At 43.0% G+C, this 143513-nt stretch overlaps 3 protein-coding genes and 1 long non-coding RNA gene across 7 annotated transcripts; 3 read left to right on the forward strand and 1 right to left on the reverse strand.

The window, feature by feature from the left end:
• Window positions 1-14638: 14638 nt before the first annotated feature.
• Window positions 14639-17207, reverse strand: LOC309436879. Its single transcript, XR_014183422.1, has 2 exons — window positions 16307-17207; window positions 14639-15647 (listed from the first exon to the last, which is right to left on the reverse strand). It is a non-coding gene; the product is annotated as an uncharacterized lncRNA (long non-coding RNA).
• Window positions 17208-17269: 62 nt separating this feature from the next.
• PABPC1 (poly(A) binding protein cytoplasmic 1) lies at window positions 17270-33534 on the forward strand. 2 transcript variants are annotated; one of them, XM_082046454.1, is made up of 15 exons: window positions 17270-17958; window positions 22660-22853; window positions 22946-23061; window positions 24916-25046; window positions 26377-26471; window positions 28046-28183; window positions 28289-28384; window positions 28798-29070; window positions 29257-29350; window positions 29528-29638; window positions 30382-30536; window positions 30998-31082; window positions 31264-31394; window positions 31697-31792; window positions 33092-33534. In XM_082046454.1, exons 1-14 carry the CDS (start codon window positions 17766-17768, stop codon window positions 31787-31789), a joined length of 1905 nt encoding a protein of 634 aa, XP_081902580.1. In that variant the 5' UTR covers window positions 17270-17765; the 3' UTR covers window positions 31790-31792; window positions 33092-33534. The 2 variants fall into 2 exon arrangements, with proteins under 2 accessions (XP_081902580.1, XP_081902579.1); XM_082046453.1 differs by having other exon boundaries at window positions 17271-17958; window positions 24916-25055.
• Window positions 33535-40510: 6976 nt separating this feature from the next.
• Window positions 40511-73449, forward strand: SNX31 (sorting nexin 31; the record flags this gene model as incomplete). The annotated part of the gene is given in 22 exon segments (XM_082046272.1): window positions 40511-40556; window positions 40624-40676; window positions 47188-47302; window positions 48459-48523; window positions 55394-55504; window positions 58795-58885; window positions 60500-60531; window positions 60536-60585; window positions 62461-62530; window positions 63100-63123; window positions 63127-63192; window positions 63875-63898; window positions 63902-63929; window positions 63932-64068; window positions 64847-64891; window positions 64895-64942; window positions 66764-66841; window positions 67861-67924; window positions 70968-71050; window positions 71238-71266; window positions 72285-72901; window positions 73118-73449. Coding segments are annotated over 22 exon segments (2208 nt in total).
• On the forward strand, window positions 72594-93569 carry ANKRD46 (ankyrin repeat domain 46). 3 transcript variants are annotated; one of them, XM_082043820.1, is made up of 4 exons: window positions 72594-72901; window positions 85430-85772; window positions 87037-87195; window positions 91493-93569. In XM_082043820.1, the coding sequence occupies exons 2-4, from the start codon at window positions 85462-85464 to the stop codon at window positions 91707-91709; spliced, it is 687 nt and encodes a 228-aa protein (XP_081899946.1). In that variant the 5' UTR covers window positions 72594-72901; window positions 85430-85461; the 3' UTR covers window positions 91710-93569. The 3 variants fall into 3 exon arrangements, with proteins under 3 accessions (XP_081899946.1, XP_081899948.1, XP_081899947.1); XM_082043822.1 differs by lacking the exon at window positions 72594-72901 and adding an exon at window positions 72923-73047; XM_082043821.1 differs by lacking the exon at window positions 72594-72901 and adding an exon at window positions 73160-73450.
• Window positions 93570-143513: the final 49944 nt, after the last annotated feature.

Here is a 143513-nt window from a genome sequence, read left to right on the forward strand (position 1 = left end):
TTCCAGCTTTTCTCACCCAAACTCTAACACAAACCAGCTGTGTTCAATTTAGCTTTTTGCAGTTGGTGGCCATTGCAGATCCTCTCTTCTACACCTGAACAGTTGGTCTGGATCTGACCAGAGAAGTAAACCAGAATTTCTCCTTGAAACTGCTTCTTATCTCCCCACTCTCCCAGGCCAAGAGGAATGAGACAGCTCCACAATCTCCAGTCCAGAGGAACCATCAAGGCACTGAGAACTGCTGTGAGGGTGGTGATGCTCAGAGGACTCAGATCCAGCAGAGCTGAGATTCGTGAAAACTCAGATTAATTCAGAGACCACTGGATGTCATCTGTGCCCACTAAAAGCAGGTACAACACCAAAGTTAGACCAGGTTGCACAGGGCCTTGCTCAGCAGAGTCTTGAGTCTCTCCTAGGGTGGATATGATGCCACGTGTCAGGGCAGCCCCTTCCAGTGCTGGACCACCCTCATCGTGAGGAATTTTTTCCGTGTATCAAATCAGAATTTATCTTGCCACAATTTGTGTCCCTTGCTTCTCTCCATGTACCTCTGAGCACCACCTTCTCTGTGCTCTCCTTGGAAGCAGCTGTAGCCAGCTTGGCCTTCTCATCTCCAGACTGGACATCCCTGGCTCTTGCAGCCTCTTCTGCTACATCCTGTTCTCCAGCTCCAGAACCATGTCCATGGCCTCCAAGGGATACATTCCTGTCTGACAGTCTCCCTCTTGCCCTGAAGACCCCAACACTGGACACAGTCCTCCAGGTGCAACCTCATGAATGCTGAATCCAATTAAGATCCCACCATTAGAGGAAAGACACTTTTGCAAGCTCTGTCTCTGCCTTTGCCTTGCAAGATTAAGACTTGAGCAAGGACTTGAAGGGCTCAAGTACATGTCCTGTGTGTAAACTCTGAGCTGAGGGCCTGCTACTGGTGTGTGAAGGGTAGAAATTTAGTTCTTGGAGGCCTGTCCATTTGGGGAGACAGCAGATTTGCGCATACTCCTTGATGAGTCTCTTCAGGAGTGTGCATGGGTCCCATTCACACCTGCAGCCGGTGCTTCCCACCAGCAACACCATCAATTTCAACCAGACAAAAGACATCAAAGCTCCCTGCTGAATAAATCCACATCCCCAGCCCCTAGTTTATCACAAAGCAGATCAGATTCCTCTCAACAGATGGGGTTGGACCTGCAGAGGCAAATGTGATTGCTGGGAGGTGGGCCGAGGACTTGAGGTGCAGAACCCCCAGGGTTTTGCACTGCAGCCAGGCACCTCTGGGGTCTGCTTGCAATGCTGCATTGAAAACAACCAAGCAAACCTGAGGCTGCTGCAGCACTGCCTTTGCTGCTGTGCAGGCCAGATTGCTGAAAAACAGGAATAAAAGTGATAAAGTGCAAACGTCTGAGAACCAAGGAGCACTGAGATAAGGTACATCACAAAGGCAGCCCTACAAGCCAGCTCCCCATCAGGTGACTGTGCCCCATTGACCCTGTCCCCCTGTCCCTGCTCCCCATCCCATCTTCCCCCAGGACACCCCCTGGCCAGCTCTGATGCTTTCATGCTTAGTCCCTATGTAAAAGCAGCCAGAAGCAGCTTACCCCATGTATCTGGGCTGTGACTGAGAAGCACCAGGGCCAGGTTTACTCTTCCTCCTGGTTAATCAGTGCTAATTGATTGATTGGAACTCACCCCCTGCACTGCTGCTTGGAAGAAGAGAGGCAGCACCACTCTGCCTCAATGGAGCACATGTGACTTACTTGCCTTCAGAAAGCCACCAGCATCCTTTCAAAAGCAGCTGGGCATGTTGCCCAGCGTAACAAGAAATCATCGTTTCAGTGTGACCCGGGGCGGCCACATGCCTGCTGGTTACTCTGACACCTCTGCCTGGAGAGAGACCGACAGTGACGGTGCCTAAGTGTCGCTCAGGTGTGGTGGCCATGGGTTGTCAAGAGCCTTGAAACCCTCTTTCCTGACCTTGTGCTGCACCAAGGCCTCTCGGTGCATTTAGTATGTACCACCTGCGACAGTTTTTTCCATCATCCTTCCCCTGGGGGTGTGAGGGATCTGGAGAACAAAACCAACATGGCAAGCTAGTATTTCTGTCCAGGGCTGGAGGAGCACTGGGGAGGACGGTGGGCGCCCAGCTGCCCCAGAGAGCAGGCAGGGGGGCCGGAGGGGAGCGGGGAAGGAAGTGGTGGTTTCCATCAGCAGCAGGAGGGGAAATCCAGCAAGACGGCTGCTTCGTCAGTGCCTGAGCCTCCCAGCAGGTCACGTCATCTTGCCGAAAAAGTAGCTCGTGCTGGGAAAGTTAAAAATTGTCTTGGGATTATTTAGTCACCAGCCACAAACTGGATTACGGGCATGAACACAGTGCTGCCCCGGCACCCTCAGCACCCAGAGGCAGGCTGCCTTGGCTCTCGCACGCCTTGTCCCCTCCTGTCCCTGGCAGTGTGGGATGAGGACATGCAGCTGGCAGCCCTTGAAAGGCAGCTCCAGCCAGACAGAAATCCTGCGGCCGCGCTCCCCTCGCCTGCCATGGCAGCGGCAACGCCGGCCTCTGCTCTGCCTGTGCCCAGCCCAGAGCCGGCTTGGGCCACAGCCGCCCTGCGCATCACTGCAAGCCTGCAGAGAGAGGGGACGTGCCCAGGGGACATACCGGGGCGGGGGGGAGATGAACCACTGAGCTGGTGGGAGCAGGCGGAGGCTTTCTGATTCAGTTATTCCCCTCCAACTGGGAGCACTCTCAGACATCCTTCCAGGATACCGCATGGTTCAGAGATGAGGCTGGCCTCAAATGCCACAGTTTTGTGCATTTTAAGACAGGAGGAAGGTGCCCCAAGAGGCCACAAGAAAGGGGATGGCAGGATCCCAAGAGACTCCGTCTTCCCCCCCACCCCGGGAAGAGGCGCAGTGCTGCCAGGAAAATGGAGTTAAAAGGTGCGGTGGCATCTTCCCTTGCCCCATGAGGGTTGCAGGACATGACCATCTGGGGGTCAGCAAAAGGAGACCAGCGATTCTGGACAGCCTTCTCTGTTCTGCTGTTACCTTCTTTTTAGAACCTCTTCAGGGTGCGAAGAAGTAGGGAGGAAGCCAGAGAAGTGGTAAAGGTGATGATCTCAGATCTGCTTGCCATTGACTTGCTGCTCACCAAACAGAGTTGGCAATTAACTGTCTAAAAAGTGGAGCATGAAGGAGAGCTCAAGGAAGGACCAATTAGCAATTTCACATAAAATAAGCTGTTCTGGATTGCTGTGGTCACCTAAGAGTGAGACATCAAGGGACAAAAAGCTGGGAGAGATATCTTTCTTAAACTCCATTTTAAGTCACATGCCCCAAATGTAACTTTCCACCCCACATTGTTTTGGGGGGACGATCTGCTCAGGTCTGCAGGGAGGATTCTGCAGCTTCTGAGAGAAAGGACCTCTCTGGTCGTAGGCTTGTAACCGGCAGCTTGAATTCAGCCTGTCAGATAAATGTGGATTAGATTCAGGCTAAAGTACTGGTTGTACTGGTACTAGAGAAATGTTTTGATCCTTGCCAGAGAAATGAATTACTAGACAGGTCTACCTGTCATACAGTGCACTGAGCGCTCCGGCCTCGGTCCAGCAAAGTGACGACATGCCCCATACACAGCACATGGAGATTCCCACGGAAGTTGGCATAAGAGGCCAACACCCTCCAAATCAGGCCACCAGCAAGCCATGAAGGAGAAGCCATCAAGCGGCAAATAATGCAATTGCTGGATATGGTTCTTCAGAGCGATGAAGCAGTGAGTCACAGCCATTTCCCAGTCGATACGCCTTTGGTCTGTAACACTGGTTTTCACTGCAAACATTTTAAGTTGCTCCAGTATGTGCCTCACCCTTCTTATTTACAGGAATTAGTGAGGCATTTCATAAAAAAAAGGGGGGGAGGGGCTTCCTATTAAAGCAAGGAAACAATGACAAAGCAAGAGATATTAGTGATAAAAAAGTACAGCTTGCCTAGCAAAACAGCTATCCTATTATCTTATTGACAAGGCACATACAGGAGAAATTATAAATAGCAGCAGTGGTAATGCCTGGGAGTTGCACCTTGGCACTGCTGTCTCTGGCCGCCCCTTCCTGGCTCCCGTCGGCAGTGACGTCCGAGGGCAGGGACAGCAGGCAGACGGAAAATCTCCGTCAGCTCCCTGAGCTGCTCTGTCGGGCAGCCCTGAGCCCGGCGCTCACGGGGACACAGCAGGCAGGCGAACCCCTGACACCCGATCCCAGGCGAAACGGCAGCGGAGAACAAGGCTCTTTGTTAGGAAACACGGGTTTTCTCAGTGCAACTAGCTGAAACGCACAAGGGGAAGAGTCAGCAGATGGAGATAGTAATTGTTTTTAACTGTTTGTCCTGATGCTTGAGATGACGGTGTAAAATGCACCCTTGGCTACGATAATCCCCGTTCACAGCAGGGAGAAAGGCATTGTGCCACTACTATGATATTGGACCAAAGAAAGGCAGGAGGAGAGCCAGGAGAGCTGCTGTAGGCTGGCTCTCGGGCCACACCTGGGAATGGGGAACACCATTATTAATTTCTATCAGGAGGGCTCCATTAAGAGTGTAACTGTGTTATGGAGAACAGTGAAGGAAACAGCCTGTGCACCACCCTGTTGCCTGCATATTTTTTCAAAGATGCTGAAGACATGGATGTATACAAGCATTTAATTGCATGACCCTCGTGATATGGGACAGACACAGACCCCACCCCAGAACCAGCCTGGTATTCCGGACTGGTTGCAACAGGATCCCACTTTCTTTTGGGTTTCAAACCAGCACACATCACTGGGAGCAGGGGGAGCAGATCAGTCCCAACCAACAGCTCAGCTGACTGACAGTAACTTGGGAGCTTTGGTAATCACAAACATGTTACCTTGTTCAGAGTCAGGCCAAGCTCAGCAGGTGGGATGGAACTTACTAACTTAACTTGACTGCTTCAGATTCTGTGTTTCTAGCCTAAGATCTGTATTTAGCCAAGATACTGACTCCTGGCTCTAAAAGCCAGGCAAACTTCACCTACCCACCCTCATGTGAAGGCTGTCTGCGTGGGGCACAAGGACCTGATCTCATGGATCGAGTGAAAAGCGCTGAGTGCACCTCCTCCAGCCCACCGCAGCTGCGGGCACGTGGAGCAGTTGCACATTGCAGCAGGACTCCAGCAGTGTCCCCTCCACTTGCAGCAGGGTCTGGGCACCACAGTGCCAGCTGGTCATCTGCCACTCCAGAAAATAAAGTCTAACTGGGCCAAAAATATAGGGCACAGGTCATTTCCAACAGATGACCTCACTGATGTGTTAGTTGTGACACCTAATGATGGTCAGTATGGCAACAACCCCTGGGTGAGATGCATGGCACACTCCAGTTTATGACCAGCACAAGGAGGCAGTATGTACTCCAGCCCTTTGGTGGAAAGTGTGATGTGCTGCACCAAATGCAAGACCAAGCTTGGCCCCCTCTGTTCCCCTTTTTGTCTTCAAAGCTGATTTCTTCATTGATGCAGAATCTCCACAATGACAATAGGAAACACTTTAAAAACAGGCTGTGGCTGAAAACCACTGGCCCAGCAGCTGCTTGCAGGTGGAGGGCTGGGGCATGGGAAGCCACACCAGCCTCCAAGAGTTGGTGGCTCATGTTTTGCAACCATGTCCTGGCCACAAATCTCTGTGTCAGCAGAGAGTGGGACAGCAACCAAGGGGCTCCAAATAGCCCAAGTGAACAAGCAGGAATCTGGCAGGAAGCTGAGTGAGAGACAACCAAATAAAGACATAATGTAATTTAAAAAAAAAAAAAAAAAGTAGCTCAGAGAACAGGAAACTCTTGGGTGGGGCTTTTCTTCTGACCACCTTGCAAATACGAAAAGGAGGATAAAGAGAAGTGATCTGCAGATGCCTGTGGTGTGGGCAGCACATGGGGAGGAAGGGGAGGCTGCAGAGAGCCCCATGAGCAGCAGCTGGCAGTGAGCTGAGCGAGGCGTTCACCTACCGACGGCTGCCCTGCTCCTCCTGGGCAGCTGGGCTCACCTCTCCTGGTGGGCCTTGGGTTGGCATCAAGGAGTTCCTGCAGGTTGCTTATAGGTGCTTGGAGATGTCCCAAGGCTGTGCCCTGCCTGCACCATGTGCCTGTTGCCTCAGCTAGGACTGAGTATCCCCAGGAAATCTTCCCTCATGTTGTCTTTGCCCACGGCACAGTCGGAGGATGGCAGGGAGGAGGGATGCAGGACACCTGGCTGCTCTGACTTGCTCTGTTTAGGGTAACGGCAAACTCTTTCCTTAAGGGAAGGGAGTTGTACAACCAGTTGTGTATTCCTGCTTTCTGCGGTTTCTCATCACACAACCCTGCTTTCTGATAAACCAAGTGATATATGTCAGGGCCTCCATTTGCTCCCCAGCAGCGGGAATTGGTGGGTAAATCCTGGTTATAAAAATGCTGGCTTTCATGGGGGGCCTGTAATAAAAACAGAGGTGGAAAGGGAATAGGCAGGAAAATCGAAGTGCTGAGATGCGGGACACATACGAGTAACTGGACATTGGGTACAGTGTGGAGGTAAATCCCTTTCCACGATAACAAAATGCAGATGAGAAAGCCTTTCATCAGGGTGCTCCAGCCTCAACCACCATTTGGCTACAGTAGCAGAAGGCTTCATCTATCATGAAGAAGTGATGATGGGGTAAACAAGCAGAATTATATAGAAAATAAGAAAAGCCAAAGCTAATTAGCAGCAGAGCTTCCCGTGGTGTAGTCTGTGTTGGGACACTCATGCCTCACTGGGGTTGCTCCTTCTGGTGCAGAATACAGGATTGTTTTCACTCTCAAAATGGACAGGATTACTCAGAAAGTGAGAATGAAGAGCCCTGGGAATCCATCCCTGTTTTTCAGCTCCACATTCCCATAGCCCAAGGGCAGCTGCAGATACTCCTCCTAAGGAGCTGTTCTCCTTAGTTTCTATGACAATTTTTGTGATGAATTCTACCTGGATTTGGAGAGGTTTTAGATTAAAACCTGGCAGCATCCTGGCTGTGCTCCTCCGGAGAAATGGAGCTGTCAAGTCCGAGCTGTTCAGCCAGGTTTTATGAAAATGGGGAGGAGGGATTGCTTTCAAGCAAAACAGCTAAACAGCAATAACTTGGTTTCGAAGGTCAGTAACCTGGCTGCAGTGGCACTGTTGCAGGAGACAGAGGTGGTTGTCAAACTCCTTTTCACCCCAGGGCGGCTGCCACACACTGCCAGCTGCAGCACCAGGGAGCACAGGGACTGCTGAACAAAACCCGGTGTGAGCCCCACAGGGCAGCGCTGTCGGAAAAGACACAGAGGAGTTAGAGCTTGCCCAGTCCTCCCTGTTCAGCTATGCCAGCATCAGCACCCTCGGGCTTTGTACTTTGCTAACACAGTATGTAAGATGATTTCGGATCACTCCACTCAGTGCTTACTGCAGATCCCTGCCAGCATGCCATATTGATACCTGCTCATTCATGCCCATGCAGTGTGCATCATAGGCAAAGAATGTCAGCAGCAGAGCTGGAAGGTGCAGCTGGATGAAACAGGATTGTTCTTATGGAGAAAAATACCTGGGGAAAAAAAAAAATACCACCTAGTAGAAACCAGTCTATATCCATATGTAAGCCAGATCTTGTGACTGTCAAAGCCCTGTTGTTTGCCTCTGCATTTTTGCCTATCCAAATCAAAGACTTTCACACTCAAGTCCTCTGAAGTACCCGAGCATCCCTGCTGTCAGCACTGAGGCATCTGGCCTGGGGAAGACCTTCATACCTCGCAAGGGGCACAGCAGTGCAGGAGAAGATGGCAGCAGTGGATTCCCACCAGGTGAAGATCTGCACCGGGGCAGCTGTCCTCATGCTGGCTGGACACCCTGCATGCTGCACGCCTAGCTCTGCGGCACTTTTGGCAAAGGTGTCGGGTGTCTCTGTGCCACGGAACGCACCTACATGGCTCAGTCATTGGTACCCAGCAACAGCCAGAGCCATTCACCACTTTCCTGAGCTCTGGATTAATTTTTAGTCTGCCTTTCATAAAGGCAAGAGACTTGTATGATCCCAAGGCCTGTCTGCCTGGTTTTTTTCCCCAGAATTCCCGGTTAAACATGACTGAATTGATCAAATTTAGCCAAGATACCTCAAATATACTGAAGTTCCTACTGACAGTCAGTGGCTGGCCACAGAAGAGAGAGAAAGAGAGACCCCGTATCAGTGACCCTGTCCATGGAAAAGGAGTCTGAGCTCACCTGGCAGGGGCTTGGTTTGATGGCAGACGACACATCACTCAGCACGTGCCCCAGCCGCCCCTCAGCACATGGGCACAGCTGGGGTGGCCATGCCGCCATCTGCCTCTGGCCCAGCAACAGCATCACCAGCAGCTCCGAGGAAGCTGGGAGCCTGGTTTTATCTGTTCAACAGCATGTTTCCTGATGCTGTCAAAAGCAGCAGCTTGCAGTGCACAAAAAGTGCATTTTCCTATGTTCACACAATATTTCTTTGGGTTGTTTTTGCAATGACATTTTTAGTTGCTGTTTCTATTTCATTTTTCTCTCTCTTTGGGTGCAACTGCACTCATGCTACCCCAGTTAAGAATCACTGGCCATTTAATAGTTCACCTTTCATTTGAAGCAGTCACATTTGTACAGTGCTACATCATTAGCTAATTTGTGCGTTACCTAGCATTGTTACCTGCCCTTTGGGGCTGCAAGTGACTGGACTGGTTTGACTCCCATATGAGGGGTAGCAGAGTGCCTCTCAGCTGGGAGGAGGATCTATTGAGGAGCCAAGGATCACCCTGTGGTCACCTCAGTGGGTAGAAGAGTTCCTGATCTATTTCCAGATCAGCTCTCCCCTTCCTCCACTCACTGGCTTTGTTTCTTTGCAGACTGGTACCAAACCCAAGGGGAAAGAAGCTAAGCTGGCAAGAGGGACGGAGGCAGCCCTGCAAGTCTAAATTGATGCCCTTGCAAGACACAAAAGCAAAGTGTGCTTTGCGTAACACAGCAGTGGGAGGCAGATTTGGGCCATCAGAGAGACTGAGGTGCTTAGCCAGACACCCACCATCTATTTTCCACACCAGCTGGGCCCTGCCCTTCTGTCAGGAGAAAGGGGACAGGAGCCAAACATGCTAGATGTTAAATCCTGCCCCAGGCAACTCTTCTGGCTCTTGGTCAAATTCCCCTGGCTCTGAAGAAGGGTCTGCTCACCCGCTCTGGGCATCACAGAAGTCCTCTTCCCATCAGATCACTTCCCAGCCCCAGGGTCTGAAGTCCCTCCTGACACATCATCTCTCCTCAGGCCTTTTGCCAACACTCAGCCCTTTCACCTGTCTCCTTCCCTTACATTCTCCCCCTCTTTTTGGTAAAACAGGGTGAGCAAACAATTTGTGCTAATTATTCCTCCAGAACTGTGCTGCAAAAGAGTAATTTCACAGGAGGCCGTAAGGCCAATTAACATTTTATCAACGCTGGAACAATCTCCGTTTGTTCCTGGGCCACATAACCTGTACCCTGCACCCTGCTGCTTATCTTGTGTCAGCTCTGACTCTTCAGCAGATTTAAGTCTCTAAAACATCTGAAACTAACTCACTAGAAAAAAACAAACCATGAGGACAAGGGCAGAAAGGAGCAGGAAAGGGCAATGGTCCTTCTCACAGTGGCAGCAAGTCTCTGGGTATTGTCAGCCGCTGGTGGAACCACAAATGGTCAGTCAGTGCCCTCTAAAGGATGGTCAGGCAGGGCCATACTCTCTGTCTTCTCCAAAACCACCAGGTTTGGGCATGTCACATCCTGACTGTAACCCAAAATGCACTGGAATCCCCAGACACCACAAAACACAACTGAAGAGTTACTATGATATATACCAATGGCAGTACCTTACTTCCCACCTCTTACAGGTATGAGCATTATTATAAGGCAGTTACGAATTGCAGTACAATCCCTTTGAACTGAGAGAAAAAAACACTGTGGCATCAGTGGTGAGGGGACCAGGGTCAACTTTGGCCAGAAAGCCCATGTCCTACTATAGGTGAGCTGCCTGTCTCCTTTCACTAGTGAGAGCCACAGTTTGATGATATAATAAATTGAGCTGTAATGTCCTAAAACTGGGTTAAAAGCAGTGTGTGACATGAAGCACTCATTGATATAAGCTCTTCATGGTGGATCCAAACAATGATGATGGTTTAATTTCATACTAGCAGGCTTTATGCAGGTTCTGTCACCATGTGTCCAGGGCAGGGTTTCGTGGCACTTCATACAGCTAATTTGGAGGTTTCACCACCTGTTCCTTCCTGCTCTCCACCTGGCCCTTTTTCCTGAGTCACCAGCTTCCTTCAAACACAGAGCAACTTCTCTCTGGGCACCAGCTCTATGCAGGTCTATCCATGCCTCAGATATCAGGTTTTGTGTCCAGAAGATGTTTGCCCACACCCTCCTGCAACTGATGCAACCTTTTCAAGTCACCCTGGAAATGTGGGTGCAGCACAGAAACTGTGCTGGCAGAGGGAGAAGGGAGCCTGGCAAGCAGGTCTGCAAGGTTCTGAGGTGGGTGCAGCATGATGGAGCTGATATGCATGGACCAAGGTGAAGAGTAAGAGTTCAACCAAGCCAGCACAGACTCAGTAGGAGTACATTCAAGCATGATTCTCATTATGAGGGTCCCATAAGGGCTTATTGTCACCAGCCAACACCTCATGCTGTGCTTGAGCTGTGTCTCCATGCCCCACACACACCTTCCTCAGCAGACATCCTTGCCAGCCCACACTGCTGCCGCAGACCCACCCAGGGCAGCAGGAGGAGCTGCGCAGCCATGCATGGAGCTTAGTCCAGCCCCACCACCCTGGCAGCCACCCTGCCCCTCTCTGTCCTCTCCCTGGCTCAGTTTCACCAGGTCTGTGAATCATATTCTACTTCAGTTTCCATTTGCCTGTTGGTTTTCCTCTTTGTACTTCGTTTTCAAATGGTCCTTGCACTTTTCTTTGGCTCACCACGTGAGTTGCGATAATTAGTTCTGGGCTGCCAGAGCCTGCAGGGCTGTGCTGGAGGAGCTGCAGGTTGGCATGTCAGAGACAGCCAGGTTTTGGCACTGGGTCAGAAGATGTCCGGCTACTGATTCAAAGGTGGCAGGGCTACTATGAAATGGTCAAAGGGCCTGGAATAAGACCCGTGAGAAAAGTTTAGCGGAAAGCAACATTCATGGAGTAAGAAACACAGAAATATATCCTGCATGTGGGCAATCTCAAGTCATATTGAACAGCTAAACGACCTCATGTAGAGAAATTGGCCAAAGCATCTCTTGTGATTTGGTTCTGCCGGTTCTTGTGGCAAATGAATGAACTGTAGCTTATGCAGTGAAGTCCATGTTTTCTCTCAGGCAACACACACTTATGCTACTGCCATGAGCCTTTTGCAAAAGGAATATACAGACAAAATCTCCACAACATGAAAGGACTGGCACGCCATCGTGCACATGGCAGAACAATAGCAACCTATTCCAGAATAGGGAGCAGCAGGTTGGTACATGGTGGCACAAAAACCACTGTGACGTGTACATGCTAATTTAGCAAAGTCCATCCAAAACAGATTACTTGTTCATGCCAGAGCTCACTCCAGTCTGACCCACTCATTAAGCCAGCACCACAAGACCAGCATGAACACTTTCCAATGCATGCCCTGCAAGAGAGATATGGCTTTGTTAGGAGAAAAGTAGTTGGGGAAAAAAAAACAAAAACACAACAACAACAAACAGGAAAGGAGAAGGTCAAAACTTTCTGCACTTCCACTGGGGACAGAACAAGAAGGAGCTACAAAAATGGGAACTTGGGTCAGACATTAGGAAAATAATTTCCAAGTTAAGAAGTAAGGCCCCCGGAATAGACTGACTTGGAGATTACTGAATTGCCATCCTTGGAGGATTTCTATGAAAAAGCTTGAAAACTCTTGGTCAGGATGATACAATGTTCTCACCTGGGGAGAGAACGGACTAGGACACTTACCATGCTTCCTTCCCGTGTCTTCCTCCTCCTCCCTCCCCAAACCCCCCAATTCTGCATCTTTAACAGTCTACAATCTGTCATTATCTAGAAATGTGGCAGTAACTCTGTTTCCCCAAGCATACAACACAAGTCACTGTGTGGCATTTTGAGGGCACTCAGGAAGAGCAGCATGATACTCAAACGTTTTTGCTTTGAGTACTTTGGCTCTTAAGGAACAAACTGATGAAAGGAGAAAGCCTCAGACTAAGCAATTCTCATTCTAGCTGGTAAAGGGCAGAGGAAAAGAGAAACACTAATCTGTTTTTGACAATACCTTAATTTTGTGGTTTCTAAGCAAGGGGGGTGGACTGTATCTGGCAGAGGAGGAGAGAGAAATGGAGCAGAGTATGTGGCCGAGGGGAGGTGGCTGGATCAGGGACAGGGATGGTGCAGCATGAAGCTCATCCTCAGGGAAGGAAGAAGGAGTGACAGACGAGACGCAGCTGGAGACCTGGATCAGTGGTGACAGCCAGGCAGGGACTGTCCCCCTCCTGCACCATCCCTCTCCTCCAGACAGAACCATCCCAGAGAGCTCTGTGCCCAGGCCAGACCTGGCTCCAGGGCCTCTTCCTTCACCCATCCATCTTTCCAACAGTATCTCCCAGGGCTTGAGACTTAACTAGTTCTTAGAGTGAGGAGGGGGAGACACAGCATACTCCTGTGGAGATCTGAGGGGAAAAATGCTGCGATATTCCTGACCAAACTCAGCTCAGTACCTTCCCATTCCCCCAGCTGCACTTGGCATCAGAGAAACAATCCCATTACACAAACCTGTTGCTTTGTTTTCTTCAGGCACATTATAAAGTAATTCACTATTACCTTTCCCTTGTCATGACTGCCTGATACTTCTTTGCCCGTTTGTTGTCAAAATGACTTCTCCACAAGTTCAATAAACAGACACACAGTTCTTTGTATAAGTGAAGAATACTCGCCAAATAGCCTCAAAAATAAGAAAGCAAAACTGCTTTTGCCCACATTCGAGAAAATTCAAAATATAGAGCTCTGAGGTCTTGATGTAAGCTTTATTCCCTTTTTTCTTTTTTATTAAAGAAATTACTCAGAATTTGGCATTGGCTCTGCTCAAGAGATTACCTAGCACTGACAAGCCTATCTGGCCTAAGTAGGCTGCCAAAAGCAAACAGCGCTATCAGCTCAGCACTCAGTTTAAAGAAAACGGCACTCCCCTTCAAAAGGTTCATGTTCGCCCTTATCTCTTCACGCAGACCATCAAGGTTTTAGCTTTCACAATGCTCTTTTAGCACACAGCGCTGCTCTGTAGCTGAACAGAAAAGGAAAATGATGAGATGTGAAAGGGATCATGCAGCTTCTCAACACAGAAGCACAGTATGTGTATTCTGAGCAATAAAACTTTATTTTTTAAAAGCAGCTATCAGCTGTGTTAATTAAAAAAAATGATCTTTGATATTAGCATTTTTCAGATGCAATTTAAAAATGCTTCCCACAGCTAACTACAAAGCTGGAGTGCAATACAGTGTGTATCAAAAAGTCATAATTCCTAGGCAACAGAGAGGAAACTTATTGAAGTCTGAACACATTTTAGTAACTTTGCTATTTCCATGATAGCCTAGAATAAAAAATAATTGCATTCACAAATCATAATAGCATTAGCACAAAAGAAAAACATTGTTTCTACTTAAGAGCTTTAAGCTATAAAAGATCTTTATTTAACTTTGGTAGAACTTACGTTTAGAAAATACGTATCCATGTAGTCTAGAATATTAATCAACTGCTGTGAGTGAAAAATGCTGTGTAAACTTTGCTCTTTTTCCTATTTGGTAGTTCTACTAACATTTCACTGAAAGGAGGCAACCTGTCCATCAGGTAATTTGTCTTATCAGGATTGTGAAATACTTCAAAAATTTATAATTAAAGAATAATTAGCCCTCATTCAATTCCTGTTTGGCTTAGATTCTCTCAAGCCGACAAAGGAAACATTGAGTTATGTCTTCCAGCTAAATATCAAGCCTGAGATTTTAAAAAAAAAGGCAGTTTCTGTTAAGAGGACCAACGTCTAGGCCCAGCCACGCGTGTAACACCTGCAATGACAAAGCACACACTGGGCCTGGGCGATAAGCCCAGCCCATGAGACAAGCGTGCTACAGCAGCTTTTATCAACTGCCATGTGGCACTTGAGACCAGCAGATCTAAAATGGATCTTGGGGAGACACAAATGAGAGTATCAGGTAACACTCAACAAGGGCTCTCCTACCGGGATCCTTCCAGACCCCAAACCTCATCTGGGACTCCGGACTGCAGTTCTGGGAGGGCAATCTGCAGATCCATGCATGCAACCATCCACGTACTTTATGAGATTTAATTCTAAATGACTAGCAGAATTTGCCAGCACCAGAATCTAAAGCTTAATGCAAACGTGCCTCAACCATAAACCCATCCTTTCATGCTGCCTTAAAACACTTAGGCCACATCTTGAAAAGAAAACAAGGAAGAGGACAAGATAATTGTTTTGGACACCATCAGCTAACTATACCTGCCTCCTACTGTGAAGCTTTTTCTTCTCACAAATTATGTCCAAATTTCGTGTTTAACACTTCACAATGGTACCACGGTATGGGGGGAATAGACAGCAAAATTTTATTAACCATTACATCCTTGCTTCAATTCAAAGCAAAAGGAGCACAATCCATGAGGACACAAACAGCATATTATTTTGCCAAAAGAAGAAATACTAGAAATGCTTAGTTAGAAAGCTTCAGTGCTTCTGAATAATAATTTGAACTTTGCTGGCTACCCATCTAAGGTTAAGAGTGCATTTTTACTGCTTTAATAGCATTTGGTGTTAGAAAACTCCGAAGTCAGATTTTGTCAAGAGACTAACAGCAAGATCACAGAAAAGTCCCTCTCTGCCAAACAGAACTTGCAATTTTCTTTTTGTTTTTTTAATTTGGCCAGAGAGAATAAATGCTCTACCATGCTCTGGGCTCTTTATGGCCACCATCCAGGAGTGCTGACAGAAACGGAGTGACCTAACTCACATGAAAGAACACACCTAGGCAAGAATAAATATGTGAGAATATGCTCAGGTGCCAACAGCAGAGAAGTGCAAAAGCAATAGCAGTACAAAAAAGGACAGTCTGAGGACAGATGTGCAGCAGAACCCCAGGTAAGGAAGGGAAAGAGAAGAAACAGGAACAGTAAATAGTACATCCTAGGGAGGGCCTTATAAACCAGTATTGAAACTAGATTTTTCCTTTTTCCAACAAAAATGACAGTTTAAATTTTAACAAAGACATCAGATACTATAAGATACTGTTGAGTTTGGCTGTTTGCTTTACTCATCCGACAGCAGCAACCATTGCTAGAGAAGGGCCAGCAGAAGAGGACACCTTCGCTTGTCAGCTGCTTCCCATGCAAAGTCAGTATCTCAGTTTAAAACACCAGGGCTGAATGAAGATGTGATACTGTGCCGTGAAACAAGTGGGGAGATGCCAGTTCTGCCGTGGGTTGGGTGACCTCCAACAAGGGGCACTAAAACTGCAGCAGCTGCTGAATGCAAGTGGAATCCTTCACATGTGACAGCAAAATTCCACAAGTACTCCCTCCTATGGCTCTATTTAAACCTGGGATGGCAAGTACCAGTGAAAGAAAAAACAAGATATAAAAATGCAGACAATTATTCCTCTCTTGGTTGAAACTACATGTTAAACAAAAAAATAACTAAACAAACAAAACAACAAAAAAAAACACACACAGAAGAAAAACTACATTAAAGAGCTGTTATCTCCAAGACTTCTGCAAATCTAAGATCTGGCTTATTGCTTTACATTTGTACTAACTGGTATGGCAGGAATGAAGCACATTTGATATTTTATTTGGTTCTACGCTTTTGTAAGAATTTGAAACACATTTAATTAGTTGTTAATAGAAAACCATAGAATTCTTAAATATAAGGAAAAAAAAATCCTTTTTTCATGAAAGGCTTCACTCTTTTGGGGCGTAAGACGCTAGCTAAAAATAAACCAGCAGTATTCCTGTCACAGGTTTTCTAAACTCCACAGGATTGCTGCTTCGCTCTGAAAAAATCTTTATATGGCACAAATCCTGATACTCACTTAAACTTCTAATGGGACATAATTGCCCTGTATCGCCTCCCCAAACCACCTATAACTGCAAATGCCTCACACACATGCATAAACTACAAAAAGATTGGGAGCTAATACCTGATACTATTCGATTTACAACCAAAAGTTTAATGTTTTAAAATACAGCAAGTACATACATCACAATTAAGAAACAACCTGAGTAGAACCTAAATTCTGCTTCCACTAAAACCAGCTGTGCCAATCTATTGAGAATCCTCCTCCTGGACCCTTCTCCTGCAGCTTCAGCACAGCCCACCGCCCCGCGAAGGCGCAGCTCTGGTTCGCACAGCTCGGCGTTGGTTGAAGGCGCACGGCTCCGGAACGCTGGTGCGAACACAGCCGCTCGGGAGGGGCCGTCACCTAACGCCAGGTCAGCCTGGGCAAAACAAACAACAAACAGCTCCCGCTCACTGCTGACCGCGCAGCCGCGGCCCCGAGCAGTGACACCCCCCGGCACAGGCGCGGCGCTGGGAAGCGCGGCGAGGCACCGACCAGCCGTCACGGGGGCGACAGGCAGGAAGCCCGGCACGGAACGGGGGGCGCGGAGACACCGCCCGGGGCGGACACGGCTCTCCCGCGCATGCGCCGGGGGCCGGAAGGGCCCATCCCCTTCCGGCCGGCACGCGACCTTCCTTGCCCGCCTGCGCCCGGGCCGCTCCCCACACGGGCAGCCCGAGGCGCGCGCGAGACGGGACGGGGCGTGGCCGGACGCGGCGCACGCGCACGGCCGCTCAGCCCGCGCGCCGTCGATCTGCTCAGTGCGCACGCGCGCTCTGCCCGCCGGCGCCCCGCCACTCCCCCCCCGCTGCGCACATGTGCTCTGACGCAGGCGCATGCGCCCTAGCGCCGAGCCCCACCGCCCCCGGTGACGTCGCGAGGCGCAGGCGCGCTCCCGCCCGGCCATTTCCACCCCTCCACCGCCGCGCATGCGCTACAGCGGCCGTGGCGCCAGCGCCGCGCGTCTCTCCGCCCTCCCCCGCGGCGGCGCCTGCGCGGTGCGCGCGCTCGGTGCGTGGCGTGCGGAGCGGTGGGGGCGGGTGGGGGCGGGGCGGGTATATATAGTGCGCGGCCGGGGCGGCGGCCTCCCCCTTGTCCCCCGGCCGCCGTCGGAGCTGTGTGCGCAGTGCGTGTGCTCCGGACAACCGGACACGCCGGCCCGGCCCCGCCGCACCATTTATTACTAAAAATATAAAAAAGCCAAAAAAAATCCAAAAATCCTAAAAAACCTTAAAAAAAAAATCCTCCCTTCTTCCACCTCCCGTCAACCTTCTGCAACCGGCCGGTTTGATATAAAATAACCCGGTGAAGCGAAGCCCCCGGACCCGGCGCAGCCGAGAGGAGACACAGAGCGAGCCCGACCCCGCCGAGACCAGCAGCCGCCGCCAGCCCCGCCAGGCCCGGCACAGAGTGAGCCCGACCCCGCGCCGCCGCGCAGCCGCCTCCCGCAGCCGTTAAGTTTCGAATCCGCCTCCGGCGTGCCCCCCGCCCCGCGCCGCCACCGCCGGCCGCTGCCCTTACGGACCGCCGGGCCGTCGCGGCCTCCTCGCCTCGTCAGCGCCCTCCCTTTGCCCTCCCGTGCCGGGAGACGGCGGCAGGATGAACCCCAGCGCCCCCAGCTACCCCATGGCCTCCCTCTACGTGGGGGACCTGCACCCTGACGTGACGGAGGCCATGCTCTACGAGAAGTTCAGCCCCGCCGGGCCCATCCTCTCCATCCGCGTCTGCAGGGACATGATCACCCGCCGGTCCCTCGGCTACGCCTATGTCAACTTCCAGCAGCCCGCCGACGGTGAGGGGCCGGGGCCGGGCCGCGGGGGAGGGAGGGAGGGAGGGAAGAACGGGGGATCGGCGGGCGAGGCGGCGTGAGGGGAGAGCTGGGGCGGGAGCCATGTTCCTCCCCCGCCCCCACCAGGGCTCGGCGCGGCCGCTCCCCCCGGCCTCTGCCGCCGCCGCCCCGTATCCATTTTGCCCTCTCGGGGCCGGCGCCGCCGCTGCCGGGACGCGGCCAAACTTGTCTCCGCGCGGGGGGAAGTTTGCGGCGGGGCCGCCGCTGCTGACACGCGGCCTGGGGCCGCCCGCGCCTCGTGGCGGCGGAGGGGGGAGGGAGGCGCCTCCGCGCCGGGAACCGAAAGCCGAGGCGGGTCCCGGTCGGGCCCGGGCGCCCCCGCCGAAAGCCTGGGGCCTGGCGGAGCTGCCTCGGGTGGGCGGCTGCGGGGAGGGCGGGGGTGTGCAGGCGGCTTTTCCACAGGTTGGCACGTCCATGCGCGGCCGCAGCAGGACTCGGAGATGAAGGCTAGCTCAGAGAAAATATTATAGTCATTAGCACCTTCTAATAAGTACGCAGGAGCTGGGTGTGTGTGCGTGATTTAAGGGGCCAGAAGAAGGAAGTAGGACGGACCGGGATCGCTTGGTGGTTTCACAGGCGTCCAGTCAAAGCCCAGGCTGAAGCAATACGTTAAAACACCATGGCAGAGCTGTCACGTGTGGGGACGGCATGAAATTACTTGGGTCTCCTTGCTGCACTCTTCCTGTAACAAATTGTGTTCTGATCTGTTATCTTTGCAGCGAACTCTCTGGCATTGTGTTTCCCAAGTCGTGTTTTTATTAAACTTGCTTGACACAATGTGTTGCTGGTTCTCTAAAGTTATGTCAGTAAAGAAACTTTCCATGTAGCTCTGGTCGTGTTTGTGCTGAGTTTGGCAAACCAGCTTGCTCCCTTGGAGGGTATTTCGATAAAAGAATGAAATGGGGCCAGTCCTAAGTTTTGTGGAGTCCAGTAAGAAGAAAAAATAATTCAGCCAGCGAGACTGTACTTGATTTCAAGTACAGTTTACTAAACAGTTTTCTGTGAAAATTGTTCTATTTTTAAGCGTATGAAAGTGAAAGATTTGCATTACAAACTTTTCAAGCAATTAGATGAACTGACTTTGAAAAGCTATGGCCATTATCAGATCAGACTTTGGTGTACCAATGATATCTGTATGTAGGTAGTAAAAATTACTGTCTCATGTTTTTAATAAGGCAGATATTTCAGTTATCATCAGCTTTCTCACTTCAGAGAGCTTTTAATTTATTCAGCCATTGTTCAGAATGAGATTATTTAAATGCTTGTTTTAACATTCTTTGCTTTTATTTGGTAATGCCTATAGTACAGTTTACTCTGAAAAAGGAAAATAAGGAGTTAGCACAGTTTAGTACTGTGATGTGATAATGTCAAGGCAGAAGTTGAAGGTGATTCAAATGTTTCATCTCCTTAGTAATAACAGAACTCTGTAAGGGCCCACTCTGTTGTGTCCATTAGTTGAGCAACCTGTTCAGCCCTACATCTTATGACTTAGTTTGCCATCTGTCGAGTGTGGGAACAAATACAGCTTTTTAACCTGAGCAGTATACTTGCATTCAGAGGTTGAGATGGTGCCTCTTATGAAAGCGCTGTTACTTTAAATATTATAAGCATTTTTCAGACTTTGGGAAACACACACGTTTTATTCTGCACATAGTCCAGTTCAACTACAAGTATTTCCCATATGTATCAACTTGCATCTGTTATGTATCTGCACTTGTTTAAAATAAATGATATTGTGTAATTATACTTCTGCAACATTTTTAGAATTTTATGTTCTTGGCAAATACCTAGAAAGTATTTGCTGATTTTTTTTTTTCATAGATCATTCTGTTTACTGAAGCTTTGAAATATTAGCTCTGAGGATGAATGGTTATTCTTACAGTAATACTGGTTTCATTTTGATTCCAAACTGTGCCTGTATTTTCTTGGTTTAGTCTATTCTTAGCGACATCTCAGGCTGTGCTTATTAAACACCCAGTAACAACTAGCTTGGGTTTTGAAAACATCTTTGAAGGTGCGTTTGACATTACCAGCTGTCTGCAAACTGGGCATCTCAGAGCTCTTCAAAAAACTAATTAGGCCTGATTACACATTTGTGAGGTATGCACATGTTTCATAGTTGTGACTTTTCTGAATTTGAGTCATAGTCCGGAATAAAACCCAGGCACTCTTGCTTAATCACTAAACTTGGGTAATCTGAAACTGTACTTCTCCCTTCAGATTTTTTGAATTATTACGTTTCCAGAGGTTTATTTTTTAATTACTATTGCTATGTACATTTAGCACAGCTTAGAATTAAGTGTATATTCCATGTGATTTTGAAATTGTTACTAAAGTGGACTGTCCAGTTGCTCACAACTAAAATGGGAACCGGTGACTCATTCAATAAAAGCTCCAGCAGAATCAGCAGAAAGAAGTACAGCAGGGGTAGGTGTGTCCACTTGGTAACAAGTTAACTGCTATGGGGAATTGCTTCCTGCAAACCAGTGCCCAGCCTTTTATGGCTGAAATGTAATCAAAGTAAGCCAGTTATACTAGTTGTGACTTTTACTGAGAGCAGCTTATATCTGTTTGCAGATGTATTCTAGTAATGTTTTAAAATCTAGCGTGGAGTGACAGTGTGGTGTTAGCTAAGCAGAAACTTTAAATTTCTTATAGTTCTACTCCATGGAACAGATGAAGAGAGCTGTTGACAGTTTCCATGCTGTCCTTGTCTTCATGGAGAAATTACATCACTCTGCAAGAGGTGCTCACTAGTTGTTCAGAGCAGTGGAGTTTGTGAAGGCCTGTGTGTGGACCCCCTTGGATTCAGATGTTTGTGAAATGTGACCAGGCACACACATTTTTGAGGAATTTCAGGATTATTCTAGAATCAATTAGCATGAATTAGAAAAGCCTTTTTTTTCTAGTAAAGGAAGTTCTGTTACTACTTCTGGAAATAATGAACTGTTTGTTGCTGGCACTTTTGCTGGTGCTGGCAGTAATAATTCTAATGACTTCCAGGGTGATACCAAAGCATTAGATGTTTCTACTGTGGCCAGTCTGATATCCACAGTTGTTGTTTTTTATATTGGTTTTGGGTTTGTTTGTTTTTTTTTTTTCTTCTTTTGTAATGTAAAGTGTTCCAGTGCTTTTTATTTCTCATTATTAGTATCTGGGTTGTCTTTTCTCTCCTGTTTAGTTCATATTAAAGTTTGTGAAAGCTTTAAGTTATTTAAAAGACTGGCTTCAGCCAGTCTATTTTTTGTGGCTTCAGCTTAAATCAGTTGTTGACTTGCTACTGTCACATGAATATGTAGATTTTTTTTTTGGTACAAGAAAATGTTAGATGTCTGTCTTGCTAAGTTCTACAGATGTCTTCCAGAGAATATAATCTTCAAATTCACTCGTAATCTGAAAATGTGGCAAGAAAGGATGTAAAACATGGTCTATCTGCTGAACTAGAGGCTGGTTGCAAATTTTCTTTGGCCATGATCTCCAACAATATAGCTAAAGTAACAAAAACATAAGAGTTTTCACAACTTGGTTTGCCCTTGAAGGGACTTCTTGTAAGAAAAGCAATCGACTGACATGGTTACTGTTTTGAAGCTAGTACTAAACTGATTTCAGTCTTGTTAATATCGCATTGCTCTACTATATGTAAATTGCAGTGAAGTGAATTAATACCAGTGGGTGTGACTTCAGGTATTTTTGGGGACTTTTTTCAGTGTTCTTCGAGACATACAAGAACAATAACAAAAAGGAGCTAATGTAGGGTATCATGAAGTATGTCTGCCATACTTGAGAACTGTTCCTTTTTCTTGCTTAAACACCTTGTTCACTTAAAACATCACAGACATACTTTGTTGCTTTGAAGGGCGTGAAAACTGAAGAAGTCTTGATACTTCCCTATCTAAATACACTGAGATGTTAAATTCAGGCTTTGAAAAGTTAGTTATGAAGTTCTACTGGAAAAACCACTCCATTGGAGTAACAAAACCTGGTTTATGTCACTTTGTTTTGCTGTTTCAATGTTTGCTCCTTCATTTGTCTAGTATGGATTTCATCATCTAAGTGCAAATTTTAAATCTCTTTGTCCCTTGCCTGGAAGTCCTTCACAGTTCTTTTTTGTCACTAAGGAAGGAATTGTGTGGAACAGCTGCCTGAACCAGGCTTGAACTACACCTAGCAAAGAAATCTGGTCAGTTTAGGGTATTGGTGATTTAGGATTCTTACGGTAGTGTTTGCAAACAAAAAGAATAATCTACCTGATATAGGAGTGGCCAGCTGATTTTAACAAATGTTAAAACTTTTCCTTGTGTGAAATAGATCATAATTGCCATCACTTGATACATTTTCTCCTGTCACCAAACCATCTTTTCATAGTGGGGTCCAATCCTTTAGGTGACTTAAGGCTATTTGTTCAGCTGACTTGTCCTCTTTCGTGTCTCTTAAGTGCAGCTTTCACTGAGAAGTTTTTGCCAGTTTTCATTTGCATAAAACAGAGGGGTTTTTATTTACATTGGAGGTTTGGGTTTGGAACTTGTTGCTGTTGCTGGACTTAAAATAATGAAAATGTTACAAAGAATTGTACTTTGAATGCTATTTGTGTGTTTGTTAAGATAACTTTAGCGTTTCCTACTAATTTCCGTGACGTTTTTCCAGCTGAACGAGCTTTGGATACCATGAACTTTGATGTCATTAAAGGCAAACCTGTGCGCATCATGTGGTCTCAGCGCGATCCATCTCTACGCAAAAGCGGTGTAGGAAATATCTTCATCAAAAACTTGGACAAATCAATTGATAACAAAGCTTTGTATGACACATTTTCTGCTTTTGGAAACATCCTATCTTGTAAGGTTAGTAGAAAATTATTGGTTTGTTTAATGGTTTGACACAAAAAAACTTCTCAATTTATGCTGGGTATTACAACAGGGTTTTTCTTTAACAGGTGGTATGTGATGAAAATGGATCCAAGGGTTATGGATTTGTACATTTTGAGACACAAGAAGCTGCAGAAAGAGCTATTGAAAAAATGAATGGTATGCTGCTTAACGACCGCAAAGTGTAAGTACATAAATATGTATCTGGGGATCAAAAGACTGAAGTTCATTTTACAGCAGACAGCTATTTAAAGCTTACCTAGAAAAGACAGATTGTTCTAAAAATTTCTAATTTTAAAGTGGAATTAGTATTTTAGTGCTAGGAATACTACGAATTTTACCACCTGCCTATTCTAAAGCCAGAATAAAGTTCAGAAAAGACTAATAAAGGACTCAGAGGAAAAATATTGTTGTGTTAGCTGTGTTACAAGCCAGTGCTGTAATGAGGATTTGGGAACTTCTCTGATTTTCTGATTCTGCTGGTCTGAGATAAAATACAGTTCATTGGGTATTCTGAATAATACTTCCTTTATAAGAGTTGTGCGATAGGTACATTATCCATTTTTTGGATGAAACTCTAGTGTTACTCAGTGCTGAATAGCGGTCAGATTACACTAATGTTTTTAGATGAATGTCTGTTAATAGGCATATCCAGGAAATAGGAGTAGAAAATAAAACTTACAGAAACATAATGTTTTAAATAGTATCACTGTTGTATACTGTAGGAAAAAAGTTATTTGACTGCTTTGTTAGTGATACCTAGGCTTGGAGGGGGCAAGAGTGCCTCACAGCTATGCCTAAGGGATTGTTACAGTATTTGGTATAGTTGCAATAGAATAGCCCTGTAAATACTTGAGAAAGGTTGGAAAAAGGATAACAGAAATCAGCATCAGCTTACCATCATGGATTATTTTTACATGTAGAGATGGCTGGATCAAGCCATAAACAAGGAGAACATAGATACATATTTTGGAACTTCAGTTTTCCTGCTTATTCTGTGTTTGACTGGTCTACTATGGATATTTTTACTCAGCTTCCATCTTTATACAGTCTTTTAAAATTGGTAAAAAAGGGTCAGCATATAGTTATAAAAGCACATGATTTGTGTAAACTTTGGTAAAATATATTAGGAGACTTAATTTTGCTTTGAATTTCTATTCAGGCTAGGCTCTTAAAAGTGAATTAAAGTACTTCACTCACTATCAAAATCTGCTGAACACATTGTACTATCACTCTTGCCATTCTTGGTTACTATAAATCTGGTGAAGTTGTCAAAGTTTAAGAAAATGTTGAGTTACTGTGTGCTACTTTATTGGATTTGTCAGATTTGGAACGATAAAATTGGACAATACAATGAAATTTGAGAGCAAAAGTCTACTACAATCAGAAATCTGTTTTAGCCATGTAACATCTGTACTAGAGTAGTTCCCTGGCTCATAGAGTGTTGTGTCCTGCTTCTGTTCTTTCTCTGATGGTATGAACTGACCTTTGGTGTTCCCAGCCACTTTGCAATGGTATTTGACTAAAGAACAAGTTGAACTATTTATTTCTCTATGCCTACTTAAAAAGTCTTGCTTTGATATAGACTGGAAAGGTGTGTAAGGAAGTGGGGGAGGTTAGCTAAATATCCCTTGCTTAAAAACTGGATTGGCAAATAGTAACTGCTTTAAGGCTGCCAAGTTTTTAATATGGCTGAGGGATTATGCTGATATCTAGAATTTCTGTTTAGCCACTACTAGTACTCTTTCCCATTGTCCAGCTCCTGTTGGCAAAGTCTGTTTTATAAGAGTGAACAATCTCGCCAACAGCTGGAAAAGCATTTTTACGCTAGTAATTCTGATAGGCACACGGATGTGGCAGAGGATGGTGACATTGTTTTTCTGATAGAGTTTTATTGTAAATATTTTATCTAAAGAATTTCATGCCTATAGTTAATGAAACTTTTCAAGAATAAAGTATGATGCCAGAGAATTTAAGTAAATTTTTAAACCTTGACAGACTTGCTTTAATCTACATTATTCTGTTCTCCTGCAACTAGATTTGTTGGAAGGTTTAAATCCCGCAAGGAACGTGAGGCAGAGCTTGGAGCCAGAGCAAAGGAATTCACCAATGTTTACATCAAGAATTTTGGAGAAGACATGGATGATGAGAGACTTAAGGAACTCTTTGGCAAGTTTGGTAATGTCTTAAAGTTTAAGTTTATTTAGATACGACTGAGCTTCAGCTTATGTCTCTCATCTGTACAGTGCCTTGTAATAGAAGGAATCAGCTGGCTGGCTGATGTTGATTTTAAAAAGTACTGAAAAGTTGGTACTTCTGATTTCAAATTCAAAGTGCAGTAACATCCACTGCAGAATTTAAAATAGGTAGAATAACACATATAATAATGTCATCACAATTGTTTCTGGTAATCTGAAAATAATGTGTCTAAATAGTCTTTTTAATAGGTTTTTCAAAATTTTTTTAAGCTGCAAATTAGAAGCGTGTTCTGTTTCAGTACAGATAGATGCTATTCACTACGGGGTACATGACAAGTGAGTTTGTTATTGCTTTCATTGACCTGCAGACTTAGTATCTCTGTTTTCATTACTCACTTGCATTGCAGTGGTTCACCTTAAGTGAAATTATAAGGAACTTTTCCTTTGCCAAGCTATTTGGTTCTGTCTTGATCCTCAGTTATGCACGAGGAAAAATTATGGCAGGCATGTGATCATGATCTAGAAATATATATGATGTGTCACCATCAAAACAGGAAATGGTGAACTGCTCCTTAGTTAAAGATTTTTATACTGATTTATAGGACACATGTATTTTATTTTCAGCCATGTGTGGGTTTGTTTTGGTTTGGGTTTTATTTGTGTTTTATTTCCTCTATGCTTTTGCTGTTATCCAGTGGATATCATGTAAAGCAAGACAAAGCCTTGTATGTGGGATATTCTATAGCGGCCCTAGGCAGCATTTACAGGGAATTCCTTTCCACTACTAAAGTACCTGTAGTTAAAATAGTGAATTTAGCTGCCTTATCTGTCTCAATTGAGTCTGTGAACTGCTATTTTTCGAAGGTTTGCAGTTGCTAAACTGAGATAGCCTTTCACCGGGATTAACAGTGAAGCACACACCTAATGGAAAGGCCTCTGCTCTGGCTTTCAATACTTGTTCCAAAGGATGGAAGCACTAATGCTTTTTGAATGTTGTAATTTTTAATGAGGAAAACAATTTCATTCCCTTTGAGGTGACATTCCCACCCATTTTACTTGATATTACAGTAGGAAAGAAACTCAGCATGGCTGACATCAGCCATAATGGCTGAAGTTCAGCGTCAGGGCAAATGAGCAGTTTTACATGAATGGGTGATGTTTACTGGATATTATTATTGGTGTAGGAATCCTTTATGATACAAGCAAAACAAGCTAAATATTAATACTTCTAAACAGGATGTTCAAAACATGAAGAGAATACACTCTGTGTACAAAGCATAAGTATTTAATTATCTTTTTAGGCCCTGCCCTGAGTGTGAAAGTTATGACCGATGAGAGTGGAAAATCCAAAGGCTTTGGCTTCGTTAGTTTTGAAAGACATGAAGATGCCCAAAAAGTAAGCTTTCGGACTTCATTTTAGGAATTCTGTGCCTGAGATCTAAATAATATGTGTCATTGAGTGATTTGAAATCTTGTAAATTTGACAAGGGTTTTTAGTTGTTGAAGGACACTGCAAGAAACAGGTGTCTGCTCCCTAAATTGACTTAGCATAGTTTCTGTCATTTCGAGTTCTTTCTTCTGAGTAAATGTCAGTGGATTTGAGGAGTGTATTAAGTAAAGATACTCTGAGACATTTGGAATTAATATAGAAATGGGCAATCTTTAGTAATTTAATAACCTATTGTAGCTGGGCTTCAAGGTGTCAGTGAGATTTGGACTCTGTCGTGCTGTGCAACATACAAGCGTAGTAAATTATTACATCTCAGCAAAACCCAGATGAATCATTGGATGCAGTTTGGTTGCACAAAACATTTGTGCAAGGCAGAAAGGGTTGTGTTTTCAGACTTCAGCACTGCAAAGTCAGCAAGAAAGCTATTAGTTTTGTGGAGCATGTTTGGCACAGCTGTAAGAAAACAGTCAGAGCCCTGTGATATTGCTTTTAGTCTGAAGAGTAACTTTGGAAGAAGGACTCTCTTAATGTGTGTATGTTTCAATAATGTACTGGTATGCTGTAGAACTTCATTCTTTGTCAGCTGGTTGCTTTGATGTGTCAGTTGACTGTAGCAGTGGGGACATAGCATCAAGAGAGAAACTCAGCACAGAACAAATGAGGGCAACAAAGTTTTCTTTTCAAAAGGCATTTTGGTGATTTGTCAGTACTGCAAGTGTACAAGCAAGAGATTAGAACAAATCCTGTCTGCCTTACATCTACATTGTTCAGGCTTGCATACATTCATTGATGAATTGTTTCTCTTAGAGTAGCCAGAATCACATGTTCAGTGTTTTCAAGAACGTTCTAATATCTCAGTAAATACATGTTTATTTGCTTTTATCATGAAGGTATACCATGAACTGGTGACTTCTGGTTTTAAATTAATTGAATAAATCTACCAGAGTTTTCACATCTTAATAGTTGTAACTCAAAACAGCATAAAGAAGAAAAGTTTGTATTTTCATGCTCTTTAGGTATGTCTTTAATGAAAGATGAAAAATGGGGCGGGGGAACACATATATGCCAGCTGTATTTAACATACAGTATAAGAAAATCTGGTAGATACTACAGTTTGAGATGTTACTTTTAAAAAGAGAAATCAGGTTTGTGAATTAGAGCTTTTCAAGCCAATTTGTGTTCTTTTCTCTGCCTTTAGCAAGATCAGGCTGGAGAAATAGTTCTTCAGTATGTGCTTTGATTTGTTTGGTTTTGTTTCCACAATTTCATATAAGGAAGGTTTTTTGCATACCCGTGACTTTAACTGGGCAGAAGCACATTCAGAAAACAGTTTTCATTTTACTTTAAGCAGAGGGGTCTTGGGTTATTTTGTTTCAGCTTGTGATCTTTTAGATGGATTGGCTTTTTTTTTTTTTCTGGAATCCTTATGTAACTTTTTATATTTGAATTACATTTTTCTTTTGTATACCTGAAAAACGTTGGAATGCAAAGCACTGCTAACCTTTTGTTTATTCATGAAGGCTGTAGATGAGATGAATGGGAAAGAGCTCAACGGAAAACAAATCTATGTTGGCCGGGCCCAGAAAAAGGTGGAAAGACAGACGGAGCTGAAGCGCAAGTTTGAACAAATGAAGCAGGACAGGATCACCAGATACCAGGTTCAGTTTTAATTCAAGAGGACTAACTTTATTCTCTTGTATTTTTAGACTAATACAAACCATTTACTTTCAAAAATAATTTGCCTTTTTTTTTTTTTTTTTTAGGGTGTAAACCTTTACGTGAAAAATCTCGACGATGGGATTGATGATGAGCGTCTTCGAAAAGAATTCTCCCCATTTGGTACAATCACTAGTGCCAAGGTAAAGTTTACAGCTTGTGCTTATCCTTTCTGTGAGAATGAACCATGATCCTTCACCAAAGAGTGATTTATTTCATTGACTAACAAATGTGACCCAGTCGCTTATCACCGCTCTGTACACAGACATCTGCTTTCTGGATTATTGTACAACTCAGGTGAAACACATATGATCATCCTTTCTTGAAATAAACTGAGTACTGTTAGTAATGTGAGACAAATGACATCTTTTCAGTGTGATAATGTGCTCCTTATTACTTAACTGAGATTTGCATTTGTATTCAGTAAATAGCTATTAATTAAGTAATTATATTTCTTTTTGTGAATCAATTCAGTCAAACAAACCTGTGGGCTCACTTCCAGTAAGCTGAAAAAAGAAACATCCTCTTGTTTTAAAACTCAATTTTGTACTGACAGGTGATGATGGAAGGTGGCCGCAGCAAAGGATTTGGGTTTGTGTGCTTTTCATCACCCGAAGAAGCCACTAAAGCTGTCACAGAAATGAATGGTAGAATTGTGGCTACTAAACCACTATATGTAGCTCTAGCCCAGCGTAAAGAAGAGCGCCAGGCTCATCTCACCAACCAGTATATGCAGAGAATGGCAAGTGTAAGAGCAGTACCAAATCCTGTCATCAACCCATACCAGCCAGCACCTCCTTCAGGTTACTTCATGGCAGCTATCCCACAGGTATGCATAGAGATGAGCAACTGAATGTTTTGTACCATGTATAAAATCTGTTTGATTTAACAGTAAATATAACTATTACCATGGGTCCATAATTTCAGCATTCTAATTTCATAGCAGAAAGGTGATGGACTGTTCAGAATGCCATTCAAAGATAACGAAGTTTCACAATGTTTTTATATTTGGCAGACTCAGAACCGTGCTGCATACTACCCTACTAATCAACTCGCTCAACTTGCTAGACCTAGTCCTCGCTGGACTGCTCAGGGTGCCAGACCTCATCGTAAGTCACTTCTTTACATTTTTGTAGTGATTGGGGTAAACTCCATAGCATTTAGCTTTGCACTTTTGAACAGATTTTCAGGGCATTACAGTATCAGTCTTCTCTTCGTCATGTTAGTGGTATTACCACCACTCAGTGTTTCAGCATGTAACTTGATATGTTTTCTCTAAAACATAGCATTCCAGAACATGCCTGGTGCTATCCGCCCAGCAGCACCCAGACCACCATTTAGTACCATGAGACCAGCTTCTTCCCAGGTTCCACGAGTCATGTCAACACAGCGTGTTGGTAAGTTCACTTATGCAAACTTTATGCTAGTATCACCTTCTAGTAGCTACTGTAAATATTGTCCCAGCAAAGACTCCTGCTGTGATCCCATTTCTTTAGCATGAAGCATTTCTTCTTTTAGTGTGCATTTTAATAATACTGTATAACAGCTTCTGCCATTTCTAAACATCATTGTGGCAATTGTAATAATAGGTTGCAATTGTAATAATAGGTTCAGCTCTTATTTTCTCAAAGAATACTCTGAACCAGTGTCATGTGTGCAGAATCTGTGCATCACTGAGTGAACTGGAATTGATTGTAATGGAGTCTTAATTCTCTCAGAATGTATTAGGTGGTAGTACTTTTTAGCTATTCTACTTCATGAAAGTATCTTTTTTTATGATAACTATGGACATAATGTGATCAGGAAATCAAGTGTCCTTGGAGATTAGAATGGAATTAAAATAATACTCAACCAAAGTAAATGTTTTCTTACAGATCTTTTTTCAATAGCATGTAAGAAAAGCAATTAATTAGTGAAGTGACTGGAAAGTAACATCCAGGACATTTTGAGCTTTCAGCCTTCAGATAAGACCAGTGATGTGACAGTTGACGAAACTACTGAGATGAATCTATAATATAATACCTAAATTGACTATTCCGTTTGGGCTTGTTTGGGGTGGTTTTTTTGTAACTCGTACAGTGTAAGCTAGATTAAAAAATGAATTATTCATATATGGCATTACGTTGTTTTTTTTTTTCAGCTAATACATCAACACAAACAATGGGTCCACGTCCTGCAGCAGCAGCTACTGCAGCTACTCCATCTGTACGCACAGTACCACAGTACAAATATGCTGCAGGTGTTCGTAATCCTCAGCAGCATCTTAATACACAGCCGCAGGTTGCTATGCAGCAGGTATGTAATTTTAGGAATTGATCCATACTTCAGCTGGGTTTTTTTTTGTTGTTTTTTTTGCAGAGCAAGGAGGGGGACACTTATGATTAATAGTTGTCTTCGTTATCCTAGAATTCAGGCTCTGCATTGTGGCAGCAGAGTTATAGTCTTGGGATTTTAAGTATGTTTTAAGTTCACCTGGGACAGTTTGTAATCCTGTGTTAGTAACTTCATGTTTTCCAGTTTCTCAATAGTCAGAATTCTCCTTGTGTTTGCTCCACAATGGAGTAATTGATACTGATCTCCAGCATCACTCAGCTATAACCAGCAGTATTTGATTGAATTGACTTAGTTGTAATTTCTTCCATGTCTCTGACAGTGTAGGCATTATTTGTGCTGGGTTGTGGAACATTGGATGTTTGAAGCTGCACCTAATTATGAATTGGAATTTGATTTTTAAACAGTGTTTAATTAATTTGCAGCCTGCTGTCCATGTGCAAGGTCAGGAACCCTTGACTGCTTCCATGTTGGCTTCTGCCCCTCCACAAGAACAAAAGCAGATGTTAGGTATGTACATGATACCTTTCTCTATGCCACGTAGCAGAAGGGGACAGTCCAAGTACTCTTTTATCAGTCTTGAAATGTGGAATAAATGGTTTTAGCAATAGAACAAGGTGGTTTTTTTCCCTTAAATCTGGACTGTATTTGTCAGATTGGATTTGTCACTGATCATTTTTTATCTCTGCAGGTGAACGTCTATTTCCACTCATTCAAAGCATGCACCCGACTCTGGCGGGCAAGATCACTGGGATGTTGTTGGAGATTGACAACTCTGAACTCCTCCACATGCTCGAGTCTCCTGAGTCTCTTCGTTCGAAGGTAGGCAGACTTCTGCCTTACACGAGCTTTATCATCCATGAAGTCTACGCTGATTTAACAGGGATTTGTGCTGGCACAGTGTAGTAGCAGTAATGCAGCACTGACCCAGGGCAAGAAGTGAGAACATCCTCTTTCAGAGGGTGACAGTGACTTACATTAGCATGAACTGGAACTGTAATGTTGTCCTTTTCTTTTTAACAATGCAGACATTGTTTGTATGTGTAATTTAAATTGTTTCATTAACTAAAATATACCCAAATCACCAAGCTTTCTTTTATTAATTTTTCTTTTTTACGTAACAGGTTGATGAAGCTGTAGCCGTACTACAAGCCCACCAAGCTAAAGAGGCTGCTCAAAAGGCAGTTAATAACCCCACTGGGGTTCCAACCGTTTAATAAGTAAGTTTTCTGAGCACTACAGTTTTGCAGTTGACTGGGGCAATAGTCCTTGGTCCATGGCCTTACAAGCAGCCTATTTCTAGGCTCTGTGTCATTTGCAGCCACAGAAAGCAGCAGCTATGGTCACAGTTGTAAACAAATTTTTGCTCAAGCCTGTTGTCTGGTTCTGTAGCTCTTGGTTAGCAAATACGCCTGACATTTTGTCTAGCATATTTAGCTGGAATCAAAGCATTGTTTTTAACAGCACATATAGCTGAAATTATTTCTAGGCCTGCATGCAAAAATGTGCGGTTCTGTCAAATGCTGCTATTCATACTGTGGTTGAAGAGGAACTTGCGGAATTGAAGTAAGCTTAAAGTGACACTCCAACCCTGATTTTCCTTAGAAATTAAATAGCTTATTTAAACTATAATTTGTATATACTTGCTGAAATCTGAAATTGTACAGTAAGTGAAAACTAAACTACATATTATCTTTTTGGTGAATTTAATGTCAATTAAAATACTGATTTTTCTTTCTTGACTTCTGTGAGGTTAGTATCTTAATTTTGCGTGACAGGAAGAGGCAAAAGGTGGTATCTTTACAATTCTGAAAGGGGAAAATGTGGAGTTGAGGATGATGTAGGAGCCTATTCCATCCAGTTAGGTTTTGCCTGTCTATGAACTTCCCACATTTGTAGCCATCAGTTGAAGATGCTTACGTTAACATTTGAACACTTAATTTTTTTTTTTTTTTCCTTGATCTTTTCATTTTAGCAACTTACCTTTTGGATGTGGAATTTGAGTCATGTTTTTTCCACACTTCTTTCTTTTTCCTTTTTTTGCTGGTGATGCTTTCACATGGGAGATAAACAAGTGCTGAATAAATTGTGTGTCTGAAACCAAGATGCTCAAACTTTGAGACCATTACTCCATATGCTCCATGATGTTTTAGTAACTGGAAATCGAAAATACTGCTAATGCCAGTTATTTGATAAGCTGGCACCAAGAGTAGAGGTGACTTGCATTCTGTTCAGTTACAGTAACAAATTATTTGGTGTAGCCAGTGTCCAAGGCCATGCTGTGCAGGATACTGTTTAGTTGTCTTTATCAGGTATCACTTGGGATACTTTACTTGCCTGTCTTTTAAAAAGTGCGGGGGCGGGCACACTTCCGATAAACACAGCTGGTAAAGAACTTTAATATGAACGATACTTTGAAAGCCAAAAGTACTGTCAGGCCTACCGTTGCAGAAAGCATGTCGGAAAACTTAAGGTGCTGCTTTAATTTTAAAACCTAACACCACTGTTTTTGTTTGCAGAAAGATCCGGGACTACAATCTAGAACTTCGCTTCACCGAAGAAAAAAAAATCTAAACATGGAAAAATTATTAAATATTGAGAAAAACATTGCAAAATATAAAATAAATAAAAAAAGGAAAGGAAACTTTGACGCTTATGTACAGAGCAACGCCGGGGCTAGCATAACGAATGCTAGTCCTAGATTACTTATTGATTTAAAATTTAAAAAAAATAGTAAAATAAAAAAAAATACAAATTAATGTTTTATAAACCCGGGGGAAAAGAATTTTCAGCACAGTACAAAAATTTAAAGCATTCCTTTCTTTAATTTTGTAATTCTTTACTGTGGAAAAGCTCAGAATATCACCACTGTTTTAGTTGACAGTGAGAATTGATAGCTGAGCAAAGAAACATAATTTGGATTATAAAATTCTTGGTTTAATAAAAATTCCTTAAACACTGACTGACTTGTGATGGTTTCTTTCATACAGTGTGCTTCTCATAAGGTGGTCACTCAGAATGCCAGGTTAGAATCCCACTCTGTAGTATGTTTCAGCAGCTTGTAGAGAAGATTAGCCTACATTTAGCCACCTGTTACTGATAATATAAACTTAGGCATTAAAACAAATGTAAAGAGCAGCTAGGTCCATATCTGGGTTTTAAATCCTTAATAGCATGATGTCTGAGCTCTGCTCATTGTCTAGTTAGAAACAGACCTTTAAATACCTTCCTTTGAATAATCAGTTAGAAGTGTTGTTATAAGAGGCCTGTGTTGGAGTTGTGTAACGTACCAACACGTGGTCACATTTGACCACCTCCACATGGTGTTCCTCACAGGTTTTGGTAGAAGAAAGAATCTCTATGTAGGTCTCCAGCTGTTGTCTTCAGATGGTGAATGAACCCTGAGGTGGAGACAGAGTAGACTGGATATAGGAGAATGAGCAAGGTTTGGCTGGCATAGTGTTGCACTTAAAAAATATAATTGAAAGGGAGGGGGTGCCTTTTTAAAATAAATTGCTGATTGATCTAAATCTGATCTATTGTACAATACCACAGAAACAATCTTGTCTCACCGAGGGCTGATAGGGCCTTCAGGTCAGCCTGTGCATTAGTCACTGAAAAGAACATCCAAGCAAATGACTAATGGCAGCAAAAGTGAGAAGAACCAACACTAGCACATGAGCTGTTTAATCTGCTACGGGACCTTACTGAGGCGAGAGTTTTGTAGGACTAAAACTGTTAAATGCATAATGAAGAGAGAGTAACAAGACCTGCTGTTGTAAAACAAACTTTCACTGTGTAAATCGATTGAAGTTGTACATCTCCAGATAGGTTATCCCACAGTTGCTGCCCTGCCTTTTTTCTTCCCCTTTAAGGGAGTACCTTCTGCAGACTTGCAGAGTATGAGAGGCATTTTCTACCCAGTTCAGCTCATAATTGGCTCTGTAAGCTGCTTAATCAAAATTGCTAATGCTGGGGGAGAAAGGAAGCGGTGGAGATGGCATGTACTCCTTTCCCAGAGAAAGAGAACAACCTGGTGGGCTGGAACTGGGGAAAGGAAAAGAGATCTGTTAGTCATGGAGGAAAGCATCACCCTTGGCCAAGGCAATTCACTGGGCTCCAGTTGCTTTATTTAAATCATATGGTTTCTACAGAAGGGGTTAGTGAGTTCTTTCTGGAAAGCTCTCTGAAATCCGTATTGTTTGCAGGGAATGCCAGTGTTCTCTGGACCTTTTGTCTTGGTTCTAAAGCCCTTCAGCATGCTTTCTGAAGTCCCCCAAAAGGCACTGCAAGAGTGCCCTCATTTTTCTGCTTGTATTACGGACCAGATTTTTTCCATTAAGTGAATTTGAGGAATAAGCCTAGCACAGAGAGGTGAAATTAGTCTGGCATAAATGAATCCTATTTAAAATTGCTCACTTCACTATAAAAGCATTAGGCTAAGCTTGTACAATTCTTACTTTCAGTCCTGTCCTGACTGAGGCAGACTGGGTTAGCATTTAATTTGCAGTCTTGCTGAAGTGTACGATTACAATTAAGAATTCTTGAAATTGGATGGTAAATCCTACAAAGGAAGCAGTTCAGATGAGATACATTACATGATAAGAGATTGAATGTACAACCTTAATTTTATGTCTTGTCAACTATAAAACCATTAAAGCTCTGAAGACAGTTTTAAAGACCTAAAAATATTTAGCACCATAATAAAAATGTTCAAGAACTGGATTATTTGAAGGTTTAATGGAAGGTCTAAAGGATGATATGAAGACCTAAGTGTTTGTAGGAGTTTCAGGGCCCTAGCAGGAAAGTAAGAGCCCACCTCACTTCTGCTTGTTTCCCCCGATAAGAGGTCATGTGTCTTCAGTGAGTCTGATGGTGTTAAACTAAACTGATCTTTATATTTTGTGAGATTATGCAACTTATTTAACCTCTTACACATGGGGAAACTGAAAAAAGAGGAAAAGAAGGGTTCATCCAGCTTTGTACAAGGCCTTTGTGAGTGTATCAAGCACTAGTATCTGTACCAGCCTGAAATACCGGGTAGTTTTTGTGACGGAAGGAAGCAGTGAGGCAATTCTGCTGAGGCAATCATGATGGCTTAAGAAAACAAAACTCTGGGTTGGTTGGGTTTATTTCTTCCCGTTCCGATCACACGGTAATTCCCCACTGTCGGCTGCAGACATCTATTTAATCTATGTCTATTTTTTTTCTTTTTATTTCAGAGAACAGTGAACAATGCGTTTGTCAGTGCTTCTATCAATGTATCTGGAGTACTGCTGTAGATCAATGCACCACACAGGAAAATCACATTATTCAGTAGCGGTAGTGCATCGTCCCCTTGGGTTAATAGGCAGTCACTTCCCTTTGACTGGCAGTCACTTCCCTTTGCTTCACGTTCCCTCCAGCATGTGTCAAAGGCTTACGCTGATCCCCCGCTGCCCTGCAGCCACCCAGTGCTAAGCTGATTTTGCTGGATCCCTTGGTATTTCATTCCTTCAGTCCTTGCCTGTCTGCCATTCTAACCAGAGCAAACGCTTCAGAGTTTAGCAGCAGCCAAAAGCCTGCTCCTGGAATGAATGGTGACTTGAATGAATGGTACTATATTCGCCATCTGCTTTCCCAAGCAGAATGTGGCTTTATGGATGACTAAGTTGAAGGTTTGGTGCAGAGGAAATCTTGATTGCAGGCATTCTTGCTGCTCTGCAAAAGTCTGGGAAATCTGGATTTCACTGGGAGAGGAGGGGGCAAGGTGATGGAAATCAGGATGTTCCTGAGTCAAGCAATGTCATTCCAGTGGCTAGTTTACACTAATTAGATGTCTACCCTTGAAAAAATTCTATCTTCAGTCTTTTCACCTAAATGCATTTCCTTCTTGGGAGCATTGTTAGGGATTGCTATGGGCAACAGGATGTTGAAAGACAGTCACTTACCATTTTGGATTAGGATTCTCAGCAAAAAGGTTTTCTGAATTCTGCGTCTAATAGACCTATTTCTGCTTGGAATACCTGGGCTGGGGCGGGGGGAGGGTGGGCTTGGGAACACTCCCAAAAAACAACCAGCGTTTGTTTTTATTCTCAATAGGTCCAGGAGTTGCGGTCCAAACTGACATGCTAGAGAGGGACACAGTCTTGCCCTCAAGACCACAATTCACTAGGCTTTCACAATTCCGTGTTTCTGGCCATCCTACTCGGGATTAAGTAGAAAGCTCCATTTCTACAATTGACCCTTCCATTGGAGTTACTCCCCAAACATGAGCAACGTTTTCACTCCCTGCTGGAGTAGTTTAAACTACTCTTCATAGCTTCCCATGTATGTGATCTGAGGCAATTTGAGGTTAGAAATGCCTCCTGAGTAAAGCCAGCACAGGCTTGGATTTACTGGAATCAGAGGCTACTCTCAAAAAAGCCTCAGTTCTTCTCTCAGATGACTTTTTATGATGTAAGTGGGCACTTTGAACTAAACTGTCCTGTCTCCCTTGCCTCTTTCCCATTTTCCCTTTGATCAACCAGTCTTCTCCTTACAAAGAGAAACACCGCATCCTGTGTCCCGTTACATCAATTAGCTGCCTCATCAACATCATGACAAGTGATATCAAGAGCCCCACACCAGCTGTGTGACACAAAGCCACAGGAACACTAGAAGGTCTGGCTGGGAAATGCCGCAGGTCATGTCTGATGGAGTTTCAAAGGCAGCGTGCTGACCTAAAGCAGATCCACTGCTAGGCAAGGGGGAGAGTCTAGGCTCTCCCTGTTCTCATGTGAAGACCTGAAAACTTGTACACCCTCCTCCTGCCAGCTGACATTTGCATTTGGGATCTTGTCTCTTCTGAGCCGCAAGTCAGCATCTCATTCACTGCCTGCCTTCTTCACAGGTTTTTCCTCAATTGACAAGTCGGGAGGAGCACACACACAGACACACAAAAACGCCAAGATATGATTCCTCAGGAAGGGAGGCAGAGATTTCAGCACACCAGCAGCCTAAATGCTGTTCCTTATGCAACTGTGGGTCCACGTGGTATGACTGCAGCTGCAAAGGAAAGCTTTCGGTCCTGCTTACCTTCTGTAGGAGGTGGTCGATAATGATGGATAGTAGCTGCATCCAAATGAAAATGCAGCTGGTAGGGTTATAAATCCTTAGGTTGTGGCATTTGAAGCAAATACAAATTTGAAACAAATGTTTTCAGCTACACCAAGACCACAAGGTGCCCGTATAGTTGGAGCTCTCTTTGAAGGACTTGGGCAACAAGAACAAAGGAAGAATATTTTAAAAAAATAATTTGAAAATTAGTTTTCTCACTTGTATTTGGTTTGAATGTAATCATTAAGAAAAAAAAGAAAAAGAAAATGACAAGCTGGGCCAACAGAATGGGATTGTTGTACATCAAGTACTAAGAGCAGTGTATCCATGCCGAATAGTTTCCTACTTCTTATGTAGCCTGATGAAGAAACATCCCCAATCAAGTCATGTTCCAGCTGACTATAGCTGTCCCGAGGTACTTTTTTATAGCTCTGAACATGCTTTAAAATGTTTCATGTGATATCTGAGCATTCAGAAAACAAAAATGACGCCCTGGGCAGGCTAACTGGTTTTGTCACATTGCAGTAACTGGGACCTTGGGTTATATGTGGTCCAGGTTAAACTTCAGTTCAGCAGATGACATAAAACAGAGATTACAGTTCAAAAACTGGGCCCCAAACTTATCACATTGTCGCAAGTGGGAGCTTGCTTAATCCCATTTGTTGCCACTCTTAGAGATATTTGCCACCAAACATAGGTCTTTTTCCCCTCCTGCAGTTTTCCAGAAGGGAACCAGGTTCAGGCAGATGAGAAAAGACCACCAACCTAGAATGACAGCAGAAGCAGAAAATTCCCACCCATGTCCCGGGGCACAGATCTTTCCTCTGTCTGCCTATACCTCACATTTTTCCACCCAACTAATTCTGCAGGTGCTTTGTCTCCCAGGTTACAAGTGGAGATGTGGATTTACAAAGTGACTTAGTGTGCTGGTTTGACTGAAAACCAGTTAATTTTCCTTCATGCAGTTAGAAACCTTTCATAGCTAGCATGGTCAATGTTTGGATTTGGTTTGAGAACCAGAAGATAACATGCCCAGACAGAGTTAAAGTTGTCTGGGAGCCAAGGACATTCTGTGCGCTCTGCCCACAGGTGTGAGGCAGCGAGGAAGGGAGGCATGGATGGGGCAGAGCTTGACTGACACCCAGACTGAGCAATGAGAGTATTCCATCCTATTAGCATCATGCTTCATATTTAAGGAGAGTCAGGATCTTCTGGCTAGTCTTGGAGCGGCTCGGAGCCAGGATGGAGAACTGTTTGGGAGAGTTCTGTTCAGGAGTTTACTTATTTCGGCCTTTTACCATCCTGCTATTTTGCAGAGACCTCTGGGCCTTTCTGCTTTTTTCTCTCTTCTCTCTTTGGGATCGTCTGTTGGGACCACGTGCTGCTTCCTGGGTCTGGCTGCTCCGTGCAGACAGAGTTCATGAGGAATTGCATTGAGTATCTTTTATTTTATATTCTATTTCAATTTTATGTGTATTAGCTGTAGTAATACTATACTAGTGTAATTTTTTTTACTTTATTAAACTGTGTTTATCTCAATCCACAAGCTTCTCCCATTTCAATTCTCTCCCCTATTCAGAGATGGGGGAGGGAGCAAGCGAGCAGCTATTGTGGTTATATTGCCAGTTTGGGTTAAACTGGCATCCCACGATGCTTGGGATGCAAACAAGGATGAACAGAGGGGCCTTGCTCAGGAGGGGAAGGAAAGTTCTTCCAGAACTCCCCAGGGTGCAGGTGTCTCTTCTCCCAGGTACAACAGGGCAGCCGTGACACCTGGAGCTACAAAGTTGGCTCTGTAAGGGCAGCTGCGTGGGTGCTCCAGAAGTTGTCAGACTGGTTATATTTGGCTGCACAGATGAAGAAGAAAAATAAGTCATCAAACCTGTTACACAATGTTACTTCACTTACTGTTCTCCATTTCCTTCAGAATGCCCACAGTTAATCTGGTTTCTTGAAAAATACATACAAACCTTGTTCCACTGGGAAGGGGTGTTTCCCAAGTCAGTTGGTGTCTCATGGCCTTCCTGGAACAACTTTCTTCCTCTGATGAAGGGCTCTTTGGTGAGGCCAGAGTATGGTGCTTATGTCAGGCCCCGGGTTGCAGGAGAAGCGTTTCAGCCACGTTATTTCCTTGTTGATGGACTCACGTCATGTCTCCAGCATTGCCGCCTGTGCCCGGCTACCAGGACTCCTGCAGCGATCACAGCGGGCCCAGCTCCCACAGCGCCTTCCTCTGAGCGTACGAGAAATGTGCTAAAGGAGGCTACGAAATACAGCAAGCTTAACTCATCTTTACCGCTTGGTAATTAGTGATAAAGTCCCAGGCCAGAGGTGGACCTGCATTTTAACCATATTTGGCTACCAGTGAGGCACTGAGTGAAAAATGGACTTTCTTTTCCTATAAACCTGCTGTGCCCCTTTCACCTGATGGCCCCAAGTTTTTGTTCCTTGCATAATAGTGAATTATCCTCACTTCATAGTGAGTTATCATTCGTAGCCCCCTTCCCCGTGCTATTTGCACCTTTCTCCCTGCTCGGCAGCGCCTCTGCAGTGCCCCGGGTCACCCCGCTGCCCGCCCAGCCGGCCCGCTTGCCCCTGCGGGCACACTTTGCTGCTTAGTGACCATCATTTCACCCGCACGCCGCCCCCGGCCCCGAGGCCCCGAAGCGGGGCCGCCCCCCCGCAGGCCCCTTTTGGGGAGCGATTTCAAATCCAAGCCGCCGCGGCTGCGCCTGGGGGACCGTCCCGCCTCAGCGCCCCCTGGCGCCGCGCCCGCTGCCACCTGCGCGGCTTCCCGCCCTCAGCGTCCCCGCCGCCCTGAGGGGACGGCCCGGCCCGGCCCGGCGTGGCGCGGTCCCGCCATGAAGCTGCACTTCAGCATCACCGCCGCCCAGGAGCTGCGGGAAGGCGCGGGGCCGGGAGCGGGCGGGGGGCTGCCGGCGGTGTGCCGCAGCTGTGCTCCGTGTTTCTGGAGGGCTCCTGCTCGGCACGGCGCGGCGCTGCCGGCTCCGCCGCTGGGACGCGCAGGTGAGCACGCCCAAAAGCCTCGGTTGGGGCGGCCTGCCGGGGTGCGCCGGCCCCTGCGAGGGCGGTGGAGCAGGAGGGGCTGTTCCGGCCATCACAGGCCCCGTGTGGGATGGGGACAGCGAGTTGTTTCTGCCCCAATGTGCGCTATTAAAACCAACCTTGGTGCCGGCACCGCCGGGGCTGCACCGGTCCCAGCCCGTGCCCTCGCACCCTGTGCTGTCAGAGGGGCTGAGCTGCTGCTCGCGGGGTGAAATCAGCAGCAACTGAGAGGAAAGAAAACAATAATAAAGATGATGCTAAAAAAACCAAGAGGTGTGGTAGAAAGGTGTGGTGAACTGGCTTGGTGGGAAAGCGCAGCCCACAGCTGTGGGCTCCAAGTGCATTTTCCTTGGCCTCAGGGAGAGAGGTGCAGCTGCTTTACTGGGGCCTTTAGTCCTAGGAACAAATCTAGAAAGTGGATGGAGGTCAGTCTGGGCAAGTTGCACAGTCAGTTGCAGGGTTTTTTTGGACAAGCCAGGGGTTAACTGAGTGTTGGATCCTTTGGCTTGAATTGCTAAGTCATGCCTCCAGGAGAGACCCTTTCACCACAGACAATTACTGGGAATTACAAAACAGCTGGAACACAGGCCTGGAGTATTCCAAGGAGCAGTGGGCATCGCAGACTAACGCATGGCCCCAGCTAACTGAAGTGAATTATTTCAGGGTGAATTGGTCTGTTTATCTCTGCTTTTTTTTGTTTCTTGTCAAGTTGCCTCTGACCCTTTCCCCTCTATCTTTCCTCTGGTTTTCTTAGGAGGATAACAGGGAGCATGTGATTTTGAGCTCTTTGTGGAAGCAAAGTGGCCGCCAGTCTTCTGTGTGCTAGCCAGATCTCTCTGGCCTCTACCAGCCCTTGGCTCCAAGCAAATCTCTCCCAGCTCTTCTGTCAGTCTGGCTGCATGCTGTCATCCCCACTGAACAGCCCGATTTTACATTGACAACTCTGCTTTAGGGCCCTGTTTGAACACTTCTTGTGGTAGTGGGTTAGGTAGATGCTCCTTCTTCTGGCAGTCTCTTTTGCTGTGCTTTCAGTTGCAGTGATAGGGCCACTCTGGAGCAGTTTTTCAGCCATTTAACCCTGGACAGGGATACATCCATCTCTCCCAGCTCTCTGTGGCTGCACAAGCAGTTGGAGTAGCACAGCTAAAAAGCAGCTGAGTCAGCAGCAGGGCTGCCATGGGAAGCAATGTTTGCTGAGGTGTGCTCTTGTGCCCCAGCTCTGCAATTCTTTCCCCTGTGGGAGCTCTCACAGTAATATTTTGCTCTGGTTAATGGTGCATTTTGGATAATATATCCGAACCAATAAACCAGCTTATTTATTTGCTTGCATCTTTAAGGGTTACTGTTTCTTACTAAGAAGTTTTAACTTCATTAATGCCCTCAGCAAAATCTTTCCCTTCTCTATACACTCTGTAACTGACAGTTTGATCTTGCTGGGATTTACAACTCATTAGCTGATTTTTATTTTTAATTAATTAATTCCTGCTGTTGGTAGCTGCCATACTTGGTCTTGAAGCTTCCAGCTACACTGATGTCCCTCAGTTGTCTTCCCTATACTTAAGTGAGGTTGCTTATCCATATTATATCCTGTTCTGCTTACTTTGCTTGAAATACTCTGCTAAGGTAGAAAAATCCACACATACAAGAGTCTTAAAGTCTAGGATACAGGAATTTCACCCTCCTGACCAGGTCACATGCAGTGTCCATAAAGCCCCACAGATACAACAATTCTGTGATGGGTGCAGGATGTGCATTAGAAATGAGCTTCTCCCATGGACAGTTTTCTGCATGATTATACTTTGTATTTCTTGAACACTACTGTGGAGGATCCGTCTCTGGCCTCTGTTGGATGTGATGCTGGACTACTTGTGCTTCTGATCTCTGTCAGGGTGGTGATTTCTAAAGCACTGCTATGCCATCTCTGCAAGCTCCTCTCCTAACTTGTGATACAGAATCAGTACATGTAGATTTTGTTTGTGATGCTGTGCATTACCTGCCCCTTTTCTGTGCATTTTCCTGTTCCACATCGGTTTATATTCTGAAAGCGCTTCTGTTTGACACTCCCAAACTCTGTTCCTCTCTGTCTCCCAGAGCCATTTTTCTCTACAAAAGGACTGCCTGAAGGGAGCAACTGTTCAGAAGTTGGTAGTAGGCAGTGCAGTGTAACAGAGCATGCAAGGGTTTGGATGTACTGTTCAACAGGGAGGTGCAGGTATACAAACTCTGAGCAACATTTCCTTACATCTAGGTGCCTTACCTCCTAATGGGATGCACAGCCTTAAACTGAGTACCCAAGGCAAATGGTATAGAGGGAGATGTGAACAACCAAGAATAATATCCTAAAGAGATCTTGCTTAGAAGGGATTGTTTTGTCAGGGCTGGCAGAAATGCTGAGGAGAGCAGTGCAGCTTCTCTTGTGGACATGATAGGTATTAGGCTGTGGATTACCAGAAGGTGCCTGTCTTGGTCTGAGGATTTAATCCCTTGACCTTCCTCTCGGAGATGGGGCTTTGTGTTGGTTTAAGAGGTGGCTCTGCCTTCTCCCATTTTGCCCCTTCTTTTTAGGAGCTAGAGCATTCAACTGAGGGAAATCCAGTTTTCATTCTCTCCTCTGTCTTGAGTATTCAGCTATTAAGTATTAGTGGTAGGAAGGACAGCTGAAGGACCAGTCTCCCTTTGCTGGGATGAACGCCATACACACTGGGCAGCGTTCCTTATTGTTTGCACTTGCTGAACTAAGACTTGTGCGGTGATTCTCTGTGAACATTATCAGCAGGAGTGACAGTGGCAGATGGATGTGCATTTTAAGCATCTAAGCTTTGGCCCTGGATTTATGCAAGGACTTCTAGGCAGTGCTCTGCACTGTAGCTGTGTTCTCCTGTGGCTTTAGTTCTATGGGGACTGTACACTGGCCAGAACACCCCTAATAGAGCTGTGGGTCTTCATGCTGCTTATTGAGAGGTAAGACTCTCTTGCAAGAACATACAAGTGACAGGAACTTCTAGAGCAGGACAAGAGATTACCTGGACAGTGGTTTGTGCACTAAAAATGTTACTGGATTTCCTCGAAATCGATCAGTTGCTAAAGACACAGGCTCTCCCTGGTTTCCACCTCTGTGATGTGATGTTTGCGTTTGGCTTTTCAGTTTGACAGTGTGTCCCTCTCTGAACAAATATCGTAAGAATGAGCCTATGTCCTGTTGTAGTCCTGATAGGACCAAATTATTTCTTGCAATTGTTGGAGTATTCACTGGTTTACATCAAGGCAGGGAGAAAATAGGAGGCGTCCTCTGTAGGGTTAAGAGTGAAATACAGCACTGATGGATTCTGGCCATGATGCCAGCCTCTGCCGAGTCAGCAGCATCTGTGATTGGTTGGGAAAGTAGTTCTTAAAAATCAGTTGCAATAAAACAATTGGTAAAAAGGAATTAAATATATAAAATGTTTTTTAAAAGTTAATTTAGCTACTCATTTACCAGAATAGTCTCATGCCTTTGATTGCTTGGGTGGTTTCTGAGTACATGTATTTTCATTTTCACATGAAACACCTTTGAATGTTTTTAATCTTAGAATGGTATCTCCTCCTTTTTTAATATTTAATCAGGTAGCTGAGAAGGAAAGGCTCAGAGGCCAGTTCATTCTGTATATAATCCATATATAATAGCTTTATAGTTATAATGCTGCTCTGTTTTTTCAGTTTAGCAGTTTTGTTTCTGGTGCTCTCTCTGACTTTGGTGTCTGCACAGCTATGAAGGAGCATGGCCCTGGGTGAAATAGCTCGTCTAGACAGCACGGGCAGGACCTGACACCAAAAAGCAGACCTAGAGGATGAGACTAAGTAGGATATTATTAAATCCGGTCAACTACGCTTAAAAACTGATGATGTCTCCTTCTGAGGAGGGGAATATTTATTGCAGAAAGATGAAAAAGAAACAACACCAACTATGGCATTTATCTTTACTCCCCTTCTTGGACAAATGAGCTGTTAGAACTTAAAACTGTCATATTTAGGGAAGCTGCCCTGCCTCTTTTAGGTGGAGATCTTGGAGAAAGAATAAGTACCTTTTCTGCCAGGATGGAACATTCAGTCTGAGCTTCCAGCACAGTCACATTTCAGCTTGTTTTTGTGATCCAGTCTCCTGTGACTTTCCCACCAGTTGCTCTGGAAGCTGCCTTTGGGGTGGGGAGCTGTGCCCAGTCTCCCTGCTGGGTTCTGGGCTGTGGGGCAGGACTGGCCCGGGCAGCTGCTGTGTGGTGTTGCTGAGAGCTGCATATGGTCTCAGCAAAGAAGCTGCTTGGTCAGTCACAGAGAGGCTGAAGTGATGAGAGTCCTTCCCTTGGACGGCTTGTGGAGCTGTGTGGATTGGAAGTACCTGTCTGGTCAAGCAGGTCCAGTCAAGAGAAACCAGCAGTGCACAGGATCCCCTGACTCAGGTATGAGACGTATGTCTTCTGCCGAGTGGTTTTAGGCTGCAGAAATAAGCCCAACCTTGAAAGAAATTGTCAGAAGCAGATTTGGGGTAGGGGACCCATCTCTTGTGGTTCTGTTGGCTTGGCACAGCAGCAGGCAACTGGTACCTGGCACCACCAGGTGCAGTGTTGATATTGACTTGGGTTTAAAAGGTAGCCTAGGCTGTTTGGTTTGTGAAAACTAATACTGGCTAGTTTCATTCTGCTAGGATGAAATGTTGTGCTGGTGGCTAATAGTCTGGTGGACTTTCAAATGTGTATGCAAGTACACAATTAAAGTTTGTGGGCACTTTTCTTTAATCCTTAGAGACAAGAACAAGTCTAATTGGTTGGAAGAAGTTTCTCTTTTCTGTAGCCCAAATCCTGAGGACACACAACTGCATTTCAAGAAACTCAAGCATCCAGTACTGAGATGAATTAATTATTTTTTTTTAAGTAGTCCAGAGTCTCTGCTTGTGCAAACTGATGATAACAGATGGTGCAGCTCTGTGTAGGTGAGGCATGGCCTGACTGCAGCGGGAGGAGAGAAGACCTCCTTTTTGTCAGTGTGCCTCTTCTGACTTCTGGCAATCTTTTTGCTCTACCTCCTCAGTTTGCCTGCCTGTAGAGCAGAGATAATATTTTTCAGTCCTCGGGGGAAGATCACACATGTGAAAGACTTTGAAGATAAAAAACACTCTACGCTAGCTATTACTGTTAGCTTTACATAAAACCGAAGCATGTGGTGTTATCTGACTCTTTTATGCTGTGTATCTCAGAGCAATTCACGCATATCTAATAATCAAGAATTCAGAAATAGCAGCATGTTGCCAATGTAGGGAAAGTGGAGCTGTGAGAATGTGCCTCACTCCTGTTTTTAGCCAACAGGCAGAAAAAAGTAAAAAAAAAAAAAAAAAAAAAAAAAAAAAGAAAGCTTACTACTGCAAGAATTAGCTTTTTTTTCTTCAGCTGCTATAGTCATGTGAAAGACTTGGGCAGCTGGGGCCGCAGGGAAACCATCATCTTTCAGAGGTTTTAATGACACTAATAGCTGCATTGAATACTGATGCTTAAAATTTAACTAGTAGTAGCATCTCAGTGTACTATAGAAGTCTTATTTTACTGATCAGATGCCATATTTTTTCGATTTTGGTGAAGGAATGTTTCCAGGCAAACTTGCTGTATTTTACTGTGTTTAATAATGTGCATACTGAGAAGGTAAACATAGCTCATCCTTCTCTTGAGGTAATTTGCCTCTATCAGAGAATTTTTACACTTCTAAGTGACCAACTACTGCCCAAACCTATACTGGAACTGTCTTATATTATTGTAAGATAATGTAATTGTGGTTCTCTAGTCCTTCCAGGTCTGTTTACAAATGATGTAGGGTTTGTACAGAGACATTCTCTTATTAGCCAGCTGCTGTAGCTGAGGAAGCATCAAACTTTCAAACAATTTGTGTTCCTGAAAGATTCTCTGGTTGTTTTGTTTTGGTGGTTTTGTTTTGTTCTTATTCTTTGACAATGTTTGATGATCTGATAAAAGATACTGCCACTCATATACAAAATAATAAAAGCCTCTGAGGTAACAGAAGTTAAGGGCAGAAGTCACCAGCTCTTAAAAAGTAGTTCTGTGGGCTTAGATCAAAGAAATCCTGTATGGGCATATTGGGAAGAAAAGACGTCTGTAACCATGTCTTGTTTGTCCATGAGGTGTGTAAGACCTAGATGATAAGGTTAAAAAAATGCTACTTTTCTGACTTGGAGCAGGAGCTCAGAGGTGGTAAGACTGTAAAATAGAGAAACCCGAGAGGTTGTTCTCTTGGGCTGTCTTCTGGTGGCTGCCCAGGCCAAGGCTTTGCCTTTGCTGTGCCCTGAGGGCCATCAGCGAGCTACTGGGTAGGCACCCTCATGCCCCTTGTAGGTCATCAGGTCTTGCTGTCAACACAAGAGAGCACTGAAAGCTTTTTGGAAACCGTGAGCACTTCTTCACTGGTGTGGAGCTTTCCTCTGGCTGTTTTGCAGATGAGGCAGCTTTTTGGGAGTGCCGTGCCTGCTTTCTCTCCAAAGTTTGATCTGGCAATGACCAAGTTGATGGCAGATGAGAGGCAGTCTCAGCTGAAGCAGTACCTTCAGAATGGTAAGGCCTGACCATAACAAATAATCAGCTTTCATCCATCAGACTTCAGCCTTTGAGGATGTGTCAACAATTGTGACTGCAGGGTGCTTTGCCTTCTGTACTGAGCTGAGTAAGGTTGTATCCAAAAGGCTGCGGCCAAGTGTTGTGGCCCTATCCAGTTTGATTCACTAGCTCTAGAATAGCAGCATATAATATTTCTCTAATTTCTGAAGTGGATGCCTTTCTGCAGCTTTCTCAAAATACAAGGCTGCAGTTTCACACTAAACTTGAGCCACCTTGTCCTTCTGGTGGCAGCCCGTAGTCTGGCCATTCTGTTCTGGATCAGTGAGCTGGGGCACTGTCCCTGCTGCTTCACAACTGCTGGAGCTGACACGGGGTCGGGTGTGAGAGCTCATGGTTGGTGTGTAGCAGAGAAAGGCAAAAAAGACGGGCACTTGGACTGGTAGAAGTGTAATATGGAACTGGGCTCTGCATAAACCTCTTCCATTCAAGGGTTTCCAGTCAGACTTGTAAGAATTATAACAAGATAGGAGTTTGTAGAAAAATTGAATCTCAAATGTTGTGTTATAAACTGGGTCTGCAAGATCCCTAGAATGTCTGGTGAGTTCTGCATAATCCAAGAAATAAAAATAAAAATAATAATAAAAAAACCAACAACACCAAACATTTCAACTACCCAAAAAGAAAGTTGTGAGAGGGGATTAGCTTAAGGAGGTTTTGTAGCCTCTGGCCTCAGATACTTGGTGTCAAGACTTACAAAACAAACTACTCTTGAAAAAATCTTACTTAGTGTGATTGTTTTATCTTTTTTTACTTGAATATTCAACAGTTCCTTTTAGAGTTACTGGCCATGAGTGACCATGGAGTTACATGGCCAAGAACTTTACTGTAGTCTTGCTCTGGGAGAATAGCAACATTATATGTATCTTTGTATGTATGTATCATTGTATGTATCTGAAGCCACTGTTCATGGCTTCAGTGATTTAACAACAGGCTAGTAAAGGTAGCTGTGCAGAAACCAAAGGATGAGTAAAGTAGCACTGACTGTTTAACCAACAGCTGTATTTTATACATCTTGTCTTTAGACAGTAGCCATGTTTTTCATCTTTTGGATAAGTTTGTTTTCCTCCCTCCCCGTTTTCCTCTTGTTTTTCAGTTACTTTGGATTCAAATATTACCAATAGTGATGTTTTCAGAGGCTTTTTCCAAAAGTTACAGCAGGTAAGTTTTGGTTTCTTTTTCAGTCAAATATTTTCTTATATGAAAGAGTTGAAATTATATCCTACCTCCCGAATCCAAGGCTTCGTTTGCTATCTTCTTTTCCTTGTGTTCTTAGCATATTGGTATGTCTTGTAAAGCAGTGAGTTCTGATGACAGAGTGTGGTCTGTGAAGCCTGGGTGACAATAATAATAGTATTGCTATTGTTTTGTCCATATACAAATTTGTTTTTCACATGGAAAGAACTACTTGCTTTGTTTTTATATCCTGTGGCATATCTGATGAATCTTTTGCCTCTAAACCATTCCCAGAAGAGTCTTTGTGAGAGCTCAATAGGAGGATTACACACATTCTTGGATTTTGCAACTGTCAATGCTTTTTGGTAGTGTCAGTGCTTTGGACTGATAAGTGTATTGATGACTGCTGTGAAAATGTCATGTTCTCTTATCTTGCAACTGTAGTGATGGGCAGAATCTGGCATGTATTTGGGTTGTTGCAGCCTAGGTATATTTTGAAATCAATTTTAATGAAGTCCATGATACATACACTCTTTCTTTGTCAGGGATGTGCAGTGGGAGGAAGAGGGGAGAAGAGAGAATAGTCATCATATTTTGAGCGTATATACTATCTGCTATAATGCTAACTTTGTCATAAATGTAAAATCAGGAGACAGTCATGACTCCCAAAGGACTCTTACGTGTATGTACCCCGTTTTGCAGATGGTTGGAAGCTCTGCCTGTGCTACCTGGATGCAGCCTGACTACAGGCAAACAGCTGATGAGTTCAGTTAGTGTGATGTGGAGCTGAAAGTAATGAGCCCTACTAAGAAAATAAGATATTTGCCTTCTGCTTAGTCCTCACCTAGTGCAGCTCCTGGACTGTCCATTTGCTTGCAGCCTGGGTGGTTCTTGCTTGTGTCTGACCACACAAAGTGCCGTGTGTCCTTCTGCTTCCCTTCCCCCCTCTTCGGCTGCCGTGGTCCCTACGAGGGCAAGAGTGTGTTGGAGCAGGGGGGTGCAGTATGACTCCCTCCAAGAGCATTTTCAGGGAGAGGACGCTGCTTTAGTTTTCTGGGAAGTGCTTGGCATGCTGCTGGTGCTGCTGTCAGCCCACTTGAGAGAGAAGGGAAGTTTTGAAAGACCAATTAAGTTTTGTGCCTCGAGCTATTGGCTTGCTATGTGTGATTAAGGTATGTAAGGCGGGTTCAGAAAGGCTGTAGAAAATAGTGTGAAGAAGTATTCCTAACAAATTCCAGAAAATTTTTTCCTATATACTTTGTAAATAAAAGGATACAGTTTATTTACAGTCTCTTAAATTCAAATCTGCTGAAGTGCTCAAGACAGTAAATGAAAAGCCTCTTTCTGATCAGGGAATTCTTTTGTGAGAAGCAGTCTCTAGTTCTGATACCATGCCTGCTATAGCCCGAAAGAGAACTCCCAGCAATTACTGCTGAGTCTTAACTAGTCTTGATTAGACTGATAACAGGTCTGCTAAAGAAAGTTAAATCCGTCAGGAATGCCTGCAATGTGCCCTCAAACACCACCAACAGACTTTATGGCAAAGTTCTGTCAGGAAATAACTCTTCAAAATGCATGTTTGCAGTGTTTAAATATGGTTTTTGGCATACCAATATTGTGGATTACTTTTAGCATTCCATCAGAAATAATGTTGTACATTTAGGTTTTTCTCTACCACAGGCCCTTTTGGTAAAGAGAAGTGACTTGATAAGTACCTGTACTTAATACTTACTTGATTTACAGTTCTGTACGTGTGTGTGTCTATTAAGGTATGGGATGGCTGCGCTGACAAAAGCAGTCACTTATTTTGTAGAGTTTAAGGCAGGCACTGAATAACACCTTAAATATTAGTGCAAGGTCAGTACATTCTCAAGACAAAAAATAAGCCCAAATTTTTGTTTCACAGTACAACAGATTTTCACCCACGCTGTTTAGGGTTCCTGCTTGACAAAGTCAGTAGTTTGCCAGCTCTTTTTGTTTATGGTTTCAATTTACAATGGTAGTGCTTACATAAATTATTGCTTCATAATGCAGATATCAGTAGTGCTTTGTGTTCTTTCATGATGGTAAAGAACAAACTCCTAAGAGAGATCAGATAACTTTGTGAAAGGCAGGAGTGCATCCACTGACATCAGCTGTGCACAGTGCCATTAATTGGTGTAACCGATGGCTGAATAACTATTTGTTTTGGCTATTAAAGAATCTCACTCAACAAACTTGCTTTGTTGTGCATGTTCCAGTACTTGTGAGATGTTTTATGGCAGAGTGACAAAATTTCTGTCATTGAAAGACATGGAGTGAAGTTCATCTTTAAAGCATCTCTGAACTGTTCTTTCCTTCTCCATTATTGGTGTGTAGGCAGCACTTGGTGTCCTACACATTGCTTAGGAGTGAAAACATAGTTCAGCTTTCAGCATTACTGCTACTTAGTGTTAAAACCAGGCATTCCTCCAGACTTGCTCTTGTTTATGTTATATTGCAAGAGGGATGATTAATGAATGATTCAAGAACAAAACATAATTGAAAAGATGAAATAGCGTGCTTTTTGTTGTTGATGACATGAAATGGCTGTGACTAGTCAGTCTTGGCTACCTGAAACAAGTTAGTGCTCAGCTGTACAAGCAACCTGGCAGGTAACGAGGGAGAAGCAGCAGAGGGACCGCACTGCAGGTGGTGATCAATGGGAAGCAGTCAGTGGCCTACTGCCACCACAGCTATTTACTGAGCACAGATCTGTCTGCAGGTAAAAACAGTGCAGATTTTATAAGAGAAACATTCAGCTTTAATAGAATGAGAAGACAGGAAACCAGAGGTGAATGAGATTGCTAGGCTATATTTTTTTTTTCCTTAAAAATTCTACTGCTGGCTTTTTTCACCTTCGCTTCTACCTTTCATTGAGAGAGAATAGTAGTCTGCTAGAGCTTGCTCGATTTCTTGTCTTAGAAACAGCAGTATTGAAACTTCTAACTGAAGAAATTTGTACATGTCACTGACTGAAACAGAAGATGCAAAGGAAAAATCAAACTGAATTTAAGACCTTTTTGATCCTTGTCCTGCATTTTCTTCTGAACGGGGTTATGAAGGGTGTGCCAAGACCAGCACTCCCTGGAGTGGGAGTGCTGTGCAAGGACCATGGCTTTACTGCAGCTGCCTGACAGTGTTGGATGGGACTTGTCTGTATCTGCACTCAGCATCACACCAGCCAGCTGTATCACTCTGATCGTATCTAACAGGGCAAACTTTTCAAGTGTGGACAAGCCCAAGCTGGTTAACCCTGCTTTCCACACCCCTCTTTTTGCCCAGCACCTTCACCTGTTGCATAGGTTACGATTTGCTCCTTACCCCAGGCATGCTCTGGCTGTTTCCCCAGCAACCCAGTCTCATGAGCAAAGCTGTCAGGGGACAGTGGGGCTCCCAACACATGGGGAAGCAGCTTGGCACAATGGATGCTTTGCTTGAAACAAACATTACTGGAATATTTACCAACACTGCTGTGTAGCAGAGTTGAACAACCTAACCTGTAACCCCTCTGGCCCTTCACTCTTCCAAACTCTGCAAAGTTGGCCAGTGACCAAGCTGAAGAGACAGATTCAGTATATGCTCTACTACCTCCAGCCTCTAAAGACAAATGTCACAGTTCTTGCAAGGAAGTCATTAACAAGATGAGACTGTTGTGCCTGCGACATGTCTTTTCCTTTTTTGCCAGATGAAAGATGGTATGAACAGGTACATACATCCCTATCAGTCTCATTTTAATGCAGCTCATCTGTATCCTTGAAGGTAATGTGAGATCATGGTCTGTGTATCCATTACCCATGGAGTAATGTGGTGCATTCAGGAGGAAGCTGTGAGGACAGACAGTCATGCATTTATGAAACGAGTAAGATATATTTCCTCGCAGCAGCAGAGGTTTTGCGTTAGGGATCTAGGAGGGTGACCTCTTCTAGTCTGTGGTGCTGGTAACCAGCAGCTTTTAGCATGAGCAAAAGGATGCAGGTGTTGGCGAAAGGACAGATGAAAAGTTTCTGATTACTTGAGCAAGTAGAGCTAACAGGTATCTGATAACAGGCAAAAAGCAGTGTTCTTCTATGGTCCTTCATCAAAAGACTCCGATGTGAAGTGGTTTTCCTTCTGAGGAGCAAGCATGAGGCCAAGGACTGAATACCATAAGAGAGCTGTGGTGCGTGTGCTGTTCAAAGTGTAGGTAAAACATAACCCAGAAACCTACAGATGTTACCAGGAATAAAAGCTGGTCTGATCATGGGCTGCATCTTCTTGGATAGAGCCCCTTTCTCTGACCATGCAGCTTCTGCTTCTCTGCACAGTTGCACATGCTTATCATTGTGCATGCAGTGGAGGAATGCACACTCTATATGCACTGGCAGTAACTCGCCAATGTGTTTGGATGTGTATGTACAGAAACAGAAGTCAGGCTGAGGATCTGTGATTTCAGCACTGCTCTAAAATTGTTATTTCTTTCATATTAAACCAGGTTGGGTTTCTTATTTATGAACATCTATTTCAAAAGTGCAGCTGGCCAGAAACCTGAATGTCATGTGAGAAGTTCTCATACTTTCAGACTTCTATTGTGTGCTGGCTGGGTGAAAGGCTTCTGGCACAGGAAGCTTTGAAGAATTGTAATTCAAGGATGTCTGTTTTATTTTTGTTTCAACATTAAGATGCAATTCAATCCCCTGACCTGCTGTTCTTTTTGAAGATGATGTAGTAAGGATCCTCCATTCTCACCCTTTTTTCTTTTCGTGGTCCACGCTGCTGAGCTGAGCAACAAATCCATTGAGAACTTGCAGGGGGTTCAGAGTGGTGAAGACTTCTGTTAAAACAAAATCACTCACCTTTTCTAATGGAAAACTGGGAGGGAAAAATATATATAGATATTTTTTATTATTTTTCTTCTGTGAGGGAGCTATGTAAGAGGTATCTTATTTTGGGGTTTGTGTTTTTGTTGTTTTTTTTGGCTTGTTTGTTTCTTTGTGCATGTTTTTAATTGTTCTTTTCATTAGACAAAAAAAGAGAAAATCCCTCACCAGCTCTGTATTATTCTGTGTTCTTATATTAATGACTGAGCTGTGCTTCAAGCTAGTGTGGCAGGCCACGTGGAGAGTAGGCAGCAGTTCTCAATGTTTCAGGAGATTTTACCACAGGTAATAGTGACGGTGTTAAGGGAAGGTTCAAATAAGCAGTATTAAGGGACACAATAAAGTGTCCCATGTCTAGTTACATGGCATGTTCCCTGAATTTTAAGAGCAAAAGTGTAGGAAATTTGAAAGGTACTATTGAATGTGTACTGTTGTCAAAATAGAGGTTTTAATGTTGGTGCCTGTTTTGAGTAGATGACAGTGACTCTACCGCTTTTTCCAAAACTAAAATAGCAGCTTGGGAGAGGACCTGAACTTTTCTGATGCCCTACTGCAAATCTCTTTCAAAAGTGTTCTTCTGTAAATTTTGGAAGTGGTTGGGATTGCCATGTGCACTCACTAAATAGATTATCAATAACACTGATAAATGCTCTTCCCTTTGTATTTGTGTTAAACTTATGCTGGATTCTGTTGTGTTATTTTAGGGACATGTCTGTATTTGTGTTTCGTCCCTTAACACTGTCTTCTCCTGCCTTACAGACTGCACTGTTTCCTCCTTTTGTTTTTATGCAAGTAGTTTGGGGTTTTTTTTAATCTCAACAATGCTTTTCTGATGAGAGGCTAAACAAATATTTATAACACTGAACAATATGTGGAGTTTCTGGCATGGACAGTTCTGCCTTCTGGGGTAAAAGCATGTGATAAAAGGAAAAAATCCCCAAACCCAACAGTTTCAGATAATTCTTATTTTTTGGTTTGCTGTGTCATAGCCACATTAGGAGAACAGCAATTAAAAGCTGCAGATCAGTAGAGAATTTGCCCCCAAGACCATGGAATGAAGCTGTGCCTATAGTCCAGTAGAGTCAAATAAGAGAAATTAAAGCAGCTTTTAAATTATGACTATGGAAGCCACTGGTTTAAGTATTAAACAGTGATACTTAATGTGACCATTCTACATGGGACTGAGATTTTCTTTTCTCTAATGCATCTTTTGTTGTAGATCCTCAAATTAACTTGCCTACTAACATGTTGCATGATGTTAGAAGTGTGTGCTTTACTGCTAATTTGGCTGTGTCTATCATCACCTGACAGCCAACAAATCTGGCTTCTGTATTTAAATTTTCCTGATTGCATATCACCCCTGTATTATATCTAGACATAAGATTTTCTGAGGTCACGTGCTGTGAAGCCTGTTTTCTCATGACCTAAATGCTTCTAGGTTTCTTCTTTGCATCTTCTCTCTGTTTGCAGTGGTTTTGAATCTTGGGTGCTCGCACTATGCCCAGTATCCCAGTAGCAGTGGCTCTGGGGTATTAAGGTACCATAACCTCATGATTCTCACCAGAGATTTTCCTATTTATAGGCACAGGGATGAATTTTTTTCCTTCTGGTAAGACTGTGGCTTTGAATACTCACATGCAGCTGTTTATCCACCTCCTCTTTTTGGTGTCTCTGCTTCGCAGGACAGTAACTGTCGTTCCTACAGATACTGAGACACTAAGTAACCTGTGCTCACCTTAACATCGAGGTGACCCCCCTCTAATTCTGCAGTATCTTCCCACTTGCTGTTCTGCATATGTTGTTGGGTTTTTTTTTCTGTCACCTGCAAGCTTTAACAGTAACTTTGGAAACTTACTGTTTAGAAAACTGTATTCTCAATTGTTTATTTTACTAAACAGGGAAATGGAGCATCAGCATCTTCAGAAGGGATCCAGCAATATGGAAAGCAATAAAACAGTGTTCTGTTTCTATCTAACAGGATACATTTAAGATCCAAACCCAGAGAGCCTTTCTGGATGTTTACCTCACTGATAGCAGCAATATTAGACTTGATATCCAGATACTGGACACTGCAGAAAGAATATTAGAGATAATGGTTTTCTAGAATTGTGTTGAAATTTTCTATTTGTGAGAAATGGGCAAAAATTAAGGTAATTTCAGTCAGGAAAGGTTAACACTCCCTATTTGAAGACATACAAGAATGTCTTCTGTGGTTTTTGAGGGGTTTATGGTAGCAGGGTGGGGGAGGGCATTGCTGATTTTTGCAGATGACCTTTTTTGGTTCTTGTATTTGTCCATAACTTATCTCTTCTTATGTCCCCTCTGCTTCTATGGCATTTGGCTGTCAAGTTCAGGTTTCCTTCATATATGATAGAATCAGAAAATACATACTGTTCCTTTGGGGGGCACATTCTTAATTAATCCCTGCTTTCATTTAGCATAGTGTGGGTGAAAGTGCTTGACCACTGTAGTCAGAAATGGTCTAGTCCTGGCTTCTTTCTTAGCTGGTGCACTGCTGTTAAAACTTAACGTGCAACTGCTATGTCTTGTTTTCCTGTGTGCATCTCCCTGTACTTGTTTCGTGTCTCCTGATGTTTGCTGTGAAGCTGCTTCCTTTGCAGTGTTGGTGCAGCTCTAGCGCTGTGGCTCTGGCGTGGCTGTAACAGCTGGTGTCATGTGTAAACAACTGCCTGTTACATTTTGAAACCAGTAGCAACCAAGTGTTGCTTACAGAACTGGCTGGCTTGTGTTTGAAACTTTCAGCTGGGGTTCCCTCCTTGCGCCAGGAGAGGAGGAGCAGCAGCAGCTCTGTGTGTTTCGTGTATTTATTTGCAGGTGTGCGTGTATGAGTGAGGCTGAAGCTCAGTTGCTCCCATTTCCTAATCTTAACAGCAATAACAAAGCCTGCACCTGCCAGATGGGTGCTCTTCTTTGTCGTGGGAATGGGAAACTTCCTCTCATCATACAGAAAATTGGGTACTGTATTTCTGTTGTGCCTTTGCAATCTGAGTTTGTGGAGGTAGTTCTCAGCTGGCTATAGGTACAAGTGAGCTGAATGTGTATTCACCCTCCATCGTCAAGCTGAGGTGTGTTAGTCTGGCCCCAGAACACACGGTGTCTGTGGGTAGTTACCAGGTAACCCCTCACTGGCTTTGTTCTGCCACGGAGTTTGCACCACCTGAGGCAATGCTGGGACCAGGTCTTCCAGGGGAAGGTAAGTGCCGGAGTTGGCCTTAGACCCAGCAACAGGAGACTTTTGGGGTGGGAGATGCTGAAGGTAAAAAGTGTTGGGGGTGGCAAGGAGGTAGGAATTTTGATGAGAGGGAAGTAGGTGCTAATAGGGTGGAAGAGGTAGGGAGACATTTTTAGATAGGAGACTTGCATAGGGACATTGAGTAGGAAAGGGTTTGCTAATATAATTTAAAAAATACTAATAATTTGGGCTTGATAAACTTGTAAGTTTTGCAGTGGGTCCTGGTAATTTCCAAGCCAGACGATGGTGTTGTATGTTGCTTTGTATATTGCATGTATAGATGTTTAATGTTCATGTGGCACTTTAAAGAATCAATGGTATTTGAAATGCTGCAGGCACAATTTCTTCTCTTGTGGTCTTAAAGATGAGGTAGGACTTTTAGGGATTATTTAGCTTTCGTCATTGTAGATGTGTTACCACATTCACTGTTCTTTTGCAGTGGAGGTAGATTTTGCAACTGTCACTCCCTAATGTCCTAGTGTTCAGGCAGCATATACTACCTTGTGTTCTGATCCAAGAAATAAAATCTGTCAAAATCCTGCTGAGTCTGAGATCTGTGTTTGACATTCCTGCGAAATGCCATCTGGTAGGCTTGGTATTATGCCACTGAAGGATAACACGTTGAAGCTCTGGCTAATTTCTTAAAGTAATTTGTGGGGACTTCTTAGCACAGAGACAAACAGAATGAAAAATGGTGGTGCTGATATTCACTTTATCTTTTGTGTTTGGACTTTGAAACTTTCTTCCGTCATATGTGGTGTCTGAACTGAGTGTGAGACAAGTGATTTTTATGCTCTGCTGCCCTCTCCGGTAACAGCCCTGATATTAACAAGTATAAGCAAAACCTTATGAAGGTGTTCTTTAATTTTAACTTGGAACAATTCTTCCCAAACTATATTTAGCTTGATATTTTTTGGTGCTTTTTTTTCCCCATGCACAAATCATGTGTGCTTTCTAAACCAGCCAATACTGCTGGAGATAACCCTTCTGAACTGTGGCAATGAGCAAATTGACCATGCTGTCACTGTGACAGAGAGCTGGAAGTGTTTCAGGGTTGCCACCCTTTGGAAAAAGACTGAAAGCCAGTACTTCCACCTTGTGCTCAGAGAAAGAAAGTCCAGCTTCTCTGCCCAAAGCATGACTCCTCTCTCAGGCTGCACAGTCTGCCAGATTTGCTGTGACAGGAGTGTGTTCTCAGGGGTGGAGAGTTTTCTTATGGTTGCCCCACCACTTCCCTGAGTGAACTCAGGAGATTATGGTCACTGCAAAATTTAGGAATGCTCTGGTGGCACTGTGCTCTTCTATGTTATGGCTTCTTGAACTTATGCTTTGATTTTTCAGGACCTAAAACAGAACAAGACAATTTCCCCAAGCTGATTCAGTGTTTTTTGTCCTCACCTCTGCCTGATATTTCTGTCCCTGCTATCCCATTGTGCAGCTGGTCCTGCAAATAATTTCTGCATTTTTCTGTTGGTGCTACTTCTGCCCTCTTTCAGAAAAGATGTAGAGAGACCACAGCAAACTAAAAACAATCCACATGTCAAGGTGGATAGGATTTTTTTCTCCTTATGCACTGTCAATAATGAAAGCTCAACAGAGCTCAAGTCTGCTCATGTCAGAAGCCTTCACACAGAATTGTGTGAAGTAAGTAAGACTGGTGCTTTCAGTAAAGGGGCAGAACATCTAGATATTTCCTAGAAAAAGCAGAGAACCCTCTCAGCTTGGAAAACACACAAATCCTGTAAAAAAATGTATTTGTGATGCTCATGAACAATGTTGTTAGTTCAGAGTATACAGTGCTTACCGTACAACAGGATTTGAGGATTTAGTAGTAAAGGTCTAGAATAACGTGGCAGATGCCTTGCATTAGAGAATACTTAAATGCATGGCAGAATAGAAAACATTTTCTATTTTATTACATTTTTATGTTCCTTTGAAACTTTTGAAACTCCTCACAAACTGAAATGCTACAATATGGGAATGGTTATATTTGCTTTTAAATGGGCACTTAAATGGGACAGAAGGGAAAATTTAAAAACAATTAAGTTACATTAACAGGTACTGAACATTTCTTCTATATTCATACTAATGGATAGCTAAGCTTCTCACCTTCTTTATTTTGAAAGGTTACATTGTACAAGATGGAGCTATCAAGAGAATTAATAAAATATTTTAGCTTATTTTTCTTTCAAGATCGTGATGATGGAGCTCTGTCTGGTAAGTTTTACAAGGTACTTAACTTAGCCTTCCCTTGGAATTTATTTTTTTTTTAATTGGCTACAGGGAGTGAGCCTGAACAGAGCTTGCACAAGCGTGCTGAGGCTGAGAACTCGTCCTGCCTAATAAAACCCCTCAAGGCCTCTGCCCACAGGGCTTGGAAAGAGGGGCAGGGGGGAGCAAAGTACAGCAATGAGTTGTGTGCTGCAGGGATGAGACTTTCACATATGAATATCATGTCCCTTTCAGTTGACAAGATGTAGCAACTTTATCACATGGGAACTTCTGGACAGGCGTTTGATCAGATGGCCTTACCTACATAAAACCGTTCTTAATTTACAGATCACATGCTGAGCTGAACAATGGGACAGGAAACTCTTTTGTTATATTTATAAACAACGTCTGCGGCTAACTTTCCTTAATATCATTACAAGTTTCCTTTCTTAGCTGATAGAAACTTAATTGTAACCATCATGGTACTGAGCAAGCCGCAAATCATGGTTGTGTGTCTCTTTATGGTCATACAATGTGAAGGGGCTTTTGTGTCCCTGTTGGCCTGATGTCCCGTTTGGGTGGGTATGTGGATGGGGCTGGGTCCAGGCCAGGGACCAGGCTGGTCTCAGGCCATGCCAGGGAAGGGAACAGTCTCTGCTGTTCGTCGGAGCGAAGCGAGGCATTGCAGCCTCTCTGCAGGCTTGACAGGTCATTTTGCTTTTTTTCAGTCTTCCCAATGGCATAAAGATGTTAATGCTCTTCGGAACCTTTTCAAGGTGAAGGTCCAGTTGTAGATTTGGGCTTACGCACTGGAACAGGAACTTTCATGTCTGTGTCTTGTCTTATTTATCATTCCCCTGCCCCCTTCTCTCAGGCTGCGAAAGGTATCTGAGTACTCAGAATCCCTGGCTGTTACTACGTCTCTAACGTGTCTGGATACAACAGATTTTATATGCTCTTCTACTGCAGTTCCAGATGGATTTATTTTGCCTTGTATTGTGGTATAATTAAATACACAGGAGAACAGACAAGTTTTTCAGTTGATTACATTTCTATGCATATTTGATATTCCTCATAAATACATCAAGTTCAGTTGTAACCCACTGCCTAAAATCACATGTTAAGTGTTCTGCTGAATTGTGGTATTGCCTTAGAAATAAATGTTTGCAGACTTGGGCCTTTAGACATAAAATTTTTAAAAAGTGCACAGGAAAGCAGTGACCTCTGGAGAGTGACGTGCTTTTCTTGCTGTGCATTAGTTACAGGGCTCTTGCCTGGTGTTGCACTCAAGAAAAGCACAAGTCCTGGAAGTCTGCCATCCACATGTCCTTTAAATGCAGAAACATCTATACTGCTTAGCTGAGTTTTGAGGGAAGGACATTGCATAAGAGTGTGGTTTAAGGGAGATATTCTGAAATTAATGGAGCTATATAAGTTTAGACTCAGAAGTGAGGAAGATCGCTAACCTGTCACCTTACTTTACCCCAGAATTTATATTGGTTAAGTTTATTTTTTCTCCTCCAAAAGCACATTGCTAACCAGCACTAGCTGATCTAATGCAAGTACCTGGACTGTTTCACTAGATTTCACCAAATGTCTCTGTGTTTTTTCTTTTCCCAGTGGTGAAAAAAGTGGCAGACTTTGAACTTCCTTATGAGTCTTCAGAGCATGAAAGAGTTGCACTGTAAGCTTGGGATCAGAAAGTGGTGAGCAAGAAGCCTAAGAGAAACTACCAAGATGTATGATGACTACTATATAAGCAGAGAAAGATATCCCTTGAATAACTTGGTTACAAAGTCTTCAAACCTCAGCAGCTTGACTGTTTTTCTCTGAGGCCAATTTGTTATTGGGATTGACTGATTTCTGTGGCCATGTATGTTTTACATTTTATCACTGTCATATTCCTGAGGTGTCCTTTACTGCAGCTAGCTTCTCTCTTTCAGAATCTATAGAGAGGTGCTTTGTGGCTGCTTGCCTCCTAATTTTTATACCTGCATAATGCAGTGACCACAAATGGGAATATAACTGTAAACAAGACAGAAGAGAACTCTGAGTTCTGAGTTGCAAGCTGCAACTCTGGGCAGAGATGGATTATTTTCTGTCTTAAGTGCTTGTTTCTATATACTAATACACAAAATACCTGAGGCCATAGTTTGAGCATTTATTTTGGCAAGTGGCCTGGCCTGAGCAGCGATGGACTCTTCCCCTTTCATTTGCTCACACCCTGGGCTCTTCTTAACTCATGCTGGTAGAACTGTGTGGGCAGACACGGTGAACTGGACTGGTGAGCTAACCTGGCCTAAAAATAAATTGCTGGCTGTTTATTTATTTGGTTTTGCTGGCCTATTCTTGGCCTGGATCAGTCCCCCAGTCTTGTTTGCTGTGCAGCAAACAGTTGTGCTGACTTGTGGGCGAGGATAAACCCCCGGGACAGGGAGTCTGGTGCCAAAGTCGCTTGTCACACAGTGCCCTGAGGGTGCAGTTAGGCAGTAGAGCTGAGCCAGTTTAATTGGCTCACTGCTGTGGTTGTGGTCTGGTCTCCTTCTCCCTACAATGAAAAAGAAAAAAGGGGAATATTTTTGCATGTTTAGTGATTTGCATTGACTGCATCAATGTCAGAGCAAGGACCATGATTGGGAGCAGCAGAGGAAGAACAGACCATGCCTGTTGGTGGCAGTTAGCACGGCTGCTTGGCTTGAAGCTACACAGAAACCTGTTGTTTCATACTTGCAGCTTGTCTGGTTTAAATCTACTGGGCTAGACCTTGGCCTCTACAAAGCTTTCTCTGTTTCCCTCTGTGTGCCCTTATAAAGTGGAGAAGCTAGCAGCCTAATGAAAGAACTGTGTGGTACTAAGCTGTGACAAACTGACTGTCTGAGTAGGTACTTCTCCAGCCAGCACTGCTCAAAGCTCAGAGGTGGTAAGTGGCAGATCCTGGGTTGTTCTGGGCTGCAGGAGGGGATCAGCCGTGCAGTGTGAATAATAACAGCTGTAACAGCGATGGAGCCTGTGCTGCTCTGTTTGTGCTGTCACATAGACCTACCCAAGCTGCTTGTCAATAAAATGGCTCAAGCTAGCTGTTGCAGCGGGGCATGTGGATAACTGAATATTTAACTTGCTTTGCCGCTGTCCAGATCTGATCCTGCAGCAGTTCAACAGTGGCTGGTACTGCAGCTGCTGTACCCAGCTTGGGGCTGGGTCTGATGTGTCAGCACTGCAGCGTGGCACTGCCTGCTCTGAGAGCCTTGCTGACTCTGATGAGGGCAAACCCTTACTTGCCTAGGAAAGAAGGAGGAAAGCTTTAGTTCTGAATTGTGACTTATGTTTGGTACCATCAAATTCAAAGTGGAGAGACTGAATAACCTGACTTCCATTCTGCTACAATGGATAAAGAATGAATATAGTACACACTTTAGGGGAAAACTGGTGTTGGGTCAGTTGTGTGGATTTTTTTGTTTTTCTGTTTGTAATGGCATCTTTCTGGATTGGGCTCCCATTATATTTAGCTGAAAAATCAAAATGCCATATTTAGAAGCATATAGTAATATTTTATTACTTTTTTTTCCTCTGGCATGGAAAAGGTATATGGACCCTTCTCTTGATATGCTGCTGATGGATTGTAGAGCTTTGCTGAATTTGCTATATATTCAGGTAAAACTGAATAGTCTTTGGAATTTTAAAAGCTAGCTTTTCCACATTATTTTTTAAATTATTTTTTACCTTTTTTTAAATTAGTCTTTTGTACGAATTCTTGAAACATTTGTAAATGGTTCCTGTTTAACACTGCTTTGTTGGGCTTTTCTAAGTGCTGGGTATAGCTGTTGTTGATCACGTTTTGTTTTTCCCGAACTCATACACTTGACATTTTAACTCACCTATGTTTTCTACATGTGAAAAGTATTGCACAAAAAGGACATATTTAGGTGTCTGTCCACTCTGGTTTTATGTATATGTATTTATCTGAATACCTCTATGTGTAGGCACTCTGCTATAATATGACAGCATTTGTATTCCGAACAGTAGGTACGCTGAGTTTTAGTAGCTTTGAAAACTATTAATTCAGGAGGAAAGAACAGTGTAGAGTGAACTTGTCACAAAATCAAAGGACTTAAAGAAAAAAATAAAAGCACCCAAAAAACAAACTTTGTGTTTGAGTGTTTGTGTGTGAAAGTAAATACATTTTTACTGACTTTTTTGCTATTTTAAAAAATTCTTTTAAGGCAATCCAGGAAGTTAAGAAGAATTGAGTTAAACCAACAGAAGGGCAGATGAAAGAACTTAAATTTCTACAAGAAAATGCAAACAAAGTAAAGGTAATATGGTATTTTAAAAACAATATAAAGAGATCAAAGGAGTGATTTTTTTTTTTTTTTAAAGCAATGATACTAGAGTCTGTAACTTTAAAATCAGGGTATGGTTTTGTGGAGTGGTTTGAGCTAGAGGCCCAGATCTCCCATCTCCTGGTCAGATACTGGAGCCACCAAATGGGAAAGGAGGTTCCCACCTCTGCTGGCATTTTAAAACACCCCAACAGAATGACTTGGATCCCTTCTATAAAGAAGTTTTTAACTGTGAATCCTAGTTGTCTTTATTTGCTAAACTTGCGCGCAAAGGTTTGTCATCCAGTTTAAGAAATCAGATGGAAATTCAGGCTGCTGGGACTGCTGTTCTCAGTCTTTCTTACTGGTTAGTTTTATTTCTTCCTATCATCATATCTGATAAGCATCCAAAAGACTCAGCTCATCATATCCAGTGCTAAAAAAACCCCAAACAATCAAGTTTCTAAGTCTGGACTGTGAGAGTTTTTCTCTGAATCAAGCATTGACATACTGTGGTCAATCTGTGTCCTTCCAGGAGAAAAAGTAGTAGGAATCTGAAAGATTTGCCTTACAGCTCTTTTTTAGGCCTGCCTTCCCCCCCCTCCCCCCCCCTGCCATTTACTAGATTTCACTTGTCTTCACAGAAAATTGCTTTAGTTCTGTCTTTTTGGTGCAGTTTCTGGAGCTCATTCAAGAAATGTAGTTCTATGGATATGTACGGCTTGATCCTTGCATCCAGAAGAAGGCTGCTCAACTGACATCTATGTTGGGAATAATGAGATTAACTGCTGCATAAAACTGCCTACTAACCAAACCAAAGAGGTCAGCTTCAAAATCAACCAGTTAAGAAGCTGGCGGGTTACTTTTCTTGTAAGTACTGATTTTGTATCTGAATGCACTTTCTCTTCATGAAAACTACAGCTATCGGGGGGAGGGCAGGTCTCAGGGGAAGGAGGTGATCTGTTTTAAATTCCTGCGATCTGGTTATATTCCTCTTCAAACTTGTCCTGAAACAGAGACATGAGGGAGAAGTGTTTTACCATGAGGGTGGTGAAACACTGGCCCAGGTTGCCCGGAGAGGTGGTAGATGCCCCATCCCTGGAGACATTAAAGGCCAGGCTGGACGGGGCTCTGAGCAACCTGATCTAGTTGCAGATGTCCCTGTTCCTTGCAGGGGGGTTGGACTAGATGAGCTTTGAAGGTCCCTTCCAACCCAAACTGTTCTATGATTATTCCCTTGATGGCCTGTACAGCAGTAAACCATCTAGCCTTACTCTGCAATGTTTTCACCCTTCCCTGGCATTCCATGTCATACTTTACCTGTCCCTGTGCTTTCCTGTTGGAGGCAGAGTTGGCAGAGAATTTTGTGTGGGAGCAAAAGAACTGCTTTAGCCAGCTTTATACTTGTAGAGACTCTCCCATCCTACCTCCCACTTGCTCCCTCCCCCAGAAATGTTCTGGTACAGATCTTCAGCTGGTTTATTTATATACTGTATAAAATGAACCTGATTGACTAATTCTGATTTAGGGCTGAACACCTTAATGCTGTTTTTAGTTGTTTCTTCTGTTCATTGGTTGGTTTGGGGTGTTGTGTTTTGTGTGTGGGATTTTTAGCTGTTTTTTCTGTTTTGCTTTTGTTTTTTCCCAGGGTGCTACAAAGGATAGTGATGAAGATGCTCTGGAGCTCAGATTTTAGTACAACGATTCAGGCACATGGCAGCGGATAATTTTATACACAAAACAGGTTAGTTTTCAGTCGTTTTAGGAAAGGGTCAGAGTAAAAAATAATCTTACAGCCATAGGGGATCTTCAGAAATGGTTATTCCATCTCTACCAGAGTGCAGCAGCTATGCTTTCAAGCAGCTTAGCCTAGGGACAGAGTTATCTGGGGACAAGCATTTGAGTTTCTAGCATAAGGGGAAGATTTTTTTTTCTCCATTGAAAAGAAATGTCTAGCACTTGGCAACAAGCCTGGGATGGAGTGTGGAAGGGTGTTGTTTATTTACTGGACTCAATAAGTATTCAAAGACATTAACTGATCAGACCCACCTGAGGTCAAGGGCTTCCATTTTCCACAACAAATTTTATTGTTTAAATATAAGCCATATTAACACAGGTTAATGGAGGGTGTGAGTATGTGGCATCATAAGTATCTTTTACACATAAATAATTATTAAATAAGGTTTTATAGGGTGCTATTCCTCCCACTATTTTCAGGCAATTCTTTAAAGAGAAAGGTATCCAGGAATTCATCCATCTGTGGTTATGCTGCCTAGCAAATAATCTATACTCTGTAGAATCAAAGGCAGAACCAGTCTCAGTTTAGGTACAGAGCTTCTATAAAAAGTATAGAGCCTGTTACTCAACTGCTTTTCTTGCCTCTGAGACCCACCCAGCAGCAGACAGGCTTTGCCAAGCAAAATCAAAATGCTTAATTTCTGACACATGACTTCTGAAGTCTGGGGTGATGATGCACTTCATACAGCTATTTAGTAAGTGTTAATTTCCTGGCACTCTTAGGTTTCATGAGATAATGAGTCATAACAGTAAGCTTTGTAGTTCATTTGCTGTTGGAGAACAACAACAAAAAAATTAGAATTACCTCAGAATTAAGTCTCCTGTGAAATCTATTGGCGTTGTACTTGATGTAGTTGACTTGTTGATTAGAAAACATGTGTCCCACTTTCCTCAGAAGTGTGAGGAAGAGCTAAAGGCCAGAAATGTGCTACTGTGTGGACGAAACAAGGGTTTGATCCAAGAGCCCACTGCAGAAAATGGAAAGACTGGGTGCTTTGGAGCTTAGTCAGAGACGGCTCCCCCCTCCAGCAGTGATCTTATAGGATATTTTGTCTGATTCATCTCTTGGTGCTTGATGCTCTACCTGAGATGCTTCCTTTTGGAGAGAAAGCAGTAGGGTGCACCTCCCAGGCACAATTCAGACCTCAAGCCGGGCTGCATCATCCCAAGGACTTGTACATGCTCATCAGAGAGCACAGGAACAAAGAACAACTCTACCCCTCAGAGAGGTGACTCTGCCCAGTGTGTGGTATGAATGTGTACTGCTCCATTAAAATTAACTCATGTGGCTGTGAGCTGGTCTACAAACAGTTGTGGCCATCTTGTGTAACCACCAGGGCTTTGATTTTCAGCAGTGCTGTGTGCCTGAGAACTCCGGCTTGCTTCATTTGTTGTTTTTGATGCTGATAGTGTCGTGTTTGATGAACCTTACTCAGCCTTTGGTGTAATTTAGCAGCCTTTAAGGTAGGAGCCATGGACAAATAGAGAGAATAACTTGCCTTACAAAACCAGTAAAAAATTCTTATTCTCTACTGAGATCAGTGCCGTGAGGGTTAGTCATGCTGAGGATGGGCTTCAAGCAACTGCAGCTAGTTCTGTGCACTGTGAGGGTGTTGTTAAGCACAGAGTAAAATTAACTGAATTAGGGAAGTAATGGTTCAGTAAATTGTAATTTTGGATTGTGATTTTCTGGTGGAGGAGGAATGGAAGAGTCAAGTACATCTTTTAATAGAAGAAATCAGAATGTTCTCTGGTTTATCCTCTTTAGGCCTTTTTGCTCAGTAGCTGCTTGAAGAAAATTATTTCAGAACAGATGATGAAGGCAGCCAAAGAAGGCCAAGAAATGGTGAGCATGTGTGTATGTTAGTATCTGAATTTGTATTCAAAAGAATTAAGTCTGCTACTCTATCATTCTTTGAAATGCGCTGAGAGAGGTCCCATTGAGGAAAAGGTTCTTGCATGTTCCAGCATTTCAGTACAGAGTTAATTGACTAAAAACTACATTTTTACTTAGTTTTACTGAAATAATATTCTGAATGTTAAATATGGTTTATCATCACAGTTTTAATAATCTGTTTTGCATCTTCTCTCCTTGACTTTAATTTTTGCTGCATATGATAAAGGATATTTGTGGCATAATTCTTGCATGTTCTGCACTACCCTGTTGTCTCCATTTCTGGCTTTTACTTTTTCACCACTTCACTTGCTTGCTCCATCTGCTGCAATGTTAGGCCAATTGGAGGTCTGTGACATTCACACTGAGAAACTTTTTGTTTTAAACAGAAGTTTTAATAAAATAAAAATCTGCTTTGTAGCTAAAATATTTCTGCTCTTTTGTGTAGGCCTTTATGGATGAAAATATGTTTAGATACTTGTTATTTTTAAAAATTATTTCCATCATTAATAATGCCTTTGTTTAACCTTGTGATATTCAAAAGTTTTGAATGTCTGCTAACTGAAAATTTCTGAAGAGAAATAAGGAACATGTGTGATCTTCTAGACCCATGCTGATTACAGTGAGCAGTGAGGCAATTAACAGCATGTCATTTCATAGCTTTAAGCTACAAGTGATTCAGAAGAAAAAAACAATTTTCATTTTGGAAAAGATTTGGTGTTTCTCATTCTAAGTTTATTTGTAACTTAATTATTAAGATGAGCATTCATTACTTAACTGCTCAGCTATTGATAGTAGTCAGGTAGCTTGGACTAAAACAGAATGATGAGAGAAGGGTAAATATGCCAGTTCTTTTCCTACACTATTTCCACTGGGTTTAACTGAATGCTGATTTGCTCAGTGTATTTTGTTAGAGTACTTGGGGGAGCATTTAAGTTTTATAGTAAGTTTAAAGTTTTCAATCTGTTTAGCAGATCAAGATGCCCGAGTCCATGAAAAACAGTAAGAAACCCAGCATCCAACAGAAGCAGGTTAGTGAGTGTCTCCAAAATGTAAATACAGTGTGTCTTGCTTGCTAGTGGTGTTTAGCCCAACCTCTGTTTTTCTGGTTAGGCAGACTACTAATAAATGTGGCAGGAACTTCTTTGGATAGGAAAAGGAGTTGAATTTTGGAAGAAAAAAGAGGGCAAGAAATAGACATGAATAAAAAATTTAGTTTTGCTTTAATGACAACTTGCTTCATTTTATTTGCTTGTTGCAAGTATTCTGAATGAGACATTTGAAGTTTACAGAAGGCCAGAATGTATACAGGTATCGTGTGTATATCCATGCGCAGCTGTTGATGTAGTTTGTAGCCTATACTTGGATGCTGCACCAAGATTGTTCATGTGTTCATTTTTCCCTGTAGCTGGGAGTTCTGCCCACGTAGAAAATGTTACCTGTCTATACATGTATTGGATGTAATTCCAAGTTCATTTGCTGAAATCAGTATTCATAGCTAGTAGTTCCTGAATAGCTGAATGGCTAAAAGATGTTGCTTTTCCAAGTCATTTGTTGAATATGAAATAATGGAAAGGGAATAATGTAAAGTGAATTTAAATGAATACCTCTATTACGGTGTCTGATTGGCCAAAGGGGAAATACTTCTAAAAGAGAAAACCAAAATCCAATCTGAATTCAGAAAAAAGTAATGTTGCTATATCTTCAGAAAGAGTATTAAGCACAATCACTAACTCATTTTCAATAAGCAAATTGATTAACCCTCGTGGTGGGTTTTCTTGCCCCTTTATTTGAAGTGCTCTGTACTTGTCAGTGCCGGAGACAAGGTTCAAGATTAGGTGGGGCCTTTGGTGTTCACAAATAATTTGCAAACGATAATAAAGGAGACAGCACTTTCTGAGCAGACTTGAATCTGTGATGAAGTCTGAAGGATGTGGTTCAGTGGCCTTGCTGTGGTACAGCTTTAGCAAGGACTAAGTTGTGTGGCACCCTGGGGCTGAGGCAGCTGTTCTGACTCGAACATGCTTTAAAATACATCCTTGGTTGTGAGAGGGACTGTGAATGCTCCTTCTGAATTTTTGTGAGGAGAGCAGCTTTGGACAGGGCAACATAAACCCACCGACCTAATCAGCTGTGTTATGCTGGTGCAGTGTTGGCCTGCTGATGTGAAACTTGGTGAAATAAGAAAATCACAGCTGATAATTAGAACGGAATTGTTTGATAAAGCAAGTCAATGTACACTGTTGCATTAAACAGCGATGGCATGGTGTGCTGTGCCTCATCTTATGCAGCAACTTTAAACTGGATTAGATCTTCATGCACCAAGCTGTGTTATTAGACAAGACAATCGATCACAGAATGTCAGAGATTGGAAGGTACATCAAAAATCGTCTAGTCCAATCCCCCTGCTGGAGCAGGAACATTTAGATGAGGTTACACAGGAATGTGTCCAGGCGGGTTTTGAATGTCTCCAGAGAAGGAGACTCCACAACCCCCCTGGGCAGCCTGTTCCAGTGTTCTGTCACCCTCACTGAGAAGAAGTTTCTTCTCAAATTTAAGTGGACCCTCTTGTGTTCCAGTTTGAACCCATTACCCCTTGTCCTACTGTTGGTTGTCACCGAGAAGAGCCTGGCTCCATTCTCATGACACTCACCCTTTATATAGTTGTAAATATTAATAAGGTCACCCCTCAGTCTCCTCCAAGCTAAAGAGACCCAGCTCCCTCAGCCTTTCCTCATAAGGGAGCTAGATGCTCCACTCCCTTAATCATCTTTGTTGCCCTTATGCTGGACTCTCTCCAGCAGTTCCCCGTCCTTCTTGAACTGAGGGGCCCAGAACTGGACACAATATACCAGATGTGGTCTCACCACCATATACAAGGCTTCCCTTTAATATTCCTCCATTTCTCTTTGGAAGACACTTGAAAAATGTATTAAAAATGTATCTTTGCGCATTCGCAGTTGAAAAAGTTGTTTGAGTTGGGTCTTCATAATTTTGCCATTAGTATCCCTAAGAGTCTTACAAGTCTGTGCTCTGAGTTGGCAGAAAGTTTGAGTTCTGTCCAAAGACTCTGAAAATTTACACCAAATATTTTCTGCTGACTCATGAGATGAAAAACTTAACTTTGGTTTTCTTTGTGATCCTGTAGCAGTATCTTGATACTACTAGATCAGCATAACAGCCTGTAAATTCTTGTTCGAATAATTTAGTGCAGCAGTAAGATTTAGTAGGAAAATCGAGAACAATATTTTGAATTGTGATTAAAATCATTTAACTAGTATGCAGTAGGTAGACTTTCCAAATAGTGAGGCTGTGCTGTACAATGTGCCTGCATCCAGGCAATTTTGCTGTTATGTCTTTTAGAAACCTTTAAAAAAGCTATGAAATAACTTCCACAGGGATAATCTATGCAAAATTTGGTTCCAGTTTTCTAATGCCTTAATGTTAGTCATGGCAATATGGTTGCCATAGCTTTGTGATGGACCATTTTAGTAGGGTTTTTCAGGACATTTGCTTTACAAATATATATCAAAATGCCATGTTGCAAGAGGCAGAAGAAAAATCTGTGTCATAAATTTTCCTAGTACAACAGAAAATTGCAGATACATGCAATGTAAGGATATAGTTTGCCTGCTTATACCTTGGGTGCTTATAATTTGCCTGCTTATACCTGTCAGATGACGTGGTGGTAGGAAGTTTCAGACAGTACATGATAGCCTTTAGGAAAAGTAGAGTTGAAAGATGTCTTTTTTTTGTAGGTATTATGGTTAAAGAATGTGTGATTAGCAGTAGTCAGTCTAACTCAGAAGGCCTAGTAGTCAGGCAAAGTACCTCTAATGCCAAATAACACCAAGGCTGGCACATTTGGAACTGCCATTCAATCTGTACCACATTTACTACATTGCAATAAACCTTAAGAGCAGAAACAACTCTTCTTGTGTCCTATTCCAGCAGGAAAAAAAAAATCTGTCATCTGTGCACCTGAATAGTGTTGTGTCAGATTTTCTACCTTATGTTTCTATCTGTAATTATTGAAATGCATATACTCTTAACTGTTTATTTGTTTCACTGCAGGTAGTGCATTTGGGTTTTACATCAAGGAAAAGATTTTTGGTTATGCCAAATGAAGAAGACTCTGTATTTGAGAAAATAAGAGGACTTGTGATTAATTCATTTCAGATACTGTCTCTCAAAACCAGTTGTCCGGGAATAATAAAACTGTTGTTGAAACCTTGGATTATAAGGGCAAAAAAAAAAATGTTCAGTGTAATTCCTCTGCCTTGTTTTTAATGGTGTTTACAACTGTGGCGACACAGCATACATGCTTTTTTGGCTTTTTTTCCCCCAGATTGAAATCATTGGGGTAGAAAGGGGCAGGTTAATTAGAAATGGTGCTACCATGTTAGAGGAGGAAAAAGTATTTATGTATCAGTTTATAATGTTTCTGTATTGGTGTAATTAATTGCGGTGGCTGAGCTGGCTCTTGCCACCCAGACGTTGTCTGGAAAAAGCACCTATTTCCTATGATCATTTCCCTTCCCAGGACGGGTCATTCCTTTCAAGCAGAAACACCTGTTGTGGTGCCCTGGTTGCCCTCTTGAGATACCCCCAGTGCTGATTCGAAAGCTGCTAGGCTTTGGAGAGTGGAGGTATTGGTGTGCTCGCTGGCACAGTGCGGGGAGGGCTGCCAGTTGAATGTATTTAACTGTGCATCAGAAATTGAGCTGTTTTATACTGGTGACATAGGGATAAGCAGATACGTGAGGCAGCGGCATAAGGTAGGCACACCATTAACCACATCACTGCGTCATTTGCCACTGCAGGAAGACTGAAGTGCCAAATCCACAATACTCCATCCCAGCCTTGAAGTAGCTTAGATTCTTCTTACTCTCCTTGCTTTGAAAGGCAGGATCAGGTGTGTGTAAAGGATCAGCAAGTGAGCGGGGGAGGAAAATAAAAAGCCATACTGATGTTTTTGGGGGAGTTGAACAATTTCAGTTTTGTTTCTTTGTGTGGTTTTGGTTTGTTTGGGTTTTGGTTTGGTTTTTTTACTTGTTTGTGGTTTGTTTTTTGTTTTGGGGGTTTTTTTTGGGGGGGTGAGTTGTTTTTTGTTACATTTTGGGTTTTGTTTTGGTTTATTTTGTGGGTTTGTTTTGTTTTTTAATTCCCTGTTTACTTATCCTCACAGAACCTCCAGGTTTTGATTTTTTTTTTTACCTTTCAGGTGTTTGTGGTGGTGTGGATTGGCACACACAGCACTGTCACAAATAAAGCCCCCCTGAGAGGCAGAGTTTTGACAACTTCGTGGTGTTTCCTTTACTTAACAAAAAGTCAACTGTTAACACTTTTGGAGGGGTTTTTATGTAAATCAGTGACTTGATTCTGTTCATTAAAGCTATTTCCCCTTCTGCTCGGCTGTTGTCCCGCCCGTCCCGTTTGTGTGCCTCTCTCGCTCTTCGTTACGGTGCCGGAGAGCGGAGGGGCCGGGGGGTCTGGACGCCCCGTTACAGCCCGAGCGGGCTCTGTACAGCTCATCTCCCCCGCTGCTGGCGGTCCGCACGCCGGCGGGGGAAGCGATTCGAAGCACAAGGCCGGGTTGTAAACAGCCTTTCGGAGCCGGCGGAGGCCGCGCCCCACCCAGCCCGGCTCCGCGGCGGCGGCAGCTCCGCGACGGGCAGCCGCCTCCCCGCCCGGGACCGGCCCTCTCGCCGCTGCCCGCCGGCCTGCGGCCCACGGGAGGCGCCCCCAGGGCGCTGGGCGGGTGGTACTGCGCCTCCACCTCCAGCCGGGGCAGCGCTGGCGGGAGCAGCAGCCCGGGCTCTCGGTGGCAGCGCCTGAGGCGGCGGCGGGGTCTGCCCTGCGCTGCGGCCGGAGCGAGACCCCGGCCCAGAGCGCCCGGCGGCGGCCTCCGCCCAGCAGGGGGCGCGCGCGGCCTCTCCGCCGCTCCTCTCTCTCCAGCTCGCGCGCCCGCCCGCCCCCCCGCGCCCTCCGTGTGCCGAGCGGCGGGAGCAGGTACGGCGGGGCAGGGCCCGTCCGCTGTCCGTGAGGAGAGGGCCCGTGTCTGTTTATCCGTGGGGAGAGAGGCCGAGTCTGTCTGTCCGTGGGGAGAAGGGCCGTGTCCGTTTGTCCGTGGGGAAAGGGGCCGTGTCTGTCAGTCGGTGTGTGGGGAAGCGGGGCGATGCCGGTGGGTCGGTGTGTGGGGGAGGGCGGTGTCGGTCTGTCTGTGAGGGGCGGGGAGGGCGCTGTCCGCGCCCCGCTGTGTGTGGCGGGCCCGGGCCCTGCCGAGCGCTGCCTGCCCGCGGCGGAGCGCAGCGAGGGGTGAGGGGCAGCGTCGGGGGCGGCAGCGGAACCGGCACCGCCCGTCCCGGTGCCGTGACACCCCCGCCGGAGCGGCGGTGGGGAGCGGACCGCTGCGGCGCTGCCCCCAGGCCGGCGTCTCCGGCGTGCGGCCGCTCGGCGGGGAGCGGGGCCCAGGGCGGCACCGGGAGGGCCCGGCCGTGCCAGGCACTGCGAGCGGCGACAAAGGCGACAGGGGGCCTGGCGGCTCCCGGCCCTGGTGAGGTGCGGCGCAGTCGATGCTGCTGTGGTGGGAGAACGGCAGGTGTACGGCCGGGCTGTGTCCCGGGAGGGGAGGGACACGGTGACAGGGGAGCGGCTGCCCTCCGGGCAGGACGGCAGTAAGTGTGCAGCCCCTGTGGCGTGCTGCTTTGCAGAACTATGAAGATAAGTCAAACTAAAAGGCTTGTGGGGTTTTTTGGTGTGTTGTTTTTTTGGTTTTTTGTTTGTTGTTGTTGTTGTTGTTGTTGTTGTTGTTGTTGTGGTTTTTTTTTTCCAGAAAAGCTTTTTTTTTGACCCTGTCCTCAAAATTGTCTTTGGTGTAGTAATTACTGGTCTTAAGGGAAATGGAGTACTTCTCTCTCTTTTTTTTTTCCTAGACAACACTAAAGTTTTTGATCAATTGCTACAAAGGAAATTTTTATTGTACTGAAAAGATAAGGAACACACCAAAACTGTGTAAGGGATGGGGAAGTAACTAGAGACAAAGTATGGTGACTAATATTGAAAAGAAAATCCATCAAATTTGAGATGCTAAAATTAGTTATTTGAAGACATGTCTTGAGACCAATCTTATCTAATAAAAACCATGATGTAGCAAGTAAAACTTCACTATTTTAATTTGGTAGTGATGAAGAGTTGGGAGGCATTGGCAATATAGGAGATTACAGAACTATGCAGAAAGAACTGGGTGATCCTGAGAACTAGAGAATGAAATAAGTACAGTAACAATTTAAAGAACAAGGGTTTGCAGTAGCAAACTTGTAAGCACACAGTGTGCAGAAGAAATTCTTACCAGTTGAAAGCAAGACAAAGCCGAAGTATGTGTTAGGTAGTTATGAGGTATGCCGTTGTGAAAAAATTGAATGCCAACTTATGATGATCCTGGAAAAGAAGTATTGTCCATGAACAAAACTTTAGAATACTCTGTATACAGTTAATCATTATCAGGTAAAAAGATAAAGTGGAACAGATGCCAGAAGATGTGCCTAGGACAGGTAGGGAAATTAAGAGTCTGTTGAAAGAAGCATTTGGCTTTTTTAGTTTTGCAGAATAAAGGCCTTTTTTGCTTTCAATTGAACCAGCAAGGTAAACACTGTGAAGGGAATAAATTGAGCTAAATAATTTTGTTGATACATTAATAATTTAACATAGATTTTAATATTAATAATATATGAAAATTTCTAACTGTTGGGGAGCACTCCTGTTCAGGAGCAGCCTTCCAAAAGGTCAAGAAGGAGCAAAACCCCATCGCTTTTTAGATAGAATGGGGCTGATGTGTAAAAGTGATGCTTTTGTTTGCTGCAGCAGGGGACTAAGCTTAGTATTATCTGTAGACTTTAGATCTCTTTTTCTTTTTTGTTTGTTTGTAAAATAGATTATTAACAAGAAATTGTTAACTGTGTTTTTATAAGGGAAATATTTATAGTAAGGTTAGTAGTCTGAATAGAAGGATTAGTGACAATCAGAAAATGACATGGGCTAGTTGAACAGCAAGTATTGGAGAGTAAGCTGAGTGGAAGGCTGAGGTGTAGTATCTGTATCTGCTTACCAGAGGAATGTTGGTTGCCTCTGCAAGAGGGGCTATAAAAATCCATTCTGATCTGTGCTCAGTGATAGGTTTCCTCTCTGCAATTTCTCGTATCCTTCATTTAGAGTTGCCTCCTCCACAGTAGTGAGGGATCCCAAGTGGTGCCTTAAGCTGACTGTATTATCTCACCTCATATTCTTGTGCCGTTCATTTCTGAATGCTTGAAGTCCTCATCTGCATCCCAGGACCTGAGATACCTGGTTGAGTGACCTACTGGTGGCTCTTGTAGGTATCTGGGTATGCTGGAATTTTGAGGGCTTTCTCCTTTCTTTTGATCAGTCTGTCAGTTGGTTGCCTCCCACATGATCTCAGTTGTAGACACTCTACTTCCATATGGGTCAGGTAATAAGCATATGAAATATTTCAAAGAGCACTGATTTATACATATTATGTGAAATACATGGTCCCTGATGCATTCAGCTTTCCATGGAGACCATTCATAGCATGCTGTTAGTGCAGAGGACAGGGTGAGGAGACTGTCTTGAATGCATGGGCCTGTTCCACCCGATTTTGACTATTATTGTTTACTGAGATTCTGCCATCACCAAAGTAAAGATCAGAAATACTGAAATGTTCAGATTCATTGTGGTTTGCTTTACTATTTAAAGATGGTACTTAACTAAATGTGTGGGGAAAAGTTTTATCTCATATAGTACCTCACTGAAGCCGTAATTGTACTTACAGAACTTAGATTCTGGCTTTAGTTCATGTGTCAACACCTTTCCAAGTGGCATTTTTTTCTTTTACTGTATCAATAAAATTTCAATTGACTAAGTGGAACAGAACTACTTAAACACTGTTTTGTCATTCAGCAGATTTCTCACATCCAAGTAATGCAGCTACATCAGCTGAATTTTATAACATAAACTTAAAGGAATAAATCTTCTAATGTTCATTGACGGGGTTATATTCTCTAGCATACTCAAGACCTCTTGCAGTGTCGGATCAGCATAATTGATAGTGACAGAAAAAGGGCAGCAGGACATTTCAGGGAAGGCTTCTGGTGTATGGGTTTCCCATGGATGGTATAGAATGCTTGTCTTTCTTCTTCACCTTGACATTTTTTGTGCAGAGAAGCACAAAAACTGTCCTTGTTGAATGTTAGTATGTTAGGGACTTGTTCTGCCTGAGTTTGGATACATTTTTAGAGGTTTGCTACATCTAAGGCTTATGATAAGCTGAGCTTTTACTAAAGTTTACTGAGTAGGATTGTAGATGCAGGTAATGTGATTTATACAGTCTACTTGGATTTTCAGGAAGCATTAGGAAAAAAAAGTACCCTACCAGAGGCTTTTGAGGAAACTGGGTACTTATAGCGTAAAGGATTTACGTGCAGAAAGAGTTGACTTGAATAATTGAAAAGAGGGCAAAAATGAAGTGCCAAGAAAAGGAAGGGGACAGAAGGATGGCACATGAGCTTCAGTCTGCACAAAGGTAAGATGATGATATCTTGAGTAGAATAATCTAAACCATGTTTACATGATGCTGAACTCACAACTGGCAGCCACCACTCAAGAAAAAGCTCTTGGAGTCACCATTGACAGTTCCCTGAAAACTTCAACTCAGTGTGCCGTGGTAGCTGGACAGCCAGGAACATGGTGACTGTCCCTGGGTTGTGTGTGTAGTTCTGTTCTCTGCGTTTCAAGGAAGATGCAGCAGGTTAGAGAAGGCAACCAAAAGGGCCAAGGGGATCAGCTTCCTTATGAAGAAGGACTGGAAAGCCAGGATCGCCCACATTAGAGGTGAGATGGCTGGGCCACGACCAAGACTTATGAAACAAAGGCCGTGGGTTAAGGTGAGAGTTATTTGTCCAGTCTTGCAACACTAGAATGGGGGTTGCTTACTGGGGCTGGTGGGAGGGCAGTTTCAGATGGATATAGGGAGATGACAGGGAGCTGTGGAGGCAGAGAGTGTGGGCAGGTTGAGGAAGAGATTAGAAAAACTCATGACCAAAAGATCCATTGAGGGGCTGCTAAAAGGACTGGTCAGAGAGGTCCCCAATGTAACAGAAGTGGCTGCTGGGGTTTGTTTGAGGATTGGGCTGCAGAAATAAGCCATACTTTTGTGCTTTCCTGAAGAAGGATCTCTGATTGCCATTGTTGAAAGCAGAGTGCTGGGCAAGCTGGATCAATCTAATCCAGGACTGCAGTTTTTATGAACTTAAAATCAGTCTTTCAGAGGAAGAATTTTGGGTCTGCCAGGTTCCGTTCTGGATTCTGAATTGTTAGCATTTCCATGAACAGCCTAGAAAAGGCAGCGAGCAACAAGATGGTAGTATTTGCTGATGACATGGGTAGTAAAAAGATAAGGTCAATTATGAAAAGCTGCTGAAGGGTTGTAAGACTGAGTAACTGGATAATATGATGTAATGGCACACAAAATTCAGTGTAGGTGAAGTGATTCAGATAGCGTAAAAAGAATCCTAACCTCCCATATGAAATACTGGACTCTCAGTAATGAGTGGTATTTTGTAGTTATGATGAATTGTTCCTTGAAAATGTAACCACAATGCTCAGCAGCAGTCAAAAAGGTAAAAACAATAGTAAATATTATTGGGAAACAAGTAAAGAACAAACCAAAGAATCTTGTCATGGCACTCTGCATGGTTCACCTTGAACACCCTGCGTGGTATTACTGTTTGTTGTCTGGACACTAGCTTTCACATTGAATATCAGTTCTTTTACAGACAAGTGTAAAAGTTTACTAAGTCATCTAAAGGTGAAAATTTTCCCTGTACAAGTGATGTCTTTTGTTTCTAGGCTTAGCAGGATCCATTGAACGCAATTAGTAAACATCAGTCGAGCTACCTCACCCTCAGGTTCCGTAATTACAGTTTCAAATCCATTTCACATTTTTCCAACCATCTTCCATTACATTTTTGGTCAATTCCATCCCCTGGGCAGATAAGGACCTTAAGGGTGGTCTCCCTGATTCTTCTGCAGACTGCTAATTTACCCCCTTCAGTCCCTTAAGACGCATGTTGGGCAGACACTAATACTATGGGTTTGCCTAGATGGAGACATTTTTTGAGCCTAAGCGTGGTGAAGTGACTATTGATGAAAAATAGCATCTATCTATCTATCTGTCTGTCTGTCTGTCTGTCTGTCTGCCTATCTATCTAATTAGAAATACAACTTTAATAGTTCTGGCATTTCATCTTACCATGTCACATAATGTGATCAAACCTTATACCATTAAACACTGAGTCATGCTGTATTGATGGAAATTTAGAATATTTGAAAGAAGTAAATATATCAGTTAACATTTGGCTTTGATAAACTAGTTTAATGATTTACTGTGTGAACATGAAAATCCTGAGCAGAAATGTCTGTAGCCAGCAGTCATTGTAAGAATCATGTGTCTCACAGCATTAGTTGTGTTGTCATTGCTATTATTTGTTGATATGAAATAAATTAATGAAAAAGCAGAGCAAAATTTTACTTTAAAGGTAGCCAAACATACAGTTACATATAAATTACTTACAAATTTAGGAAATACTTGCTTTTAAAAGTGACCTGCTTCTCTTTACCAGACATTAAACTGGATTTGATGTTGCATATATTATTAAGGCCGTGTCATCAAGGTCATATATGACTAAGAGCATATAAGGTATTATATACATCATAAGAAATAACGAAAATATGGACTGTATAATAATAAGCAGTTTAGTGACAGATTCTTGGTTCTTAGAGTTTGCTTTATTGCTGGAATAAAGCTGAGTAAGCTCTGACTTCTGATAATTCCTGCTGGATAAAGAAAGTTTTTCCTGTTTAAACTTATCATCTCAGATTTCTTGTTTGTCTAGGTAAGGACTGGGCTTTTTGGGTGTGCTCGAGGTATTTTTAGTTTAGTTCTTTGCTTGTTTGTTTGATTTTTCTTTAAGAACCAGGCACAAATGCCTACTTTTTTAAAGGAAATACCTGGGCCTTCAGAACCCAAGCCACATGCTGAAGTCCTCATTTCACTAATACAGGGCCAGAGCTTAAACAAAATTGCACACGGGAATAGCAGGTTGGATTTCAGAATTCTTTTTTATCAAGTTTTATAAAGTCTTATTGTCAAGCCGTCCATCATTTCCTTCTCAGGAAAACAGAGAGCACCACAAAATGTAGGAATAGCGGTGCGTGTGACTCCGGGCTTACTGGAGCGGGACAGGATTTTGCGAGCCCAGGCGGTGGCACTGTCCCTCCAGACACGGGAGCTCTGCCCCCCCTTCCCGTGCTCCTCCCACAAACGCTGCTGCAAGGCCTGCAGCAACTTGGAACAGAAACACTTCACCAGGAGTGGAACGGGTTCTCTCTCGTCTGTTCAAACAAACAAACAAACAAACAGCATACAAAAAAATCCACAAAAACAAATAAACCAACAATAAAACAATATGTCATTATGACCTTTAGTATTTTCTTGACCAACATACATTAGCACCCTAAATGTTCCCAGCAAAAACAAAGAAGAATTTGAATAAAAGTTTGTGAAGAGGTTAATAATTATGACCGATGTGATTCAATAACTTTCTATAAAAGCAGATGTATTCAAACTGACCACAAGGATCAGGGAAGTAGTGCAGTTATTTATTCATTTACCTGAGCCGTTTGTGGGGAATTAACATTACAGATTATTTGAAGACATCTGTAAATTGCCTTGTTTCCTAAATAGTTCTTTTGTAGAAGGTGAAAAATTAGTAAGGTTCGAAAATACTTAAATGTGTATTTCATAGAACTTAAGTGCGCTGAAACATGTAATGAAACTCAATTACCAGTTAAGCGTAGTAAGGATAAAATGTTTGTGAATCTGCTTGTCAATAAGCGTTTTAAAAGATGGTCACTTTCCTATAATTCCCTGATTTTGTGTACATAAGTACATAATGTATGTATCTGGGGAAGCATTCTGCAACCCTGGATTGGCATTTGAGATCCTGTTTATTTTTTATTTTGTAATGTTGACATACTGTACAGTGATGAGCAAAGCTCCCATTGTCTGCTGATCCATAAAAGAACATCAAGTTATTCTAATGTTTTCATAAAGCCCTTTATAGCCTGTACATGCAGAGCACTATGTATATGCAGGGCCCCATAGTTTCTGCTTACAGGATGGTCCTGACATCAGGTGAATATACCTGTGTGTCTCGTGTCTGCAGCAGTGAGTGGGAATGACTGAAAACAAATGGCATAAATAATGTTCTTATATTACCACTTACCCACGTGTCTGGTTAGAGACACGAAAGGAGAGGTAAGTCTTATGAACCTGCTATGGTACCTTGAATCCAGGAACTGTTGGAAAAATAATTAAAGTTAGGAAGGGAAAATGATGCAAAATATAGCTGTGTGTAAAACAGACCATACTGTACTGAATCTAAGCTGCTGCTTTTAGCAGCAGATCCGTCTTAGTGGAGCAATAAAACTGTTCCACTTGAATAGATAAAGGGTTTTAATAGAAGATACAGAGCTCTCAGTGGAACATGATGTAGATAATGAGGTTCTTTCCTAAACAGAAATGACAATGATCATATTATTTTTAGTAAATATTAACATTTATTCAGTTAAATGTACATGTACATACAAGTGTGCATGAAAACTTACCAAGGAGTATCTCCCGCAGCCTACCTAGAAAGGGAAAGAGAATAATGTTGTTTGGTTTATATTTCAACATCTGATCATTGTTCAGAGGATATACAAGCAAGGTCATGTGGTTTTAGTTTTTTTTTAATTATTAAATTACACCTTTTAAAAAATTTTATCTTATATATCCAAAGGGAGCTTGTGTTCACATAGTGTTTTGAAGGGAACAATCCTATTTGACCAGTAAACTTTGCCTTTGGAGATCATGGCCTTACAGTTTATGCAAAGTACTGGAATGTTTCCCATTCCTTTAAAGACTGAAGAGGCAGAGCTGTGTGAGCCACTGCCACTGAACTGCTCTCCAAGTGCATTACAGAAGGAGGAAGCTGTTTGCTACCAGAGGTCTGGCAAATGTAGATTTAACAAGTAATGCATATTGTGTATTTTGCTGGCACAGGGTGGGGAATGTTTCTTTTTCTTGCTTTTGTTTCAGTTTCCATTTCTTGGTGGTGGCAGTTTCTCTAGTGGTAGTCTGACTGATGCTTAGGCTCTGAGTGTCAAAGTGTGTGTCAATATTGAGAAGTCTCAAGTACTGAGCAAACTGATATTGTTTCATTGTCCTGACATGTTGTTTTAAAATAGGGGCAATTAGTTAAATTTTTCTGAATGTTCTTGGAAATACTGTAGTTTGCAGAACTGGTGTATCCTATACAGCAGTGACTGGGTGATTAATTACACCTTGTCAGGTTCAGTAATATTTTTGTAGTGGAGAGACTAGTCTCATTAGTGATTCTGTCTCACAATCTAGCTGTTCTCTCCTTTTTCTGGAGCTATTTGGTAGCAGTTGAACTCATGGAGAAGGCAGAGACAGCAACATATATTTGCTGTAAAATAAAACTGTCCTTGGTTAGTGCAAATTTAAGACTAGTTTTAGAAGCAACAGAGCTTGCATTTAGCTCTACGGTTTGAATTATTCAAGCTCAGTCCTGGCTTCTGCAGGTGCAAACGTGTTATACAACGGATCAGCATGTGACAGCAAGTGACCATTGCACTCAGTACAGTGAGAGGCAGATGACCTGAAAAATAAAAGTAAATTATTCTTACATAAGCACTTAATATAAGTATTTCTTTTGAAAACAGAGCAGTTTGGTTAGATTTTTTTATCCTGTACTAGCTCACGTGTCATTGAAGAAATGGCTTATAGCATAATTTCTAAAATTATTAATAAAAGTACACTGTACTCAGGCTATATCTGTGTTGTATAAATTTAGGGAAAATCAATTATATTATGCCTTTCTAATGGGAATCCTTCTTGCTTGAGAGGACGTCTTTGAATTTACTTTTTTCACAAAACTTATTTTCTATCAAAGTACCAAGTTATTAACAGCAAACCTTTTTTCTTAACAAAAGTATAATTTAAACGATACGTTTTCAGTAGATAGTGGTGCATTTTTAGAACCAGTCATTTTCTGAAGCAAATTAGATTTATTTGACTCCAGTCGTAGTAATTTATAGGGATATTCAGAGTGCTCATTTTGCAGTACTGTGTACCAGCTTTTAGGCAGGTTCAGAGTCGTTATCTGATTCACATTTCAGAAGCGATTTAAAGAGAATGGCTGTTGCTTTGGAATTTTGCTTCTAAGTCCACTGCATGAGATATTAATTACAGTAATAAGTTTTTTTATACATACTGTGGACAGGAATGTAACCACAGTTTGTTTATTCAAAAATATCCAATTGTTGACTATTGTATTATTTTTTCTGCGTTTCTTTAGGAAATTTTGCTAAATTCGTTTAAGTCTGAGGCAGGAACGTATCATTTGGGGACTGGCATTTTAAAGATGGTGAATAGTTCAGTTTTGTATGTAGCTCGTGTTGGGCATAGGTTAGATAGCCATATGTGAAATAGAACTGTGTTTGTAGAAAAATCTTTTTAATCACAAAGATAAATCAAACCAGATGGACCAGACTTGTGTGTATGTGTGTGAATGCATTTCTGTAGTCCACAATCTTCAAGCCTTGGTAAGAAGGATTTGTTGAGTTTTTTGCCTTTCTAACTGTGAAATACTAAGGTTTCAGTTTAGTCTTTTGCACTTCAGTGATCAATACTAGAAGGTTCTAGTGATAAAAAATTCTGAATCAGAATTACTTCCAGTTACACTTTCTGATAACTGCTAATCTTTGTGCTTCCTTTCCTGAGAAGATAACATGGTGATGGGGTTATTTCTGGTATTGTTAGCTAATGTTTCATCAGAGTTGTATGTGAAGTGATGGGGAATTCTGTAAGGCTTTACCAGACGTACATGTCTGGTATGAAAATATAAACATTAGTTTCCATTTAACAGAGCATGCTGTACTGTTTGTCAAATAGCATACCTCTCTACCCATATAATATTCTGTTGTTGATTTGTGTTAGGCCTTGTTTTATTAAACAGGTTTTAATTCTCAAATATTGTTTTACAAGCGAACCACAATCTTTTTATCAAGTACAAGTAGGGGTTTGTGCTGTTGATATGCTGTTACTATGGCTGATAATTGGAGGTTTTTAAATGATTTATGATCTTTCTTTAGGGAAGATATAGTGCGGAACATAAAGGTCACAATCACATCATACAAAAACTGGGCCTGATATTTTTCTCAGCAAAGATTGGACTGGCAGAGTCGAATAAGCAGTCTCGTATCATTTACAATGTGGGTGGGAAATGGGCAAGAAAATTGAAATTGCTGTCAGCTGGAAATCCTAGCTTTGCAACATCCAGGGGTTTTGTAACATACGCATTGGAAATACGAGTAAGTACGTTGTCCTTTCTTTTTGTCTAGGTTTGTGAGAAAACTGTTGGTGCCCTAAATTACACCGATCTTGCATGAAGTGTTTTACGGTAGCTCAGCTAACCGGCCTTTTGCTATTGGAGATGGTTGTGGAAAAAACTGCTTGAGCCAGTGATATACCATCACGTGCTTAAAAACATACTTGCAGCCTAGGGGAATGTACTCTGCTTAAAATCATTCCTTATACAGATACCAGAATGTAGAAGTTATTCCTATCTCTTTCTCTTCTGCATCCAAGAAAGAAAAAAGTTGTGCATTCCTGCACTGGGAAAATAGGCAGTGTTGATACATGTAGCAGAATTTGTCCAGATAGCAAATACAAACCAGTGAAGTTTAAATATGATTTATTAACCTCAGCAGCCCCAAATGGTACAGCTGTTAATCAGACCAGTGTGTAAACATTTTTGAATTACTTCTGTAGGTACTTTGATCTTGAATTTGAGCTAAAACATGGAGGAAGAGCTGTAAAATATAGACATTATAAACTCTCAGAAAAGGAGAGGTTTTAAATCAAATTATTTGGCTACTGGCCATGTTTCCATTCTCCCAGCTGAATGAGTGCACTGGTGTGGATGGATACCATATATAGATGAGAAAATCTAAATCTGCATATAGCAGTCTTAATAAGAGGTTCAGACAGTTAATCAGAATGCTGCTACATCATGAGCCCACTATACAAACCCTAGGCAAGTGAAGGATACTGTTTCAAGTGAAGTTTCAGTTCAGAGTCCATTCAAAACTTATCTAGTAAAATCCTTTTCCATCCTGCTACTTGAACTGTCATGTCTGTATTAAGTTTTCTTCTAAGGATTTTTACTGTTGTTTTTTGGTTGGTTTGTGGGTTTTTTGGTTCGTTTTGTTGTGGTGGTTTGGGTTTTTTTTTTGGCCTCCATGCTCAGGCAATGTAAAGCTTTGCTGTCCAGTCTCCTAGATGTTTTCATTTCTTCTTCCCATTGCCTCATGCACATTTTATCATCCTCTTGCATAGTCACTCTATTTTTTTCTTATTGTTTTCAAGTCATCTCTTCTGTGTCCTGTAAGCACACAGTGTCATCATGCCCTCATTATTTGACTCATCCTTAAAATATTCTTCTACATAACTTAAATAATATTTCTTGAAATATTCTGTATAAAGAAGTCTATGGTGAAACAGCACTTACTTTCCTCTTTTGGGTCCTGATACAGAAGAATACTTAATGCCTTATTTAATATTAAGCCAAAGAAACTACATTTGTGCTTCTCCATATTAGGGTTCTAGTTGAACGCACAATAGCTCTGTACTTGATTTTACAATTGTCCTCCTTGTACCCACTTTCAGTTTTCACTTTCAGGTGAGTAATTTCGCATACTACTGTCAGTTTTCCATGGTTCCTATTGCTATTCTTGTTTGTTCAGTAGTTTGTGTATCTATGGCACCGTAAAAATAATGTTCTGCAAAGAGTATTGAAAAATATATTTCTTGAAGAATTAAGGAATTAGGAACCAAGCATTTTCAGCAACTCACTACTTCGTGTATTAGAGTTCAAATTCAGATGGTGAAAATCCTGCTGGGGTAGTTCTGCTTATAGCTAGTAAGAATTGCCATTAGTGTCACTATATCTGTTAACTGAATTGTTCATAGTTTCCTGATTTAAGAAAGGTGGTTCTTCTCCCTTATTTTAGTTTTGATTTACAGTGTTTTGCCCTTTAATATCAATACTACTACATGTGATCTCCTCCTAGGTGAAAGCTAATCTCCTATATTCCATTTGTGATGCTGATCTTACCAGTTTTCTGTAATAACAAAGCTTTGCTACCATTTCCAGAGGTGTAAGACTAAAAGGAGCTTTTTCCTTATTACCAGAAGGGAATGCAGCACACAAAGTTAATATGTAGGACAGGAAGATTTCAGAGTTGGTTTATAAGCTAGTTTGCATTCTCATTTGGGAACCTGAGCAGTCTATTGAATATTTGCATTGTGTTTCTTTGCCTGGTTTCATCATAATTTCTTTCCACTTTTACTTGCAGGTTAGTCACCTACTCCAGAGAGAATCAGAACAATGTCCTACGTTTTTGTAAACGACTCATCCCAGACGAATGTGCCGCTGCTGCAGGCTTGCATTGATGGAGATTTTAACTATTCCAAACGACTGTTAGAGAGTGGTTTCGACCCAAATATTCGTGACAGCCGAGGCCGAACTGGCCTTCACCTTGCTGCAGCCAGAGGAAATGTAGATATTTGTCAACTCTTACATAAATTTGGTGCTGACCTACTAGCCACTGATTACCAAGGTAACACAGCCCTTCACCTGTGTGGGCATGTGGATACCATCCAGTTCCTAGTTTCTAATGGACTTAAAATTGATATTTGGTAAGTCACTTTTTTTTTACAGCACATATTTTATAATATATTACTCCTCTGTCACCAGAACCTTGCATATAAATCTGCTGTTGCTGAAATGCTGTATTTGGTGCAGTTCAGCTTGAAGGCAGGAAAACAAGAGGCCACTTTTGCTGGTCTGTGCAACAAGCAAAGGAAATAAAAATAGCAGCTGCTGGTGTGGGCTGCTGTGTCTAATTCTGCCTCACTGATGACATTGCTATCCTGGTTTGGCCAGACAGCCAGGTGTGGGTGGTTGGCACCAGAGAAAAAATCACATTGACTACTTTAAAAGAATTTTCTCCACCACAGTTCTATTGTTGTAGTTATTGTACTGCATAAGACAAAGAAAACACAGTATATGTGTGTGTCAGTTGATTCCCATACTCCTCTGGTAACAGTGCTTCCATTCAGTGTTTTCCCCTTCCCTCAAAGGCTGTGACTCAGTCCTTCTTTTAAATATTGTATATTCTTTCCTTCTGGCTTCCAGCAGCTGTCAGATGCCAGTGCTCAGATGTAAGCTCTCAAGTTACAAAATAACTAGCTGTTTCATTGCAGTAACTGAATTATTTTGTTTGTGGCACTTTCTGTATATTCACAACACATGCGAAAACCAGCAGTAACTTCAAAACCTTTGAGTTTTTTAATCTGTGACTTTTCTGCCTGTCCCTCATTAATATTTTCAACTCAGCAAAACTAGTTATTGGCAGACTGGGTGGTGGGTTGTGGGTTAGGTTTTGGGGTTTTTTCCTTATTTCAAACAACTTTGGTGAAAATCCCTAGTCCGAAGGCAGATCTGGTCCTATTCAGTATTATTTTAATAGCAGCAGAGGGACCATCTGTATTTTATTCCATTTTTGCCTGGTGTCCAAATACCCACATGGAAAACGAACTATGAGGAGCCAGATTGCACAATTCCTTCTTGAAGTTAAGCTTAATCTTAAACATTGCCATAAATCTACCTTTTATTGCTTGTTATAACACCCAGAGGTTCCAATTAGATTAGAGTAATAGGAATTTTTGTTTTATTTAGAGTAAAAAGAGTTGTGCAGTTTCAAACCTAAATATACTAGTTTTCTTCGTAGCCATTTATGCTATAGCTTGTATAGACAGGAATTTCCTACTGTCTGATATAATGTAAAATAATTCAGAGGACTTACTAAATTGTAATGTGTTATGCTAGGTTGTCTTGTTACAAAATTTCTGTATTACAAGTTTATTTTTTTTCTCGTGTGCTTTTTTGGGGTTATTTCAGCAACCACCAAGGTGCAACACCGCTTGTTCTTGCAAAACGAAGGGGTGTGAATAAAGATGTGATTAGACTGCTGGAATCTTTAGAGGAGCAAGAGGTGAAAGGATTTAACAGAGGAGCTCACTCAAAGCTGGAAACGATGCAAACTGCTGAAAGCGAAAGGTATTTACAAAAAAAAATAATTACTAGGAGAAGTAATTTTTATGGCTTTTAGATTTTTGTGATTGACTTGTTTAGTATTCAAAATAGATAATAGAGAATTTCGCCTGGTATTACGCAACCAAACCAAAACCAAATCTTAAGTTTTGGAAAAATTTCTTTAAACAGGTCAAGTGTAAGAAAAAAGAATGTCTTCTATTGAGATTTTCATTTTATGGTGGATATTTTAAATATAGTTACTCATTTTCCATCACAGACTTCCCAGAATAAATATTCTACCACTTACCACAAAGCCAAACGGAAAATGGAGTGAAATGCAAAACGCCAGTATCACAGGCTAACCTAACATCCTTTTGATTAGAGATGAATTGTCTATGCCAAGAACAGATAGCAGAGTTTTCATCTATCTGACTTGAATAAAGGATTTGATACAGTGCTGTATGTGAAAAATTTCTATCGGTAGTAGTCCTGGAAAAGATGGAGCATAAAATAAGAATGTAATGGTGGCTAAAGAGGCAGGTGAAGGGGAACTCAATATTTCAGGAAAATTGCTGACAATTTCAGGGAAAGTATTGGGCTAGAGGGAACTTACTAATAAATTCCTAAAGGTCTAGTTCTGGGACTCTGCTTACCTATAATTTTTGTAAATTATACTGGTACAGAAAGTAGTAACACAAAATGCAAATTCATTTACCTAAAGCTGTGTGCTATAAGTGGAAGTTCCTCAGTGGAAAACAAGGGCATAGATATTCCCACTACATAAAGAAAACTCTCATCGCCTTTCTGAAAAGCAATGGTAACTCCTGCTGTGTAGTACATTTTGTAATGCTGTTCAGTCCCATTCAAAAAAAAATGAATTTATCCCTTAAAAAGTGTGGAGAAGCATTACTTTGGTGTCTCCTTGTAAAAGGAGTCAAGTAGAGCTTGTTTTAGCCTGGCAGAGTGAAGACTGAGAGGTGTGCGGTTGCTGACAAGAAATACTGGTTTTGAACAATGTGAAATAACTGTTTAAGACAAAAGCTGGTAGTAAGAGCCAAAGGATATAGATAAACCACAAATATTTTTTGTTTGAAAATTGGGAGTGTTTTTTTACAACGAGCTTCCAAGACAGCCTTCTTGTAGGATTCAGATGAGGCAAGAAGCTGTGCAAGTTTCAAAGGAGGCTCATTCTCCTGCAGAAACCCCTGAATTGCCAGTAAACATGACAGAACTTGGGACTGAGGTTAATGATGCAAGAGATCTTTCCAGTACTGTTTTGTATTTTAATTGATATTGGAAACAGGGTATCAGTGTTATTTGGAATACTTGCTTTTATACTGAATTTATTCAAATTTGTGATTTATTTTTATATTGTCTAATAATGATCATGAGCTGTCATTGCTAGAACATTCTATCACAAAAGACAGGGAGTTTTGTTACGTAATTGTTCAGTTCGTGCCAAAATGTACACAGGCTTCACTGTAAATGCAAATTAAACTGTGTAGGTGGAGTTGTTATCTAAGTTTAGTAAACAGAAAAGGTGAAACCAACACAAATACAGAAATCATGCAGAATACTCCAGTGAGCAGATTAGAAGCTTGTTCTTGTACATCAGGTTACCCCACGCATCAACAGAACCTGTTTTAAGCCCTGAAATAGAAAATCTGATATTATTCTCAAAATAACCTGGATATAAATTATTAGAATTTGTGCATATTACCTTTCTGACAACTAAATTTTATTTAAAGTTGCTTGTCACACAGAAATGCATTTATGCTGTTTTTGTTTAAACATATGGACTAACAGCTCAGCCCCATTTAAATTCTGATTTTTTATTTGCTAGTGTCTCTTTAATGAACATAGCTTCCTTTCTGTTATTTGACCTTCATAAATGTTATATTGTTTGCTTTGGCAAGGAAGTCAGCAACTCTCCTTGGGGAGAGGCAGAGCGACATAAACAGCGCGCTACCCAGCTTGTTTGTGAACACGTCTAAAATGTCTGAAATACATTATTTTAAAAATAACAAATAACAGATGCCTAGAGCAGCAAAAGCAAGTGAGTTTGTGTGCTGTTTGTTTTGTAAATAAATAATGTCTTTGTAAGGGTTGGCTTTTCAGACCTCCACAGTTTCACTCCTCCCTCTTAGTATTATTTTCACATTTTAGAGACACTTAGATTAATGTCTCCTGTCTTCTCCCCTGCAACTCTCTTACATTATGTATGAACCTATGGAGAACTAATGGTTGCTTTTCTGAAAACAGACTCTGACTTAAGTTTTCTGCTCCTTATTCCCTACAGTTGCTGCTGCTCTGGGAGCAGAGGCCAAAGCTAGGTTCTTGAGTCACATTTATTTTCTCTGGCTTTGCATTCCCCCAGTGAGGAGGCAGAGCTCGCTCTGTCCGTCTTTCAGCACAGACAATCTGTCCATCTGCACAGCCCAGCATGACCTGTGACTGTGCCCACAAGTGTGTCCAAACATGACACAAACTCTTCTGTAGGGAGCATTGCTGCATTACCGTTTCTTAAGCAGCTGTAATTTGTAGTAAGAAAAAATATCTTAAATAACATTGACTTTAATTGGGTTGTAATATAAAGTAGCAAAAGTGTTTTCTATGTACCCTTTTCTATTTAATGAGCAAGCATGTGATCTTTTCACTGAAATGGCATTGCACTTTTATTTAACCTCTCTATGGTTATGCATTAACTAGTTAGTACTTATTAAGTGAGTAGTTCTGTTGTACACCAATGGCTGTCTTTTATGAAACCCTTTGTTTTGCTTGGGAAATCATAATAAGCAAGGAAGACAACTAAATCTTGCAGCTATGGACAAGCAAAAATAGCTTTACAACAAGGTAGATATTTAAAAAACAAAAGAGACAAGCTGTTTAATAGGCAATTTCTGAAATATTCTGCATGTGATGCTGCAATGTTTCAGCAAGCTATGGCAGTTCAGGCTAATTATTCTTCAGCGGCTGTACTTCCTAAGAAAAAATACCATATGAATACTGTGAAGTGTTCCCGTGGTGTAATCTTAGAAGAGAAATTCATAAATAAGACCTTTTTTCTGATAGCAATAGTTTTTGAGTTTATTCTTGCCACCCTGAACAACAGCATTGCTACAATTAGTTTTGACTTAGAAATCACTTTTCCCTGAAATGTGTTCTATTATTATTGCTGTAAGAGATATCTAGCAATACGGTAACTGAAAACAATCAGCAGGGAGGAAAAAATTGTTTTTTCTCTGCTTACCTTCTGGTGTTCACATCATTGTGTACGTAGTTGGTTTCACCATTTCCTTTCCCTGCTTGTCAGAGCCTGACCCTGTAAACACCTGTATATGTAATTTCACTCAAGTGAGAAGTAATAGGACTGTGCAGATGGTTAGAATTTTACATAAGTGAAATCAAGTGATGAGAAAGTTTTCCTATTCTTCATGAGGTTTTTCATATAGCAACAGAGAAAGTTTCCTGTTACAAATTAATTGTGAAACCAGCGAAATTGGGAGAATAATACAAGAAGCTGTGCAGTATTTGAAACAACTTAGATTTTTTTCTAAAGGCATTTCACTGGCAAGATGACTGCATCATTCTAATTTTATATTTGTTTATCATTTAAAAGTGAGAGTTCCAGTCCCTGATTTATAGTCAGACAATTTAAGGGGACCTGATGGATTGGTAGTGGAATGTTAAAACATCAGAGCAGTTGCTAAACACCATACGGCAGAAAATACAGCAATACCAACTTGTCTTGAAGATCAGAAAGTTTCTGAACTTCTTGTTAACCAAATGTATTGTCTTCTGTGATATGCTAGAGAAGAAGCCTCTGTAACAAAGACACACAGGAGAGTAGTAAAGTTCACTACAGAGTTCAGAATCTAAATTATATTGTTTAAAGTTTCCATTTTATTCATCAGAGTTTATTTTTAAATCACAATTTGTTGTTTTATTCATAAGAGCTATGCCCCTTGAGGTTTTTGCTTATGCTTCATTAAATTTTGCTAAGCCATATTTAGTAGGAATGATGAGGACTGACATTTGAAGGCTTCCAGGTGGCAATCCTGCAAACTCACTGCAGTTGTACAGATAAAAATATCATTCCCTTTACACAGGTTAATAAAATATTGTTTCAACTAACTTAAGTTTAGAGTTAGGAGTCTTTTCCTGATCTGCTTTGTCTTGATTTAGTGAAGGCAATGCTGTAAATCTGCAGGTGGGTTTAGTTTTTAATTTGGAATGTTTCGGTTGCTCTTAGTAGGATTACTGTCATACTTAAAGGTGCATTCTTTTGCTCTGATGTATTTTTAACTTTAATCCTTCATAGTGCGATGGAAAGCCATTCCCTCCTTAATCCAAACCTACAGCAAGGCGAAGGAGTTCTTTCCAGTTTCCGCACAACGTGGCAAGAGTTTGTTGAAGACCTGGGCTTCTGGAGGGTGCTGCTCCTCATCATTGTCATTGCTCTTCTCTCGCTCGGGATAGCCTACTATGTTAGTGGGGTGCTTCCTTTTGTAGAAAACCAGCCTGAACTGGTGCACTGAAGCAAATGCAAAGAAGTGCACTGTGCTTTTCCCTGTTCTAATCTTATTTTGAGCTTTTGGAATTATTCTGTTGGTGCAGGCAGTGGCAGCTGTATATACTGTTTGCCTTTTGTACATATTAACCCCTTTGAAAGAGGGATTCATTCATTTCAAGTAAAACACTAAATTCTAAAGCATTCCTGAGCTACCTCTGACTTGACTTGCAAGCAAGATGAGAAGATAATCCTCTCTGTTGATAAAATATTATGATTAGAAAAGGTCTTTCATGATGAATATTAAATTCCTGGGCGTGAAAAATGTATCCTATTACAGAACGAAATTTCATTTATTTTCCCTGTGAAGAGACGTAAATCCACTGTTGCATTTTTTTGTGTGTGCTTCCGTTGAAAGAGAATTATTCTTTTAAATGTTCTCCTCAAGAAATCTGAATAATATAATAATGCATTCTGATATATAGACAGTAATAAGCTACAACTTTATAGTTGTTTTAGTGCCTCCCCATAGTTTCATATCTGCTAGTTTATAAAAGGAATGATAAATAGTTCAAGTTTTGCTATGTCTTTAATGTATAGATCACTCCTTTATTTATTAGGTTATATTACTGTTTATTCCCTGAATGAATTTGATGTTGTTAATACCTGCCTGAAGTAAATTTTGTAGAACAAAGCAGTTTCTTGTGCTTTGGAAGTAAACTTGTTTCAGCCTTAGGCTGAAAATTTTACCTTTTTGTTGAAAAGTTACTAAGCTAACTTTTCATTGTAAGGGTGGTTACACAGTGATTTAGGTGTTGTGCTCTGTATTTAATAATTCTGTAAGGCCATTGTCTTTGTGAAATATGTCATGAAGGATAACTTCCTCCCACAGGGACCAGGCTGAACTATGTAATTATATCATTTTTACGTTTGTGGCAAGGACTTGATTCAATAGGACTCCTTTCTAGAATTGTTTTCCGTTTCATTTGTTTTCAAACAGCACGTACAGGCTTATGAATTATTTCCTGAGTATGCAGAATAAAAGTATGTAAAATGTTAATATTTAGGAACATTGCGTGAAATGAATTTTTGACCCATTCTGTACTTAGTTGTGAAGTCCTGTTTGTAAATAACATAAGGATGTGAATCAGTTAAAATTCTCTTTTATGAAGGCTAGAAAGGTACTACATAGTAAGTTGGAGGTTTTCAAATAAAACATTCTCTCTTTCCATGCTGATCAGACATCTAACTCCCTCCGTTACCATTGTCTTGAAAATCCCAAACAAAATAAATTCTGTAAACCTAATGAATACTTTTTTTACTTAGCTGATCCTAAACTGTTACTAAATAAGATAAAAGCTTTTATAAAATTATAGATTACTATAAGTATTGATAGAAGTAACCTACATCTCTGTTCTGCTACCATGTATATTTTTCCTTCTTGTTTATGGGTTTGAGTGAAGAGGGTTGTTGGCTTTGTTTTGAGGTGTGATATGTGCCTCACTGAACTGGGCCATATTCTAAACTGTATCTGAATAATCCTTGTTCTGATTTCTTAAGTAAGAGGTTGATGAAATGATACTTTTCTAGCAGCTGCAATGCCGCAGAAAGGAGAACCTCTTAAAAAAAAAAAAAAAAACCAGAACAAAACAAAAAAAGAGAGCAGGCTTCTGAATATTTCAATTATTGTACATCCGTTTGTGAACAGAGACATATAAACTCATAGTATGCCTAAATTACATTTACTTCCCTAAGTAAGTACTTTTCTGTTAATAATACTCTGTATCTTGAATAATCATGTTGTTTTTCAGTATGTTCTATCTGCATAATTTGTAATTGTATTCTCAGTATGGGTGAATGCCACGAATAAATATATGTAGTAAATATGTTTGGGTTTATTATTACATTAGTGCAGCAGTAATGATAATACCCCATTTTACTGAGGTTTTTTGTTTGTTGTACATTGGTAGTGAGCTTTTCCAAAGTGAGGAGGTTCCTTCCATGAGAATGGAAAACATGCTGTTAGTATAAATGAGGTTTTAGAACACAGTTTCTTCAGATTTGTCTGCTTTATTTTCAGTCTTGTTACTGAATCACAGTTGCTGTCTATCTGTCCATCTCTCTCTTATCTAAGATTTCAGGTATGGAGCATGTGATCTAGAGATCTAAGGTTCCTTTTAAGGGGGTACAAAATATAAACAAGAAAACCAAGCTTGAGCCTGAAGTAGCCTTTCCTACTTTGTTATACAGGGCTATGCATAAGCAGTTTAACAAGCACGCAGTGAAAAGGTTTGAAAAATCATGTGTGTGTATTCCAAATTAACATATATACTTTTTAAACTCAAAGAAATACAAAGCACTGTTTGAACTTCACTGTGTAACAACTGCTACTCTGAAATAAGGACATGATAAATGTCTGACTAAAAGAGGAGTTTGTTCTGCATATACCTCTGTTATTGAAGAAGGACAGCTGTGCCTTTCAATATATCAATAAACATTAATGACTTCCTTTTCAAACTTTGATTCTAAAGAATGAATTTGCTTCCTGTACACTAGATTTAAAGGAATACAATCTGTTTTACGAGAACAGAAAGAGGACTTTAGCCTGCTTCCTCTTGAAGCTGTTGTCATAGGGAGTTTCAGTGTTTCAACACAATTACATAAATAGGTTTAGATTGTCTACAGGTCAATAAGATTTTTTATTATTATTATTGCAGTGGTGTCTGGATACCTTGATCCAGGGACTCCATTTTGCTGGGTGCTCTTCAGATCCAAGACAGATTGTTGTCTCAAGCTGTTCTCAGACTAATGAGATAAAACAGAATGAGGAAGTGAGAGAGAAAACAATCGTGGAAGGATGAAGTGATTTTTTCCAGTGTCATAAAACAACTTGGTTGACAAGAGAGTGCAAAGTAAACTGGAGTGTAACATGAATGCACATGGGCTACTCTGCAGTGGGCTGGCCCTGTACTCACGTTTACTCCGTGGCAAGGTCACCCCTATCTTACCTTTCAGTAACTTGTTCATGTGCCATTTAATTTTTATCTTCAAGGGCTTCTGTTGTACTCATATTGGTAGTTTGCTTTGTAGAAGGGGATGATCTGTTGTGTGACTGTCATGGGTAGCTGTTGTTTCTGATTGCCACCATACAACAGGTATTTCATTACTGGACGTGATCTGGCACTGTGAGGGTGTATCATTGTGGAAAGCTCCTATGAGGGAAAGAACATGGTTTCACTTCAAAGTGTTGAAACAGCAGATCTAGGCAGCTGATAAGCGTTTAACTTTAGCATGAGTTAAACAATTTCTCTGGCTATTTTTCTTAAGTAAGTAAAAATAATCAACTCACCAGTGTATTGTAGATGGGCTAGTTAGCTAGGTAGCTCTTTTTCTAATCAAAATATGTCGGTCATAATATGGTAGAAAAATGCAAAGTAAATAATTTGTCCAGAAATTCAATAGCAGCATTTTAAAGTGGTACTAGGAAGTACTAATTGCAAGTGAAAACTCTCCTCCAAAGTAAAAGAAAAAAAAAAGGTAATATTGTCTGTTGTCATATTCAGAATTTTCAGAAGTCTGGCATGTATTTAAACATTACCTGAAGTTGACTTTTAAAAACTGATTTCTTCCTCAGCTGAAACACAAGTATCTTGTTTCTAAAGCCAGTAGTTTATCTTAAGTTGTTCCTATTTCTGAAGCCAGATCTTTGTTACATTGTCACATGATTCATATTTGAATTGGTAATTAAAATAAGTCTTAAATGATGTGAGAATTAGGTCAGAATGTTTTTCTTTCATTCGGTGTTCTTGTCTTACATTTCAACATTAATCCTTGTAGATTGGTTACTGGAGATGTAAAATTTCCTAAGCAATCCTAAATGTTATAGAAATTGTTGCTGATTGTTACTACGTTTCTCATCCCTGGTGTTGAGGCTTTTTAGAAGAATTTGGTTATTGTTGCGGTTTCATAGCATCCAGTTCTCTGTAAACTTTGTAAATGCTGAAACACTGTTGAATCATGACTCTCAAATCTCTATTAGTATGAAATTAATTTCTGGTGACAGTAGAGATAGATCTGCACTTGCAGGGTAGTATGATGCACCTGTTACCTTAAACGTATTTAAGTACTTCAGCTGACATCTTTTGTACTGCTCTTACAAATGTTTCAAAGTGGGAACACTTTTAAAATATACAGTATTAGGAAACAAATGCAACTAGTTGGTAGCTCTTTGCTATTTATTGCCAGGAAGCGATGTGTTCCCAGCATCACGCTGCCAGAGAAATCTGAGATGGAAACTGAACGTCTCTGACTAACAGTGATCTGTTGTAGTCTGTGCTCTTATGCAAAGCAGAACTAATGTTCTGAGGTTGCAGCTGAAGCAGCCTGCGTGCAGAACCCTGAAGAATGTGTCTCTGCTGTAGGCATTTATAGTTTCTAAATCATTGTGGTAACTATGCATTAAGCAACCAATATTTCCTAATGACTATGATGTGACAAAACTATTGTTCTTCATTACTGCCAAGGGAATGGGAGATGAACTGGAAATTGCCATAAGTAAAAAGCAACAAATCAGAATTTCTTCTGAAGTCAAAGTGTGAACAAGTCACAGCCGTGGCTTCAAGTGACATGTTCTTTCATCTTGTCATTTTAAACTACCTTGTGGATAAGGAAAAATGAGAAGGCATTTGGAACAGAATTTGTCGTGTGGTATGTACAGTTTGCAGAAAATAGGGGGGAAGTGAATGCAGTGAGCCAAGAGAGCAGCGAGGGAGGCAGAACAGCGTGGTGCCTTCATGAATCACTGCTTGGAGGCCAATCCCAGTGCTTGTAAGAAGTGCGAAGAGTGACCAGTAATAGCCTCCTCGCAGGAGGGGGATTTCACTGGCTTGTGATTACACCATCTCACAGGGGTGGCCTTGCAGCCCTGCAACCCGAGCTGGCCCTTCTTGACTTTCAACGTCTAGAGCGCTGCTATTTCAGACAACTGCATGTTTGAATGTGTGCCTACATTAACAGCTGCTCATGTGGAAGCCAGACTGGTTCCCCTTATACAAGAAATCCTCTGCACATAGGTTAGCAAAAGAAGTTTTACCAAATGTGAATAGAAGCTCTTTGTAAAACATTAAATATTTCTGGTGTATTAAATTATGTTTATCTAAATATCAGAAGGCATGAATCCGGATGAAGGATCAAGTATATGCAATACCTCATTTTCCTTTGCCAAAATAAAAAGAACAGATAACATTCTCTTAATGCAAGTCAAGAAGAAAATCAGTAAATTTGTTTTGAACTGTAGAATATGAATTCCTTATTGAGCCGAATTCCTTAGTATGAGGACTTTTTCAAATAACAATCTCTGGCAGGTGAGTTTTCTAGTAGAAAAGCTGACATAGCCTTGCAGTGGTGTGGTGGTTGTAAAGTTTAAAGGTTGTACGGACTTAATGAAGTGTGCATATTGAAACAAAACTAGTTAATAAAGATGGCGGATTTCCACTAATAATAGGATGTAAGAATTGAAATGCCATATGCTCATCCTCATGTTGTTGTCTCATTGCAGGCTGAACATCTGGCTTTGTTTGTTTTGGTACAGATATTTTCAGACAAAAAATGAAGTATGTAGACATCTGTAGGTTTAAGCTGGCAAGCACAGTTTTTGTAGTGGACATAAAGAGTGATGGATTACCCCACTGAAAGTCATGGCAGCTTCTCTGTGGACTGTTCTGTCCTGCCAGACGTGTTCCTCACTGAACTGGTGGTTTTCCCATTTATGGTATTGGTTTGGGTCCTTGTGTCAGGCGATGAACACCAGTGGTTAACATGAGGCTTGAACTGAAGGCTGTTTTCAAAAATTTTAGTTATAATAGAAGTCAAAGCTTTATTCTTTATTTGAAAGTTCAAGGAACTTTTTTTTTGTTTAATCTGACATTTACTAGAATTACAGCCTGCAAATACACACAGATAATGAGCATGTGTGTGTCCTTACTCCGTGCACTCCTATGCCAAGAAGAGGTTTAGGAGTAGCAAGCAAGGCCTCCAGTGAGATCAGTTACAAATAAGTCTGATTTAAGCAATTCTGTTTTTTGTCATTTCTCATTAGATTGGTATTTAATATACCACCAGCTCTGGTTTTATTCATTGCACTGACTTACTGACATTTTCTTGGTCTCAGTGATACAGTTCGGGAAGTGTAGATCCCATTACCTACCTTGCAAAGGTGCTTTGCCCACTGAGGGTCATTATTTTGATAATAAGCGAATTATTAATTTTCAAAATGTTAGTCAGTTCCCTTTGGATTTTAGGGTTACACTGTCTGCTTTGCAAAGTAAGCAACTCATTTCCTAGTATAGTACAGTTTGTTTAGTTAAGGAATTGGTTGTTTTCTCTGTTGTTCATGTGAAATGCAACAATGGTTAGGGGAACTGTTGGCCTTGGCTTAACCTGGTCCTCCAGAAAGCCATTGCAGATGGAGCAAACACTTTGAGGATTAAAAGGCAGTCTGGCAGTAAAGCTGGAGCGGCGTGTATTCCCTTCATTGTCAGGCTTTGCAGGACCCTGGAAATGGCATATGTGGCATTTGGAGACACTCTGCCAGAAGGACAATAGCCTTGTAGAAACTTTTGGCCTTTTTGTATGTTCTGAAATTCAAAGTTGTACCATTTCGAAAGCTCTTGTCTCCCCTCAGGCAACAAACTATGCTCCAGTAGAGCAATTAGGAATACCTTATATGTATTTTTAAGCCAAGGAAGCAATCTAACTGCAAGTCAGTTTTTAAATCTTAACTAACGTATGGGTACAATGTCACAAGCTTCACCTCCTGCTGGAACCCAGCACCTGCTACTTATTCCCAACATATTTCCCTGCCCTTGCACTAGTGCTGGCACAGATCTGACCTGATTCAGGGAGCTGTGCCAGCAAGTCCTACCAGCAATTTACTCTCGCTGCCACTGTGTTCTCCTGAGCTCTGCCCCTCCCCAGCATTTCATCTCCTGCCCTCCACTCCATGGCTCTACAGTGCTTCACCTAGCCTTGAGATTTACCCCATGTCTTATGCTCCAAGGATTCCTTTCATAAAATGTATTTCTTCCCCATAACTTCTTTCCGTTTTGTCATCTTCATTGCTTACAGCACACTATCCCACATCTTATTTGAGCCTTTGTTCTTTACCAGGTATCTCTATTTGCCGAGCCTAGTTATGCTGAAAGCTCTTTATGGGATGGAAGAGACCGTATTTTGAAGAGAGGGTTATCAGTTGGTTCCAGTTCACTAAATCACTACTATCAGTAGTCATCTTACTAATTTACACTTTCCTGTAATAAAGATAGAATAAGTTGACCTTGTTGTATGAGCCTTGTTGTCAGTTTTACTTCCTTTCTCTAATGCTGTAGTTGATTCTTCAGATACTTCCATTAAATCAAACTAAGTCATGTGTGGATTGCTTCCGCTTTCAGCAGAAAATGTCTTTAATCTGACCTGTGAACAAGCTGAGCTTGGTTTAGGTCAGTGGATATGGGGAATCTGTGCACCACTTGTGAGAGTCTCTGCATAGTGGGACTGGATGGAGACCAGTCTCTGCTCCGTGGAACAGGGTTTTGTAGCCTCTGGACTCTCATAGCCTGCAGCAGCAGCACAGATCACAAGAACAGCATGCAGGGGTGCCCAGGTTTACCACCCTTCTTTTGACCGTGGCTCCATAATAGGCTTACGCTGGGCATATAGAGCATGCTGAAATAACCTCTATAGTGGGCACACACCACTGGAGATACTCCCCTCCTGCTGCAAGGCCTTTGACGTAGGACAGAGTTAGTCTCTTGAAGCCAAAACAGATGTTAGGAGATGAGACCAGTGTGGTTCCTGGTTACTGGCAAGTGTCAGCAAGCTGGTAGAACCAGCTGCACATCTGCCATGGTTTGAGAACATACCTCGTTTTTTTCAGCTGTGCCCTGTCGCTTCACGGCCAAGAGCGCGCACCTGGTGCAACAGTGGGAGGAGAGGAAGTGGAGTCAGGGCTGTGTCGTCTCCTATCTCTGCACGGCCAGTGAGCAAGCAGTTTGGAGACCACAAACCATATGTGAGAGCCACTGGTGCACAAGACAAGAGCATATTTTCTTCATTAAAAATACTTTCTGCGAGTAATTTCCCCTGGTTTGGGGTGGTTTTTTTGTGGGCGAGCAAGCATTAGGATCTGAGGTTCAGTGTGACTTGACGCGTGAAGGAAGAATGCTGAAAGTAACAGATCAAAAAAAGTTAAGGGAAAAGATTCAGAGAGAGAGATTAGCAACTTCCTTAAAAACTGCAGATGTTTCTGAGGAAAACTGGGCAGATGCGGACATGTTCCTGGCCAAAAGAACAGTTTCGTGAAAATCTTTTCCTTTTCATTCTTCGGTTATAGATATCTAAATGTCATTTTATTGGAGTTCTCAAAATGAGCAAAACATTCCCAATTTTGTAACAAGAAACATAAGCAGAATTGGAATTTTTCCTCCTGACTAATACTGATAATATTTTTAATTGTTAATTTTATTTGTAACATAATTTTGGATGTTTCTGTATGCTGGGACTCAGAAGGCTGTGTTCCTGCATCGACAGTGCATAGCAGGAGTAGTGCCTGGCTCTGACTTAACTACCCACAGAGTAAGTTTAGAATGTCAGGTTCTAAATTAAGTATCAGAATATGTTATTTCCCTGTCTAGTTTTTACATGCGGGTATTGGATCAGAAGCTCTTTCAGCTGCTTGACTTTAACCAAAGCCAAGTTCAAATAGGGCCATTCGGTTCTTTATTCTCTAATTTCTGTTTTGGTTTTAGGTTTTGGGTTGGTTGGGGTTTTTTTTTCATACTTTATTTGTCACTTGAATCTCAGTCTCTATCTCTTTTTTCAGTGCCTCCCTAAAAAAAATATTGTCGTAGGTACTTAAATTTGGATCTGCACCAGTAGGTTGGGATTTATCCCATTATCCCATGACAGAAATTGCGTCAGCATAAATGAGAAGCCTTCGGCAGCGGGTACATGGAGCAGGCAGTTTGCAGCGCGAACTGCTCTGTGCATTAAGGCCTTTACAAGTCCCGTCTGATTATTCAGGGAGCTCTTTCAGGTTGGGCATCTCCCTTCTGCTTACCTACAAAAGGAAATGAACATTTTATGGATGGAGACTCTTAATGGAATGGAAAGGAATTCTTTATTCCCACTCCAGAGCCAGATTCCAGACAGTCTGGTTATAGTATTGTCACGTAATCGGCACTTCCTTTCACACTCATCTCCATTAATGTCTGACAAAAGGTCTTTGAAACTGCAGGGTCAGTTCCATTTAATTTTCTTAGTTTTCCTAAAATATTTCACTCATAAAAGGAGTAAATTAATATTTAAATTCTTAATTTGCTTGAAACAGGTTGGTTTTTTTAAATGTTCCAGTACATACAGATAGGTCCAACTCTGAGGATCAGACTTGTATAATACAAAGCAGTAGCATAGAAATAGTCTTCCAGAAGCTGGAATAGCAGTATCACTGCTGGTTTCCTACACTCTTGTGGATGCCAGGGGAGAGTTCTGGCTTCTCTGAACTTTAAAGCTACCTTGGGATAAAGCTCCATAAACTTCATTTGAAATCCCAGACACATATTAGATTTTCTTTGTACTGGAGATCTCATGACATAAGCTGTTGTGTCTGACTTTCAGTTTTGCTAAAAGCACTGTCAGAACAATCTCCCTGCTGTTATTCTGGTTTTCCTGTTTCTGGCTCACACACTGGTGAGGTGTGACAACTTAAACAGAAGTTGACTCACGTTTTTTGAATGACAGTAAACATTTTTTTTTTTAGAATGCTTCCTTTATCTGTACCTTTTGTTCCTTTTGATTCCTCTTGTGCCTTAAGAGTTTACTGGAAATATGCATTCCACAGTGAGTCAGCATGGCCTGCTGGACTGTGCAGAAGGCAGATTTGAGAGTTATAAATCCAAGTACTGACTTACTTGCTGTGTGGCCTTAAAATCTTACTTAACCTCTGCTTCCCCACCAGGAAAATCAAGCTAACTTACCAATCTTTTGAGCAATGTTGCCATTAATATGCATTAAAAGACTTTTAAAATAAACACTGGTATTGACAGCCTGTAGGGTTTTTTACTCAAAGTAACTCTATTAATTTTTACCCAAAATATTGTAAGCATAATCTAATGGCAAAGGAATATATATTCCTCGATATGTCAATTATTAATCCCATTGTTGTGTCCTGTTATTTCTCTAGCACTCTTAGGCATGCAGGAATTGCAGACAAAAGCTCTGATCTCACATCATCACTCTCCGGCTGAGACTCCTGCACCAGTCTGCGAAGTCCCATTGATTTCTTGCTGTGGGCAAGAGCAGTTGCTGTCCAGAGATTATTCAGATCCAGAATCATGGCCAAGTACGGGAGACCTGCCTGTTTTCAGCTAGGCATAATGGAAATGGAAGAAGACTAACATATTTTTTAAGAAACCCATTCCCAGGGTCCATGCCTCGGGCTGAGGCTCAGTGTGGGCAGAGTGGGAAGGACTGTGACCAAGGCACTTCCCTTTCTTCTTTCTGGTGGATGTAGGGGCTCTCACATTTCCCTGTTGAGCGAGGGATCAGTTTTCATTCTGGAAACATTTGGCAGCAATAGGATGTATGAGCTATGGAATCAGAGCCTTGGAAGGTCTTCAGTGACATTTCTCCATTCTTAGCACATCATTTAATGACAGCACTTGATGGCCACATCCTAAATCCAGCACCCAGTCTCAGAAGTCAGGCCAGACCTTGCACGTTTGTGTGCAGGAAGCGAGGGGAGTGCTCTCCAGCCGTGTCCTGGACAAGCTGTGGAGCTCCTTTGCTCGGACTGCTTCAATCCCACAGTTACTCTAACTTTCACAGGGTGAAGACGAGTTTCTAAAAAGGGGCTTCTTTCTTTCCTGTAGCATTTCCAAGTCTTACCCGTTCTGCTCCCTGGGTCGCTGGTCCAAGCACTTACACAGGATCATATCCTAAAGGTCTTATCCAGCTCTCATAAGGCCCCTTCCAGTGTCCGGTTAGTGCCAAAATCTCTTACAGTGCCAGAGGTTAGTGCCAAAATCTCTTACAGCCATAGGGGAAGCAAGGAGTTTGTTCTCCGAGCAGATGGGGCTCCAACATGTCTCCTGGTATGCAGAAGGAAGAAGTTCAGGAAACTTCAAGTCGGGGGAGAAAAAGAAAAGCCATCAAGAATCCACTGAGAGACAGGAGAGAGGAAAAGAGAACTCAAGGGCCTGATGGCAGTTATGGCAGGTATGAAGCCTTTACAAGGCTTTATTTTGGCTGCAAAACTCATTGCTTTCACCACCACCACCACCAGTGTTAGTCTGTGGGAACAAAATGCTGGTGTTTGGGCTGCTGCATTGCAAAAAGCTGCCTGGAAGTGTTACCTTGACTTTGTTGAGGCTCTCGGTGCAACACAGCTACCATCAGAGACACCTGTTGTGTATGGAAACAGCCAGACTGGAGACCATTCTTAGGGCTACACGGCAGTATGAGTTAGGCAGCCTTAGAGCTCCTGTGTAAGCTTCATTGTTTCTATTTTCTGTTGTGTCATGCTTTATAAAATGTCCTTTACCACAGATTTTATTGCACTGGGCTGGGGGAAGGTCAAGTATGACCCTCTCTCATTGGGTGTTCATGACTTAGCCTCCACTGGCCACATTGACTACTAAGAGATCTGTCACTTACATTGATTATTAAATTTAAAAATAATAGTAATTCTCATTCTAGAAAAGTCTTTCTCCCTCTGCAATCAAAGGTCTGTCTTCCTTCAGAGCAGTTGAGTCCATTGCATTCTCCTACTTGGCTGCTTGCTCGTCTTTCATGAGAATAAACATAGAGTTTGAGGGAATTTCCCGGGTGGAAACTCCCTGTTCTTGAAGAGAACACTGTCTGCAGCATTAACTGTGCGCAAGAACCACTTCACATTACTTTCAGTCCAGTATGATTTTTATTAGCTTCAGTGTCTTTCTTGGCTGGGGGGGAAATGTGAGAAAAGGACTTACTGACCCCTTGTTGTCCAGATTGCAGTCTCACTTTCCTCACTGTAAATCCAGAGTAACTCCACTGAAGCAATGCTCTTACTCCAGCTTTCAACTATGGAATTGCCCATCTTTGTTGTCTTGAGGCTCCTTGTACATAGAGATAATCTGGCAGAGATTGACAAAGCTGTCTGATGAACAAAAGCATCTCTTTGCAGTTGTGTGAATTGCAGGCAACTCTCCAACCATTCACAGTCCAGAAAAGTATTTTTGGATATGGGCAGCTCAAGGAGTAATGGTTTTAAACTAAAAGAGGGGAGATTCAAGCTAGACATAAGGAAGATGTTTTTTACCATGAGGGTGGTGAAACACTGGCCCAGGTTGCCCAGAGAGGTGGTGGATGCCCCATCCCTGGAGACATTCAAGGCCAGGCTGGACAGGGCTCTGAGCAACTTGATCTAGTTACAGATGTCCCTGCTCATTGCAGGGGGTTGGACTAGGTGAGCTTTGAATGTCCCTTCCAATCCAAAGTGTTCTACGGTTCTATGGTCAGTTCATCAGAGATATTTCTACGCCTTAGCAGGGCAGCTAACTTAGGACAAGTACTTATCCAGTGGATTTTGTCTTAGCAGTTCTGTGAATGTAAATATCTAGTTATAATTTGTGATAGAAACACAAAAGGGTGGGAATACTGATTGACAGGTACTTCGGGAATGGGGGAAGAAGTGGGTAAACTGAGTTACGTTTCTTAAGTGCTGTCACTGGCAGATTATAAGCATCTTTAAAGCCCAGTGAAAAATGTAGATTCCTCTTCTAAAGACAAGATTAACTGTCTTCTATTGCCAAATATTCATCAATGAGTTGTTACGATTTGTGAACAAATTTGCCATTACAAATCACCAGCTCAGGCAGATTTTAGTCAGTGCATCCCCCTGTCACCGTGCTGCTCTGTCCATGTTGAAGACCCACCCCTTTTATTCTGCCAAAGCTGGGTAGTTTGTTGGGTATTTTTAATGAACCAGCTCTAAGATGAGATGCCTGCCTGCTTTTGTGAGTTTAGACGATACAGTTGATCCTTTGGTTGAACTGTACTGATGAGCAGGCTGAGGCTTTCCAAAAGCTTATTCAGTTTAGGTCTGTTCAGCTTTCTGCAACACCAAAATAAACTTAAGTTTTGGAAGAGACGGTTTTATAAACAAATGATCTTAATCCTTTCCTAAGCAATTTTCAGAAAAATAGGTATAATAAGTGCAAAGTGTAAGCCTCTAGCCTGTCTCTCAGTCCTTGCAGATGCAGATATTAATGTGCTGGAATTCAGCAACAGTGCTTATATTGGTAAAAACTGTAAAACTAAGAGGTGCAAGTTAATTCTTAATGCATGGAACTTGGCTACACAGTGTTAAGTGGCAGAGCTAGCTACATTAAGAATTTATTAAAACGCTTAGGCTCTGCTTGCAACATATTTAGCTTTAAACTCTGAATGCATTTTCTTTGACAAAAAGAAAAAAAACAAAGGTAACTTGGCGTTTTTATGATGAGGTTGTTTGAAGACCAAGTCCTGAAACAGGTCCTGAAAGTAGGAAAGTTTTTCTGAATAGTGTCTTGGAAAGTGAATGAAGGTAAAGCCAGCTCTCTGTAGGGAAGGGAGAGCTGGTTAACCACCTCAGTGGAGTGGGAAATACAAAGTCTACATGAACTAGACTAGATGTGTCTTTCTCTGTAAGGAGTGACTTACACCAAGTAAAAAGCCATATGATTCAGGCAAGGAAAAATATTGTCTCACTGGGAATAATGAAGTACGATTCTTTTTTAAATAAAATTAGAATTCAGTTCTGCAGTTCCCTCACCTCATTTTAATGGCACCCTGCCTCATGAGTTTTCAGTGGCTTTGTCTTTACTTTCCATGTTTATTCATCATTTATATTGCACTGAAGGCCTTTTTGTGAGAAAGCAGTATTATCCTGCCATGATTACTTCATGGATATTAAAAAGGGAAATAATACATTCGATGCTGTTTTCTTAATTTATGTACCCAGTAGCATTTTTTCCCCCTATGCTAACAACGAAGGCGAGAGGCCAGCACAGCCTTCATAAGTCACAGGCAGCGTAGTTCCAAAAAGGCTGATGTGCATTAGATTATCATCACAAAAGACTTCCAGAGACCTTGCAGGTACTGGATTCTTGAGAGGAACTGGCTCCTCTTCCAGCTGTTGGCAGTGCCGTCTTTATGGACGTGCCCCCAATTCCTCTGTCAGTGTTTGCACACAATGTGCTTTTAGAGCTGTTTGGCATAGAAGTTATGGGTCATAGCAGTTCTCTTTTGAGATTTGGAGTGTAAAATAAAGAACAGTAAAAATTCCTGTAGCCCCATTGAAATCCACTTGCTGACCTCCTGCCCACAGAACTGGGTTGTGCTGGTGGCAGATTTTGTGCTGTGAACCCAGCAGCAGGATCTGCCATGTGGTTCCTAAGCTGCTTGGATAGCTGGGCTCCCCTGAAAACCTCTGGCTGTTCTGAGCTCTGAATGCAAGGGTGCTGGTCAGTTAGTTTCACCATATAATTGACCTGATATCGTTAATTTATCAGAAAGACTATATCTGACTTGAGGGGCAATAGATCCAGCCTGCTAGCTAGGAGTGGTGCCAGAAACCCACACCAAGGCACCCCCATTCTTTGTGCCACTCCTTTAAAGTGGCACCCCCCCTTTTTTGAACCATTATAGTTACTTTGGGAATAAAGATTTAACAGGTATGATTGGAGCTTTGTAATACTGTGAGACAGACTGAGATGTGCAAAAATGAGATTTTTTTTTTTGAGTGGCCAGTATTTATATACATAACTGTATTATGTTTGAGAAAAATACACAGCAAGTACAGAAAGAATGTAAACATGGATGTGAATGGAATGGACTGAGCCAATGCAAGCCTGGCTGGTGGGTGCTGAGAAAGGATGCAAAAAAAATGCAGAGAAAAAGTAAGTATAGGATGGAAAAACAGGGGTCAATTGTATCATACTAAAATTAGGAAAATATGAAGTAAACAGCTTCAGTGTTGATGTAGTTACTCTGGATTTAAATACCTGCTTAACGGAAAGTTATACCTGGATAGAATAGGATGAATTGAATAGAATAGAATAGAATAGAATAGAATAGAATAGAATAGAATAGAATAGAATAGAATAGAATAGAATAGAATAGAATAGAATAGAATAGAATAGAATAGAATAGAATAGTTCCGTTGTAAGAAACTTGCAATGATCATCTACTCCAACTGCCTGACCACTTCAGGGCTGACCAAAAGTTAAAACATGGTATTAAGAGCATTGTCCAGACGCCTCTTAAACACTGACAGGGTTGGGGCATTGACCACCTCTCTCGGAAGCCTGTTCCAGTGTGTGACCACTCTCTCAGTAAATAAATGCTTCCTCATGCCCACTCTGAACCTCCCCTGGTGCAGCTTTGAACCATTCCCACATGTCCTGTCACTGAATCCCAGGGAGAAGAGCTCAGCACCTCCCTCTCCACGTCCCCTCCTCAGGAAGCTGCAGAGAGCAATGAGGTCGCCCCCCAGCCTCCTGTTCTCCAGAACAGACCAGCCTGAAGGCCTCACCTGCTCCTCACAGGACATTCCTTCCAGCCCTTTCACCAGCTTGGTTGCCCTCCTCTGGATGTATTTAAGGACCATAACTGATGTCACACTTCTCCATAGTCTTCTAGTTCTTTCCCTGAAACAACTTCTTTTTATCAGTATAACATGATTCACCACTTTACAGACACTATCCATGTTCTTTATCATGTGCAGTCTGGCGTTCCCCAACTGAGAATAGGGTCAGTTGTGTCATGCATGGCACAAGCACCCTGTTCCTCCACAGCACACAAACCCCATTCAGACATTACACAAGTATTAATCACCACGGTACACTAGAGCTGATATTGCTGATGGCAAGGCTTGGTAGTAATAATGGTGTTTTATATCTTCAAGAAGCGCATCAGGAAGTGAACTGCTTCTGGAGAGATACCAAGTGACATTACAGGAGGTTGAGCTGTAGTCTGCAAGACTCAGAAAGATGTTTTCTGTAGACAGCAGTGTTGCTAGTGAGAGTTGTCACTTTTCATGCTAAACAGAAAGAAAAACGCAGACCATTTAAGCTGACCTTAGTATTGCTCATTTTCTGACAAGCATGTGTGTATAGCATTATGCACTATGGACAACTGCCATTTTCCACCCAAAAAGTTACTTTAATCTGTTTACTGTCTATGGCATTCATTTATAACAAACTTCGGGTTTTCTTCTAAAGCATGCCACTAATTTTTAATGTGTATTTTTTAAATATCACAAAAACATTTGCATTAGCATTAAATAGTTACAATCACTCATAGTATCTATGAGGATAGTCCTCAGACAGGAAGAAGACAGTAAGCCACAGCTTTCTTGGGTCTCTCTATCCCAATGGATGTTGCAAACTCAATCATGAAAGCAAGAAACTGTTTTCCACCCTAATATATACCAATCTGAACTTAGAGCAAATCCAAATTCTACAAAGCTTTCATTCTATGTGGGCTTCTCTGACTAGCCACATCCCCAGCATCTCTGACTGCATTCCAGCAATGCCTTAAGCACTGTGTCCAACATCTGTCCAGTGGGGTTTGTTCTCTCGCTGTTGCCATGTGTCCATGCTTTCCAATTGAGCTTTTCAAGAAAAAAGCATCAGACTTTCTAGACGCTGCTTCCTGCTATTTTTGCTCGAACTTGTCTTCCTCAGATAACACTTGTCTTCATTCAGATACCCAAAGAAACTTAGCAGGCCACTGAGTAGCTTCAGCAATTGCTGTGTGGGAAGATACAGACTTCTTTTTTTCTCAAAATAACTCTTCTGTGAACTTGTTTGCTATTTCCTTTTTCTGCCTTCTAAGATCTTGAGTAGTTCCCTAATTTTGATTATTGGAAAGCTGTCACTAACCTCTTCTAAGCAGAAACAAAACAAATTTCAGTATGCATGACCATCTCAAAAGCAGCACCTACTATGAGCCTGTGGTTCTGGGAGAGCTCTTCTGATGGTGAAACTCAATCCTGATGGGCAGTTATCACCATTGAGGTGCATTGACTCCACCATGTTTGACCCATTTGGCAAGTGAGCTTCTTCACACGCATCTGCTGTGACGTGCAGGGCTTTCCACCATCCAAACCTGCCCCAAATGCCGACAGCTAGTCCTCTAGCACAAAAGCCTCTTCTTCGGAAGCGGATCTTTTATCCTTGAAAGACAACAACTGACTGACACCAAAAGCCCTGTCTGCCCTTCTGACACAGTAAAGATCCCCTGAGCTTTCTCAGCAAGCTTTCTTCAGTTTCTTTGCAAAAAGCCTTCCATCTTCAAGTGCAGTTTTTCCATTGCCCCTACTGTCCCAATGACTGTTAGGAATGAATCATGGTTGTGAAGTAAACTTGTCATCTATTCAAATTGAGTTCAAAGTTTCTCAGCACTGTAAATAAAATGGATTTTTGCTGTTTCAAGGGTGGCCTGGCCTCATGTGAGAAGGGAAGGACTAGAGGGAAAGATTGGGGTGCTCCTGAAGCCAGACTTGCTGCTTCTGCCATTGCGAGGGCAGTGGGAAGAAGGGAGAGTAGTGCCTGCTGCAGCTGTTTGGCCTGTCTTCATGGGACACACGTAGCACAGAGAGGAAAAGCAGGTGTGGAACTACAAAGGCAAATGGAGGGAAACCTGAATAACTACATAGTCCACTCCAGCAGGCAAGAGTCCTGTGGAAAATTAGTAGATTAGGAGTATTGGTCACTAGAATTGCAGTTAGTGAGATTCATTAGGAACAACCACTTGCAGTTATTCCTGCAGCGTCTTCTAACCATGGAATTTCAAAGCATCTACCACAAAACAACAACAACAAACAAAAAAGCCGAAACCCACACCAAACAAACAAAAACCACCAAAACCACACAACAACAGCAAAAGAGACAACCAAAAACCCCGCAATATTTAAAAGGTTTTGGGCCCCAAGTTGACACTTCCCATTTGTTATTAGTATAAATATAAATAAAATTGTATACAAAAACTGAGTTAATTTGCAAAGTCAATCACTCAGAAAATGTTACAAATACATGACTGTCCAAATTTATTGTGTTGTTTTTTAACAGGGCCTGTAGCTCTCAAATTGTCTTACAAACACCCAAAAATCTTGACTATGCCTCTGTAAGAAGGTGAGATATGAACTGGACAAGTGGCAAAAGTGGCAATAAAGTTGATGGAAAATCACAGAATCACAGAATATCAGGGACTGGAATGGACCTCGAAAGATCATCTAGTCCAATCCCCCTGCCGGAGCAGGAACACCTGGATGAGGTTACACAGGAATGTGTCCAGGCGGGTTTTGAATGTCTCCAGAGAAGGAGACTCCACAACCTCCCTGGGCAGCCTGTTCCAGTGCTCTGTCACCCTCACTGAGAAGAAGTTTCTTCTCAAATCAGCTGGACTGACTGACTGAAAAGGTTGGGATCAGCACTACAAAATCCACCTGGTGGCTGATTACTACTAGTGGTATCCCTCTGTGACCAATACTGGGGCCAATACTGTTTAATGCTTAATTAACAACTGGAACCTGTGGATGATACCACATTGCAGGGATGTGATTGATAAGCTGTAGGGCGGGGCTGCTCTTTAGAGGGACCCTGACAGTGGGAGGAATGGACTGACAAGAGCCTCATGACAATCAGCAAAGGCAAATGCCAGGTCCTTCATGTGGGATGGAATAACCTTGGGCAACAGTTTGGTATGGTCAACTGCCTAGAAAGCAGCTTTTCTGAAAGGGACCTGGTTGTTCTGGTGGACCCCAAGCTGAACATGTGGCTGCAATACACAACTGTAGCAAAGACCAACCGTGTGCTGGGCTGTATTAGCAAGGCTATAGCCAGCAGATCAGGAGAGGTCATTCTTCTCTTTTGTTCCACACTTGTGAAACCACAGCTGGAGTACTGTGTCCACTTTGGGGTTCCCCAGTTCAAGAAATTTCTTGACAAACTGGAGCAAGACAAGCAGAGGATCACCAGGATGGTTAGGGGACAGGAGCAGATGATGTTTGAAGACAGGCATTCAGAGCTGCGTTTGTCCAGTCCTATGATGAGAAGGCCAAGGGGAGATGTTTTTGCTCTCCAGAACTTAGTAACAGGAGCCAGACTCTTCTGTGTGGTGCACGCTGGTGGGATGAAAGGCGACGGGCACAAACTGCAGCAAGGGAAATTCATTCCAATGTTAGGAAGGTAATTCTCACCATGGGGGTAGTTCAGCACTAGGACAGTCTGCCCAGAGAAGCTGTGTCATTTCCATCTCAGCAGACATTCGACACTCAACTGGACAAGGTCCTGAGCCATCTGACCTCGGCTGGACTGACTTTGTGTGGGAGGAGGGACAAGATGACTTCCCGAGGTCTCTTCCAACCTAAATGACACAGTTCTAAGGAGAGAAGCTGCTGAGGGAAAGTTCAGCCCCACTAAAAGCTATTGCTTCTGATACGAAACCTACTGATTGAGGGGGATGTGAAATGCTTCTCATGCCATCCCACAAAAACAGTTGAGATTTTAGAACTTTCAAAGTCTTTTAGTAGGTCAACACCAAGGCCTTTCTAGGTTTTGTGTTGTTTAGATTTTGTTTCTCTAAAAGGACATGAGAAAATATTAGGTATTTGTCTGCTAATCAAATAGTAATTGAACCTGAACCTGGAGCTCTTTCATCTAAGAACAGCGCTCTGATCTTCAGGCCAGAAAGTGCTAGCCTCCCTCCACGTTCCCTGCCACAGCATACACCTCATCAGGAAAAGTAGCTACAAAAAGGGTAAGTGAGGCATTTTTGCAGGGAAAATAATTTAGTTGGAAATTTCTGGCCAGGTCTGCGTGACCCCTGCAGTGCAAGGCCACACAGCAACTTTAGAACAAAAAGTAAAGAAACTCACTCACATTGCAACCTCTGTATTTCTGAAATAGAAGGCAACTATGAAGACAAAGCTGGCCAGTATCTTGGGATTAACACCTCTGAAATGTGAAATATGTCCCAATACAGATTATAATCATAAACGACAGAGCTCTGCTTTTGTGTCTCACACAGTAATGATGTATTTGATCTGAGCAGGGACTTCCCATGTTAAAAAAAAGCAAGAATGAGGCTTCAGGCTTTCAGCTCATGTGGTCATCAGGCTTCTTGTGACTACGGTGCTTTTGTGTGTGGAAAGAGGGGCAGTGTTAACTGAAGTTTTGGAACAGACTTTGTAAGCTTTCACTGATAAAGACTGTGGTTTTATCTTCCTTGCATCACCCAAACAGCGCAAAGAGATGTAAATCTTTCCTAAATTTCACATTGAATCTTTGGTGGCTGCTGCTTCATCACCCTTTTTGCCAGAGATGGTTATTTACAGCTGGAAAATACTGTCATCTGCATCATCCTATCACCAAGAGGTGAACATGGGGAAAAAACTGGCCCTTGTGATTCTTATTGCCTCTCCTTCAGTTGAATGCAGACTGCATTCAGCTGAAAATTTGATGGTTTATCTTTCCATTTTAATCTTCCATTGCAGTCATGAGCTCTTTAGGGCAGGTATTGCCTCTGCTGGGTGACCAGTGCCCACCACTGCAGGTCCCTGGCCCCTGGGCACTGCCGCAATAGAGTAATACTTCTCCCCAGCCATCCAGATCTGGGCACAGTCATCCTGTGGATAATGGTGACAGCAAAATAAGAACCAAAAGGAAGTTATTTTTGTGCTGCTGGTAATTACGTGGCATTTGGGGAGAGCAGGGGGAAGAGCAAAACCCGTGCTGCTATGCTGCGTGTTAGCTATCAGTGCTATACTACCTTGTCTTGAATGTTACAATGACTTTTTTTTCCCATTCCCTGGTTGTCTGGTGAATACGGTAAAGGTTATGCTGAATGGATGTGATAGTCAGAAACTGACCATCCAGACTTGTACTTGGGCGAGGCCCAAGGAGGCTTGAAGGTGCCCTTTGCCATCGCAGGCACATTTGGGAGTTCCTGAGGAACCCAAGAGCCCTTGGCTTCCCACAGCCACCCTGGGAATCCCAGGAAATCTTTTATCACAACATATTTGCTGTCTTGATTCTGGTTCAGCTCAAACACAGATCCTGGATCCTCGCTTTGACCCCTGGATCCTGCTCCCCACCCTGGTTCTTTGTTCCCAGCCCCAGCCGTCCACAATGCCCCTGCACCCTCTCTTGGTGCCGAGGGGGAGCATGTCCCTGCTAGCCTGCTAACAAAGTTTTCCTCAGAAAAAGCTTCTCTACATCCAAACCCAGGATGTAGTTCCAGAGAAAAACATCGCTTTCCTGAACAGGGCCATTGTGTTGACATCAGGCAGGGCAAGTTTTTAAATAGCGTTAGCAAAGTCTGTTTACCAAGCCTGTGAACTCTCAGGCCATGAGAGGGAGCTTTAAAAATGCTCTTCATGTACTGGAAAGCCTTTTGTCTTCAGGAGTGCAGCACGGCCCGTCCCGGCGGCAGTGCCCTGCGCACCAGCGGGCTCCCATCCCTTGGCCCTCGGCTCTCGGCCGCTTGCTGAAAGCGAAAGATGCCGTCAGCCGTGAGGCGGCCGTCGGGTCCTGGAGCGGCTCCCGTCTCCTCTGTGTACGCTCAGCGTACAGTGCGCGGCCGCAGGAGAGGCCTGCTCCCAAAATGTGCTGCCTGGCCTGTTCAGAGGCGTCACTGAGGTGAAGTGGTTTCATTTGCTTTCTGTCACCCCAACGTTTTCATTTCTTCTTTCACTTTTAATAAATCTTTAGGTTTAGAAAGACCTTGGGTGTGAGAGGTTATGCACAATTTGGCAGGTGGGGGTGTTGTTAAACTATTAGCCTTAATAAACAGTTTTATCTCATGACCAATATTTCTGATAAGCCTGTGGCAACGGACATCAGAAATCTCATAACCACAGTTCAATAACAAGAACTTCTTACAGCTTGGAGCCAGGCGACAGGGTCAGGCACCCGATAGCCGCAGCACTTTACATTTAAGCAGTCAGCTATGCTGCCGTGGTAGTCGTCATCAGGGGCCGATGTTATACACAGTTATTCCCTCCTGTGGCCTCATTTCATGTCCCCGTACCCTGGGGTCTTCACCAGAGAAAAAATCAATGTGATACGGTGAGGAGTAAAGCGGAGTTTAAGATATTTGAGTTTCTTAATTGTATTTCTGGATTATCTAGTGTTCAGCATTGGAGGAGATGTTCATATTAAAGGTGTTTAACACTTAAAATTTCAGAATTTCTCATTTTCAAAACAACCCCATCATGTTCTTTTACATTTTGTACCTGTAAGTAGATATGCCCATATAACAATTTGAGGCCCAGGTGGGTGGGTTATTCTTCTCAAGATTTCGGAGGGGAATCTTCTTGAGGTTTTAAAAATATTCATGACTGGATTATAACATTTTGATATGTGGTCTTGTTTTTGGAAGATGGGTTGGAATGTTTTTGTCTTTAAGATTGTAATTTTTCTTACAGTGCAAATCTCCCTAGAGGAGGAAGCAGATTTAATGTTTTTAAGAGGCCCTCCCAAACTTATAAGCACCACAGGCTGTATCCTATATGGGGACCATTTGACAGTGTCTTGGACCATTTATCTGGAAACTTATCAAAGCTCAAATATCAGATCAGTTCCAGTACAGCCAGCCTCTGCTCAGATGCTCCAGCACCCATCCAGTACAACTTGCTTCTCCTTTGTTTGGATCAATAATGGCTACTAAGGATGAAAGTAACACATCAGACTCTTCCAGCGTGCTGTTGCTGCTTTCCCACAAGCTGTTGGCTGAAAGGAGGGACCCTGCAGGCAGTTTCTGTTAAGAAGAAAAAATAACAATAAACAGTTTTTTTAATGCAATCCCTTTCATTTACAAAGCATGTGCAAAAGTCTGTTTCTGTTAGAACAGATGAAATTAAGCAGGAGTGACAGCATCTTGGAGCTGGGAACAAAGAAACTATCTTCCAGCCAAAAGTCTGTGCTAGGATGGGGGGATTTTTCCTGCTATGAAGACTTCTGTGTTTGTCTGCACTTAGTCGGTATCTTTTTTTCTCTGCTGTGTCTGCATGTCTTCTGTATTCACACAAACCACCAGAGATAGCAAAGGAGCCGCTCTGCCTTTGTTATGAGGCGGAATCTTTGTTGTTTGAGAGATTTGGTTCCAGAAGGGTGTCTGAGCCTTTCTGTAATTATGGGAAGGGGCTAAGTCCAGCCCTTACCATTACTTGTCCTTGTAAAAGTTCTGAATGTCTAAGGACACAGGCAAGGAAAGGATTATAGGTCTCATTTGTCATGAGACCAACCTATGCTTTCAAAAACTATGCATAAATCTTTGGGCAACCAAGCTTTTTTTATAGGTCTGAGACCGAAGCTGCAGTTTTCATGGTGCTGGTCGCAAATGATCACTTTGAGATCAGTTTTCTTTTAATAAAATAATTTTAATAGACTACAGTAATGACACCCGTGTAGTACAGAGGGTGTTGGCAAGGGGAGAGGTGATATGCTGGGGGTACAGTGACAGGAATGGAGCACCTGAGGATGAGAGGGATTAGCAGGTGAAGGATGTGTGAAACATTGCAGGATGATGTGAAGCAAACGTCGCTGCCGATTCACTGATTTTCAGTAGCTTGAAGAGGTGAATGTTATTTTCTAGGCTTATTTTTGGTAGGTCTTTCTTGAGAACTGGTGAGTAGAGACAGGCTAGTTGTTTTGTGAAAAATGTTCTCTCATGGGAAGTGGCTTAAAGGTTGTCTGGGGGAGGTCATCCTGCCAGGCAGGTCCTGGGCTCGTGTCCTCACAGGCCGCCACACATCACAGCTGGAGTCTTCCTCCCCCAAATCCTGCACTGGGGAAAGCAGTAATAAGAAATCCATAATGCTATCACATGAATTTTGGTGTCTTGTCTGAAAAACTTGTCCAGCCATCCCCGAGTCGTCTTTTCTGTCACACAAAAAAAGCGCTCCCCGTTCCCTTCGGGTTAGTTTCGCTATGAGAGGACGTGGATGTGGTCATGTGTGGGTGTGGTGCATGCGTATGCTTATCAAAATCAGATAACACCAGAAAACTAATTAAAACTTATAACTGTAACTGTTGTTCCAGCCTCTTTTGTGGAAGAGAAGTTTTCACAGGAATATTTCTTGCATTAGAGGTGAAATCAGATCCCCATCCCGCACTTGCTGTGTTTGGAGAGTTGCCAGAAAAACTCTTCAAAAGGCATTCCTACTGGAATATGTCACGGACTATTCTCGCTCGCAGCTCTGACGGGCTTCAGATGGGGCGCTGGAATGCAGACCTCCCAGTCACACACAGGAGTGCCGGCGTTCAGGGGGCTCACGTTGCAATCTAGAGAAAATAAGGATCAAGGCAGGGCCAGTATCACATGGAAACGACAGGGAGAATTAAGCAAATGCCATGTGCTATGTGTAGGGAGCTCAGCAGATCCGGAGCTCTACAAATCTGCATTTGACATTAGCCAGAGCTTAAGTCAGTGTAGTGATTAGTTGGGATTTACACACACATACTTCTACTAAAAAGTTATTTTTGTTACTTTTAAAGATATCCCCACAATAGAATGGACTGCCTGAAGAGCAGAGTGAAAAGCAAAGAGAGAAGGAAGCATCTGAGCTGAGTAAGGTGAGAATTAGATCATGGAAAACTCTTTAAGGAAGAGCATTAGATCCAGAGTCCTCTTCAGTAATCTTCTGGTTATCCCATCTCTCTTAGAAGGGACTACCCTGCTGTAAGGAGAAAGAAGTGTAAACATACATAGTCTGGGCTAGGGATAATTTCATTCTTGTGTGTTTGTTTCCCAGGTTTGTCTTAAACAAGCAGACTCGCCCCTTCCCAGTAAACATTTTCGTATTTGGTGTCATGTCAGATTAAACGTGGAATATCTTTTAGATATCATGTGAAAATGGTTCTATTTTTGCCGGGTAACTGTCATGAATATCAACATACCAAGTAGGACAGACTGTGATAATAAAAATGTTGATCTCTGGAGCTGCTGAAAGAGCAACATTAAGTGAACTCACTGATATTTAATTTGCAAACTGAATTGCATCTATTTAGGGAGGGGAAAAACAGCAACGCTCATATTGATGAGAAATTCTGCATTTAAAACCACTCTTTATTAATGATTCAAAACATACCGTTCCTGGGAGCTGTAAACAAGTTCAGTATTCTGCACACTAATACATAACCATTATCATATGTAGAGAACAAGAAGTTACTCATGAACAGATGTTCCCCCTGCCAAACCCATTCGTTTAATGCATATTTTACTTTCCAAGTCCTAGTTAGCAACTTTCTGTGGTGGGCGGATTGCATGAAAGGGTGGAAAAGCGGGGATTAGTCTGCCTGCAAAGGAGCAATGTCCTCATGTTTGTTCTGGAGTCTCTTCCATCTTGCCTTGCAGTGGAAGAGTTATTCATCTTGGCCTCGCTCTCACTGCCTGGAGGGCACCAGCTTTATGCTTCCAGGCACTGTAAGGCACCATGAGATGCCAAACTTGTTCTGTTACCAGAGAGCTGCGTTGTTAAATGTGCTTTCTGCTGGCTGGCTATGAAGCCTGGCAGTCACAGATGCTTACGCCCAGAGAAGATGCTTACACCTTGCCAGAAGTTACAGGTGAGCTTTCAGGGAAAGGTATGCCAAAAGCTGAGGGTTGAGAAAGAATTACTGCTCAAAGCATAACTAATTTCAAAGTTGATTCACATTTCTCAGGGCCTAGTTCAGTCAGGTGTTGAGTATCTCCAGGTATGGAGATCCCACCACCTTTCTGGGCAACGTGTTTCACTGGTTAAGTGTTCTGGGGTGGCGCACAGAACCTGCTTCTTCAGATGATGGCAGAGCAGTTCTGTGATAGTAATTACAGTACAGTTAGTTCAGTGTTGCAATGGGAGAGAACAGCCCAAGCACATTCAGCGCATGGATTATTCAGTTTCAAGAGAGGTATATCAAAATGAGATTAAAACAAAGACAAAAACACACCTTAAAAAGAGCAGTCCAAAACACAAGAAGGGAATAGGCAGCCTAGATGCTGTTAAAAAAATACTGTATTAAAATCCCAGGTAAAAGTTGTGCCACAATTTGAAAAGAAAACCATGTGGTCTGAAAAGGCCATTTCATGGCTCAATAGGAACATTAGGGATGCTATCACAGGCAATAAGTTAATGTTTAAAAAATGGGAAGCTTACCCACATTAGGAGAACAGGAAAGCCCATCAAATATGGCAAGGCAGCCATACACCAGAAATTAAAAGGGCTAAACGAGAATGTAAATTGAGCCTTGCAAAGACTGATAGTAAATAGTTCTTTATAAAGCAAAGACAGGAAGCCAACTAGTTTGATGACAAATATGTAAAAGGGCACTCAGGGAAGACATGGAAAGAGCAGAAAGTTTCATGTACCAGTTTTTCCTGAAGACACAAGGGAGAGCCCCAAACCCCACATATTCTTGACAGCAATTCATCAGAAGAGCTAGATCAATCTCAGTTAAATTCACAGGACCTATCAGGCCAAACAGATAAGCTGGAGGTCAGTAAACCAGCAGGACCAGGCACCATTTACATGATAGTTCACATGTAGAGCTGCAGGGCGGCTGGCCACAGTGCGTCCCTCACAAATGGGCTCTGTGCTGGAGGGGGCAGAGTTGCCAATGCAGCTCCCAGCTAGAGGGGCCCTGGGGAACAACAGGCCATGCGTCTGACTGCCATCCATCCTGTGACAGCAGAGCCGTAAGACCACGGTACGCACGTGGAAATGTGATGTCAAGGGAAGCATCAACACCATTTCAGTAAGGGACAGTTCCACCTCACCAGTCTGCTGGAAATCCATGCAGGTGGTAACAAGTACATAGATAAATTGAACATAATGTATTTGGATTTTCAGATAGCTTTTGGCAGTTACCCAGCAAAGGCTATTAAGACATTAAGTCACCACGGACTGGAGAAAAGGCCCTTTTGTGATTTAAAAGTGGAAAAGAAAGGCTAGGGCTCAACAGTGACTTTTCAGCAACAGAACCCCTGGGAATCAGTTCTTACTCTGGTATACAATATTATTCAACATTTTTACCAGCAGCCTGGAATAAGGGTGAGTGTCGTGGGATGCCTTGGTTTGCAATCAATAGCAAGCTCATCTGCCTGGTGAAATGCTGAGGCTGGTGAAGAGCTCCCAGAGGACTTGAAAAAAACAAGGGAGGGGGCAGGTAAGATGATGATATCTTGAGCAGAATAATCTAAACCATGTTTACGTGATGCTGAACTCACAACTGGCAGCCACTACTCAAGGAAAAGCTCTTGGAGTCACTATTGACAGTTCTCCAGAAACCTCAGCTCAGTGTGCAGTGGCAGCTGGACAGCCAGGAACATGGTGACTGTCCCCAGGGAGGCTACTGAGAAGACAGAGGGCACCATTTTGCTGCTCCAGCTTGGTGCACCCACATCAGGGGTGATGTATGTGGTCCTGTGTCTGAAGAAGGATACAGTGGGTTAGAGAAGGGCAACCAAAAGGGCCAAGGGGATCAGCTTCCTCATGAGGAAAGACTGGAAAGCCAGGATCGCCCACATTAGAGAGGAGATGGCTGGGCCATGACCAAGACTTTTTTTGTGAACTTATCTTTCAAATAACAGAGGTGGGTGCAAAATCTGGTCAGCTGCCAGTGATGGAGTAATTTTCAAAAAGAAAAGCAATTGTTTCCAGGAAGCCAAAGGCTTTGTTGATGGTGTTGGTAGTCCCCCAAAGGAACTTGTTGTCACAGGGACCAGGATTGCTCCTCTGATCTCATCGCACCCTGTGCCCAGGAGGCTGTGCAGGTGGCTGAGCAACGTCCTGTGTTCTTCAGGAAGTCATTTTTCCTCTGTCACTCTTGAACCAGGGACTGGTCCGGTCCATGGGTGTGCAGTAGTGCTGGAGCTTTTACTTGAGAAGAAGCAGAGGTCCTGGGATCAGGAACATGCTGAGGCATTTCCATTAGAGCCAGGCATTTGCTCCAGTCTTCCAGCCCACTTGTTTTAAGTGTATTTTGCCAGTAAGTGGTTTGAAGTTGTGTCTTAAAGGAAAAGAAATTTTATGCATGCCCTTTATGTTCTTCATAGTATATTAAAAAGGGGGGGGTGGGAGGAACCCCTTTGTTTTGAGTTTCCTTCCAAACAGGATTTTTTGTTGTTGTCTTTGGATTTTTTTTTGCCTTGCTTTGTTTAACTGGTTAATGTCATCATTCATCTTTCCTGTTTTTGCTGTAGGACTTCTTAGATGGTTCACAGATGTGCACTGGAAATTCTTTCACTGGAAATTAAAAGGTAGGATGCTGAATCTTGACCACAAATAATCTTCATTTGTAACTTGAGTTGTTATTGCTCACAAAAGCAGACAGAAAAGAGATTTCACTATATCTTACTGCTTTGGTTTCCCTTTTCCCTGGAATTTTTTTAAAACTGCCTCCCAATACTTGTGCAAGCCCCAGAATACAGTTATTTATTTATTACAATAACATCACAGCTCAATCGGCAATGTTCCCGAAAACAAGTCTTTCCTCATCCTGTACTTCCTTCAGCCCTTTGCTAAATGCAGTGGAACTTTCTAATCAACAAAACCTGGGTTTTTTTTCTTTTCCTTTATCTCTTCCTGTTTAAAGCAGCTTGTTGCCCTGTTCAAGTATGTATTTATGCTGTTTACTGCAGAAAGCCAGGCTGATTTGTAGAAACGTTTCCCTTGTTCTCCCTGTCAGCTGTTCTTCTCAGAATCCCCTTCATTTCTATTTCTCCACTCAAGCTTGAACTCCTAGATGTGATCCTCTCTCAACTTTCCAGGTCTAAGCAGAGGAGTTCCTGCCACATCTGCTCCACATACTGAACATCTTTTGTGTTGCTGAACCTTTTACCTTTCCTAATTTTGTGTCTTTCTGTCTCAGACAGGACATCCTCTTTCTAGCGGAAAGCCATGACTCTCGGGGCCGACAGTGACAGCCCTATACCATCTGGCCCAGTAAAATAATATTGCAAACTATTTGTATGTGTGAGTAGCATGTCATATTTTCTTCATACTATGTGGTAAAAGCCACTTGCTTGGGATGTGGACTATTCACTGGAGATGGTGGGGAAACATCCCTGTGCCTGCAGTCCCACCAAGGGTTAGACTTAATCATATTCCTGTAGAGAAGCTGCATGACAACTCACCAGAGAAAGGTGGCTGAGCGTCAAGTGTTTCAAGCATCTCTGGAAATTGTGTCATGTTGTTTTCATTAGTGTCCAGCCTTGGTAAGTTGGGATTGACCGAATGCTCTGAGGGAGTTCAAAATGAGAACGGCTGAATCACAGCAGACTCACTGGAGTGATCGAAGGCAACTGCAAGCAGAAATCTGCATGAGTCATCCTAAAGAAAGAGGCCAGAGAAAAGGGTGGGTGTGCTTTGTACTGAAGTACATAGCTCTTCTGGGAACATGAACTTCTCAGGAGCTTCTGCTTTCCTGTTCTGGTGTAAATCCAAAGGGAATCTACTGATTTCTATGAGCTGCTCTATGTACAGATGGGCTATGCTGGGAACACGAGGTACAGCCCAAGCTCTTACACCTATTCTGTCCTTACACCTGCCTGATTTTGACCTGCTGCAGATCCATGTACATGAGAAGGCATCACTCCAGAACAAAGGCCTGGGATTGAGCAGGGACACAACTGTACCCAGAGAAATTATAGGACCATGGCCTCAGCTTCTTCCGCTGCGATATCCCATATATGTGGAGAAAAGGATCTATTATTCTCAGGCAGAGACTGGGAGCACAGTGCCTTTGGCAGTAGGGCCTTGCCTTGCCCTCACGTGTCCACTTTGCACAGCCTTCCTTTCACACACCCTCTAACCAGCCCTGACATTCGCCCTTCTACACTTCCCGTGCTCGCCAGCGCAGGCAGGGAAGAGGGCTAACATCCCCCTGTCAAGTTGGCTTGATATGGGGATGCATGGATAGCTTTGGTATTTTTTGTGTGGATTGAGGGACTGGCAATGCCATGAAGGGTGTTGGTCTGAATCCCACACACCAGCAGTGTCCCAGCAACCCTGTGTTTTGACTGTAGCTCTATGGTCTTTGTAAAACTGGTGTCATCTATTTTATAGTAAACAGCTGCCTCGTAAATACAGCCACCACCAAGCTTTTGCTTGAAATCCCAGAAGGAAACTAGCTGCCCCGTCCTCTACCACCTATCCCATGGCTGTTTCTAGAAGGATGCGTGGTACCCTGCCATTTTCAAACCAAATAATCATTCCTGCTGTGCATTTCTAGTGGAGGCTATTGTCCCTTCAACGTGCTGAGCTGCTGGTGAGACCACTCCCAAATGCCCTTCTGTTGAAATGAACTGGGTGAGACCAGGCAGTTTAAATAATCTGTCATCTTGAGAATTTGACTCCTTTTGACCCCAGAAGGTGAGAGCTAGCCCAAACAAATACCTGCCCTAGCAGTCTGCCAGTATGTAGGGGCTGAGCAGCTGGCTGCTCACTCACACTCTGAGCACCAAGCAGCATGTCTGAGGGACTCTGCCTTCACAGTGACTCCAAAAGCTTCTTCTGGCCAGGCTCCTGCTGAATTTTCCGTTCAGGTGACTGTTATTTACAAGGTGTCATACTTCCACAGCATGGTCCAAGCAAGGACCTCAAAGGTCTTTATAGATGGATGTCATGGCCTAACCCTGGCCAGCATCTAAGCACCACACAGCCACTCGTTCACTCCCCCCACCCTCCATCCCCCGGTAGGGTGTGGGAGAGAATTGGAAGAGAAAAAGCAAGAAAGCTGATGAGTTGAAATAAAGACAGTTTAATAGGCAAAGCAAAAGCCATGCATACAAGCAAAGCAAAACAAGGGATTCATTCACCACTTCACAGAGGCCCACAGGTGTTCAGCCATCTCCAGGAAAGCTGGGCTCCATCATACCTTGACAGTTACTTGGGAAGACAAACACCATCACTCTGAATGTCCCAGCCTTCTTCTTCTTCCCCCATCTTTATATACTGAGCAGATGTCATGTGTTGTGGAACATCCCTTTGGTCAGTTGGGGTCAGCTGTCCCAGCTGTGCCCCTCCCAACTTGTTGTGCACCCCCAGCCTGCTCATTGGCAGACCAGTATGAGAAGCTGAAAGGTCCTTGACTGCTCAGCAGCAACTAAAACACCAGTGTGTTATTAATGTTATTCTCATCTTAAATCCAAAAAGCAGCACTATAACAGCTTCTAGGAAGAAAATTAGTTCTATCCCAGACAAAAACAGGACAGTGGAAATGAGTGCCATCTCAGTGGTGATCTGCCAAGAGGGGGAAGCATCAAAAGCCTCAGCCTGGAGCCGTAGTAATGGAGCAGTATATCTTAGTCCAAGAATGCACCACTGTGCCTCCCATCAATGGCAGGACAACAGCCTCAGCTATGGCCAGTGGCAGAAAGAGCTGAGGGTACTCAGCACACTGGCAGATTGGGCTCCTGGCCTGGCAGAGAGAAAACAAATGGCAAAAAACAGCCAACCTGTCAAAAGCGTCCCACAGGTTACACTCCCACAAAGGTGCCCACAGGCAAATCTCAGCGCCTGCAGATACCTGTCACTTCTCTGAAGGAGCAGCTAGCAGAGCCTCAGGTGACAGAAACAGAGCCTGTCCTCTGTCCCACTCCCCAGCTGCTCCCATACTCACCTACTTGCTGCCTGGCTTCATCTTACTGGGTTTGTTGCTTTTGCTGCTCTTGCTGTTTGTCACAGGAAAAGTGCCAGAGTGACCATAAACTGTGCGTTAGCCTGTGGGGCTCCTCCATGTTCAAAGGAACCAAGTCAGGCTAGTGTTTACAAAAAATATTCTAATTCCAGTGTGTGAAACCATTGTCTTGACAACTTCTTTCTGTGGCTAAGCATTAAAGTGTTTATTCAGACTGTGCCAAGGTCTATTTCAAGTCAAAACCCCACAGTCAGACATTCCTGCATCCTCCACCAGCGTTCCCTCAAGGCGACTGTGACAGAGCAAAGCTGGCTGTAGCTGCCCAGGGGACAAGAAGGTCGTCTCCTGCTCATGCATCATCCCCTTGTTTCTGAGAAGCGATGCACAATGACAGTCAGTGGTGGCTCAGTACTGAAGAAGCATTGCTGCTCCACAAAAGATATATACGTGGTAAAATATATGCACCAACTGCCTCCCTCCAAGCATTGGATTTAGCTGCATGTTCCCACCAATCTCCAACAGCAGAAAAATATCTCCTGGAAGCTTTCTTCATTTCTAGTTTCTCTGTACCTTGATGTGAAAATCTAGTGTCTGATGAGATATGAGAGCTGGTTTTTTTTCAGTTCTTTTTGGCTTCTTTAAACCACATTATTAGATATCTCCCAGAAAGTTTTTCCTCATGATCTTATGGTATGAATACTCCTTAGGGTACTGTGGGATGCATCTTCCCAGACTAGTCCAGGAAATGTAACCAGGTGAACAAACAGAAGTATAATTACATATTCCTGCACCTTCTCTCTATATAAGGGTCCAATACACATGTAAAAATACAAGGCTTGCATGTATAAATATGATAAACGCAAAACCGCATTATATTCTCTGCAGAGAGACGCTGCAGCAACAAATGAAGTGACACGTATGTATGCATGTGTATGTGTGTATATTATGCCTTCCTGTTCCGCAGTGTGGTATTACTAACTTAGAAAACTAAAAAATAAGAAGAAATTGTCACAATACCTTAAAAATGGTGTCATTTTAAAAAGCCAACATATAGTGAATTTCCTGTCTTCCATTTTTTCAGCCTTCAGGTTCTGCTCTGGGATATACTTTCAAGCTTAAAAAAATTTTTAAAAAGCATTGTTGAAATTCCTATATAATCAAAAGAGAGCTTGAAAAGACACCATTTGTCATGAGCCACACACTGAAGCTGTGAGAGCTGGCAGCACTGACAGTATTACAATTAACATTTTTTCCAGATAGGATAAACACAATTTGTCACTTCATAAGATTTAGGATTTGAAAATGGAACTACAACTATTTTTTTGTAGACGATGTTGCTTCATGCAAGTATTAGTAGACATCATTAAATGAAACTAAAAGCCCCCTCTCTTTCAGCTCCCCTCCCTTATTCCCCAATTTTGACACTGTTTTCTTGAGCATTGGTGTAGAAGCCATCCAAGTGCTTTACTACTGATTGGCTGTATTGCTTCAGACTCACAACACGCTATCATAGAAAAGAAAGATCCAGATAGGACGAAAGAGAAGTGTATGGGAATACTTGAAGTTCTCAGGATCCATACTGTGAAAAATCTGGTATTTATTATGGCAGTATGTTTCATAATTGCAGGTTTAAGGTCTGTATCTCAGAGGCAAATTTGCAGCCAAATTGGATGCCTGGGTATCTCTTTGTTATGACAGTTGCGCCCTGTACAGAAATGTCAACAAAGCTGTTAGCTATTCATTCCATATGTCCGCAAACGGGAGAGGGGCTGTGGCCGTGTCCGCGGGTGTGGCTGGGAGCGCTTACTGCAGCACCACAGCACAGGGGAGGCCTAGAAACCATCCCAGCCGGCGTTCCCGGATATTCACCGTGCGCATCAGGAAAGCTGTGGGAATGCTGGATGTACAACGGTTTTGAACCTTTGAAAATCCCTCAGCCAAAAGAAGTGTGCCACTAAATGAAACATAACTGCAGGGTGCTGGATAAACCTTTGTTTTTCTTAGCAAAGTTAACAAGGGATTTTTTTAATGACCACAGATAAACATGATCCAGGTAATGCCTCTTGCTGCTGAGATGGCACAACAGAGTGTCCCCCAAGGGACATGGAGGAAAATCAGCCAAATGAATGGCCAGAAGCACACCCTGTAGTTCCCGTGTCTTTCTGAAATCCCTCTCCTGCTCTCATGTCCCGGCTCCATGCCAGGGGACATCTCCAGGCTCCCCAGGCTGCAGGGCTTCTCATTTCACTGCCCTCAGTGACTGTCAGAGCTCTGCTTGCTGGCACGCTCTGCTCCTGCCTGGGCTTTGGGCACTGACAAGTCATAATCTTTCCAGCTGGTTTTCTTTTATTGGTCTTGATATTGATATTACTTTCCCTGCAAAGAGATGAAAGGCAGCCTGGGTGCAGATGACCAGGCCAGAAGCCTCTCCCCCTCGCAAAGCTAAAGAAAACACACATTCCTTTGCAGAGTCATCACAAGAGACACACGAGTCCCTTCTGCCCACCCTCACGCTGGCAGAAGGTGGTGTCTGTGTTTGGGGAGAGAGAGCTGCTGGGCTGCTGCCCCTCTGCCCTCCACTGGGGACACAGTCCTGCCTGGGTCCTCAGCTGGTGCCTGTGTGAGCCTGCACTTCATATTCCAGAGAAGAACAGAATAATGTGAGTACCAGTGACTCGTTCCACCTAGAGTAAGGTTAACTTAAAAGAAGACGCTGCATTTAGTTATGACTCCTGAAAGAACAACATCCTGGAGCTACCACCAGGGACAAAAAGCAACAACTTAGTAGGAGACAGAAATTATACGTCATGTTCAAGATGATGAGAGGAAACATTGTTAGAAACTGCAAAGTGACATAATCCAAAAAGCTAAAGTAAATGCTGAAGCTCTTCATCTACATTTTGTGCATAGAAATAGTGTTTGCGCACATCACCGCGCATGATGCCTTCACCAAGACACCAGCACACTGTGATGGGCCGTAAGTGAGACAAGTGCTGTGCCCAGGCTTTGCCCCACAGATCATGACCTTGTTCCCTGCCCCACGGGCAGCCCCAGCCTCGCTCTCTGCTCCCACCCCAGACGCAGCGTCCCGAGGCATATGCCATCATAATCCTGCGGAGAACAGGTGCCAGTCAGAAGGATGGGCCTTTCAGCCTCAACTGTTCCCAAAATACCTCATTATAACCTTAAAACATTCTTTATAATCTTAAACAGCCTGGGAACTCGGCATCTCCACTGTCTTTGATCCTCTGACATTCACTCTGCCTGCCTGCAGTTTCCAGCCTGGCAAGGATGGCAGTTTCACGCCAGTGCCCCTCCATTTAAGCACATGCCTGCCTTGGGGTTGAGTCATCCCTGGCCAGATGATTTGCAAAGCTAAGCCTTCCTGACCCCAGCTCATTGTTTCTTCAGCCTTGCTGCCTTGCCACACTGCCTGCCCCCCAGGCTGTGAAAAGAACACTCAAATGCATAAGTTGGTTCATGATGCACAAGCTCCCAAGCAGCAGAAAAAGCGCTTGACATGCGTATGTCGAGTGTGCTAGAAACACATCAGTGTGTGGCAGCCAGAGGCACAGGTGCCTTTTGCACAGGAGAAAAAAAGGAGCACCGCAAACCTTTTGATGTGCCTCAGCAAGCAAGCAGCGACATCAACAAAGACAGGAAAAGTGTACTTGTAATAGCTGAACACAAAAGTGTCCAAAAGCAACAATTTTGATAGCTTCGGAGACAATTTGCTTTGTGTTGTGCTTGATTTGCCCATCATTTCACATAATATGAAAACCTGAAATAAGGCACAATCAAAGTGTTGTGAAGAGGTAAATGGCTGCTTTGTTTCCCCAGTGCTAACATCCTGCCTCGGATGAACTTTCTTCTTTCTGCAGTCAAAGGAGGAAGGTATCCATAGGTCTCAAGATGGGGGTGGTTTAGATTGTATTATTCAGGGCACTTCTGAGTCATGGGAGAGATAAAGAGATTAGAACAATCCTCTCCTTTTACCTGAAACCTTTCTGCTTGTCCTCTTGAAGAGAAAAATCCCAACAGCCATTATCACCCACCTCCCACTGGCTTTGCTGTGACCCTGCCCAGGAAGCCCTCAGCTGTTTAACTAACAAAGTCGAGCAAAGCAGAAATTGCAATGAAGGACTGTGACTAATTAAGATGTTATCTTGTGAGCACATTCAGATGAAAGTTTCTGGGAAGAGAATACAAAAATCCAAAGTAGCTGTAAAGTGGCTCTTTTCACCAACCTTAAAGAACAGCACCACATAATAACTCACAGCTGTGCATATTTGATCATCATCTAGCATCAGCTCATGCATTATTTACATCCTTATTACCGGCAGTGGAGTTGGGCAGAAATGACAGTAATATCTGTTACACCTGATGGGAGATAAGCATTTTGCATTGCTCACACTTGTTGCAGAGTGCAGCTCCTTTGCCAGGAGAGAAAGGCAGGGGAGAGGGAGGTGGGAAAGAGCTGAGCCTGCAGAAACTGGAACCCTTTAGAAATCAGAAAAATGGGGAAGGGGAGCGTGTTTTGGAGTATGAGCAGGCGCTCAATGGATGGGACAAAGGTATTTTTTCTCTTTGCCTCTACGCAGTGCTGCAGCAAAGAGCAGGTGAAGAGTGGAGAGAGGCACAGGTGGCAAGTCCTGCAGGATTAGCCACACATGGAGAAGCTGTGTGCTCTCAAAGAGTGAGCTGAAGTCCTTTAAGTAGTGTCCTTTGATTGACAATTGATGGCCTGTGAGAAAGGTAAGGGATCAGGCAGTTTTCCAGGCAGGGAGCTGCTCCTTGGCTTGAAGACCTTTAACAAGCACAGAGGGCCCAGATGTGCCCCTGAAAGGGGTGGTAAGTCCTGCCCCACCTTGTGGTGCTTAGGCAGCCACCAGGAGTCCCAGAACTGCTGTCACATAGCCTGGTTCTGCAGGGGGCTCGTGGCGGCTTTTGCATGGATGAGGGTCCATGGGGAAATGGATGGACACCACCAGCTACACTCCTGCAGAGCACCAGGCTGGGGGCAGCTGAAAGCTCCCTCCTTCCTAGAGAGGTCAAGAACAAAACCATTAAAAGCTGCATTTTCTGTTCCTGGAACCCATTTTGGCTCCTGCAATGCTGTCCCACGGGCAGTCTGGAACAGATTATTTCTGCTGTCTTTAAATAGCCGCTCCAGAGTCCTTGCTGGACAGCAGGGACAACCTTCCCAGAGAGGCTGCCAGGCAGAATGGTTTGGGCTCTGCTGGTGCTGCCTCGTGGTTATCACCAAAAGGATATTCCAGGACTGCAGGGAGCTGCAGGCAGAAACAGCCAGGAAGATAACGCACAACCTCCCATACACCATCTGCTCCAAAAACTGGAATCAAAACCCAAAGCAACAGCCTTTCAGTCAGCAGTGTGACTAAACCCAGGTCAGCTGAAGCCAAATTCTCCCTTTAAATAAGCAGACCTCCTGCTTCTCTGACACATGCAGTAGCACCATGCTGGATTATTGCATGCAAGATGAAACCAGCCTTTCTCCTGCCCTGAATCCTAAGTCAGAGGCAACTTTTCAATGAATCATGGGTCAGTCTGTCCAATTGTGTCTGATCCATGTGGGTCATGAAACAGGAGCGCCACGTTGCAAAAGCTCTGTGTGCTGGCCTGGCTGCAGAGGAGGAACGTGAGGAAGGAGTCAGCAGAACAAGGCTCATGTCAGGTCAAGTTCCTGTGTACATGGAAGGCTTAGACTCAAGTATGCCACCAGCTGCAGCCACCCAAGGCGGCCAAGACTCCAGGACAAGCAGAGCCTCTGTGGATGAAGGTCATGGGAAGAAAAAGGGTCCAGAGCTGTTTGGAGGACCTCTGACCAGTGGCCTCCGCGGGGGGCATAGCTGCCATAATTGCCAAGAGTTTAAGGGGAAAACCAACAGCACAGCATGACTCTTGATGTTACCCAGATCAAAGCAGCTTTGTGGTTTAGAAAATGTGTGGTCAGAACAAAGGAAAAAAAATTAATGGGAACTGCTTCCAGGACAGTCTAGCAGTAGGTAAGGGATAACCTTCTTGGCACAGACACCCCGTGTGAGATTTGTATAACCCTCACTGACTGCCTGGCACATTGCCAATGGGCTTGGGAAAAGAGGGTACAGTGTGCCCCAAACCAAAACCAAGCTCGTGTGCGTGGGCTGGGTTCGTAGGCTACAGCACATGGCAGCTAGTTCAGATGGCTTACCCTTTCCAGGGCACCAGGACAATTTTGCCAGGTCTTCCATCTTCTCTCATGTCTTATGGTGATTTAGGAAAACCTAAGGAGACATAACCTCAGCTTCTCAGGCACTTCACTTGCAAGGCTGACTTGCACAAGATGGATTTAGAAAAGCTGCTTATATTGCATCCTTCCCTACCCAAATTCTTCTGTGCAAGTGTGAGGTACAGATGCACCTCAGCATTCACTGCTTGGAGATAATCCCACACGTGAGAACATTATCTGACTCACCTGATGTGCCCTGGCTCCAGCATGTGACTGCTGTAAGTGGTAGAACAAGCCTGGTGCGGGGGAGTATGTTAGCACATTCTATCTACCCAATTGTCTGCAGATGCTTAATGAGACCCAGGAAGGGACCCATGACAGGGCAGCTCAGCCTCATCCGTAATTATGTCCAGCTGCAATCATATGAGAGCCACAGACATTAAGACTATTGCCCTACCAGGAACACAAGCAGGAGAAGAGACCTCTCTGCCACAATGTTAATTCAAAGCATCTCAAGATCCACACGTGCTATGAGAATCACAGTTCATGGGCTATATCATGAAGGCCTGGCTCAGTACTATTTCTGAAATTGAAAAGCATTTGTGGAAGCCCTGCAGAAGCCTTACCTGGCTAAATGCTTTGAGACTAGGTATCCTGCCTTCCCTCAACAGGTATCTATCACCACAAAAGCCTGCCATGCTTTACGAAACACAGAAGAGAGAGGGATTCTCTGCCATGATGAATTCACAGTCTAGGAGGTGTCAATATGAGCATGGGCAGTCTCTTAGTCTTGCAGTGGACTCGTCTCTGTTAATCTTTAGGTCTGTCACATTTTGCTATTTTTCGAGACAAAAAACATTTCTAATGTAGTTGTGAATCCCTTTAGAAACCCAAGTTAGCAGACCACTCTTGCATGTTTACTGGTGAGACCTGACAGGAGCAACAGCAGGGCAGCTTCAGAGCAGCTCATGCTCTGGAGTTCATAAAGTGATGGCAGGTGCTGACTGGGGGTACGTTTCTTGACCCTACCAGCAGGATGGAGAGAGAGCTGGGAAAGAACAGGCATGTGATTCCTCGCATTAAAATAGATGATTAAATACTACGTGGTGTAGTACTGTGTGTGTTCTGGCAGTGCCGGCTGAACCCAGTGAAGGCAAGGGGTCCTGTGGCATTTGGTGCAGGCACTCAGCCTAATAATAGGCTCCTCCATTATTTCTTCCAGAAAATGGCAAGAGGTCACAAAGAAAGATGTCTCTTCTGATCAGTATTTATCACCAGGGTTGAGGCTTGTTCAAGGACTCCCTGTCCTCCCCTCCCCGACAGGCTAAGGTCAAATGAGAACACAAATCTCACAGATAAGCTTGTCAAAACATGCCAATTGAATGTTAGATATGATTAATGAGGAAAAGAATAATGATGTGATAGGTCATGGGGAGGGCACTGCTAAACCAGTTGTAAAAATGGAGAATACATTAAAGGAGGCAGCAGAGCCAAGCCACAGTGAAGAGGTTTACATCGCAGAGCAAAAGTCAAATCTGGGTGCTGGTGCAGGAAACTTTGCCATGAGCTCACCAGTTACTACAGGAGGGCTTGGAACATCTTCAAGGAAAGTCACCCTCTTACAACATCCAAATGGTTTCAGAGTAACTTCCAGAGACACGTGTGATTTCCTTGCATTAATGTGTTGCATGGCATTCCCTGGTACACTGATTTTCAGGCTGGACATCTGTCTAGCTAACTGTATCTGAGTAGTGGTGGAATGTGTCCTTAAAGAGTTTAGTTAACACTGTAGTTGTGCAGCAGACCAGGGATATAGCAGGGAGAGGTAATCCCCACACATACACCATTTGCAGGATTACAAGGACAACTACAAGGGCCGCAGCTTCCCTGGTCCTTATTAGCACCAGCTACTGTGGCATACATTCTCAAGGTCACCCGGGAATGGCCATACTGCTCCTGTCACTCAGATTACAGCTGTTTCCAACCCTACATGTTTGCACAGGAAAAGGCTGGAGGCTGAGGTGGAGGAGGGAGGGAAAGGCTGGGCACAGGGTACTGCACTGCTCGATCAAAGAGAGCACGCAAAGGGTAGGACAGGTTTTACAGTGCCCTTTCAGCCATCCCGAAGCATCTCTCAGTAGAACCGAGAGGTGATGTAGTAGGGGTGAAGAGCACATTGCCAGTACCTCAGAAGAAAGCAAGGCACAGGGAAGAACTCTTGCTTTCCTGGCTCACAATGTCTTGCTTCCTCTGCTTCTGAGACAGTGGCCCGACACGATGCTTCAGGCACGGAACAGGCCCCTTTACCCTAGTTTCAGCCTCAGTTATGGCCTTGGGTTCCAGTTCGTTATTGTGAAAGAGCTGGAGAGGTCAGATCCTGGCAGCTCAGCCTGGAACAGCCTCGGGCCCTTTGGGAACATCCACAGGTACGCCCTGCCCGGCTCGGAGTGCTCTGCCTTTCCCAGCCGCACCAGCACCCCCCTCTTGCCCAGCACGCCTGCGCCCAGGACCTCGGGTTTCCATTGAGCCAGTACCACTGCTTTGGCTGCGCCGAGGAATAAGCACTGGAGAACGCAAGTGCTTTGCACACATGGCAGGGTGTTCCTGTGTAAACTGTGAGTATAGTGAGTTGTACTGGCACACAGTCCTGGCACAAATGCACGCAGCTGTAACCTACACACAGTGTAACTCAACAAAAGCATGAGGTGATGGTGGGAGCCAAGGTCATGGCAAGGGAACAGGTTTCTGGCCACCAACAGGAGAATTTTGGGTTGATCATCAATTTTTAATGTAAAGTTCTCTCTCATCTTTCTGCCTTCCTACTGTAAACCAAATGTGCTTTACCTACTGGAGACTTACTGCCAGTGAATCGGGTGAAAAAAAAACATTTTTCTTTTACTGACACAAAGATCTGTTCTGGGGCCACTGCGTGTACGGAATTTTCCAGACAGTTGTGATAAGCAGCCGGTGTGTGCAGAAAAATAAACAGTACGGCTTTTAGATGGTACCAGAATTGCCCTGGATTATTTCCGCAACACCTGTACAGGCCCTTAACCAAAGCCTCTGGCTGCCTCCAAATGAAACAGAGCATTCAATGGTATCAAGACAACCAAATGCTGAGTAAAGTATTTAGAAAGTGTCAGCAAAAAATACTGGAGTTGGTGGGATATTTAAATGTGTCTCAAACAGCTGTAGCCAGCTAAAGCACATAAAAGGCAATAGCAATTAATTCACAGTAGTCCACACCACTGATACAATGCACACAAACCGGAGGAGCAGGGGCGTGAATGTCATGCTCCCGCCTTGTTTCTGAAGCCCAAGTAACAGATTTCCTGTTCCTTACCAGACATAGTAGGAAAAAAAATGTCAATGATTTACTGCAGTGGCTGTGGAGTCAGATAATTCCAGTATGAAGAGTTATTTTCTCTGATCCATACAAAAATGAAACAAAGTGCCCAGCTGCTATGCAACTATAGAAAAAAGTCAGTTGCTTCCCTTCCATTGTTTTCTTGAGTATATTTTCATTTTCAGGTTTAGTTGAATTATTTCTAATTGGTGGTAAATTACTTAAGTTCCTCTTACCGGAAACTAAAATTTCACAGATTCCTCGGTCCACTGCTGCTCTTCTTAAAGCTGACACGGGTTTCATTGATCATTAGTAGGAGAACTAGCCCTAGTGCAAACCCTGGTAATGAAATCCGGTGGACAGGCATCAGAAAGGTGAAGATCAGCTGTATTCAGCATTAGTGCAACCTCACCCTGTACACTGTGTGCAGTTCTGGGCCCCACAATTTAAGAAGGATGTGAAGGTCCTTGAATGTGTCCAGAGGAGGGCAACCAAGCTGGTGAAAGGGCTGGAAGGAATGTCCTGTGAGGGGCAGCTGAGGACTCTGTGTTGGTCTATTCTGGAGAACAGGAGGCTGAGGAGTGACCTCATTGCGCTCTGCAGCTTCCTGAGGAGGGGATGTGGAGAGGGAGGTGCTGAGTTCTTCTCCCTGGGATCCAGTGACAGGACACGTGGGAATGGTTCAAAGCTGCACCAGAGGAGGTTCAGACTGGACATGAGGAAGCATTTCTTTACTGAGAGGGTGGTCAAACACTGGAACAGGCTTCCTAGAGAGGTGGTTGATGCCCCAAGCCAGTCAGTGTTTAAGAGGCATTTGGACAATGCCCTTAATAACATGCTTTAGCTTTTGGTCAGCCCTGAAGCGGTCAGGCAGTTGGACCAGATGGTTGTCGTAGGTCCCTTCCAACAGAACTATTCTGTTCAATTCACACGGAAAACTGTGTACCTCCCTCCAACACACCTCCGCTTTAGTAAAAGACATAGAAAGGGCATATGTAGAGGTCAGTCTTGCTTCTGGGCTCAGCAGGGCTGCTGTTTGGTATATGAACCTAATGCATCCGGATGGGGCGTCAGGCAGTGATACACATGCCTGAGCTAAAGAGAAAGGGCTAGAAGGTGCTCTTGGGATCACCAAGCTGAGCCCCTGACTGCCACAAGCACTGCAGCTTAACTCTAGCTGTGAATTTTCAGATGGGTCAAGGGGGCACATCGCGCGGTGGCCAAGCTGCTCAGCCCCTCCATGTGCACGACAGCTGGACTCTCACCGTGCGTCCACTTGTCAGAGCCCCTCTGAAATGTGCATGGGGTTTTGTGTGCCCCTGAAGAGCCTTTTAATGTCCTGGTAGTCCTGTTCTCCAGCCTTAAGCATTAAGCTATATAAGGGAAGAAGGTTGTATATGTTGTTGCTCCTGCAGCCAGGCATGTCATACTTGTTTCCCCACTGACCCCTCCTGAAATCCTGTTGCCACTTTCCCACAGCAGATCCCTAATCACATCCTTCACAGCCTGCCCCACATCAAGGACTCCATCCTCCCCCACCTCCTCTCTGCCGCACACCTGAGCCTCTCTGTCCCTACATCTCCGGCCATGCACACTCTCACCCTGCATGCTCATTTCCCAGCAATCTTCTGTGCTTTTGGACTTCTGCCTTCCCCATCACCTGGTGGGCATTTGGCTGTGGTGCCAGCTCCATGGCCCACAGGTGAGCCCAAAGAGAGCAAGCCCTGGGACGCTGATACCTATATCTCCCTCTATTTGCACGTACTGTTGTATGGGACTGCAGGGTAGCAGAAAGGTGCAGGCATGGTACACCATCCAGACGCAGCTCATGTCTCTTCTATGAATTACAAGGATGAAAAACTTATTGTGTAGTTGTGAGTAGTTTCCAAAAAACAACCTCAGCGATCTTCTTCAGCTGGTGCTGCACCTCAGGTAGTCCTTCAAGGCTGGAGCCGAGGCAGCGCGCAGCAGCTTGGGGACAGCTCTGTGTGTGGGCACGAATTCAAAGGTCACAAGAAACGCAGAGGCTCATGTAGTCACGCACGAAGCTGGCTGTGCCAGCGGAGCCGGGAACACTCGCAGAGAGCAGAGCCAAAGAGCTCGTCAAAAAAAACATTAGCCCAAAGGCTTGAAAGGCGGCAAATTCTTACTAACAACACTTTTTCTGCAATGCTAACAAATTGTGCTGTAGAAATCTACCTCTTCTTTTAGAACAATTCACCTGACTTGCCCCTTCTCTTGAGAAAACGTTTCTGAGCCCAAAGCGAGTGCAAGCAGATGTGTGTCAGAGGCTGTGAGAAGCTGGAGAACCTTTACAGGAAATGGCAGCCCCACGGAAATACACCCAAGATTGACTTTGAAACTTGATGACGGTAAGTCTGACCTGAAAACCAGGAATGGTGTCAAGGGGGGTGACTTTCATGAAATATCCAGACAGCTCGCCCATTCCACAGCGCACAGTGCTCCTGCTACCTTCCCAAGGGCCGGCAGCTCCGATTCTCCCCACCTGACTGCCAAAATTTCCGCCACCGCTCCAAGGACGTAGCCCGTCATTTTTGCTTTGGCATTCTATAGTGTGACGACAATTTAATATTTAAGAGGAGCATGAAATTAAATGTGGTCTCAAACTAGGTCTCCCCAGAAGCGCTACACAAGGTGCATTATTCATTTTCATATTTAATTCATTCCAAAATTTCATTTGCAGATCCTGTGACGTGTGCTGACCTGGAGCAGCACTGAATCAAAGTTTTTCACCATGGGATGTATGGGGACTTGCACCACAAGACGAAGAGAGCTCAGAGAGCCCTCTTCTACTTCTTAGGTGTCTTGAACAAAACATAACCCACACCTGGGTTCCTATGGCTCAGTGGCTCGGGCCTGTGATCTGGGGTTTAAGGTCTGCCGTGGTGCTCCCTGAGCTCATTTATCAGAAGAGCTGAGCACCAAACCAAAGTCTTCAGGAGCTGAGCTTTGAAATGATAAGCATAATTTGGAGATGGATACTGTGAAAAATTAGATGTATCTCAAAGTGTGTCCCCCAAGTTTTCAAATTTTTCACCTTAATTTATCTCAGTTTTACCAAATCAAATCTACCTGACCATAATCTAGCTCAGTTTGCCATCTGCGATGGACATTGCTGCCACTGAAGAGAGGATGTTGTGAACAGAAACTCATGAGACACTCCAAGGCAAGAGAGATGAGCACCAGTGATAAGAAATGAGGAAATTAATTTCTTCTTAGTAGCAGGGTTTAAACAGCATGCAGTAACTAGGATGTAAATTCACATGTGGAACAGTCAGGGGAAAAACAATCTTGCCTTGTTGCTCAGTAAGTTAGTACTGCACATTTCATACAGTGAATGAGGCAACGAAAAAGAGGAAAAGCAGAATATAGATTCAGGTAATTAGCAGTATGCAAATGAGACTGAACTAAAGTGGCACAGGACTCCATAATCTTGGTCTTTCCTATCTTTGGCTGTTTGACTTTGCAGCCTTAGTGTTCTTTGAGCACAGATTTTGAGCTACAAATTAATATTTATATTACAGGAATACCCTCATTTTCCCCTTCAAGACAAGATGCATCACTACAGGCACAGCATCTGATCCAGCAAGCTTACGATCTAAGGAGTCTAGTATAGAAAGAAGAGGATGATGGAGAAATAAAATAAGCTTATATATATATGGTTGTGTGGGTACACATATATGCACACAGACATACACAAAAATGCATTTGTATATACATATATGTCACATATATACTGATTTAAATACACAGCATTTTAAATATGTATGTATATTCATAGAATATCTCCAGAATTATATATGTATATGTCTTGAGTATTTAATGAAGCACTGCCTTTCCCCAGCTGCCTTGTAGCCTAGCTAACGTGCAGTGGTTGTTTTTCCTGCTGGTGTTGTAGCATCAGCGAGCTGAAACAGGCGTATCAAAGACATGACCTTCCAGATTTATTCAGGGAGATGCTCCACACGCAAGGTGAAGTGCAGTGATATTGCAAAAGTGTATGTGAAAGGAATGGGTAAGTTTTCTGAAAGCTGCTAGGATATTACCCTTCTAATTAGGTTTGGCTGAAAATGTTCGGAAGGACTAAATGGAAATTATTTTAAAATTTCTTGTATTTACTTGTCTTTTGTAGAAATTGTCTATTCTGCTTGCTCAGTTTTTAATGAAGGAGAGTAAAACCTGATTTCTTATTTTGCAAAATGGTTTGTGTGTGCATTTCATGAAAACCGAGACTCAATGTATGAATTTTAACATCAGGAAACACTTTTTCCCTGACTGAGCACTGGAGCAGGTTGCCCAGAGAGGTTGTGGAATTTGCCTCCTTGGAGATATTCAAAAGCTGCTGGACACAGTCCTGGGCAACCGGCTCTGGGTGGCCCCGCTTCAGCAGGGGCTTGGACCAGATGACCTCCAGGGGTCCCTTCCAACATCAGCCATGCTGTGATTCTGTTTGCTTGGGCTAAATATCTAACTCTGGTGATTTAGATTTCTAATTTATATAATGTCATTTACTCCCACCTGCAAATGGCAAAAGCAGTAGTCAGCAGTTTTCAGTTCTTTTTGAGTAATTAAATCCTAAATGTTTTCCAGTAGCAATATGGATTCATCTACAGTGTAACGAAACCTAATCTCGGGAAGTTAAATTTTCTTACTTGTGGTTTACTGAATCTCCTGGCCCTGGGTCAGAGGACAGCAGCAGGGTTCCAAAGACCCCAGTAATGTAATTGTTACCATTAATAACTATTTATTTTCTTAGAAGGACTTTGAGCTCTATCAGGTGCATTCAAATGGTTGCCAGTGAGTAATATTTATCATATATTGAGACATATGGCATTACTCCCATCCTCCAGGTCCTACTAGAGATGCCCTGTAAAAAGCTGTGAGCTATTCTTGGGATATATGCATTTCCTTGTCAGTCTTGTACACAGCAACCCTTGCTTCTAAACTCCCATGTGGTTTGTTTCTGGAATCTCATTGATTCATTCTTGAAGTGGCCAATTACTCATTTTAACGAACCTTGCCCAAACTAATATAAGGGTTTACAGGAGTGCTGGACGCCCCAGAAAACCCATACAAATGCTCTTTTGCTTTCTCAAAAGCCTGGTTGTGCTGTGTACAGACTAACAAATCAAAGTGCCTGCAGTGGTGACTAATGCCTCCCTTGAAGAAAAAGACTGGTTTCGTGTGACTTGCCATACTTAGCAAACCTGCCTTTCTTCATACTCACCGCAGTAAATAAAGACTAATTTAACTGAAATCAATGGTTATACCAGTGACAAACTGGGGCGTAGTAAGATCTGATTCAAGCCCACAGGGATGAATATACAGTTGTTGACAAGTGTACATATCACAAGCCAATGCCTTGGCTTTCGAAAAGACTGGGAAGCCTTGAAATTGTGTGTTGCATCTGTACTGGCTGAGCTCTGCTCTTTGAAATATCCCTTCTGATCCTGACCTGAAAGAGAAAGGAAGAGAAAAATTCCTGTTCTCTTTGTTGTTATTAGTGGGGGTTTCTCTCTGTATTAATAACACTAAAAGTGCCCACCCTTCCTTCAGGACCTGCTGTGAAGGGGTGAGTGAAAGAGGAATGACTTGTCAGTGGAGGAGACTGATGGGCTCATGAATCCAGGAGCCGCCTCCTTCCAAAAGGTGTAGGGAACACAGGGAGGAGATGGCTGGGGGTGGGCAATCGCTCAAATGCCACCTGCTTCCAAGATGCTTCACGAGTCACTTGTCTTCATTCAAACTTATCTCACAGCTGTGTTCAGTTGCTCCAGCCTTCACACAGAATTACATGAGCCCAGCTGTCAATCAGCGTTACAAACGGTCGGCTCTCAGTCTGCAGTTGTCGACTGTCACACAGATTTTGTATTAATCCTAGTGCCTGGAACATATGGCTCAGAGTCCCATCCTGGAGCACTTTGCATTAAGTTAGATGCAGGATTCTTTTTTCCTCTTTCTGATGTAATCTACTTGAAACGTATGTACTTGACTCAGGAAATTTCTACTAATTTATATTCCTTGATAAAGGAACTTCCAAAAAAAGCACCTGTGTGTGTTGCAGTGTTTGCTAGAGGCACACTGGTAAATGGGTACACTGTGTCCTTTCGCCTGGCGTTAAGATTGTAATGAATCATTGATAAAGCTAATAATGTACTCAGTTTAATCTAATATTACAGCACAGTAGCTGCACCCAGTGCTTACAGCACAGGAATATACAAAAGTAATTAATTTTACACCGCTGAAGCTAACTGCAGTTGAACCTCTCCAGGTTATGAAAGTTTGCCAAAGCAAGTGTTGAAAGTGATCACCACAGACTATGCAGGGGCTGAGTTTTAAACAGCTGGGACAGACTCAGTGGCACTTTAACAAAAGAGGATATAATTTACGTCTGATGCATCCCAAGTGGCCCATAAAAGAGCTGTCGACACTTACATATGAAACTGAGCTACATGGGAGCACATTTCAGACAGGTGGTGTTGCTTCCCAAGTCTTCCATGGAGACTGCTGGATGTTTACTTTACGAGCAGACTCACTTCATTTGCAAAGTCAGGGTACATAATATGGGCCAAAAGTAATCATAGCCTTGAAGCCAGCCCCTTTGTTGGTGTGTACTATAACAGCTCTTTGATGGAGTCACACAGTCACGGGCCAGCTGAAGCTCTGATCCACTCACTCCCTGAAATGTCAAACTAAGCATTGTCTTTTAAATTAACATGTTTTTCTTAAATCAGAATATTATACCCCATTTTACTATAGATTTAAGTAGTATTCATAGACAGGCAACACTCATCAGGTATCATATCCTACCCAGGTGGAAAAATTTAGTTGAACTTATTCCTCTGATAGCAGAAACCAGAACCAAATTCAGCCCACATTCATGCTGGTCCGTGAATCCTTACAGCCCAAGACATTCACAATGGCATTTACTGCTTCCTCACTAGCAACAATGCCGCATTTTCTGCCTCTTCAGAAACTAGTGTCAACTGCAACATAAGAGGTTGGGTAGGACAGGAAAGGAGAGGTCAGGACAGGTATGCAGCACTGGCTTGAGATCGTGAGGCCAGCAAGCTCAGTCTCCCACCATGTATAATTCTTTCCATAAATGTTTCCAGCTCGGAGACTGGCATCACACTACCCATCTGGCAGGCTCTCTCAGGGGTGATCAGGGAAACATCAGCTTAAGCCCCCAGCTGGCCTCTGAGGAAAACCACCCTTTCCCTACCTAAATGGCCGGCGTGTCACATCTCCAAAGGAAAATCAAATGTATGGAGTTGACCAAACAGGAGTTTATTGGGCGAGAGAGCTGAAGAGCAGAAAAAGCGCTCAGCCTGCAGCCCCAGCGGAACACGAGCTTTCCTCCGGGTGGAGCCTCTTGGGCCAGGTGGCCATTAGTGCCCACTGAGCAGAGATGTCCCTGCAAACTGCTCCGCTTTGACTGCAGCCGTTCTGCAACAATTCAGCCGTGTGCAGGGAAAGCTGTGAGTCCCCTGCCTGGGAGGAAGGCTTGCTAAATAGTTACTCCCTCTCACTCCTTATCCATAGTTTCTTTACCTCAAGACGAGAAGCTACAACATCAGGTAGTGTTACTACTCACCTTACTCATGTGAGGTTGGTTTGCCTTTTGTTATCGTAACAAAAGGATGTATTTCACACTAGTTTATGACATGGCTACTCCTCCTCAGGACTACGTCAAGCCAGACACCGTGGGGCATAAAGTCCTAGCAAAGTCAACAGCCCCCAACACCATCTACCAGGCTCCTGTGTCATGTTTAGTAGCAACGCTAAAGGAAGCATGAGAGCTCAGTGGAAAAAAACAGCCAAAAGACAGATATAAAACATTAACAGAGATGGAATAACACCAGGAAACAAGAGTGCTGTAGCCAACTGAAATAACATTGAACATTGGAAAATTCATATTAATCTAGGAGATAGCCTGTCAGAGCTGAACCACGTGGCTTCGGCACAGTCCCCTGGTTTTGCCACCTTCTTGGTTAGAGCTTTAAACCTAATCCACTTTGTCGTATTTATTTTACGAACCTTGTCCAGCTGGGCCGTGGATGAGTGTCACAGAGGAAGTTCACTGTGTTGATCAACAAGGGTGAGTTTTGCCAGAAACACAACTCTGCTGGCAGCATGTTGAGTTTTATAGTGATAATCACTTTGGACTGTAATTTTGAGCGTTCTGCTGGGAAGCCTTTATCACCAAGACCACTTGTTTAAACAGAGGATTCTTACAACCACCCATTGTGGCTCTTTAACAGGCAAAGTTTCTACAGAGTCACCATTCTGTCTCTAAAGTTGCCATAAATTCCCATCAGCTACTTTCCTCTCTCTTTAGAGATCTATAATGATAACAGCAACAATAATTATCATAGACAATTATGAGAGGTCCTAGCCAACTCATTTCTATGCAGAAAGACAGGACCTGCATTGACTATTGTCCCTGCTGTCCACAGTTCCCTTCATCAGCTGACTGTTGTTGAAGTCACTTCTGTTCCTGTGCTCATTTTCTTGCCATTTGGCCTGTCTTTCTTCAGCTTCTCTTTAGTTTCATATGGAGGAGATTAAAAGAGAAAAAAGAATAATGAAGAAAAAACACCCAATTGCTTAAGATGACTTTTCTTGATGAGAACGTCTGTCTCTTCAGAGAGACCAATTAACATTCTCATCATCTCTCCAGACCTAATCTAAATATAAATAAAATATCAAACCCTTCTGAAAATTGTTCTTCTTTCTTCTTACTGCACTGAAATTAACTTTTTGACATGATGCCAGGCAGAACCTCAATACAAAATTCACAATTCATCTCCCTCTATATTTGCATACTGAAATGCCACTCCATGTGTCACTGGGTGCTGCTACTGTAACAATGGACATCCAGCCTTCCCCCAAAAATCCCAGCGGTCATGTGTAACAGTTCAGAACTCTCCGCACAGTTCGAGGTTTTTTAGGTATCTGGATTATGATATATCATTTTTGAATATACAACAGACTCTTTCTTTGATCTAACCACACCTTTTTATTGACTGTATTAAGCACTGAACATCTCACAGGAACATGAAGAAAATCTTGTGTATGGGAATATTTGAAAGGTTCTTGTTCATTTCTGGCTAATTATGGTCATTTCCACATGTAATTACCCAAATCGCTCTTGCAATCACTGTAATTGTGCTAAGTTGTTTAAAAATCAGCCTCATTAGATTTTGCCTGGTAAAAATGTACTGTTTTTCAAAACCTAAATTTTGATCTTATGTTAGCTGCCAACAGACCTTTAAAGGTAAATAGGTTTTCTTTTCTCTTCCTCCTCTCTTTCTCGTATGCCGGTGTGTGTTCTTTTACATTCATTACAGCTTAACTGTAGTCAGAAGTTTGTCTATATGCTCCTGAAAAAAGCTATTATGTGTGTCTGCAAGTTATTGTACGGTTCTCTTTCATTTTCAAAAGTGTAAAACCTCTAGTCTTTATGGTTGTGGAATTAAAATAATATTTCAGAATGTGAATATTGAATGTTTAGGTAATTCTACCCTGCGTCTGCAGTGGGTGGAAATAACGAGTAGTCGCACAGTAAGCAGAGCTGTTCACTGACTCCTGCTACAGCCACACAACCATGTTCTGGAGGACGAGAGCAATACGCCAGTAGCGTGCTCCCTCCCAGCAGTTTCCATTGTGTTCTTTTGTTATAGAATATAATATGCTGCCTCCCCTATCTGACCCCAGCATCTCTGCCTGGCCATCCACCTTGCTGCTTTAATATCCTTTCCAAAAAGTTCTATCTCTCTCTGTGTAGTCATTTACAAGGAGAAGATATAACCACAGTAGGGTGCCCTACATGTTCTTGACTGCAGCTACCACCATTTCATGGGACCTGCCCACAGCGTTAGCAAACATTTGGGCTGAGAATCTTAAGCACCTGCTGCCCAGAACTAGGGAGAAGTGGGGCTCATGCTCTAGGGACAGAACAGCACCGGGCTGAGAGGGAGGAGCAGTGCCAAGGAGCCCCCAGAGATGAGGTTCGGACTGGTCATGGCTCTGCTCTGGCAGCACGTCAGAGACATTGTCCCTCCAGCAGTACTTAGCCACAGTGGCACCCTCTGCGGTGGGACAGCCAGCTCTGCATCAGCTCAGCAGCCCGGGGTTCACTGGGAGGTGATAATTGTCGAAAGGGTAGCAGTAAGTGCCACGCTGAGTGTGAACATCCACTGATATGTCTCCACAGTCCTCTGTCTGGAGGATACTTTTTTGCATCATGTTCTCTTTTGGAATAAAAGCTATTTGCTAATCAGTAGTAGGTACTTGGATCTCTCGTTTCTGTTTTATTTTAGCTAAAGTAAATCTCTTGTAGCCCTAAGGACATGCTGGGATCAGGATTTGTTCTAGAGAGGAAAGCACGACACAGGAGAAAAAGACAGATATAGAGAGGATTTAATTAAATCGGAACCTGAATTTTCTGCAGGGCACTGGCTGAACAGCATGAAATGGGCTGCAGTGTCAAAGGGATCTCCCCAACTTCAGTGCTTGGAGGTGAGGGGGTGT

This window comes from Streptopelia decaocto (assembly GCF_964273445.1).
Source record: "Streptopelia decaocto genome assembly, chromosome: 2".
In the NCBI taxonomy this organism is placed as follows: Eukaryota; Metazoa; Chordata; class Aves; order Columbiformes; family Columbidae; genus Streptopelia; species Streptopelia decaocto.

Coding starts and splice junctions, on each gene's coding strand:
- PABPC1 (XM_082046453.1), top strand. CDS start 17,766: ATGAACCCCAGCGCCCCCAGCTACCCCATGGCCTCCCTCTACGTGGGG. Junction 17,959..22,659: donor CTTCCAGCAGCCCGCCGACG/GTGAGGGGCCGG, acceptor ACGTTTTTCCAG/CTGAACGAGCTTTGGATACC. Junction 30,537..30,997: donor CGCAGGTTGCTATGCAGCAG/GTATGTAATTTT, acceptor ATTAATTTGCAG/CCTGCTGTCCATGTGCAAGG.
- ANKRD46 (XM_082043820.1), top strand. CDS start 85,462: ATGTCCTACGTTTTTGTAAACGACTCATCCCAGACGAATGTGCCGCTG. Junction 85,773..87,036: donor GGACTTAAAATTGATATTTG/GTAAGTCACTTT, acceptor GGGTTATTTCAG/CAACCACCAAGGTGCAACAC. Junction 87,196..91,492: donor CAAACTGCTGAAAGCGAAAG/GTATTTACAAAA, acceptor AATCCTTCATAG/TGCGATGGAAAGCCATTCCC.